Source organism: Amblyraja radiata, chromosome 20, assembly GCF_010909765.2.
Source record: "Amblyraja radiata isolate CabotCenter1 chromosome 20, sAmbRad1.1.pri, whole genome shotgun sequence".
NCBI lineage: Eukaryota > Metazoa > Chordata > Chondrichthyes > Rajiformes > Rajidae > Amblyraja > Amblyraja radiata.
Window position 1 is genome coordinate 28,743,368 of NC_045975.1, and position 139,208 is coordinate 28,882,575.

A 139,208-nucleotide genomic window follows, 5' to 3' on the forward strand; every position below is an offset into this window, starting at 1 on the left:
AAGATAGAACTAGTGTACAGATGATCGCTGGTCGGTGCAGGCTGGTCGCCAATTGCCTGTTTCCATGCTGTATCTCTAAACTAAACTAAACTAAAAGCCCGCTGGCAGATTACAAGTTGGGGTGGCACAATGGCACTGCTGGTAGAGCTGCTGCCTCACAGCGTCAGGGTCCCAGGTTCAATATTGACGTTGGGTGCTGTCTGTGTGGAGTTTGCACATTCTCCCTGCGACCACCTGGGTTTCCTTCAGATGCTCCGGTTTCCTCCTAAATCCCAAAGTCAATCCATTAGATTATTATTGCTGCAGTGCATATTAATTTTATATGTAAGGTAGTTGTTGCAATTGCAGTCAGCCATTATTTTATGAATCAGATATAAATGCTATAAAGTTCAGTGTATCAGCACTCCCCCTGCCTGTCCTCAAACACCACTCTATAATTAGCAGAATTCAGCCCAAGTGAACAGGTTTTAGGCGGCACAGTGGCACAGCGGTAAGGTTTCTGCCTTACAGCGCCAGAGATCAGTAAAACCTCTCAGATATTATTCAGAGTGTTTTCAGGTAACAATGCTGCTGCAGTTTAGAATGTCATTGTTCCGGGACTCAATCCTGACCTCGGGAACAGTCTGTGTGAAGTCTGCACATTTTCCCTGTAACCGCGTGGGTTTCCTCCGGGTGCTCTGGTTTCCTCCCACATCCCAAAGACATGCAGCTTTGTAAGTTAATGGGCCTATGTAAATTGCACCTAGTGTGTAGGGAGTTGATGAGGAAGTGGGATAACATAGAACTAGGCTGAACGGGTGTTCGATGGTCGGTGTGGACTCGGTGGGTCGAAGGGTCTGTTTCCATGCTATATCTATCAATCAATCAAAAGTCACATGCAAGATGAACAGTGTTGAAGTATTCAAAAAATAATTTTCACCAAAAGGTGTTTGCACAGTGGCACAGCGGTAAAGTTGATGCCTTAATGCACCAAAGACCCAGGTTTGATCTTTACTATGGGTGCTGTCTGTATGAAGTTTGTATGCTCTCCCCGTGACCGCATGGGTTTCCTCCCACATTCCAAAGATGTACAGGTTTGTAGATTAATCAGCTTCTGTAAAATTGTAAATTGCCCCTTGTGTGTAGGATAGTGTGAGTGTATGGGGATTGCTGGTCGGTGTGGACTTGATGTGTCAAACGGCTTGGTAGGCTGAAGGGCCTGTGTCCGCACTGTATCTCTAAGTCTAAACCACTAAAGAGGTTTCATTAGAAGCTGTGACAGACATAAAGTCACTAGTATTGTTTACGATGCCAGATAGTTTCACCTTCATTAAGCAACGGTTTTCAAATTTGCTCTCATTTGCTTTTGCCAAAGGTCCATTCAGCTTCATTAGCTTCATTAGCTAATCTCAGTCTTATTTTCCAACTCGTGCTCCAATCTGGTTCTGCTATGTTTCAGCTATTCAGATTTTCTGCTCGAAAACCTGGAGTCCCCAGTCTGAAGAAGGGTCTCGAACTGAAACGTTGTCTGTCCATATCAGTCTGCATATCCTGCCTGTACCACTGAGTTCCTCTAACACTTTCTGCATGTTCCCTTCCCACATCAGCGCATATCCCTTTCTCCTACTATCCTTTCCCTCTCCATGCACTCTCTCATCCCCAAGTCCCTAATTTCCCTTTTATCCCCCCTCTTTCTCCTTCCCTTCCACCTACATTTCTCCCTCTGGCTTTACATTCCATGCCTCGTCTCTCCTCATCTGACACCTTTTTTGTCTCCTTTACACCTCCACTTCTTCCATTCATCTGGCAATCACCCCCCCCCCCCCCCCCCCCCCCCCCCCGTCACTTGTATCCACCTATCACTTGCCAGGGCTTTGTCCCACCCCCACCTATTTTCCAGCTTTCACAACATCACTACGAATCAGTCTGAAGAAGGTTCTGAAACGTCGCCTCTGCATTCCCACCACGAATGCTGCCTGACTCTCTGAGTTCCTCCAGCACTTTGCATTTTGCTCAAGATCTCAGCATCTGCAGTTCTTTGCATGTCCTCCCGCACTTTGTTTTTTTTTAACTCAAGGTACTAGCACCTGCACTAAACTGTTTGGAGATACAGTGCAGAAACAGGCTCTTTGGCTCACCGAGTCCGCGCCGACCAGCGATCCCAACACACCAGCACTATCCTACACACTCGGAACAATTTATAATTTTACAGAAGCCAATTAACCTACAAACCTGTCGGTCTTTGGAGTGTGGGAGGAAGCCGGAGCACCTAGGGAAAAACCTACGTGGTCACGGGGAGAATGTACAAACTCCGTACAGACAACACGCATTGCCAGGATCGAACCTGGGTCTCTGGCTCTGTAAGGCAGCAACTCTACCCCTGCACCACCATGCTGCACATGTCTCCAGTCCACTCTGCTCTCTCGGACTATCTGTCTGACATCTTAGATCGGACTTTACTAGACTTTATCCTGCACTAAACATTATTCATGTTATTTCCTTTATCCTGTATCTGTACACTGTGGATGGTTCAATTGTAATCACGTATTGTCCTTCCACTAACTGATTCGCACACAACAAAAGCTGTACCTCGGTACACGTGACAATAAACTAAACTAAACTACACTGCTTTATTTTGCCACAACTTTTTGCTGCTTCTTCCTTTAGCCCTCCCTCATCTGAAGACTAGTCAGAGTGTTGTGTTGTGCTACCAGTACACTGTGTTAAAGGTGAGAGACCAGATATGCTTAAAGTAATTGATATAAATGAATACACTTTCCACTTCAGCTCAATTAAATGATGTCATGGTAGACTGCATGACTTTTCTGCTGTTTCAATGAGCAATTATTCTGAGAGATGTCAGAGATTTCGGGGAAAGTCTAAACGCATTTGTTTGTGATATAACCTATTGGAGGGGAAAATGTTGGTTTCAATTTCCCTCGATTTACCTGTAGATGCTTTGCACAGTCAAGGATCACATTCATGGAAATGGCTACATGTTAAAGGTTTTTATTTTCCGAGGGCCATGAACAAACTCTCCTCTTGCCAAAGTACGCATGTGGAAACATTTATGCTTTCCCAATTCTACGTTTAGGAAATTCATATTTTGACATCAGTGTTTGGGCTTTCAGAATACGTTTCACTGTGATTGCACTGCCCGAGCGAGGTTCTTCAGCATGAGCGACTGCAGACAATACATTTGGTATTGCTCAATTCGTCTACTTGCTTGTTCCTAAATGACTCAATGACCACAATCTGAATGCCTTTGTTTTAAAGTTTGTTTGCTCCGCATGCTCCGATTTCCATTGTGGCTTTGGGCACTTTCCAGCCAGTTTCTAAATTGTTCCTGTGTTGCTGTATTCCTTTCTTGAACCAGAATTTTACTGGAAGGAAAGTCCCATGTGCCCCATAGGAATAATGAAGGGCATAATTGTGTCAGTATACAGGCCTGTTAGAATCATAATGACCTTTAGGCCTGAGCAAATTGCTGAAGAAAGTACAGTTTTCTATTAACTCAGTGTTTGCAAATGTTTCCACACAATTTCCCTCTGATTTCAATGATTATTTTTTTCATTCTGGAAATCTTACAACTAAGCACTTGGCTAGACAGTAGCCTTATGTGCTAGTAAAATAAATTGAGGTGATTTCTCACAGATCAATCTGTGTGTTCTTGATGGTTTTGACTATATTGTTGTACTTTTTTGATGAGGCCTGAAAAGGACTCACTGGTGAGCCATATCCCTACATCAAGACTCCATCTGTTTTGGTCTTGCAATAACATTCAGGCCGGCACAGTGGCGCAGGGGTAGAGTTGCTACCTTACAGTGCCAGCGACCCGGGTTCAATCCTGACTACGGGCGCTGTCTGTACAGAGTTTGTATGTTCTCCCTGTGACCGCATGGATTTTCTCCGGGTGCTCCGGTTTCCTCCAACATTCCTAAGACGTATAGGTTTGTAACTTAATTGGCTTTGGTCAAATTGTAAATTGTCCCTAGTGTGTAGGAAAGTACTAGTGTACAGGGACTGCTAGTCAGCGTGGACTCGGTGGGCCGAAGGGCCTGTATCCACATTGTATCTCTAAAGTCTAAACTTTCATATCTATATGTAGGAAAGAACTGCAGATGCCGGTTTAAATCAAAGGTAGACACAAAATGTTGGAGTAACTCAGCGGGACAGGCAGCATCTCTGGAGAGAAAGAATGGGTGACGTCTGAAGAAGGGTCCCGACCCGAAAACGTCACCCATTCCTTCTCTCCTGAGATGCTGCCTGTCCTGCCGAGTTACTTTAATATCTATGTTAGACTAGTCTTCACAGTTTACTTCAATGAAGCCATGTAAAACATGGCTCATTATGTTCCTTGTATCTGTCGCTCATTATATTGATTCTATTTTGAGCTTTTTAACATAAAGAAGTTCCATTCATTAAATTCTTCCTTAATTCAATAGTCAATAAATTAATAATTTAACCATGATATTATTCGATGGTACAATCCATGGAGATGGAATTTCTTTAGCCAGAGGGTGGTGAGTCTGTGGAATTCATGCCACAGTCAGCCGTGGAGACAAAGTAGGTGAATGGGGTTGAGAGGGCCGAATAAGACATTAAGGCATAGGTGTAGAATTAGGTCATTCAGCCCGTTGAGTCTAGTCCACCATTCATTAATGGCTGATCAATTTTATACCCCATAACCTTTTACTTGGCCTAATTCTGCTCCTAGGTTCTATGATGTTATGAACCCATTTACTGTCATTTTACAAACCAAATCAAAAAAAGTGAGGTAGTGTGATTAGAGTCCAAGGGCAGGATGGAATATGATACCTGGTAAACACTAGAACAAATTAAAGAACCATTCTAAAATTAGACAGTAAATATATTTTATTTATCAGTCTCCAATGTTTTCACAAAATCTTCACACATTTGCAAAGGTCCTGGATGAACAAATGCATTGAACAATGGAAAAAGTCTGGGAAAAGCGGAATATACCTGAAATCCAATATCAGCTGCCATATGTATGAAGTATCAAATGACTTCGGCACTGTGAATTTCTGTAATTTTTTATGATTCTACCCCAAAATGCTTCACATATAATGCATTACTTTTTGGAAATGAGGTAAATGGGTTCATTTGTAAAATGCTATGGGACCTATTACACACCTCTGAACTATTTAAACAATGCAGCACTCCCTCGGTGCTCCCTGTAAAGGACTCAAGAGCTGGCAAGGGCCTTCAACAAGCAACCCCCCATGCTGTTATATGTTTAGTGCAGGTAAAAGGAACTACAGATCATAAAGGGAGGTTCCAAGCATTAAATCACAAATGTTTTCGCGATATTAATCAACTGTTGGCTGCACGGTGGCACAGCAGTAAAGTTGCTGCCTCACAGAGCCAGAGACCCCGGTTCGAACCTTACTACGGGTGCTGTCTGTATGGAGTTTGCACGTTCTCTCTGTGACTGCGTGAGTTTTCTCCTGATGCTTCGGTTTCCTCCCACACGCCAAAGACGTACAGGTTTGTACGTTAATTGGCTTTGGTAAAGATTGTAAATTGTCCCCAGTGTGTAGGGCAATACTAGTGTATGGGGATCACTGATCGGCGCGGACTCGGTGGGTCGATGGGCCTATTTCCGCTGTGTATCTCTAAACTAAACTAAGAAAAAACTAAACTTTTGTGCAATAGAAAAAATGAAGAAGTTAAAATAAAAAATAAAAGTAAAAAATGTCCATCAAGCTATTATTATAATTATTAAGGACTGAACTAGATAAATATGCAGATATATTGAAAGAAACATGATTATGTATCTATCCTTTCTCCTTCCTCCTTCCTCTTACTCACTTCCTGTGCTCTAAAGGGTTACCATTATTTGTTCTTGTGTTTAAATCTAGATGAGTCTGAGAGGTTAGAAATGATTGTAAAGTTTCCAAACAAATTGCCAACGGCTAGCCTCTTTTGTGGTTCATTGTAGGATTAAGTAGTCAACAGAAAACTGCTTGTAAAACAACATCATTAGTTCCACTTGTGTGTTTTGTGGGATTTGTGAGATTTGTATCTGAGCTAAAAATGTTTAATCTGTAGGAAGGAACTGTAGATGCTGGTTTACACCGAAGATAGACACAAAATGCTGGAGTAACTCAGCAGGTCAGGCAACATCTGTGGAGAAAAAGAATAGGTGACGTTTCAGGTCGAGACCCTTCTTCTGAGGGAAGAGGGAAACTTGAGGTATGGAAAGGTACAGAACAAATCAGAGCCAGCGCCGATGACCAAGGAAAGGTGGAGCCCACAGTGGTCCATTGTTGGCTGGGGAAGAGGTGATAACGAAGGGATATGAATAGTGAAACTAGCAGGATTATTAGGGCTGGGGAGGGACGGGGGGGGAGGGGAGTAATACAAGGGTTACTTGAAATTAGAGAAATAAAATTTGTAGTGCTGGGTTGTAAGCTGGTCAAACAAAACATGAGGTGCTGTTCCTCCAATTTGCACGTGGCCTCACTCTGACAGTGGAGGGGGCCCACGACAGAAAAGTCATTATGGGATTAGGAAGGGGAGTTCAAATGTTTGGCAACCGGGAGGCCTAGGCAGACTGAGCGTAACTGTTCAGCGAAATGATCGCCCAGTCTGCGCTTGGTCTCGTCGATATATAAGAGTCCAAACCGAGAACAACAGGTACAGTAGATGAGGTTGAAGGAGGTGCAAGTGAACCTCTGCCTCACCTGAAAGAACGGCTAGGGTCCCTGGATGGAGTTGAGGAAGGAGGTATAGGGATAAATGTGCTTACGGTTGATACACGATCTTAAAAAAATGACATCTATAATTGAGCACTGATAACCCTGTATTAATAAGCACAATATATATAGACCATTAAACTTAGAACAGTCCAGCACAGAACAGGCCTTGTGTCCATGCTGAACATGACGGCAAGATAAACTAATCTCATCCGCCAACACATGATCTATATCCTTTCATTCTCTGCACACTCCTGTGCCTATCGAAAAGACTTTTAAACATCACTATTGTATCTGCCTCCGCCACCACCCCTGGCAGCGCTTACCCACCACTCTCTGTGTAAAAAAATTGCCACACACATCTCCCTTAAACATTGCCCCTCTCACCTTAAATGAATGCCCTCTACTCTTTGACATTTCCTCCTTTGTAATAAAATGTATGACTGTCTATCTATCTATGCCTCTCAGTACTTTATATAATACTATCAGGTTTCTGGAGAACATGGATAGGTGACGTTTCGAGTCAGAACCCTTCTTCAGACGTACATCTACCAGGTCTCCCCTCTACCTCCGGTGTTTCAGAGACAACAATCCAAGTCTGTCCAACTTCTCCCTGTAGCTAATACTCCCTAATCCAGGCAGCATTCTGGTAAACCTCGTCTGCACCCTCTCCAAAGCCTCCACATCCTTCCTGTAATGGGACCAAAGCAGCAGACAATACATCATATCAAAGCTCACTAAACCATTACCTCTTCTCCATGCTGCTGGATGCTGCTCAGGTTCCAGCAGTCTCCCCTTCTTTCTCTTCGCTCTTAGAAACCTCGCACTTTTACCCTCTTAATGTCGTTCTCAAGAATATCTACACTGAAAACTGTAACTTCTCCTTTCAGCTGCTTGCTGTTCTGCTGTGAATTGTCAGCATTTTCCATACCCACTGAGCTCATTATTTCCGACAGATCTGTGGTGAAAATCCACCATTATTCTCCTGTTCTCTCATCCCAAAAACCATAACCTTTTCTGTTACCAGCCTGCCTTAAGTTTAAGTTTTAAATCATCTAACAAAAACACATGCAGTTCTCTTTTTGAAAAGACTCTGTAGACCCAGTGTTCATTCTCCAAGGTGCCAGTTTATTACCTAAATAAACAATTCTGCATGAAATGTTCCTTCTAAACTCTCATTTAGTCAGGCACATTTTTGTAAAGGAATGAGCTGCTCATTTACTAGTTATTTTATCTCCCATTTTTTCCCCTGTAGTTAACAGGTTTTACTTAAGATAGACACAAAATGCTGGAGTAACTCAGCAGCATCTCAGACAGAACAATGACATTCTTACTTCCATCAGGTATGGGTGAATTTTCATGTCGAGAACCTTCTTCAAACATCTGAAGAAGGGTCTCGACCCGAAACGTCACCCATTCTTTGTGGTGAGTCAAGAATTGTCCCCTTGATGCATTCACTAGTGAGAGGACCTTTCAATTGCCTGATAAATGAGTGGTCCAAATACTCTCCCTCAATATCGTGGAACCATTTACCATTATAAGTCTAGCTTGCGTAGGGACACATGTTGCACATCGACTAAGAGCTTGGGCTTGTCAAGCCAGATCGGAGAGTGAACATAGATCTTTGTTACGCAAATTATATCAAATAAACCTAGATGAATTTTATGTAGAGGTAATACCTCAATATCTGTGAGGTTAGCACACTGGTATTTGTACAGCATTGTCTACAACACCTCTAGAACTCAGTAATCAACAAAAAAACTTGTGGATTCTCTGTTGCAATGGCAAACAGAGCAGCCATTTTGTAATTAGTCCCAGAAACAAATGACCAGTGAAGTGGCTATTTAATCCATTTGTGGTTCTGCTGGAGAACTTCAGTACAATGGCATTCTCACCTACAACTAATGATAGAGATCTCTTTATTTCCAGCTAAATTGAAACTAGGTTAATGCCTGCTCCTGAAAGATTCTAGTTGCTCCACACCACTTTGAAGCAGAGATCTATACTGGAGATCTAAGCATGACGCATGAGCCTACTACTTGTCAAACACACCGAAGAGTGATTAGCCATAAACTGAGCTAAGATGGCATTAGAATAGCTTCAACCAAACAAGAACATGTTTGGTAATCTTACGTTTGTGTCTCATGACTTGTTTTAAGCCAAAGCTGCCACGTGTATAATGATAATGATACCTTGGTACATGTGACATTAAACTAGACTAATCCAAAAAAAGGTTCATTGTTAAATGTGATATCAGCACCAACATTTTCAGTAAAATGATGTGTATTTCCGAATAGGGACAAAAAATCAACCACGGATATTCATTCACATTCCAACATCATACTGCAGGATGAAAATATCCATCTCTCAAACTGCCCATAAGATCTATAGCTTGTTTCTCATCTGTTCTTCGTATAAGCTACATGCTTTGAGTATGAGAGTCAGGAAGTCATTTTACAGCTTGATAGGACTTCGATTAGGTCACATTTGGAATATTGTGTCCAGTCCTGGGTTCCCCATTGCAATAAGAGCGTGCAGGCTTTGGAGAGGGTGCAGAAACGGTTCACCAGAATTCTGCCTGGATAAGAGGGTATTAGCTACAAGTGAGGTTGGACAGACTTGGATTGTTTTCTCAGGAGCATTGGAGGTTGAGGAGAGACCTGATAGAATTTTGTCTGAAGAAGAGTCCCGACTTCAAACGTCACCTCCATGTACTCCAGAGTTGCTGCCTTCCCCGCTGAGTTACTGCAGCACTTTAGAGTTTAGAGATACAGTGTGGAAACAGGCCATTTGGCCCACCAAGTCCGCACCAATAATCAACCATAGTTCTTTCCTAAACACTAGGGACAAATTTGCAGACGCCAATTAATCTACAAACCTGCACATTTTATTTGGGAATATGGGAGGAAACCGGAGCACCCTGAGAAAACCCACATGGTCACAGGGAGAATGTACAAACTCTGTACATACAGCACCCATAGTCTGGATCCAACCTGGGTCTCTGGCTCTGTAATGCAGCAACTCTACCCCTGTTGCCACTGTGCCGCCTCTGATGCAGGGTGACATTTTAGAGGCTTTGAGAATGGGATGGGAGTGATATGGATCATGTGCAGGCTGAGGTAATTAGTTTATCTTGGCAATATGTTTGGTACAGATTTTCTGGGCCAAAGAGTCTGTTCCTGTGCTATACTCTTCAATGTTCTACATTCTATTTGTTCTTCCTTTATTTCTGTCACCTTGTCTGTCCATACACTCTGAACAGGGTAAAGCAAAAACAAACAAAGTTCTGTACCTGAAAACCCAGAATTTATCTCACTCTTCCTGATATCTTAAGGCTGCATATTGTAATGGAGCTGGAGGTCTTCAGGATGGAAACAATGAATAATCACCTTGTAGAAACAAAAAACTGCAGATGCTGGTTATTACACAAAAGGACACAAAATGCTGCGGTAACTCACCAGGTCAGGCAGCATCTCTGGAGAACATGGATAGGTGCCGTTTCGGGTCTGAAAAAGGGTCTTAACAACTTCATAAGCAAATTGCATAGGGAAGTCAAGGCAGTTTTAAAATTGTGACTGATAGCAGGGTATTGTGGAATGGGGAAGACTGCAACAAAGCATCGGATATAATAATGCAGTCTGTGCAAAAATAATGCCTTTCAATCTTGTTAACTGTGTATTTGTAGTGGTCGTGATTTCGGCGGGGGCAGCCGCAGGAGGCAATACCGCAACCAGGTGAGCGGGTAGATCGAGCGCAGTCTGCGGCAGCTGCACAGAGCGGTAGTGGAAGGAGCTGATGGCATCATGCTGGGCCAGGCTCACCCCCACCTTATCAATCCAGTGCTGCCAGGACACCAGGTCTAAGAGTGAGAACATTTAAACATTTAATATCACCTTGGAACAAGTTCACACTTTTAGAGACTTAGAAGTTGCAAGATGGTGCTGGAGGTGGCAACACTCTGTGGTAGAAGTGGATGTATTGTACTCATGTACAGTATGATTTGACCAGATAGCATGCAGAACAAGCTATTCACTGTATCTCTGTACACATGACATCAACTCCCTCTTCTCCCCTTTCCCATCAGGCAAGAGTTTCGGTAGTTTGAAAATGCATACCTCCACATTCACGGACAGTTTCTTCCCAGTTGTTATCAGGCAACTCACCAGCTAGAGTATGGTCCTGACCTCCCGCTACCTCATTGGAGACCTTTGAAATATCTTAATTCGGAATTTGTCAGACTGTAATGTACTAAATGTTGTACTCTTTATCCTTTGGCTGTGCACTGTGGACGGCTTGATTGTAATTATGTATAGCCTTTTCTTTGATTGGATAGCACACAAATAAAAGCTTTTTACTGTACACAAGACAATAATAAACTAAACTAAACTAAACTGAACTAAAGTAAACTGAACTGAACTAAACTAAATTAACTAAACTAAACTAAGCTGAGCTAAACTAAACTAAACTAAACTAAACTAAACTAAGCTGAGCTAAACTAAACTAAACTAAACTAAACTAAGCTGAGCTAAACTAAACTAAACTAAATTAAACTAAGCTGAGCTAAACTAAACTAAACTAAACTAAACTAAACTAAACTAAGCTGAGCTAAACTAAGCTGAGCTAAACTAAACTAATCTCAAATAAACTAAGCTGAGCTAAACTAAGCTGAGCTAAACTAAACTAAACTAAACTAAACTAAGGTGAGCTAAACTAAGCTGAGCTAAACTAAACTAAACTAAACTAAACTAAACTAAACTAAACTGAACTGAACTGAACAGAACTGAACAAAACTAAAATACCGTGGTACATATGGCAATAAACTAAAATAAACAAACCTAACTAATATTAAACACATTTCGAGTAACATAAAAGTCAAGAGAGCAAAGGTATACAATGTCTGAAGAAAGATTCCAATACGAAATGTCACCTATCCATGTTCTCCAAAGATGCTGCCTGACCCACTGAGTTACTACAGCACTTTGTGTCCTATACAAAGGCCTCAGTTATTAAAACAGATTACAAAATTGGCTTAAGAGCAGCACAATGGCGCAGTGGTAAAGTTGCTGCCTTACGGTGCAGAGACCCGGGATTGATCCTGAATACGGGTGCTGTCTGTGTGAAGTTTGCACGTTCTTCCCGTGACCGCGTGGGTTTCCTCCGGGTTCTCCAGTTTTCTCCCCCATTCCAAAGACGTGCAGGCTTCTAGGTTAATTGGCTGCTGTAAGTTGTCCCCAGGGTGTGGAATAGAACTTGTGTAGGGGTGATCACTCATCGGTGTGGACTCGGTGGGCCGAAGGACCTGTTTTCACGCTGTATCTCTAAACTAAACCAGACACCGAGACAAAAGCATGAGGGAGAAAGGATATGTTAGGAGGGTGGGACAAAATAAGTTGGGAGAACACTTACTTGGTGTATAAACACCATCATGGAACAGTTGGCCAAAATGATTTGTCTTTATGCCATTAATGCTACATAATCCCATCTAATTTATCTTGCTTTCTGTATGTGGAACCTTACTGTATACGAACTGGCTGCCAGAGTACCTTTATGGCAACACTAATTATAACTTAGTTTCAGGTGATTCATTGGCTGTTTAATGCTTTTATGTTCCCACAGATGTGAAAGGCACTTTTTAAAGTTATTTTTCTCCACCGTAAACTCTTGCCACCCTCAGTAGTATGGTCTTCTGAAGTAAAAATATAATTAAGAGTAAGCATCCCTCAGAACAAAGGCGAATAGTATTTCTAATTGTACAATGGTGCTAATATAAGCTCTGAATGAATAAAAGGTTAAAAGAAACACATAATTGCAATAATTGCACAAATTAATACTCTCCAAGCATTGCTGGTAGCAATTGATTTGAGCTCTTTCTGTCTACTGTGACCTAAAGTTGACCAAGAAAGCCTTAAGAATTCATTCAGATCGTCATGTGAATGTATGCCAACATTTGAATGGATTCTGAACTTGCACCAGGCTAGCAATTGTTTACAGTGGAACATAACGGTTTAATTTGTGTATATTTATTTTTGAACAGGCATTTAATCTTTCCCTGGAATAACAACACAGACTATAAAAGTCTCTTTGCTCCCAATTGACACAAACACACACAGTTTGCCAAACATTATAAATCCTTAAAAAAGAACAGTAAGCACTTTCAAACTGCTGAATAAAAGGTAATCACAGGAGGAAAAAAGCAAGATATTTGATACACCAATAGTGCCACTGGGAAGGGGTTTTATATGTATTGATAATACAGTGACTAAGTACTGTTACTTCACTAAATAGTGGAAACCAGTCTCCAGCCAAGCACAAACCTGTCCGTCGGAAATTAAGTAACATAGTGAACATGCTCCCTGAGCCAGCCTGCTTTACTACTTACATTTATTTAGCTCCCTCTTAAATCTGAGCTTTCTAAATTGAAAGAGTATCACCAATTGCTTTAAAAATACATCTCATTGTCCTATGTATCAATTGAGCCAATATTCAATCCATGTGTGATGCAAGCATGTCAACAGTTTTCATTTTAACAGATTATGTAACTATGACATGTAAAATGTCTTATAAGTTCTTATAAGGTGGCACAGCGGTAGAACTGCTGCCTCATAGCACCAGACGTTTGCTGCCGTTGTGGAGTTTGCACGTTCTCCATGTGACCGCGTGGGTTTCCTCCGGGTGCTCCAGTTTCCTCCCACATCCCAAAGACGTGCAGGCTTGTAGGTAAACTAGCTTCTGTAAATTGTCCCTCGTGTGTAGGATAGAACCAGTGTGCGGGTGATGGATGGTCGGCCTGGATGTGGCGGTTCGCAGGGCCAGTTTCCATGGTGTATGTCTAAGATGAGCTCAACTAATCTGGATTTAACCGTGAGGCAGCATTATGGGATTACAATGTGTTCAATTGCTCTCTGCTTCATGAAACATAAGTTATATATTCAAAGGCACATACAATATAAAAACAGGCCCTTTGGCCCAACTCATCCATGCTGGCCAAGGTGCCCCATCTAAGCTGGTCCCACTTGCCTTCATTTGGTCCTTATCCCTCTAAACCTTTCCTATTCATGTACCTGTCCAAACATAATTTTAAATGTTGGCATTGTACCTACCTCAACTACCACCTCTGGCAGCTCGTTGTATGCACCCTCCACCCTCTGTGTGAAAATTATTAAATCTTTCCTATTGAATATTTCCATATGTCCTCTGAGTCTTGATTCCCCTGCTCTGGGTCAAAGACTTTGCATTCACCCTATCGATTCCCCTCATGATTTTCTCTATCTCTTAGCCTTAGGTGGCACAGTGACGCAGCGGTAGATTTGCTGCCTCACAGTGCCAGAGAGCCGGGTTCCATCCTGACTACAGTTGCTGAGAGTATGGTATTTGTACATTATCCCTGTGATCGTGTGGGTTTTCACCCAGTGCTCCAGTTTCCTTCCACATTCCAAAGACATGCAGGATTGTAGGTTAATTGGCTTCTGTAAAACTGTCCCTATTTAGGATTCGAAACTGGGAACTAGTGTACAGGTAATCGTTGGTCGGAGCAGACTCGTTAGATCGTAGGGTCTGTTTTCAGGCTATATTAAATTAAACTAATCCTGCACTCTGGGAATAAAGTTATTTTGCTCTATCTCTCCATACAGCTGGGGCCTTCAAGTGCTGACAACATCCTCGTAAATCTTCTTTGCACTCTTTCCAGCTTATCGATTGGTCTGAAAACCAGTTTCAATATACGGCCTCCGGTATTTTACAATCAAATGAGCTGTTACAGAATGCTCACACTCCAGGTCTCAACCATATAAGCAATAACATTAACTTTGCAAAACTGCTACCAACTCTCCAGGAAAGATTAACCAACAGGACACATCAGTGGGGCTAAAAGGTTGTGTGTTTCTCTTCTCGTTTTGTTACCTCCAACTAATTGTTAAGTCAACTGGAGATGTTCGACCAACCTGAGTAGCTCCAGCCACTGTTAGTGACCCTGGTGATGTGTTCTTTTTAAACTGTAATGCTTGCTCTTAGATCTTTTTCCCATTAATCTCTTCTTGAAATGAAACAATCTGTTCAACGATGACTTGCCTTACGGTCAAGCCATTGTAATTGGAAGGTGGCCATCCCACTGTGCTGCCAAGGCAAAATTAAAATCTTTTTCAGACACTCTTCTTTTTGGCATTCTTTTTGTGTGGTTCCCGCTTACCATCTCCTAATCATCTTGTTCTGTTTGCCACTGTCGGCGGCATTAGTCAATAATAAAGGCAGATCTGAATCATTCACAGTACCCCAGGAGATTACGGAAATTTAGCATATCTCCAATGACTCATATCAACTTCTCAGACGCGCCATAGAAAGCATGCTGGTGTGTTGCATCACAGCTTGGTTGGGGAACAGCTCTGCCGAAGGCTGCAAGTAATTGCAGAGAGTTGTAGATGCAGCACATTCCATCACACAGATCAGACTCCCCACCATTGACTCCATCTACAATATGCGAAAGACAGTGGGTGGCGCGACTCTCGTCAGCAGCGGCCTCTGCAGTCCGTCTGTGTTTTATTATTTTTTGTCTCGTTTTTATGTAGTTTTTGTTATTTTTATTGTTGGGGTATGTGTGTGGGGGGGTGGGGGGAGGGGGTAACTTTAAAATCTTTCCACTGCACGGGACCTTTGTCAGGTCTCCGTTGTCGTTGGGGCTGCAACGTGGAGCGGCCTCCAACAGGAACGACCTGGGGTTCCAGCTGCGGAGCTGCCGACCACTCACCGTCACGGGGCTGGCCGAGTCCGGAGCGGGTGGAGCGGTGGTGGAGCGCTGCTGCCACCCGACCTCCGGAGCTTCGGAGGCTGCAACTGCGGGTTTGGCGGACGGCGGCACCGGGAGCCCGCGGGTCCCTGCTGGGTGACCGCTTTTCGGGGCTTCCGCAACGGCGACTTCTCCCGCCCGAGTTGCGGGGTTGAAGATTACCTGAGCGGGGCCTTACACCATCGCCCCGCGCGGCTTGGAACGGCCGCGGGACTCTGCGAGCGCACGCCGGGGGCTCTATCACCAAGACCTGGTGCGTGACCTTGCATCACCCGGCGTGGCTTTAATGGCCGCGGGACAATCGCCATCGCCAGCCGGGGGCTTTGACTTTGACTCTGACTCTGACATCGGGGGGGAGAGTGCAGTGGAGAGATAAGTTTATTTTTGCCTTCCATCACAACGATGTGATGGATGTTTGTGTAAACTGTGTTGTGTCTCGGGTCTTTTTGTTTTGTAATGTATGGCTGCAGAAACGACATTTCGTTTGGACCTCAAGGGGTCCAAATGACAATAAATTGAATTGTATTGTATTGTATACAGTAAAACTTGATACACAGTGAAGGAGGAGAAGGAAGAGAATAATCTTCACAGCTGGAATGGTGAGCGAAAAACAAAAGGATACAAAGTGCTGGAGTAACCCAACAGGTCAGGCAACATGTCTGGAGAACATGGATAGGTAGCGGTTCAAGTGGAGACCCTTCTTCTCGACCTTCTTGAAGTCTAGGACACTAAATTCTAATTGAACTGCATTTTCCAGGGCAGATGACACCTTAAGTCAATGAAGGGCTTAGTTTGTTGAACAAAGCATAATGTTAGCTTAAATGTAGAAACAAAGAACTGCAGATGCTGGTTAACACCAAAGATAGACACAAAGTGCTGGAGTAACTCAGCAGGTCAGGCAGCGGGTCAGGCAGCGGGTGTCAGAGGTTATGGGGAGAAAGCAGGCGAATGGGGTTAGGAGGGAGAGATAGGTCAGCCTTGATTGAAAGGCAGAGTAGACTTGATGGGCCGAATGGCCTAATTCTGCTCCTATCATTTATGACCTTATGTCCGGAGAAAAAGAATGGGTGATGTTTGCGACTTCTTCAGATTGAAAGTTGGGGGTGAAGAGCTGGATGGCCCTCAACCTCCACCCTAGTCGTTTAACCAGTTCCACGATTCACCACATTATTTTCTCTTGAGATCGCACCTTACCTAACCAAGACTGGGCCTTCCAGGACACCGCCCTGCCTGAGGTCCTTTGCTGCCGACCCTTGTCTTTTCTCGCCTCCAGCTTTTCAACCCCTCCCCCATCCCCCACTTTCAGTCTAAAGAAGAGTCCCGACTTGAAGTGAAACCAAACCATGTTCTCCCGAGATGCTGCCTGACCTGCTGGGTTACTCCTTTGGCACTGTTAGCAGAACGTTGTCATTAACATTTTACTCTTCTCACCTCTTGTCACTTTCCTTGCATTGTCCCTTTTCCCACAAACACGATGCGCACACATTTGTCCTTTCCAATGGTGCAATGCGTCAAATCAGCAGCAGATTAACCTGGAGATAGACACAAAAAGCTGGAGTTAGTCAGCAGGTCAGGCAGCATCTCTGGAGAAAAGGAATAGGTGACATTTTGGGTCAAGGCCCTTCTTCAGACTGGATTGGAGACTTGTGTAAGGTCAATGTGTCCTGCCTGTTCCCCCACACAGTCGCCAGTGTTAAAACTCAGTGAGCATAAAATATAAACTATTTAACGTACACAAATTATATTTCCTTCGCAGAGCTCACAAGCTGTTATTACTGTATATACAAGAGCCTGAAAAACATTACATTAAACTGAGCAGAGACCTTCTTAACAATTCCTTCTATAAGTGAACTCCTGGAATCATTTGTTCCCATCAATCATCTTCTTTCTAGGAAAAATAATCCAAATTTCCTAATCCTGCTTTCATAATAAGTGGAGAAAAATGGCTTGTCTAGAAGGTGTAATTAGTCATGGGCTTTGTTAATAACCGTAATTCATAAACCACAACTTCCAGTTCAGGCATCTTATGGATATTAGGTCGACTAGGAGATAGAATCACAGTTAACCCATCCACTGTTTACTTGGCATTAATTTAGCATCCAAGTTTGACTTCATCAACTTATTTTGTAAAAGCATAGATTTAGCGACAATCTGATAAAAAGCAGCGCAAAGAAGTGATTGGATGAGAAGGAGTATAAAAGGGATTTACCAGAAAGTTGCATGGAAAGGAGCATTTCAATTATGAGGAGGACCAAGATTCGTTGGGTTTGATTTTTTTAACAAGGAAGGCTGGATAAGGGAACTGGTAAAAGTAACTAAAATAATGAGGAGGAACAACAGTAGGAACCTTTAGACCAGAGAAGAGTTGTCGAATATTATAGAGAAACAATGAACTGTAGATGCTGAAATCCTGAGCCAAACATCAAATGTGGGAGATATTCAGTGGGTTGGGCAACATCTGTGGAGGGAATGGCCGGACAGTGTTTCAGGTTGGGACTGTTCTTCAGAAGTTAGAAAATAATAGGTTATGGGGAAGAGGTTTAGAGAGAATTCTAGGAGGGGTGTTTGCCATGCAGAGGGTGGTTAGTATATGGAACGCACTGCCCGGGGGCTGGTTGGGGCAGATACTCTCACAAAGTGGCACAGTGGTGCAGCGATAGAGTTGCTGCCTTACAGTGCCAGAGATCCGAGTTCAATGTGACAAATGTATTTGTCACATGGATTCTTCACTGTGGTGGAAGGCAATACAGTTCAGACAGTCCTCCTCCCTTATTCACCCGTGGTCGGGGCCCTGACCCTCCGTAGTCGCCACTACGGACGGCTCAATGTTCAAGCTCACTGGTCGGGATGGTCGGAACGCCGACGTCGGCACAGGTCGAGCACACCCAGAGCTCCCAAATCAGCCACCTCCTTACCGGAGCCCGCGGCTTCCAGATGTTGTAGGTTGCAGGCCGGCGGTCGGAGCTCTTCTCCGGCAACCTCCGGCAAGGGATCGCCCGCTCCACAATGAAAGATCCACTCCACGCCTGCCGCTAGAAGCTCCACAGACCAAGGTTCCAAGATGTTGTAGGCCGCAGGCCAATGTTCGGAGGTCTTCTCCAGCGACCCCCGACAAGGGGGTCATGATGTTAAAGTCCCTGCTGCGCCTGTACGGATATTAAAGTCCCCGCTGAAGCTCTGTGCTGCTGTTTGGAGTTTGTATATTCTCCCTGTGACCACGTGGGTTTTTTCCAGGTGCTCCGATTTCCTCCCACCCTCCAAGGACATTCAGGTTTGTAGGCCAATTGTAAATTGTCCCCAATGTGTAGAAACATAGAAACATAGAAAATAGGTGCAAGAGTAGGCTATTCGGCCCTTCGAGCCTGCACCGCCATTCAATATGATCATGGCTGATCATCCAACTCAGTATCCTGTACTTGCCTTCTCTCCATACCCCCTGATACCTTTAGCCACAAGGGCCACATCTAACTCCCTCTTAAATATAGCCAATGAACTGGCCTCAACTACTTTCTGTGGCAGAGAATTCCTGAGATTCACCACTCTCTGTGTGAAAAATAATTTTCTCATCTCGGTCCTAAAAGACTTCCCCCTTATCCTTAAACTGTGACACTCGCTGGTTGGTGCAGACACGGTCGGCCAAAGAGCCTGTTTCCGAGCTGCATCTCTAAACTAAGCTGAACTAAAAATCACCTTCAGATTTTCTTTTCCCATGTAAACTTCCTGGGCAAGTTGTACAGCCTTATGATAACACAAGCAAAGAAGCATAGTCTGACCCTAACGACTGATAACCGCTACATATATTCAATCGAGGAGCTCGCAGTCTCGATGTCGGGAGGTCCAAATGATGGAGAAGGTTTCGACCAGCCCCGACCCGGGGTTAGATCGCCCAGCGCGGGGAAGCTGAGATTCCCCCCGATGCGGGAACTTGATCGCCCCGACGTGGAGGGTCTGACCGCCGGCTACGGGAGCCAAGATCGCCCCGTCAACAGAAGGCTCGAGGCCCCCGACCACGGGAGGACAAAGAAGGGAAGAGAATGAAAATGTTTTTGCCTTCCATCACAGTGATGAATATGGAGGTGTCACTGTGGTGGATGTTCATGTTTAAATGTATTTTGTGTATTTTGTTGCTTTTTATTCGTATAAGTATGGCAGTTCAAATTCCTCGTATGTTGCAAAACATACTTGGCTCATAAAGTATGATGATTATTATGATTATGATTTGGTCTCGTCCTAACATAGATATTGCCTTTGTTCTACCCATCCTTCAACCATTTACATTAATACAGAAAACTTCTGATGAAGGGTCCCACTACTGAAACATTAATCCCTTCTCTGTCCTCAGATGTTGCCTACACTGCTGTGTGTTTCCATTATTTTCTGTTTCTTTTTATTTCAGGTTTCCAGCATCTGCAAATGTAGTTTTTTTTACAATTATACTTAGGCCAAATATTGTCCTGGAATGATTTAAATGACTTGAAAGGCTTGGAAAAGTTACTCTAATTGACCGTAGGCATGCCTGTTTTATTTTTGCCCCAAGAGGTTATACGTTTGTGATGATGGGGGACGGGGAGGTTAGGAAGTTTTTATTTAGTTGAAACAGCTCCAAAATATGATGGTGCTTATTAGAATCAGATGAAGTATTCTCAAACCTAGACATCGTTAAGGATTAAATAGCTTACTGGCAAATTCTGGAAGTATTGTCTAGCACGAAACAAGTACGTGCTGTTGACAATATTTTTTTTAATTCATTCTCAGGATGAAGGCATTGTGGCCTTGAACAAACTTTGCTGCCTATTCCCTGTTTGACTTCACAAGTAGTCGGGAGTAGATGTTATAACTAGCTGTGGCCCGCACAATGAAGTTCCTCTGACACTTCTACTAAGTTGGGAGTTCCAGAATTGAGAGGTTGACCAGGCTAGGGCTTTATTCCATGGAGCACTAGATGATGAGAGGTGATCTTATAGAGTTATACAAAATTATGAGACTGTCATATGTGGATAGAATGGAGTGGCTGGAATACTTTGGAATTTAGGATGAGAGGTTATCTCATTGAAACATATAAGATTGTTAAGGGATTTAACTTTTTCACACAAAGAGTGGTGGGTGAATGGAACAAGCTCCCAGAGGGGGTAGTTGCAGCAGGTACTATCGCAATTTTAAAAAAACATTTAGACAGGTACATGAATATAGTCACTACATGCTGAGGGAACTCAGTGGGTCAGGAAAAAAAGAATAGGTGACATTTTGGGTCGAGACCTTTCTTCAGACAAGGATAGGTTTAGAGGGGTATGGGCCAAACACAGGCAGGTTGGACTAGTGTAAGTCAAGGCCATTCAATCATGGTGGATCTATCTCTCCCTCCTAACCCCATTTTCCTGCCTTCTCCCCTGGCATGTTGGTCAGCATTGGCAAGTTGGGTCGAAGGGCCTGTTTCCACACTGTATGGCTTTATAACTCGATGACTCTATTCAGAGACAGCCATGAGATCTAATTGTTGGCAACAAACAGGTTGCTGTAGGAACTCAGCGGGTCGAGCAGTATCCATGGAAGGAAATGTACAGCCGATATTTTAGGTCAGAACCCTTGATCTGGACTGTGGAAGTACTTAGGATTGGTGCCAGAGTGGGTTTGGAACTGCTCCTTGCGATCAGTGAAAAGGCTGGTGGAACCGGTGCCCATGGATACAGTGGAAATTGTGGGAAGAATTGAGCTGTTCTTGTGTTAAATGTGGACAGCACTTCATTCTGTGGGAATTGAGCTTTACATTGGTGAAGTTGCCCTTCAGCGCTAGGCTAAATATGTCTTGTTCCGAGTTCCGAGTTTAGCTTATTGTCATGTGTATCGAGGTAGAGTGAGAAGCTTTTATTACATGCTGACCAGTCAATGGAAAGACATTACATGATTACAATCAAGCCATCCGCAGTGTAGAGATACATGATAAAGGGAATAACATTTAGTGCAAGATAAAGTGCTGTAAAGTCTGATCAAAGATAGCCTGAGGGTCTCCAATAAGGTAGATAGTAGCTAAGGACTGCTCTCTTGTTGATGGTAGGATGGTTCAGTTGCCTGATAACAGCTGGGAAGAAACTGTCCCTGAATCTGGAGGTGTGTAGTTTCACACTTCTTTACCTCTTGCCTGATAGGAGAGGGTGTGGCCAAGGTGCGACTTAACCTTGATTAGGCTGGTGGCCTTGCTGAGACAGTGAGGGGTAAATGGAGTCAATGGAAGGGAGGTTGGTTTGTGTGATGTTCTGGGCTGTGTCCTCAATTCTTTGCAATTTCTTGCGGTCTTGGATGGAGCTGATCCCAAACCATGCCGTGATGCATGCCGATAAAATGCCTTCTACAGTGCATCTGTAGAAGTTGGTGAGAGTGCACAGGGATATGCCGAAACCCCTAAACCTTATAACAAAGTAGAGGCATTGGTGTGCTCTCTTGGCCCTTGCTTCAAGGTAGGTGGTCCTGGACAAGTTGTTGGTGATATTTACTCCTAGGAATTTGAAGCTTCAAGAGGCGCACTAAGTGAACCATTTGTCTTGGTATTGAGGGGAATATTACAGAATGCGGATCACAATAGTTAACTAAGTGAACGTGACTGACCTAACATTTATGCTATAAACAACGATATAAAAACACTAAGGTAGACAAAAATGCTGGAGAAACTCAGCGGGCGAGGCAGCATCTATGGAGCGAAGGAAAGAGGCGACGTTTCGGGTTGAAACCCTTCTTCATGCTTTGCAATAGCAGAACAGACTCTTGCTTCATTCTTCTCCTTGTCTGACATGGTATTGCGAATAAAGAAGATGTTAATTGTCACTCAGGTCTCGTGTAAACTATTCTGACAATACACCTTTCAAAATGGGAGGAATCAAAAGAGAAATTGTTCAAGGTACACACATATTCTGTCAGGTGGAAGAGAACATTGGTAGAGGGGAATTGGTTGAGTCTTTGTTGTTAAAAGAGACTTTGTGATGGGGGAAAGGTGGTGTAAAGGTCTGAGTTACTCCAGCACTTCGTGTCTGTCTTTGGTATGAACAGGGCTTGTATGGTGAAGACTAGGCAGTGGGGGCCGGGGAATTGGATATAGTTAAAATGGTGGAGTGCATGTGTGTTGTCCTGGATGTAGGTGGAAAGCGACTAGGCAAGAGAGGGCAATATTGTGTCAACCTATAAGGAGATACTTTCATAAGATCCTACATTAACCTCAGCGACCACCTAAGATCCTAGTGAACTGTTATGGAAGAAAGTCAAAGAACATAGGACATAGTATAGTACAGCACATGGACCGGTCGTTCGGCCCACATTGTCTGTGCTGAACATGATGCCAAGACTATCTCTTTTCTACCTACACATAATCCCTATCGCTCCATTCCCTGCCTATCCAAAAGTGTTTTAAATGCCACTCTCATACATGCCTCAACCACCACCTCGGGCATTGCATTTCAGGCACTCACCGCCCTCTGTATAAAAAGATGCCCTGCACATTTTCGTTTAAACTTTGCACCACCCACCTCAAAACAGTGCCCTCTAGTGTTTGATTTTTCCATCCTGGGCAAGAAAGGTCCTGACTGTCTACCCTACCTATGCCTCTCACAATTTTATTTAAAAATGCCAAGAGACTGCCTTATAAAAAAGTCCTTAATTTGCAAGAGTTTTAGTTTAGTTTATTTGATTCCCTCACTATTCAATTTGCAGCTTATCGAAAATGAGACATGAACCAAACATGAGCTGAATGAAAATTTACCCGAAAGGAATTGTAAGGCAGAGTATGCAAGAAACGCAAAGGGTGTAATTGAACCTGGGTATACTTTTTCTTTCAGGCACGTGCATCTTCCCAAGGCACTAAGATAGCACCCAGGAATACACATACACAGAAGGGTCCCATCTGCAAAATCAGGTGTGAAAAGTCACATTTACAAACCCGATATGCAAACGCATATAGAGGGTTTGTTGTAACAAAGAACTGCAGATGCTGGTTTATACCAAAGATAGACACGAAGTGCTGGAGTAACTCAGCGGGTCAGGCAGCATCTCTGGAGAAAAAGGACGGGTGACGTTTCAGGTCGGGACCTTTCTTCAGACTGTTTGTTGCTTGCTCCAGGCCAACATCTGAATTTTGCTTTGTCTGAATTGTCCAACACAACATGAATTGAAAATGTGCCACAATAATCGGTATTGTGGACAATGGGTGGCACGGTGGCACAGCGGTAGAGTTGCTGCCTTACAGTGCCAAAGACCCAGGTTCGATCCTGACTACGGGTGCTGTCTGCACAGAGTTCATACCTTCTCCCCGTGACCTACTTGAGATTTCTCTGGGTGCTCTAGTTTCCTCCCACACTCCAAAGATGCACAGGTTAATTGGCTTGGTAAAAATTATAAAATATCCCCATTGTGTGTAGGATAGTGTTAGTGGTGATCGCAGGTTGGCGCGGATTCAGTGGGCCGAAGGTCCTGTTTCCGCACTGTATCTCTAAACTAAACTAAACTAAATCGCAACCCCAAATAGGCCCCTAGCAAATTTAACTGGTGCAGCGTGAACTGAAGCAATACAGTTAGATCAGCAGATATATAATATTTACACAATGTAGATATATTATCTGTCAGGAACTTAAATGTGATTACATTGGTTGAAGCAACTCGCAAGTAAATCTTGGAAATACTAAAAAAAAAATAGAAAGCAATGTTTCCAACTTTTCTCAGAACTCAATTCAAGTGCAAAATATACTGCTCATAAAAACATTTATAATAACATTTATAATAAATTGGGCCTACACTTTTTTATCACGTGACAAATGAGTGTTTCTTGAGCCCGATAAACCAACCAAGCCCTCGAACTATAACTCTGCAAATAAATAACTTTATTTTCCAAGGATAATGCCAGATGTAGGGAAGGGATATCAACCCAGGGGGCCACATGAGTGCAAGGATACCTGGTGTAAGGATAGTTCTGGGAACACCACCAAATATAATACTGGTGAATGTAAGTATAGCCATGAGAATGTCGGAAGAGTTTTTGCACTGTTCTTGTTTTGTACACATTTTTTCATTATTCTGAATGAAGTTTATTTCTCAGAAAATAATAATGCCAGATGGATTCAACTTGCCTGTGTAGGAAGGAACTGCAGGTACTGGTTTACACAGGAGATAGACGTAAAATGCTGCAGTAACTAAGACTGAAGAAGGGTCTCGACGCGAAATGACACTTATTCCTTTTCTCCAGAGATGCCGCCTGGCCCGCTGAGTTACTCCTGCATTTTGTGTCTTTCTTTGGAGTAAACTTGCTTTTGTCAGTTAAATGTTAAGTAAGGTGGTTGGTTTGCATGAGGGTCTAGGCTGCGTCCACAATTCTCTGTAATTTCTTGCAGTCTTGGATGGAGCTGTTCCCAAACCAGGCTGTGATGCATCCTTCTTCTCTTCTTATCGAGTCCACACACAAGATTAGAAGTTGTTCAGTCGGAGCTGAACACATTTCTCGGCATCTGCATACAATGGTGTCTGTCTTGTTGCTTCTTGTGCTTCTTGTGCGTGGTGGTGGAAAGATTGGTGGAAACAGGGCCGCGAAGTGAACGCTCTTTCCTTGACCCTGATGCATCCTGATAGAATTGAATTGAATTGAATACATTTTATTAGCTAAATATGCATAGACACAAGGAATTTGCCTTGGTGCTTTGCTTTCTACAAGCACATCTGTAGAAGTTGGTGAGAGTTGTTGGGGACATGCCGAACTTCCCAAGCCTTCTAAGGAAATACACAATGGAAGATGGCTGTGGGTGTTGGAAATTGATCATCTCAGCCACAGGCGTTCCTCAGGGGAGTTCCTTGGTCCAACCATCTCCAGCTGCTTCTTCATTGACTTTCCTTCAGTCGTTAAGGTCAGAAATGGGGATGTTCGCTGATGATAGCACATGCTCCTGCACCAGTCTACCTTCTACATTTGCAACTCCTTATATAATGAAGCAGTCCGCATCCAAAATGCAGCGAGAATGAGACAATATCCAGCCATGGGCTTTTAGATAATAGGTTGCGTAGGGAGGAACTACAGATGCTGGTTTACACCAAAGATAGACACAAATGCTGGAGTAACCCAGCAGGCCAGGCAGCATCTCTGGAAAAAAGGAATAGGTGATGTTTCGGGACGAAACAACTTCCTGAGACTGAGAGTTAGGGGAAAGGAAAAGGTTCAGAACAAATTTGAGCTGACACCCATGACCAAGGAAAGATGGAGCCCACAATGGTTCATTGTTGGCTGTGGAAGAGGTGATAAAGAAGAGATATCTCAGCAGGACAGGCAGCATCTCTGCAGGAAGGAATTTGGTGATGTTTCAGGTCAAAACCTTTCTTCAGACTGAGAATCAGGAGAGAGGGAAATTAAAGATATGAAAAGGTATAAGGAATAATTGAATGAAATATATGAAAAGACCAAATCAAAGTCAGCAACGATGATCAAGGAAAGGTGGAGCCCACAATGGTCCATTGTTGGCTGTACGGAAGTTTCCCTTCGTCCTGTGCAGCGCCACCTTAAAGTGGATCCAAACAGTAAAACTAAGCAGGATGGCAGTGAAACTAGTGGGATGACTAGGGTGGTGAAGGGACAGAGAGAGAGGGAATGCAAGGATTACTTGAAGTTAGAGAAATCAATATTTATACTGCTGGGTTGTAAGCTGCCCAAGCAAAATATGAGGTGCTGTTCCTCCAATTTGCGTTTGACCTCACTCTGACAGTGAATATATTTGCCAAGTGTCAGCCAATGGCAATATACAACACACAAAATCCAGCTGTCACCTCCCGACATTCAATGACAATACCATCACTCAATCTCCCACTGTTAATATCATGGGTGTCACCATTGACCAGAAACTCAACAGGAGCAACCGCGTACACAATGTGGCCTCTAATGCAGGTCAAAGGCAAGGAACCGTGCGCTGAGTACCTCACCTTCTAACACTCCAAAGCCTGTCCACCATCTACAAGGTTCAAGTCAGGAGTGTGATGGAGTACTCTCATGAGTACTCTCCATCCAGCCTGCACGAGTGTAGCTTCAACAACACTTAACAAGATCGACACCATGCAGGGCATAGCAGCCCACTTGATAAGAACCCCACGCACAACCATTCACTCACTCCACCACTGACACACAGTAGCAGCAGTTTGCACCATCCATAGGTTACAGTGCTGCAGCAACTCACCAAGTCTCCCTGGACAGCACCCTGCAATCCCACCAACTCTGCCAGCTAAAAGGACAAGAGCAGCAAAAGGTTGGGGTCACACACCACCCTGATGTGGAAATACATTGCCGTTCCTTCAGCTCCACAGGGTCAAAATCCTGGAACTCTCTCCCTAACAACATTGTGACTATCCCCACAACGCAAGGACTGCAGGGGGTCACAAGGCCAGTTCAGCATCACCATCTTAAGGGCAATGTGGGACAGGGACAAGCAATTAAATCCTGGCTCAGCCTGCGAAGCCCTCATTCATTGCATTAATTAAATACAATACAAATTTGACAGTCTATGGGACAGTTCTCCCAACTTAGGCATCAACGTGCAGATGTTGACTGGTTAATAGGATCTTTAAACCACTGTGCCCACCTGATTGTGAGTTGAGCAGACTTGGACATTAGCCGCTCCAGACATTTCCAAGCTGCTGAGGAGTATTCACCCGACGCCGGAGTTCCAGCTTTCCGGCAAAGAGGGTCTGAAAACATCGGACTGGCTGTGGAGGCCACAAATAGGCCCCGACCTCGGGTGATTCACAGAGGAAGAGAACTGAACTTTCTGATGCCTTTCCCCACAGTGGAATATTTTGATTCTGTTGTGGTGGACGTTCATGTTGAATTCTATAATGTGTTGTGTCATTTTTCTTATTTTTAATTTTTTCTATGGATGTACGGAAACTTAATTATTTCTTTTATGTAAAGCATTTTGGTTTCAACACGAGTTGATTTAAACGTGCTATATAAATAAAATTTACTTACTTACTTACTTACTTACTTACTTACTTACTTACTTACTTACTTACTTACTTACTTACTTACTTACTTACTTACTTACTTACTTACTTACTTACTTACTTACTTACTTACTTACTTAAACGATGGGATCATAGAGTGTCGTTTAATGCTTTACCACTTTTCAACGGAGGATCAAACTGCCTTATTTTATACGTTTACTTTAGATTTCACTTTAGAGATACAGCATGGAGACAGGCCTTTTGGCCCGCCGAGTCCGCGTTGACCAGCGATCACCCCGTACACTAGTACTATCCTACACACTAGGCACAATTTTTTTTTACAACTTACCGAAGCCAATTAACCTACAAACCTGTATGTCTACAGATTGTACGAGGAAACCAGAGCACCCGGAGAAAACCCACGCGGTCACAGGGACATACTGTACATGGATAGGACAGGTTTGGAGGGATATGGATCAAATGCTGGCAGGTGGGACAAGTGGAGCTGGGACATGTTGGCCGGTTTGGGCAAGTTGGGCCGAAGGGCCTGTTTCCACACTGTATCACTCTATGATAGTTGATCGGGGGAATAAAGCAGGATTATGATCTGCTAATGCACTGCAGGATATAGTGAAAATACACGCATCAGACTTCAACTTTCTCCCATGTTGACGACTAAATTAATTCTGCATTAGTCTATCTATGTTGACGGCATAAACACCACAGAATAAGCTTTTGCCAATCAAAATGGAAATGTTAACAGTGGCCAATGCAATGGTTTTCAAATTAGCAAAAGTGGATTTAAAAAAAAATATTATTATTCCATAAATATTTGTGGTGCCTTCCAAAGAAATGTGACCACTTAATGAGAAAAAAATTCTTAAGCATTAACAGATACATTCTTTATACTCGTCTGGGAGAGGAGTCAACAGCAAGTGTTTGCAGAAACACAATTATGTGTTGAGTTTGTTTCTAAGTAAAGTCTTGGAATAACCACAGTACAAGGCATTCATAAAAGAATGTTTAGCAGATTTAATATGGGAAAGCCCTCTTGCATTCCCATTGCTAACTGGAAAATCCGTGACATCACATAGCGTAGCATTTTTAGTTGAAGGGCAATAGTTTTATATATACACACACACATATATGTGTGCGTGTGTGTGTGTGTGTGTGTGTGTGAGTGCGTGTGCATGTGTGAGTGTGTGTGTGTGTGTGTGTGTGTGTGTGTGTGTGTGTGTGTGTGTGTGTGTGTGTGTGTGTGTGTGTGTGTGTATATGTGTGTATATATATATATATATATATATATAAAACGATCAAATTAACTCAGTGTTTCCTGGCACCATCAGTTGAATGTTTCTTCAGAGTCAATGAGTTACTCGAGCTTTCTGTGCCCCCCAAAAGCCAATAGATCTATCATCAGCTGGATGAAGTAAAGAAAACAATTATGTAACTGCCCTCTGAGTAGGAAATAATATAAAGCATAGTGGTCGGCTTTCACTCCTCTAGGTGTGGTAGGAAAACTAGGTTATCAAGAGCGCTCACTTGTAAATCTCCCTCTTCCAGTAACCAGCATTCCAAAACAGCAGTGTCTTCAACTCCACGACTGTGCGTGCGTGCGTGCGTGTGTGTGTGTGGGTTAGGCAGCAGGGATTTCCATTTGAATGTCAGAGCCTACTGAAATACGAAATGTGCGGTGGGCAAATTGCTGGCAAACATTAACGGCCGGCCGTCCATGAGTTAGTTACAGGGACAGCAAACATTAGGCGTCAATGTTTCAGGGCTAATGCTTTGTAGGTATTTTGCTGACTTCAGGTTCATAAGATCAGAAGGCACAGGAGCAGAATTAGGACATTTGGCCCATCGAGCCTGCTTCGCCATTCAATGCTGGATGATTTATTTTTCCCTCTCAACACCAGGTTTCTGAACAGTCCGTCCATAAGCTAATGCCGGTTCTTTAACCTACTTCATTGCGGACATTGGACTTTTCGCTAGAACTGTTACGCTACAAGTTTTATTGTGGCTCAGCGGTAGAGTTGCTGCCTTACAGCGCCAGAGCCCCGGGTCCCGGGTTCGATCCTGACTACGGGTGCCTGTCTGTACGGAGTTTGTATGTTCTCCCCGTTTGTACGTGGAGAAAGAGGATTTTGTCCTGATTAATTGCTTTTGCTCCCCTTGCCCTTCGCGCTTGTAGAGTTGGTGGGTTTAGAAGGTGCTGTAAAAGGAGTCTTGGTGGGTTGCTGCAATGCATCTTGTAGGTGCTACAAACTACTGCTACAGGGTGTTGGTGGGGAAGTGAGTGAACGTTGTGGATGGGGTGCCCATCAAAAACAGACTGGTGTGTTCGTTCATGACTGAGATGATAAGAAGTTTCAACATCCAGAGGATGTTCAATGTCCTCTGGCGGTGCTGGCTCGAAGGGCCGAAGGGCATCCTCCTGCACCTATTTTCTATTTTCTATGTCCGAGCCGGCCCCTGCTCAGCGATCCCTGCGGACCGCCATCTGGAATGGGAGGAGCCCACCGCGGGGGGGGGGGGGGGGGGTGGAAGGATGGGGAATGTATGGTATTGTTTTGTATTGTACATATTATTCTTGCAATAACTGATTACAATTATTACTGTAAATAGAAAAAAGGGGAGAGTCCGCTGAGCCGGCACATGCTCAGGACCGGCAGGATGATGCCGGTGACAACGATGGAGGCCATGTGTGAGGCGCGAGGCCGGTAGGAGAGGAGAGGGAACTAGTGTTGGGCCAACCACACCCTTATGGTTGGCTGCGAGAGACACCCCCGGGGAACAAGGGTGGACGGGCGAGGAGAGGGGCATCGGTTCGCTGGTTGATCCACGCATCCAAGGGGAAGGTGGCGACTGGAGGCCTGCAGTAGCCTGGGGCTCACCTGGAACGGGCACCGTTCATAATACCGAGAGAGTGGACTGGACTCTGAAAATGGCACCAAAACATGGCTCCTCTTGCACACGGGCTCAGTCGACTATTTCTGTACAATTTGCTAATTGGAAAGTGCTTGGGTATGGCAATACGCTACTAGACTGTTTGTAAGAAAATTAATTCACTGTACATTTGCACTTTGTCACGGTGACAATGAAAACACCATTGAACCATTGAATCATCCGGATATGCAGCTTGACCCGCTGAGTTACTCTAGCACTATGCGTCTCTCTTTGTTCTGCAGTTCCTTGTTTCTACTGAACCAGAAGGACTTTGGTTTGGTTGCAGTTTCAGATTCAATGCATCTTTAATCTCTAACATGTGACCAAGCCACTGTTCCGATTGAAACCGGACATTTGCCACTATTTACAATATAACTCAGTAGCTTTACAAACTTTCTTAGCTTTTTCATCTGCCCATACATTTTCAATTTTTTTTTACTCAGTGCTCAGCTCCTTTCCTGGAAGTTTAATTCTTTCAGCTGCTTTCTTGGCAGTTGAATGACATTATAGATGTCAGTGCAAACTTTCAATGTCAGCTTTGATTCTTGTAAACGTCTTGGTTTATTACCATTCCTGCAGCCTCAACGTTGAAAGATAACATCATAGATTCATGTCATCGAGCTCCTTTCTCAGATTGTTTAATACATAGTTCTATAGTATTCAATTTGCCATTTTGAAAAAAAAAACATATAATTATCCAGAGAGAGACACAAAAGGAACTGTAGATGTTTAAATTTTGATCAAAGCACAATGTGCTGGAGTAATTTAATGGGTCAGGCACCATCTGTGGAGGGCATGGATTTGTGACGTTTTGGGTCGGGATCCTTCTTCATCATCGCCTATCCACTCCCTCCATAGATTAGTTTAGTTTTAAGTTAGAGATACGGCATGAAAACAGATCCTTCGGCCCATCAAGTCTGCGCCCACCTTCTATCACCAATTCACACGAGTTCAATGATATCCCACTCCCTACACACTGAAGGCAAGTTACAAACACCGATTAACCTAAAAACCTGCACGTCTTTGGGATGCGAGTGGAAACAGCACCTGGAGGAAACGCAAGTGTCAAGAGTTTTATTGTCATATGTCCCAGATAGAACTATTTATTTAGGAAAATTAAAGACCATTTTTTCTCCTATGCATTGATCAGAATACATCCAATGTTTAGATCCATAGAATGTTTCACTGAGTTTTTCTCAGTGAATGAGGAACGACACAGAATGCTGGAGTATCTCAGTGGGTCAGGCAGCATCCATGGAGAACATGGATAGGTCAGAAACCTTCTTGGGATTGATATGAAGAAATCAGACTGATCAATCCCGATCTGAAACATCACCCCGCCAGGTTCTCCAGGGATACTACCTGACCCTCTGTTACTCCAGCACTTTGTGTCTGTTTTTGTAAATCGGCATCTGCAGTTCCTTGATTCTACATTTTTTGTTTCTCAGTGGTTGCTTGGCTATTATGGTGGTTGTTGTAGTAATTGTCACATTTACTAGCTGTCTAATAAAGTGTAAAGACATCTCAGAATTGCTCTCCATTTGATTACTAGTTCGCTGGGAATGGGATGTTCTGATTAACAAAGTTTCAGGACGATACAGTGGCTTCAGTCCCAGTGATTAACATTCGAACTATCCTGTGGACTAACAACCACACTCAGCAAATAACGTTGAAGTGAAACATTGCAGAGTCTGTATCTGATTCCGATTAAAATGAAATATGTAGCTGAAGTGCAAAGGGAGTTATGGAACATTGGATTCCCTTGCATCGCATGTCCTTATCAACCCTTCTACCTCCCTTGAGATATTCTAGCTACTAAAGTATTATTGCCAAATTGAAAGCGGGCATCATTAGATATTATGTTCATTTAGAACATAGAACAGTACAGCTCAGGATCGTCATACATGATGCAAGTTAAACTAATGTCCCCTACCTGCACACGATCCATATCCCTGTGCCTATCAAAAAGTCTCTTGGGTACCACTATCATATCTGCCTCCACCACCACCCCTGGTAGCACATTCTAGATACCTGTATCCTCTAAATATTGCCCCTCTCACCTTAAAGCTATGCCCTCTTTGGCATTTGCACCATTGGAGAAAGGTTCTGACTGTCTACCCTATCTATGCCTCTCATATCTGTATATACTTCACTCATGTCACCCCTCAGTTTCTGATCTCCAGAGAAAACAATCCAAGTTCATCCAACCTCTCCTTTTAGCTAATACTTAACCCCTGCAGTCGCCTTGTAACCCTCTTCTGCACCCTCTCTAAAGCCTCCACATTCTTCCTGTAATGGAGCGGCTATAACTACACAAAATACTCCAATTCCGGCCTAACCACAGTCCTATAAAGCTGGAACATGGCTTCCTGACTCTTATACTCAATTCCCTGACCGATGAATATAAACATAGGTTTCTTTACCACTCTATTACTTGTGTTGCCACTTTCAGGGAGCTCTCTCTGTAATCCAATGTACAGAGACCCAAGGTCTCTCTCTGTACATCAATGCTGTTAAGATTCATGTCATTAATTGTATATTTGCTTCTTACATTGGATCTCCCAAAGTGCAACACCTCACACTTGCTTGGATTAAACTCCATCTGCCCTTTCTCCACCCATTTATGTAGCTGACGTGTATCCCGCTGGAGACTTTGGTAGCCATCCTCACTGTCCGCAGCTCCACAATTTTTGGTGTGATCTACAAATGTATTAACTAACCCATCTACATTTACGTCAGATAATTTTCACAAATGCTAGAAGGTGAATGATGTTAATAATCCCAGCAGAGCAACGGGCGGCACAGTGGTGCAGCAGTAATGTTGCTGCTATACAGTGCCAGAGACCCAGATTTCATCCTGCCCACGGGCGCAGTCTAAACGGAGCATGTACGTTCTCCCTGTGATCACGTGGGTTTCCGCCGGGTGCTCTGGTTTCCTCCCACACTCCAAAGACGTACAGGTTTCTTGGTTAATTGGCTTCGACTTCGGTAAATTGTAAAGGCACTAAAGTCTAGTCTAAAGCACAGAAACAGACTCTTCAGCCCACTGAGTCATCCAGACGAATTGTACCTTAGTCTCATTTTATATTCTCCCCACATATTTTACAGCTTAGGTAATTTCTCACAGCCAGTTAACTTACGAACCAGCACATGTTTAGGATGTGGGATGAAACCTCAGCTGCAGGAACCCACATGTTTACGGGGAGAAAGTACAAAACTCCACACAGATGCACCCGAGGTCAGGATTAAACTCAGATGTCTGGTGCCACAGCGCAGTGCCCTTACTCAGCTGTGCCACTCTGTCACTCACATTAAGTGCATCCAATTTCCTTCTTTCATTCACTATCAGGAATAGTTACACATATAAATACTTAGGGATTTATTAGATATAAATACCACCAATGTGGTGCAGGTGGCAGAGCTGCTTTTTCACAGCGCCAGAGACCTGGGTTAAATCCTGACCTCGGGTGCTCTCTGTGTGGAGTTTCCACGTTCTCCATTGACTGCTTGGGTTTCTTCCAGATGCTCCGGTTTCCTCCCACATTCCAAAGATGTACAGGTTTGGAGGTTAATTGGCTTTTATAGGAATCTGATGGGTAACTTGTTCACACATAGGGTGGTGGGTGTATGGAACGAGCTGCCGGAGGAGGTAGTTGAGGCAAGTACTGTCGCAATGTTTAAGAAGCAATTAGACAGGTACATGGATAGGACAGGTTTAGAGGGATAAGGGCCAAATGCAGGCAGGTGGGACTAGTGTAGATGTGACATGTTGGTCAGTGTGGGCAAGTTGGGCCGAAGGGTCCACACTGTATGACTCTATGACTAATCCGGGACTGAGCACAACATTACATTTATTTAAGCATTTGGTTCCAATGCATTAGACATCAGGACATTAGAATGTGGTCTCTAGGCCAATACACACAGATCGTGAACTGCTGCCACAGGATAGCACATCTTAAAAAGGAACATGCTGGCTAGTTCAATAGCATTGCACATTATTCTTTTCAGGCTTAATTTTCAACTGACAGATGGAATCACAATTATTACAAAACTCCGGTCATGATATTCTACTTGTTTGTGTAAAGTGAAGATTGTATCTTTAAAATACAAAATGTACTTCTTATAAAACAGAAAGGCATGAAAATAAAATCTCATTATACGTTTAGTTAATAAAACTAGCCTATTTATTTTTCTGGCATAACAAACATCCCTGGCCAAAACATGTTCGTCATTCATTCAAATCAAAGTTAAAAAAATGTATTTTCCAAAAACAAGTTAACAATGTTTGGCACTCTGGACTTTTTCTTCCCAATGCCCACCTAAAGTGATCTTGTTCTTTGTAAAACCCACGAGGGAATTTTACAAGGGAGGCAAAAAAAATTATTCGAGTAAATTTAAAAAAAATCTTGACACCAAAGACCAAGTTCCTGAGGTGGAGAGGTGTTGTGGTAAAACAAACTCAATAAAGGACTGAAATACTGGAAGCTGTAGTTTTAATCAGCAGCCTGTCCCTGACCTCAGGATTAACAGCTTGCTACTTGTAGCAATTTGCTTTGTTTTGGACCTACAAAGAGACAATTTTATTCTCATTTGTTGAGTGCAAAGACACAGATTATGGGCAACATTAGTTTTGCACCCTACACAATGTTACCCTCTGGAGAGAAGGAATTACTTCTCTCCAGAAATGCTGCCTATCCTGCTGAGTTAATCCAGCATTTTGTGTCTACGTTTGATTTAAACCAGCATCTGCAGTTCTTTCCCACACAATGTTACTCTTCACTGGCTTCGATAGAGTCATAGTCATACAGCGTGGAAACAGGCCCTTCAGCCCAACTTGCCCACATCGACCAACATGCCCCATCTACAATGGTCCCACCTGTCCGTGTTTGGCCCATATTCCTCTAAACCAGTCCTATCCATCTACCTCTCTAATTGCTTCTTAAAAGGTTGCGATAGTCCCTGCCTCAATTACCTCCTCCGGCAGCTCATTCCATACACCCAGTACCCTTTGCATGAAAAGGTTAGCCCTCAGATTCCTACAAAGTTTCGCCCCTTCACCTTAAACCTATGCCCTCTGTTGTAGATTTCCCTACTCTGGGCAAGAGACTGGGCATCTACCCGATCTATTCTTCTCATGATTTTATACACCTCTATAAGATCACCCCTCATCCTCCTGTGCTCCAGGGAATAGAGTCCCAGCCTGCTCAATCTCTCCCTATAGCTCAGCGCTGGCAACATCCTTGTAAATCTACAGTCCATCTGTAGTAGTTTGTTAGAATATTCAACAACCTTTTAGATTTACATTTATTGCTGTCACATCTACCAATGTACAATGAAAAGCTTTGTTTAACAGGCTATCCAAACAGACCAAATATACTTTACATGATTAAAATCAAATCAAACTCAAGTACAATAGATAGAGCTGAGGCGCAAACATAATGCAGAATATAGTTCTCAGCATTGTATCAGTTCCATAGACAAAGTCCAATGTCCATAACAGGCTAGCAGTGAATCAGATAATACATTTGCTTATGGAAGGACTGTTCAGAGGCTTGATAAGAGAGGGGAGGAAGCTGTTCCTGAGATTGGTGTGCACACCTTCAAGCCTCTGTACCTTCTGCCAGGCAGGAGCAGGGAGAAGAAGGAATGACTGGGATGGGACAAGTCTTCGATTACGTTGGTTGCTTTTCCAGGGCAGCTTTCCAGGCCCCCACCACTCTCTGTGTAAAAAACTTGCACATCACCGTTAAACTTTCCTCCATTAGATTTTCCACCTAAAAGCAAATACCCTCTAGTGTTGGACATTTCCACCCTGGGAAAAAAATTCTGACTGTCTACCCTATCTGTGCCTCTCGTAATTTTATATTTGGCCAACAGTCGATATCTTTAAACTTCTAAACTTCTAAGAAAGTAGAAGTGATGTTGTCAGTGAATTTCCCACTCAACTGACTTCATAAAAGAACAATTAACTGATCATTGCCTAATTTCTACATTAAAGCATTGACCACACTTCACAAGCACTTCACTGACTGTAAAGTGCCCTAGAATGTCTTGAGGACATGAAAGACACTGTGTAAATGCCATTTTTCTTTTCTTTCATTCTTTTTTGGAAGCAGTATAAAAAAAAAGTATGTGGAAATTTCGATGCTGAAGAGTTGATTGTGCTTGCACAAAGTAAGTTGAATGATTCAGAAGCACTCAGTCTTTAGTGAGCATAACTGTAGTGCTTTCCTACTGGGGCATAGTACCTAGCTAGATTCACTTATTTATTTTCTCCAGAAATGCTGCCTGACCCGCTGAGTTACTCCAGCAATTTGCGTCTGCATAGTGACTGAATTGAGCCTGAATAAGGGTCTCGACCCGAATCGACACCTATCTATTTTCTTCAGAGATGCTACCTAACCAGCTGAGTTAGTTTCAGTTTTGATTAGTTTAGAGATACAGCATGGAAACAGGCCGTTTGACACATCAAGTCCACACTGATCAGCAATCATCCGTACACTAGTTCTATCCTACACGCTAGGGACCATTTACTGAAGTCAATTAGCCTACAAACCTGCACATCTTTGGAGTGTGGAAGAAAACCTAAGCACTCGGAGGAAACCCACTTGGTCACAGGTGGATGCAAATTCCAGAACATGCAAATTCCGTACATATCGCACCAGTAGTCAGGATCGAACCCAGGTCTCTAGCGCTGTTATGGACCTGTCCCACAGGCGATTTTTAAGCGGACTGCCGGCGACTGTCAAGTTGCCGGTAGTCGCCTGAAAAACCAGGAACTGTAACGGCGACTGTCACAATGGAACACACATACACACAAACACATTGCAAAGGCGGGGGCCAGGGCAAGCAGGGGGGAGCACTGTCTGAAATTCGCACGATGCAAAGCCAAGGTGATACAGACACACACCGCAATGAACAGGAAGGTTGGCGCTGTAATTAAGACGGCTAGCACAGTGTACGGTAAGTCCTTTAAAAGAGGGGGGGAGAGGAGGGGGGGATGAGAGGGGGGGGAGAAGGGGGAAGAAGGGGGAGAAGGGGGTAGAAGGGGGGAGAAGGAGTGGAGACAAATTTTAAGAAGCCAGACAACTTTTAATAAGCCAGAGATACAGCTGTGAAGTTTGGCGGACATTAACATTACCGGTCGGTTATCCTTGGTTCTGAAAACTACTGCTTCCGTTTTTTTTCCCCCAATGAGTCAATGAAATTCACTGGTCTGCACCGGCTACAACCTACGAGAACCTAAGAGAACCTTCGACCTTCTGGCAACCCACTAGGACCTCCTTGTGACCCACCTATGGCTCGAGAATTCTCGCTACTCTCCATGGCGACTTCATTCTAGTCGCCGCTAATTTTTCAACATGTTGAAAAATTCTCAGCGACCATAATGAGGCCGCGACTAGTTCCCAGGATGCGGGAACTCCTCACGACCATGAAGGCGACTCCCCGGCGACCATCCGCGAACATGTGGCGACTGCATAGTCTCCTGCAGTCGCCTAAGTGGGACAGGCCCATAAGGCAGCAACACTACCACTGTGCCACTGTGAAGCCTCACTACAAGTCTTTTTTTTATAAACCAGCATCTACAGTTTCTTGTGAATCCAGGGAGTTCATTGAATTGTTTCAGTGCAAATTAAATGGGATGTCTAAAGTCACAAGGCACAGTGATTTAAAATGATAAAAATGATTCAAAAAATCTTTGAAAGGATTTAGAGCATGGAAATGTCACAAACCAGAGGGCATTGCTTTAAAGTAAAGGGCTACATTTATAGATGCTCGGGGCAAGTATTTTTGCATAGCGAGTGGTGGTGGAAGCAGATATGAGAAGGGTGTTTAAGATGCTTTCAGATAGGCACATGGATAAACTGGGAATCGAGGGATATGGTTCATTTTCTGTTTTTGGATTGAATTCTGTTTTTAATTTGTGTCTCTGTGATGTCTTTATTACTTATTTTATTCTGATTATATGTTTTTATTCCTATTAATCTATGTAAGGTGTCCTTGAGATGTCTGAAAGGCGCCCATTAAATAAAATTTATTATTATTATTATTATTGCAGGTAGATGAGATCAGGAACATTTTCTTCACAGCTGTATCAGCCAACTGAACTATCCTATCACCATCTAGAGATCAGTCCTGGCCTACCATCTACCTCATTGGAGACCCTCAGTCTATATTTAATCGGACTTTACCTTGCACTAAACATTTTACCCTGCATCTGTACTGTGCACATCTTGATTGTAATCATGCATAGTCTTTCACTGGACAGCATGCAAAAGAAAAACTTTTCACGTGACAATAAAATGAATTAAACTGAACGGTCTCCACCTTAAACATCACCTATTCTTTTTCTCCAGAGATGCTGCCTGACTCATTGAGTTACTCCAGCATTTTGTATTCATCTTCGATGTAAACCAGCATCTGCAGTTCCTTCGGACACATAAACTAAAGACATTGTTGGCATGAAGGACCTGTTCCTGTGCTGCACTGTACTACGCTAGAGTCCCTCTGTCGGAAATAAATAATGTGTCTCGGCTTTCTCGTGTAGTGATCACATGATCCTTTTAACGCTGTATCATGAATTACTTCAGACACAATCACTGTGAAAGCTATTCATTGTTTGCCACATTTCAGAAACAAAGGCTTTAAAAAATGCCTCCAACCGGGTTTTGTGAGGACACCAATTACACCATCAACTATGATGACTTGGGTCCAGTCTATGAGACATGTTTATGTTGCAGTCTGAAAACAGTTTAAAAAAAAAATAACACATCAGCACTTCAACATACGGACTGGATGTTAGCAATTAGTTCTCACTGTAGGATGTGGCGGTTTGTGAAAGTGTCCTACAAGAGTCTGAAATGGTTTGATTAAAGACTCCTGACATTATTTCTCAATCTAAAATGCACTGTTTGTCATTGTAACTGGTTAGTTGAAAATTTAATTATTTCAGCCCAGTGGAGCTGCAATAAAATGATTAAATCGAACTGCAAGTGTCTCTCACTTCCAAAAAAATGATATGCTGATGATGGGGGCGGCACAGTGGCACAGCCTAGAGTTGTTTCCTTACAGCGCCAGAGACCCGGGTTCAATGCTGACGACAGGTGCTGTCTATACAGAGTTTCTTCGTTCTCCCTGTGACTGCGTGGGTTTTCCACGGGTGCTCCGGTTTCCTCCCACACTCCGAAGACGTGCAGGTTCAGAGGTTAATTGACTTCGGTAGATTGCAAATCGTCCCTAGTGTGTATGATAGTGTAGTGTACAGGGATCACAGGTCGGTGTGGACTCGGTGGGCCGAAGGGCCTGCTTCCGCACTGTATCTCTAAAGGAACCAAGGACAAGCTAGCCGAGTACACTATACCCAGTGGAACCTGTGGCTAGTATCCTTGGACTATTTTAGTCACTTCAGCGGGCAGTGGTGAATTTTACTGGCATTTTGATTTTTGTTTGTGAGGTAAACGTTACTCACAGATTTGTTTTAAGAAAAGCAGCCAATGCTTTTTCTGTAGCCAGGGAGTGAAAGAGTTGAAATTTCAGGTGATTCCGGTTCTCTGGAATTTCAGCCGAGGACAGTAATAATCAGCTCGCTGCCCGAGCCAGCTGCCTATTCCTTTTCCGGGATTACGTTCGCTGCCCGGGTGGTTTGGGAGAGGGACTATGCGCTGGCCACAGGAACCCTGGAGGATTTCTGGGACCGCGGGTGGGGGGGGGGGGGGGGGGGGGGGGGGGGGGGGTGGTATGTATCTTTGACAAGGTTGTGAACTAGTTATTTAAGAATATTTGTTTTACTTGTATTATGGTGGTGGGTTTGTTTGTGTTGCTTAGTATTGTAAATAGTATTGTAATCATTGAAAAAATATATTTTTGGTTAAAAAAAATAAAATTAAAAAATAATAAAAAATAACCAGCTCACACTAAGGCACTAAGTCGGTTCTACAGCCTGATGCAAGGTTCAAAGGCAGGGTGCCCAGTAGTTTGGAAACATGCTTTGGTACTTGATGGGTTGCCCGAGGCATAACTCACAGGACCTCTGTGTGGAGCAATTTGCCATTTTATTTTTCTTATTTACTTTTTTTTTTCCTGGCAAAAATTAAAGCTACACTGTCCTGCAAAATTCCTGTGGGAATAAGAAAAAATACTGCAAGGGCTAGAAGTCTAAAATAAATACCAAAATAGTCTGGAGTCGTACTTCTAGTCCATCAACATTTGAATGAATCAACATTTCGGTATGCTGATGCCAGATAGGCAAGGAACTGCAGATGCTGAAATCTTGAGCAAAACACAGTGCTGGAGCAGCTCAGTGGGTCAGGCAGCAAGCTGAGATTGATTGATCTCCAATCAAACTAAACTTGTAAAGGCCTGGCGGACAGCCAAGCACAAGGATGGGCCCGGCGGCCAACGAGAACATAGATCTGGCAGAGCGCCCGTGACCACGTGCGGCAGCAGACCTGGTTCACCACTGCTAAGAAGGGCCCGGCGGGCCGCTTCCTACAGAGGGAAGTTCGGAAGGCCCGAAGACCGGAGAGTCAAGGAGGAGGGAGCCGCTGGCAGCGACGGACGCGAGGAGTGGGCCGGTAGGAGAGGGAGCAGTGTGTTGTCTCCAGCGCCTGCGAGGTCAGTTGCAGGAGGTGGCCCCCGGGACACAGAGGCGGCCGGCGAGAAGAAATACGTTGGGTCGTGGTCCTGTTGCAGCCTGTGGCTCACCTGGGCAAACCTGGATCAGGGGCACTCCAGTACTTCCAGCATGTGGACCCGACTTTGGACTTTGGAATTTTTCTTGGTAAATGGCATCAAAATATGGTGGCTGTGCATTTGTGGGTTGTGTAAAAGAATGACACTGCGCTGTGCATATGTGACAATAAAGAACCACTGAACCTCAAGTCTCAATTGAGGACCAGAGAACATAGGTTCAAGGTGAAGGGAAAAAGATTTAATAGGAATCTAAGGGGTAACTTTTTCAGACAAAGAGTGGTGGGTGTATGGAACAAGCTGCCAGAGGAGGTAGTTGAGGCTGGGACTATCCCAATGTTTAAGAAACAGTTAGACCGGTATATGGATAGGACAAGTTTAGAAGGATATGGACCGAGCTCAGGCAGGTGGGACTAGTGTAGCTGAAACATGTGGCCGGTGTGGGCATGTTGGGCCAAAGGGCCTGTTTCCACACTATCACTCTATGACTCTATGACAAAGACCTTGCTCTATTAAGGCTGGTTGGGAGCTGAGACGCAATGGCTGCTTCACAGTGAAAGGATTCACGCACAGGCAACTTCCACTCAGTGGAATCAAGTCATCCTCGACCCAAGGCAATGCCATGGAAGAGTATAGCAGCATCCCTATCAAAGAAACCAAACTCAACGAAATTAGTGTGGAACATTAGGCATGAATCAAGTTTCACAAATCTTTATATGCTATTTGGAAAGATACTGTGCAAGCAAACATCGTCACCCAGAAGACACTGTCAAATCTAAATAATTGCTAACTCTAAATAATTGCCAACTGGTATGCTTGCCCACGTCAGTCGGGGCATAGATTATAAGCAAGAGGGTGGCACGGTGGCACAGCAGCAGAGCTGCTGCCTTAGAGGCCCAGAGACTCGGGTTCAATCTTGTCTGCCAGTGCTGCCTGTAGAGTTTGTACATTCTCCCTCTGACCATGTGGGTTTCCTCACAGACCCCAAAAAGGTGCAGGTTTGTAGGTCAATTGGCTTCTGTAAAATTGTAAATTGTGCCTAGTTTGTAGGATAATGTTAGCGTACGGAGTGACGCTGGTCGGTGCGAGCTCGGCGGGCCAAAGGGCCTGTTTCCATGCTGTGTCTCTAACTTCTAAAATAAAGCCTAAAGTCATATTTCAGCTTTATGGGACTTTGGTTAGACCGCATTTGGAGAATTGTTATGTTCTGGTCAACACGTTACAGGAAGGATGGTGAGGCAATAGACAATAGACAATAGGTGCAGGAGTCGGCCATTCGGCCCTTCGAGCCAGCACCGCCATTCAATGTGATCATGGCTGATCATCCCCAATCAGTACCCCGTTCCTGCCTTCCCCCCATATCCCCTGACTCCGCTATTTTTAAGAGCCCTATCTAGCTCTCTCTTGAAAGCATCCAGAGAACCTGGCTCCACCGCCCTCTGAGGCAGAGAATTCCACAGACTTTGGAAGTTTGGACATAGGGAGAATGGGGAGGCTATGGGGAGAGTGCCGGTTTATCAGAATAATCTCTGGATTTGAGGTATTAGCTACAGGAAGAGGTTGGACAGGCTTGAATTGCTTTCTTTGGAACATCAGATGTTGGGGGGAGACCTGATAGAAGTATATATATATACATATGAGAGGCTTACAATTAAGTATGGAGTATTTTCAATAGAAAGTTTAATCTTTAAATATTGAATTCTAAAGCACTTCCCAACAGAAATGATTCATGGCAAATCTGGTGTTTTCTGACATTCAAAAGCATATGAAACTTGACAGAAAAGAAATATGTTCTTCGAAGCTTGTTCAATCTTCATCCAGATTGCTGATGAAGCCCAAAGTGAAAACACTTGGCTCAATCAATTACCCAGCCATATAGTTGATCATAAAAAAAAATAACTGATTATTACAGGTCAACACGACTGTGGCTAACATCCAATGTTTCTTTTAATTCAGAGATATATGGCCCAGAGGAGCAAGGGCAGCATGGAGTGGTTATAATGCACTCTACCATGGGTCATGTCTATCACCCTTCCCTTGCTGGAAGCAGACACATACAGGGTGATGCTGGACAAGGGCCAAATGCTTGCCCACAGGAAGCAGAGGTTCAAAATCAAAGACAACTCGACAAGACTTATTTTATACCACCCCCCCCCCCCCCCACCCCTGCCCTACCCCCATTGGCAGCTGGTTTCAAAGTACTGCTGCAATACATCCGGGAGTGAATTAGCTACTTGCAATCGCAACAATCGCCACGTGTGCTACACGAGGTCATAGGAAAAAGATCAACGTAACACATTGATGTCTCACATTCAAATGAACAATTGAAAAGGACTTTGTCTCTTAAGATGAAAATACTGCAGCCAGTAACTGCAATGTCAATAACTGCAATATCCTTGCCAGCAGTTATTGATGTAAGAGTTCCAATTGGGAATCAGGGCGGCACGGTGGCGCAGGGGTAGAGTTGCTGCCTTACAGCGTCAGAGACCCAGGTTCGATCCTGACTACAGGTGCTGTCTGTAGGGAGTTTATACGTTCACCCTGTGACCGCGTGGGCTTTCTCCGGGCGCTCTGGGTTCTTTCCGCACTCTAAAGACGTGCAGGTTTATAGGTTAATTAGCTTCTGTAAATTTTAAATTGGCCCTAGTGTGTGGAATAATGGTATTGAACGGACTGATTACTGGTCGGAGCGGATTTGGTGGGTCGAAGGGCCTGTTTCCACGCTTTGTCTCTAAAGTCTAAAGTTATCAGATGTGATGTTAAATTGTAGCCACACTTACCTAATCAGATGAGTAGAAGTCAATCCATGGCATTATTTGTTATTTTAATCCTGAAGAAGGATATGCAAGTATTGGAGAGGGTCCTGAGGAGATTTACAAGGATGATGCAGGGGATGAATGAATTGAATGGTGGGTCAAACTCGGTGGGCCGAATGGCCTAATTCTTCTCCAATATCTTATGGTCTTAACGTATGAAGAGCGTTTGATGGCTCTGAACCTGTACTCTCTAGATTTTATAAAGATGAGGTGGATCTCATTGAAAGCTATCAAATAATGGTAGGTGGAGATAGAGTGGATGTGGCTGGATGTTTCCAGTAGTGGAAAAGTCTAGGATCAGAGAGCACAGCCTCAGAATAAAAGGGTGCGCCTTAAGAATGGTGATGGTGAGGAATTTATTTAGCCAGAGTGCGGTGAATCTGGGGAATTCGTTGCTACAGATGCTGGCGGAGGCCAAGTCATTGGGTATTTTTAAAGCGGAGATTGATAGGTTCTTGATTAGTAAGGATGTCAAAGGTTACAGGGAAAAGGCAGGAGAATGGGATTTAGAAGGAAAAATAGATCAGCCATGATCGAATGGCAGAGCAGACTGGGTGGGCCAAATGGCCTAATTGCACTAAGAGTCTTATGATCTGATCATTATTTGTAGATCTCAAGTCAGAGTTTATCCCTTAAACACCACCACAGATAATCATTTATCGTTGCTGTTTGTAGATTCAGCAGTGTGCAAATTATCTAGAAATTAATGGTTCCTACACAAAAACTCCACTTAAAAGATACTTCTGCATTTGAGACATAACAAAGGCATCAATCGTACTTTATAACCACTATTTTTTTGTGGTTACTAAAAACCACAGAGCTCCTTTACCACTGCAAATTAGCTCTCAGGTGTATCATCTTTACCCACTGATTTGGACAGTTAAACTGCTGGAGGGACTCAGAATCAGGCAGCATCTGCGGAGGAAAATGGACAGATAACATCTTGGGTCGGGACCCAACATCAGAATGACAGATAAGTATTACTGTGATTTTTCTTGAGATATAAGCATGACTGGCAGTAAAGAACATAGAACAGTGCAGCACAGGAACAGGCATTCAGTCCATAATGTCTGTGCCAAACATGATGCCAAGCTGAATTAATCTCATCTGCCTGTACATTATCCATTCCTGAATATCCATGTGTTATCTAAGCATTACTATCATATCTGCCTCCACTACCTGTCCTGGCAGCGCATTCCACACACGCACCACATTCTGTTTCAAAAATATTCCACTCATCTCCTTTAAACAGATCACAGGGAGAACGTGCAAACTCCACACAGACAGCACCTCTTGCAAGGATTAAGCCCGCATCTTTGGCGCTTAGGTGTGTAGGATAGAACTAGTGTAGGCGTGATCACTGGTTAGCGTCGACTCGGTGAGCTGAAAGCCTGTTTCCACACTGTATCTCTGAACTAAACTAAACACATCTTCACATTACTGGCAGGTGTGTCTGTAATCATCTAGACACAAAACACTGGAATTCCCTTCTTAAGCCTCTTCCTGCATTAAGACTCGCGTCCAAAACAAACGTTTAGATTCCACGCCTAACCTTCCATCAATGTATCACCCATAGGTCCTGACATCATAGAGACAGGTCCTTTGGCCCAAGTTGTCCATGCCGACCAAGATGCCCCATCTAAGCTAGTCTCATTAGCCCGCATTTGGCCCAGATCTCTCCAAACCTTCCCTATCCATGTACTGTACCTGTCCCAGTGCTTTTAAATGCTACCATAGTTCCTACCTCAACTACCTCATCTGGAAGCTTGTTCCATATACCCACCACTCTCTGTGTGAAAAGGTTGCCCCTCATATTCCAAATAAATGTTGCCCTTCTCACCTTAAATCTATGTCCTCTGGTTTTTGAATCCCCTACCCTGGGTAAAAGACACTATCTCCCTATCACCCTACCATTCCCCCTATCTATTCCACCTCATGATTTTATACACCTTTAAAAGATCATCTTCAGCATCCTATGCTCCAAGGAATAAAGTCCTAGCCTGCCCAACCTTTCCCTGCAGCTTAGGCAATTGAGTTCCTGGCAACATCCTCATAAATCCTCTCTGCGCTCTTTCCAGCTTAATGGCAGCCTTCCAGGGGCACACCTTCATCCAGCAGTTCCCCAACAAATGCAGGTGGTCATGGCTGGTACGTGGATATATTGCTTTAGTGCCGATCTCTCCTCCTCTGACGTAAATAAGGAGAATAAATCACTGACTTGGAGAAGATTGCCAAAGAAGTCTGAAGAAACACACAGCAGGTGAACGTGACTAGCTGCCGAACTACACATCTCAGTTTGGAACACACACACAAGAAAGAAAAATCAAAGAATGCACTGTCTGAAAGATACATATGTTTAACAAATCCTGTGGCATACAGTTTATAGTGCGTGGAGTTTCTGTGTGGTTCTTTTCATCTGCTGCTCTACTTTTTTGGGCCTCAGTGGCGTCTGGACTTGTTTTAGCTGGTTACAAAATGTTATGGTAATTAAAAGTAGTCCTATGGGAATGATGTTGCACCGCCCCAGAGCCTGCTAGCACAATAGTGGGTTTTTTCCCTTTGCTATACAGACATTGTACAGCTTGAATTTTTAACATAACTCTAACAAGCAAGTTCATCAAAATTGTTCAGTGTTTTAAAAAAACCCTCAAATAATATTAATTCACACAAAGGTTGTTGGGCCTATGGAACGAGCTGACGGAGGAGGTCGTTGAGGCAGGTACTGTCGCAACATTTAAGAAATATTTGGACAGGTACATGGATAGGATAGGTTTAGAGGGATATGGACCAAATATAGGTAGGTGAGACTAGTGCAGATGGGACATGTTGGTCAATGTGTGGAAGTTGAGCCAAAGGACCCGTTTCCACGCTGTATGACTATGACTATCTCTGACTCTAAATAAAATTGCTCATCATTTATCTGGTCTACTTAATCAAGTTTGTTTCCAGCTTTGTTTGACTTTACTTTACTTTAGAGATACAGCGTAGAAACAAGCCCTTCGGCCAACCGAGTCCATGCTGATCAGTGATGACACCGTACACTTACACTATCCTGCACACTAGGGACAATTTGTAATTTTAACAAAAACAATTAACCTACAAACCTGTGCATCTTTGAGGTGTGGGAGGAAACCAGAGCACCCGGAGAAAACCCACATGGTCACAGGGAGGGAATACAAACTCCGTACAAACAGCACCCGTAGGTAAGACCGAACCCAGGTCTCTGGTGCTGTCAAGCAGCTATTCTACTGCTGAACCACTGTGCCGCCTCTTCTTTGAACCTCTGAAAACACTGCACACAAACATCAATACATTGTTTTAATGTTCCTTTATATAATGCAACTACCTTTAATACAATGTACCCTGGAGAGAGCATTTCATCGGGATGGATCACAGCATGGTTTGGGAACTTTCATCCAAGACCTACAGAGAATTGTGGATGTAGCACACGAATCAACCTCCTTTTTGACTCCATCTACACTCCACACTGCCTCGGCAACACCACCAGCATAATCAAGGACGAATCTCACCCACGGTCACTCCCTCTTATCTCCTATCTCATCAGGCAAAAGGGTACAGAAGTGTGAAAACGCCCACCTCCTGATTCAGAGACAGATTCTTCCCAGCTGTTATCAGGGAGCTGAATCATCCTATCACCAACTAGAGAGTAGTCCTGAGCTACCATCTACCTCATTGGGACCCTCAAACTATCTTCAATCGGACTTTACTGCACTTTATCCTGCACTACATGTTATTCCCTTTATCCTGTATGTGTATACTGTGGACGGCTCGATTGTAATCATGTTCAGTCTATCCACTGACTGGATAGCCTGCAACAAAGAGCTTATTACTGTACCTTGGTACATGTGACAATAAATAATAAACTAAACTAAACCTTTCGTTACTAAGTAGGGTTGCCAATTGTCCCGTATTTGCCGACATCCCGTATATTGGGCTAAATTGGTTTGTCCCATGTGGGACCGCCCTATTCCCCTATTTGACTGCTACTAGCAGGTGCTCCTCAATTCACGCTGGGGTTACGTTCTGATAAATCCATCGTAAATCGAAAATATCATAAGTCGAAAATGCATTTAATACACCTAACCTAACCAGAGTGTTCAACGTTGGACTGCCAGGCACTTGTGGTTTTCATTCTCTGGGTTAGTTTCCCCCCCCCCCCCAATCCCCCTCCCTCTCCCCCTCCCCTCCCCTCCCCCTCCCTCTCCTCTCTTCAGTACTGCCTCTGCCTCTGCCTCTGGGAGTGCTTTTAATTTCCACGGTTTAATTATGAAATCTCTTTGGCGTCTCTCAGCCGCCCACCCCACCCCACCCCAACTCCCTCCACCGCCCGTTTGGTTGCTCACCAATTCCCTGAACACCGACGCCCGTTAAATCTCCCGAGCACCAGTTCCCGCAGGAGAGAACATGAGATTTTATCAACCGGCTCATCAGATCTGTTGCCGTTCGATGTCCATCTTGCCTCCTGCAAGATTCCTCACAAGTCCCTCCCTCGTTGCTCCCTCACACGGAAAGGCTAACATGGTTCACTTCATGCCGGGCCTGCACCATACCCTCGCCGCGACGGCACGCCACCTTTTGTCCCTTAATTGTGAGTGAGAAAGTTGGCAACCCTATTACTAAGGTAGTTGTATTAATTATACAGTACAGCACCTTAGTACCTAAAAGGAATATTCCTCTTTCAGAATTATTTGCAAAGCCAAATAACTTGCTTGCAACCACACTTGCTAGGAAAATAGTCATAATTAAAGTTTCCAGTATATGTTGATGTATTTCTTAAACAAAATAAAAACTGCTTCTTTGCCGCTTTTATCATGAATTGCCTCAAACTGTATTTCTGTTCTTATTGTATTTACATCAAAGGTGAATTTCTTTGCTTTCTTTGCCAGATTTTCTGGTGCATAATTGGTTAAATCACCACACAAGAAGAAAAAAGTACAGAAGTTGTTTTCATCTTACTTCTGGTCCAAAGGTGGTGCCCAAATTCCTTTGCAGATTTTGGCCCTTTAACACGATTTGTCTAACCAATCCACCATGAGGGCCAAAAACAGAACAGGTTCAAATTTTCAAGCTGTCTACACCTGAAGCACAGAGCAATTTGGCCTACAAACTATCCAATGCAGCTTCCAGCCACACCTGACTCAAGTGGGAGAGAGAACTGGAACGCTGAAGAATGTGGAAATCTTCTGCAACCGAGGGATATCTTTAATTTAACAAGAAAGTTAATCAAAACTGTTCAATGTTAAAAACAAACCAGATAATATCGCTTATAATTAACCTGTTCTTCAGTTTTGGTAGACGTTTCCTCAATGAACAATAACGATGTCTTCTTTGAATCTCTGAATGCACGGCATGAAAACATTGACGCAAACTACCACGGTACCTAAAAGGAATACTTTTACTTCAAAATTATTTGCACAGCAAAATACATGCAGGCCATTCTGCCAAAAGAGCTTGCATTTCTAAGAGCAGATTTGTGCCTCACATGCCTCTGCCTCACAATTAAGGCGGGAGAATGAGAGGGAAAAATAGAGGAGCCACGATTAAATGGCAGAGTAGACATGGTTGATTCGCCTAATTCATCTCCTCTGTCTTATCGAACCATAGTGCATACAGTATGGAAACAGGCCCTTCAGCCCAACTTGCCCTCACTGACCAACATGTCCCATCTATACTAGTCCCATGCCTGCTTTTGGCTCATATCCCTCTAAACATATCCTATCCATGTACCTGTCTAATTGCTTCTTAAACGTTGTGATAGTCCCTGCTTCACTTAATTCCTCCGGCAGCTCGTTCCATATGCTCAACACCATTTGCGTGAAAAAGTTACCCCTCAGATTCCTATAACATCTCTCCCCCTTCACTTTCCCCCTTCGTCATCGGGTGGCACCGCGAGCGGTAGCCTCGCCAGCAGTGTGTCAGTCATTTTGACTTTTGTTTTTTTAGTATGTCTAAATGTATGTGTTAATGTTTCTCGGTATGTTTTTATGTGGGGGTGGTAGTGGGGAATAGGGGGAACGTTTCCAGTCGCTTACCTCGGCGGAGATGCGACTTTTCTCTTAGTCACATTTTCGCCTCCCTCGCAGCCTAACAACTTGGATTGGTGCGGTCTTTCCCGGAGACAGCCCAGGGTTTCAGCACGGGCGTAGCGCAGACTTCCATCGTGGAGCCAGAAGCAAGGCTCCGACCGCCGGCCTGCTGACTTTAACATCTTGAAGCCGCGGTCTGCGGAGCTTCTTGCCGCAGGCGTGGAGTGGACTTTACCAACCTGGAGCTAGGGATCCCTTGCCGGGGGTCACCAGAGAGGAGCTCCGACCGCTGGCCTGCCTGCGGCCTCCAGGGCAGCTCCCAGGCTCTGGAACTCCCTCCCCCAACTGATCCGCAATTCCGTGTCCCTCCCCATCTTCCAGTCCCGCCTCAAGACCCATCTCTTCACCTCTGCCTATCCTTAGCCCCACGTCCCCGTCCCTTTTCATCTGTGCATTAATTGCCTCATGCTGTGTTTTGTATTGAATTCTGTCTTTACTTTGTGTACTAGTCATGTCTCTACTATTTATTTCATTCCCCTTACATGTTTTTCCTATACATGCTCAATTTTTGTAAGGTGTCCTTGAGACTCTTGAAAGGCGCCCATAAATAAAATGTATTATTATTATTATAACATCGAGAAACCGCGGTCTCTGGTAACAAAGTGGCCGATTCGGGTACTCTGTCCGAAACGTCAGAGCTTCGATCATCCCGACGAGAGGGCCTGTACATCGGGCCGTCCGTAGCGGTGACAACGGAGGGTTCATGGCCCCAAACAGGGGTGAACAAAAAGGAGGAATACCGACTGAACTTCATTGCCTTCCATCACAGTGATCACTGTGATGGATGTTTATGTTATGTTCAATCGTGTGTTGTGTTATTTTATATCAGTCACGTGAGTGCCTACGTGAAGAGCCCGCCAGCCCGCCTGCGTGTCAATACGTCGACGCATGGCACACGATTCGGAGCAGTTCGAAACTGCTCCGGCGAGTAAGGAATTTTTTATTCCAGGAACGGCCCACTGCTACGTTAATTAGGTGCAGCAGGCTTGGAGAAGCTGACGGCCGCGGCCAGTGCAGCTACTCAAGAAGCGGCCGCACAGTACCAGCCACGGAGGGTGGTTGAACGCGAAAAGTTGGCGGGCATGGCCCTTGCAGTTACCGCTAATGAAGCTCCGAGGGAGCAGGCGGCTGTTCAGAGCATCTGACGGGCGAGGCCTGTTCAGACACCTCCTTTGGAGCTCCAAAAGGGAAACAGAAGTAGCAGAGGTTTGTGTTTCAGTTTGGGCTTAGAGAAGCGATTATTGAGCAGCACAATTGACACGGCCTGTGCTGCTTAGTCATTCTCTCTAGTACCATAAGTGGGACTATAAATGATTGGTTATTCACCCACTGTTGACTAACGTTATGCAAGGTGTCTTTTATATGAACACTCTAAAGCCTAGACATAGTAGTGTGGAATGTGTATCGGTAAATTATTATGCAGATATCATCTACTGTATTCCTAATGGGAGCAGTATCTTTTAAGTTGATTATGCTTTTAGCAACTGATTTCAGCACAAAGAACAGTCTTTCCTCAATCTCCAGCGGTCTCTGGGTCATAACTGACATGGGGGTAGCTTGTTATGGGAATGATCTCATAAAGCAAAACGGGCACGGTTTGGAGTTGACAGCATACCCACCAGATTGGAGATTGGGAGTGTTATTATGTATACAGGCACACTGAGCTTGCTAGTACCTATCAGATGAAGGATAGTTCCTTCATTGTTAGTTAATAGTTTTCTCAAGAGATTGCTGGTGCAGACTATCTCAACATGACTATCAAGAGATGACAATCAAGAGATTGCTGGTGCGGACTATCTCAAATCAGAATAAAGGGGAGGTCATTTAAGACTGAGGTGAGAAAAAACTTTTTACCCAGAGAGTTGTGAATTTATGGAATTCCTGCCACAGAGGGCAGTGGAGGCCAAATCACTGGATGGATTTAAGAGAGAGTTAGATAGAGCTCTAGGGGCTAGTGGATATGGGGAGAAGGCAGGCACGGGTTATTGATTGTGGACGATCAGCCGTGATCACAATGAATGGCGGTGCTGGTTCGAAAGGCCGAATGGCCTCCTCCTGCACCTATTTTCTATGTTTCTATGAATAGAGTGTAAGCAGCTAATAGCAGGTGTGAATTCAAATAATTTCAAGTCTCATTCTTCCAAGGGGGCTGGCTCATTAGCAGCCAATAGAATGGATATTCCCATTTGATCATCTTCTTGCAACAGCAGGAGGCTTACATACTGCACTTTCAGAAGTTATAAAATTTTGTTGAATATATCTGGATGATTGCAGATAGAATTCTGAACAGTGTTGCATGAGTTATTGTCTAACTCAAAGCCAATTGGGACTGTGGTCCGATTAAGGACAAAGGACATGTATGCAGGTCAGCATCATGTTGTTAATAACCCATGTCTTTTCTATCATTTATGGTTTATCTGTTTAAGTGTATCATACAGATTGGTTTACTGCATGAAACCACAGAGCTTCGAAGGCTTCACGTAGTCACTCACGTGACTTTAATATAAAATAGAAAAATTAAACGAGAACTTACCATTTGAAGTTTGATCTTTATTTCATGAGAAGTTGAAGTGAGGGACCACGTGCCCTCCACTCCCAACCCTGAATCTCATAAAGATCATTTGGTAGGTCAAGGGTTATTAATCTTTCTATAGTTTAAGTTCGTGCAAGTGGTCTGTGGTTTCATACAGTTGCTCTGAAGATTGACGCGCATGCGGGCTGGCGGGCTCTTCGCGTAGTCCCTCACTTCAACTTCTCATAAAATAAAGATCAAACATCAAATGGTAAGTTCTCGTTTAATCTTTCTATTTCAATTGTATGGCTGCATGGTAACTCAAATATCACTGTACCTTAATTGATGCATGTGACAATAAATGTGAACTTGAACTTGAACTTAAACCTATGCCCACTGGTTCTCGATTTCCCCACTCTGGGCAAGAGACTCTGTGTGTCCACAGGATCTATTCCTCATGATTTTGTACACCTCCTCTCTTCCAGCTTTCTTTCCCCACAATAAGTCTGAAGAATGATCCTGATCTGAAATGCCACCTATCTATGTTCTCCATGACCATTATGGTCTTAAGGCTTCTCGTAACGTGGTCGGACATTGCTTCTAATCATATCCTTAAATAACATGATCGCAGAGAAGTGGAGGTAGCCGAGGAGTGAGGCTGCAGTCCACACCAACACTCTGTCACCCCACCCCCAAGAATAACACTCATGCTGGCACTAAGCAAGTGTGGACGGACATACAATCATAGATTTGATTATTCTATAAATTATTTTCTTCACATGCCTAGCCTCTTGAAAGGTTGAACATTGAATTCTCTAGTTTCAGGTAATCCCGACCCAAACGCTACCTATCCATGTTTTCTAGAAATGCTAAGTTACTTTAGCACTATGCCCTTTTGTGTATACCAGCATCTGTAGTTCATTGTTTCTACAATAAATGCTGGTCTTATCAATGATAATAAATGAATTTACATCCCAAAATAATGTTTATCATGTAATTACGTTTTTTCCTCTCAAGTCCATAATACACAATACGTGTGGCAGCGCAGTGGCGCTGCGGTAGAGTAACTGCCTTACAGCATCAGAGATCCGGGTTCAATCCTGACTACGGGTGCCGTCTGTATGGAGTTAGTACGTTCTCCCTGTGACCCCGTGGGTTTTCTCCGGGTGCTCCGGTCTCCTCCCACACTCCAAAGGCATACAGATTTGTAGTTTAATTGGCTTCAATAAAAAAATGTAAATTGTCCCTAGTGTGTTGGATAGTGCTAGTGTACAGGGATCGCTGGTCAACGTGGACTCGGTGGACTGACAGGCCTTTTTCCGTGCTGTAGTTCTAAAGTTACTAAACAGAGTCTTATTTGATTGCTATTAGAAGCTGTTTCAGGTGTTTATATTTACAGGTATCACACAACATACAATTTAAATGTTTCACCTCAATAGATCTTTCATCGTAGATGGACGATAGCACACACTTCTTCCAAGCATCAAAATGATTTTCCAACTATTACGTACATGCATGCATTCTCTTACTCTTAAATTTATTCTTCAGTGTCACCTGTCATGGACCTATTTAGATTGTCCTGTTGCCAAATGGCTCCCCCTGCTGTCAGATCTTCCTTTTCCGTTCCCACCCTACCCCCACTTTCCAAGACTGATTTTTCCACCTTCGTTTTTTTCTTCCAGCCTGGAAAAGATTTGAAGCTCCTAACTCCCTTTAAATGCCTCCATTATCATGGCAAATATGCAGAGTGCACAAAGCCAGCTGATAGCCAGGAAAGTGGCTTTTCATTGGGAGAGGTCAAGTCTTAATGGTACAAGACTCTTGTCATGTTTCGATAAAGTCAGTCAGATATTATGGGTCGTCAGATTCAAGTTTCAATTAAGTGTATATTTAATTGGTTATGTCACAGTTTTATCTGTATTAAAGACTTTAGTGAAAAATTATGTTTCTATTTAGTTTAATTTTAATTGAAGGTCACATTTGTATCTGTATTATAGAATTTAAAGAAAAACCTTAATTATCAGTTTCAATTAAGTGTATTTTTAATTGAAGCAATGTCACACTTGCATCTGTATTATGGACTTTAGAGGAAAAAAAAGGTAATTACAAGTTTCAATTAATTCTCGAGTTGTCACATAAACCCCATCGACACACAGCTCCTTTCAGCAATAAAATTAATCATTCAAACTTCAAATCAGCTGCACAGTGGCACAGTTGGTAGAGCTGCTGTGATCCGGGTTCGATCCTGACTTGGAAAATGACAAATGCTCCAATCAGTAAAATTCTCTGAAATTTAAAAGGAAAAGGAAAATAACTAAAACTTAAACAGAATTCATTTCTAAACATTGGTGTTCACGCCTTAAATGTTTAAAAACCAGCGCACAAACGTGTTCTAAATATTCCTCTTTGAAATCGTCAAATTGGCTTAAAGTGCCAAGGAGACTTGGAAAAGTTGTGGCTTAAATCTCAGGTCCAAAGGCACTTCTCATGGCTGTCCTCAAATCCTCATGGCTGTCTACATTACAGAGGCCCTAACATTTTCATCTGTTTTCTGACAGGTTTGTTGTGTGTTCTGGAGACCTACACGGAAGAAAATAAATACTTCAGTAGGAAATAGCCCAGCTGACCTTTCACCTTGAGTGAGAGAAGTTTTGCAGTCAACTTCGCAGCAAACTGCATGACAAAATGGTGCAAACACATTTGTTTTTTTTAAGTAAAAGAAATGTTTTCCTGATGTCAAGCTTCACTTTGTTCGTTTTTATTTTGACTTCATTGGTCAATCAAAGCCAGTCAGCAGTGGTTTTATTTTCTAATGACACCATTTACAGATCATTAGTCAAAGCTGCTTTTCACCGAGATCGCAAGAAACATGCCAGGCACTTGTAATCATTACTTGTAAAGTCAAGCTGTTCTCAAAGCTTGAGGGGCTATCAAGTGAGACTGTCTGGTGTTAGAGTGCATGTCAAAATACCTACCACACTCAAAACTATAACATAACCCATATGGTCAGATTTGGTAGCTGCTGCGGTGGTCCAAACATGGGAGAACTGATAAGAGAGAATCCTTTGTAATGAGAGGAGACAGTCACCATGATCTATTATAGTGCATGTTTGTGTGTCTCCATGGCAACGGACTAAATTAATCACTTCACAATTACTCACTGGTCTTTCATTCCTAATTAAGGGTGTTTGGGAATTCTAGCAGTTGCGGATGATGCAGCCAGCAATCATGTCAGCCATGTAAAAAATGTTTCAAATCTTTGATAAGCCAATGGAAGGCTGCATGAGTCATTAACTATATTGCAGTAAACGCCGTCAAAATAAAACCTAATCATCTCAAAAAAATTATAATTGGAGATGCTGGCACTCAGCCTTCCTATTAAAACTTTTTTGAATGTTAGTGGTCTGAAGAAGGGTTCTGACCCAAAGCTTCATCTATTCCTTCAGAGATGCTGCCCGACCCGCTGAGTTACTTCAGCATTTTGTGTCTATGTTCTGTATAAACCTGCATCTGAGGGTCCTTGCTACACATATTGAATGCTATATGTCAGGTTCTTTAAACTGATATAATGTATTTTTCAATGCGCTGTTAAACACAGCACAAAAAAATAATCTTCACTGGAAACTCCTGTGATTCAGTTTTGGGTAAATCTACATTTAATATTTAATCACACATTGCTTTCCACTGACTGAAGTTCTGCCCAATTTACAAGTGTTTTTTTAAGGTCAAAGGAAGACAAGTATTTGTGCCGCATCAATGCAAGACATGCAGTAGAATCCTGAAAACTCATTCAAGGGAGTCTGTCATAACAAACTGCCAGCAAAATAATTGCAAAACCACATTTTAAACTGCTGAACTACCTTGAAGTTTATTGATAGGAAAAGACCATCCATCCATCACAAGCTGGCACCAGTGTTCAAACCTTCACGTAAGTGTGAAGGCAAGAAAGAGATTCCATTTTTTTTGTGTGTTTATCATGATCTCAGAATGGCCCTAAGCACTTTACAGCTCCTGAGGTAATTCTGACCGATGGCCACTGTTTAATGTACAGAACACGAGGCAATTGGCACGCAAGTGATAAGACAATGACCAAATAATCTTTTTACGCATGACAATTGAAGAATAGATAGTGACCCAGGACATTGGGGATTTTATTTTCTCAGATTCTCCTGCAGAATAGTGCTGTGGGAAATTTGACACAGATTTAAATACAATATGTGGGGCTGTGGGTTTAAAGACACACAGCACCAGGTTCTGAAACAGCTACTTTCCTAAAACTAAAAAAGACATCGCGTGATGGAGTACTTCAGCACGTTAGGCAGCATCTCCGTAGAAATGTGTAGGAAGGAACTGCAGATGCTGGTTTAAACCAAAAATCGACACAAAATGCTGGAGTAACTCAGCGGGACAGACAGCATCTCTGGAGAGAAGGAATGGGTGACGTTTCGGGTCTAGATCCTTCTTCAGACTGAACACTCACTCACACCATACACAGTGCCCTCCATAATGTTTGGGGACAAAGACCTATCATTTATTTATTTGCCTCTGGACTCAATTTGAGATTTGTAATAGAAAAAAAAATCACATGTGGTTAAACATTGTCAGATTTTAATAAAAGCCATTTATATAAATTTTGGTTTCACCATGCAGAAATTACAGCTGTGTTTACACATAGTCCCCCCATTTCAGGGCATCATAATGTTTGGGACATAGCAATGTAATGTTTAGTACTTTGTTGCATATCCTTTGCATGCAATGACTGCTTGAAGTCTGTGATTCATGAACATCACCAGTTGCTGGGTGTCTTCTCTGATGATGCTCTGCCAGGCCTGTATTGCAGCCATCTTTAGCTTATGCTTGTTTTGGGGGCTAGTTCTTCAGCATATAAAAGGCATGCTCAATTAGGTTCAGATCTTGATTGACTTGGCCACTCAAGAATTGACCATTTTTTAGCTTTGAAAAACTCCTTTGTTGCTTTAGCAGTATGTTTGGGATCATTATCTTGCTGCAGAATGAACCACCGGCCAATGAGTTTTGAGGCATTTGTTTGAACTTGAGCAGATAGGATGTGTCTGTACACTTCAGAATTCATTATGTTACTACCATCAGCAGTTGTATCATCAATGAAGAAAAGTGAGCCAGTTCCTTCAGCAGTCATACATGCCCAGGCCATAACACCCCCACAACTGTGTTTCACAGATGAGGTGGTATGCTTTGGATCTTGGGCAGTTCCTTCTCTCCTCCATACTTTGCTCTTGCCATCACTCTGATATGTTAATCTTCGTCTCATCTGTCCACGAGACCTTTTTCCAGAATTGTGGTTGCTCTTTTAAGTACTTCTTGGCAAACTGTAACCTGGCCATCCTATTTTTGCGGCTAACCATTGGTTTGCATCTTGCAGCGTGGCCCCTGTATTTCTTTTCATGAAGTCTTCTGCGGACAGTGGTCATTGATAAATCCACACCTGACTCCTGAAGAGTTTTTCTGATCTGTTGGACAAGTGTTTGGGGATTTTTCTTTATTATAGAGATAATTCTTCTGTCATCAGCTGTGGAAGTCTTCCTTGGCCTGCCAGTCCCTTTGCGATTAGTAAGCTCACCAGTGCTCTCTTTCTTCTTAATGATGTTCCAAACAGTTGATTTTGGTAAGCCTAAGGTTTGGCTGATGTCTCTAACAGTTTTATTCTTGTTTCTCAGTCTCATAATGGCTTATTTGACTTTCATTGGCACAACTTTGGTCCTCAATTTGATAAACAGCAATAAAAGTTTCCAAAAGTGATGGAGAGACTGGAGGAAAGACTATGTGCTGAGAGCTCCCTTATACTTGCATCAAGGAGGCAATGAAACACAACTGAGCAATTACAAACACCCGTGAAGCCATGTGTCCCAAACATTATGGTGCCCTGAAATGGGGGGACTATGTATAAACACAGCTGTAATTTCCACATGATGAAACCAAAATGTATAAAATTGGCCTTTATTAAAATCTGACACTTTAACCACATTTGAATTTTTATATTACAAATCTCAAATTGTGGAGTACAGAGGCAAATAAATAAATGATGGGTCTTTGTCCCAAACATTATGGAGGGTACTGTAGATGACATTGCACCAAAACTGCATTTCTCGGGAATTAAAAGCCCCCTCCCCTTACCACTCCCCCCTACTTTTCTTTTAATTAGGGCAAACTGTATCTGCACATGGCAGCAGCCCCCACCCCCTGCCGGGTCCCCCCTTCATTTAAGCCTCCCTCCTTCCCCCACCGCCTGGTCCCTTAATTATCTGCGTCTGCCCCACCCCCCCAACACCTCCACCCACCGGCACCCCCTGCATTCTCAGTACCCCACCACCCGTGCCCCCACGTCCACCGGGTCACCCTTTGTTCTTAATGGTCTTCCTCACTCTTCGACGGCCCACCTCACTCTCCGATGGCCCTCCTCACTCTCCGACACTCTCACCGGTTGTTCGTGGGTCTTTCCTCGCACTTGCGGCGTGAATCCCATCAAAGTCTGCAGTGGGTGAGCCGGGCCTAGCGGGAGGCTTCGCCTCGCTCGCCGGGAACAACCCTGGCCGTGCTGCTCGCTGGGAGTGATTCCTGAGATAAGGGATTTGCATTTTGAGGAAAGCAAACATGTATTCATATACAGCACCACTGGGGAATTGGAACGCGTCAACATTGCAATTCATGCTGGGAGTTCACAAAACATTTCATCCCTATATTTTTCATATGTAGCACAAACTCACGTGCATTTGCCCTTTCAAATTTTATTCAATATTTTAGACTACTGCTAGAACAAGAATGACCAGATACACTTGCATTTGATTTTCTCTCAAAAAAAGTTTACAAAAGTAACTCAATAAATTCCTTGGCAGGCATAATCTTTTATACGACAGTTGGTCTTCGAATAATTAGATTTATTTTCCACGTACCTTCTCTCCAACCCCCAACAAACATCAAGTCTGCCCTCTTAACAAATATAAACTGTCGGGTGCAGGATATATTAACTTACATACACATTCAGTTTAGCACCCATACATGAGCTACCTTCAGTAATACCAATAACGGCTGTGGAGGCCAATTCATTGGGTATTTTTAAAGTGGAGATTGATAGGTTCTTGATTAGTAAGGGCGTCAAAGATTACGGGTGAATGGGATTGACAGGGAAAAATAGATCAGCCATGATCGAATGGCGGAGCAGACGTGATGGGCTGAATGGCCTAATTCTGCTCTTATGGTCAGTATGTGCATATTGAACTGGATTTTCAATGAATGGACATCAAAACTGACTCGCAGCCCATTACGTAACAGAGCACTACACCGCTGCTTTATAAGTAATGGACACAAATCACTGGAAAGTTGGTGAGCAATAGTTATCAAAATGTATAATGTCTACAGAGTTACCCCTCATAATGAACAGTATCTGAAAAATGATAATTCTTCTGAAAAAGATCTCAACTTCCAAAGAAGTGTTTCTCAAAGTCCAAACCATTCAGTGACACCCCCTCGCCGTGGGTCTGCTTTCTGTTTCTGTTTATCTTCTTCCAAGAACTTATTTTGGATTTCTTCCAGAGAGCCTGATTCAGCAGTTTGATCCTTCTCGGGAAAAATGTTTGGAAAATTGAAAGTCTGACCTTCAGCCTATATGATAAAAAAAAAAAGAATTGCAATGTTAAATAATTATGCGGGGACAACAATCTAAAAAATAATTAATTTTAAGATTGCTAACAGTTATAGAAATGCAGCAAATAAGAGGTTGACTAATTCACAAAGGGACTCACTTTCAGCTGGGACAGTGCACTTGCAATTCCCAAAATGAATGATCTCAAGTTTACAAAGAGTGGAACAAAGAAAGCTGGCATCAAAGGAATGGGTCAATATTTAAGTGGCAGATAAACCAAGGCAGATGTGGGATTGGACCCTGGTCATAATTTGTTACTGCCTATGACAACTGTTTCAAAAGGAAGATCCTCGTGTTAGGAACAAGTGACTGACCGATGGGTGACACAGCCAAATAGGACGACCGGCGGGCCTGTAGCGGCCTGTAGAGGGAGCCGCCGAGCCCAGCCCCTGCTCGTCCCCTGAGGACCGGAGAAGCGAAGAGGAGGATGGAGGGAGCCGGCGATGGCGGACGCAAGACCACAGACCGGTAAGAAAGTGAGTCATGGTCTTAACTTCCGTACCGTCAAGGTCGGCTGCGGGGTGCACCATTCAGGGCACAAAGGCTGAAGGTGGCCGGGTGAGGAGAGGGACAACGGTTTGCTAGGCGAACCGGACAGAGGCGATGGCTGGAGGTCCTGCAGCAGCCTGGAGTTCGCCTGGATCAGGCGCCACTCAAGGAGACCGAGCGCGCGAGACCGACCGAGACCGACTGGACTTTGAAAACGACGGCAAAACCTGGGTGACTTTTGCATGCGGTCTCAGTCGACTAATTCTATGTAATTTGTAGTAATCTGGGATTATGCTTATGAATGGCGATACTTTACTGAACTGAATGCAAAAAAGGAACTTCACTTTATATTTGTACCTGCAATAATAAAGAACCATTGACCATTGAAGTGGGGTTGCATCTTTTAATAAGACAGCGAGTGAGAATAACTACACTCATAAACTCTGATCTCTGTGATGTGATTTGTGCTATTTATCTACCACCCCTTGATCCTCCGCTTGTCCCCCTACATTTGGCACTGCCCTCTACTCACTCAGCTCTCCCCATACCCTCCAGCCCGATAAACAACCTGGATATCTGAACTCATTTAAGTTTAAAACATGCTAATGAAGTATCATCGATAAGGTTATGGGGAATAAGATGATATAAAGACAAAAAAGAAAAACAAATAACTTTTGCACAATTTCTGGCAGTTATTTTTTTAAAGATACAGCGCAGAAATAGACACTTCGGCCCTCCGAGTCTGCGCCAACCAGCGATCCCTGCACACCAGCACTATCCTACACACTAGTGGCAATTTACACTTTTACCAAGCCAATTAACCTACCAACTTGTATGTCTTTGGAGTGTGGGAGGAAACCGGAGCACCCAGAGAAAACCCACGCAAGTCATGTGGAGAACATACAAACTCCAAACAGATAGCACCCGGGTCTCTGCCGCTTAAGGAAGCAATTCTACTGCTGCGCCACCGTGTCGCCCTAAATTATTCAATTTAGTGTATTTATCCTATATTGTGAAAGCTGCCTATCCTAATGAATATGTCTCTATCGTAATTTATGATGGTTGCGAAGAAGTCATGTGCCTACCCTAGAAGATGTTCAACTCAGAATTAGACAGCCACTTGGGTAAACCAGCGGATGTGCAGCACAATATGTAATCCTTGTACATTCTGCCAAAAGAATTTCTATTCATGAGTAATTGATGATATGTCTCTGCTTCAAATTGGTTTCGGGTAACTTCCACAGTCAGATGCATTCATGAGGAAGGGACATTTCAGTCGAACAGAATGGAATTTGCTAATCAAATTTCACAGCAATATTTGTTTTCTTTTTCTTAAACGACAAATAGCCTTCATTAACAGTTAAAAATCACTAACCGCTCACCCTGCTGAAGTACAGATATTAGAATGGGTTGAATACATAATACATGAGGTGCATTTATGTCACTACACTGTTAATTATACTGCTGTTTTATTATTAATGCTATTGCATAGTCTGCTTCTAGACTGGATTCCCATTTATTCCAGTAAATTTTCATGTTTGCAGTCATGTAGGCTGTACTCAACTATTGAGCATGTGATAATTGTGTTACAGAAGCATACAGAAATGCAAATGAATATAGAGTAATTTATGCATAATTTCTAAGAAATGTCAATTACAGGAAAGCACATAAAGCAATAGGGTGTCAGAAAATGTGGAGCAAACGAGAGTATAGTTTAGATTAGTTTAGTTTAATTTATATCTAAGGTAAAAGCTTTCATTTGCATGCTATCCAGTCAAAGAAAAGACAATACATGAATACAAGTGCTAGGTAAAGGATTAAGGGCACTACATTTAGTGCAAAGATGTAACATTGGAGTCCGATAAAGTCTGATTAAATAGTTCAAAGGTCTCCATTTAGGTGGATGAGAGTTCAGGGCCACACTCTAACTAATGGGAGGACCATTCAGTTGCCTGATTACAGCTGGGAAAAAACCGTTCTGGAATCTGGAGGTGTGCGTTTTCAAACTTCTGTACTTCCTGCCCGATGGGAGAGAGGAGAAGAGGGAATAACCAGCACGAGACTGGTCCTTGATTATGCAGAGAATTCAAGTAAAGTTCAGCTGCATAAAACTGACAAATATACAAAATTAAGGGTTAAAATGTTCCTCTGTCTATGCCGCACCCTACCAGGACATTTGAGATGTCCTCATTCTTTAGGGAATGGGGGTTCCCCTCCTCTATCATTGGTGAGTTCCTCACACGTATATCCCGCAGCTCCGCCCTTGCTCCCCCTTCCCCCTAGTCACAACAGGGGCAGAGTCCCCTTAGTCCTCACCTTTCAGCCCATCAGCCGTCGCATGCGAAACATAATCCTCCGACATTTTCATCACTTTCAACAAGATCTCACCACTAGTCACATCTTCCAATCTCCACCCCTTTCCGCTGAGACCGTTCCCTCCGCAACTCCCTGGTTAACTCATCCCTTCCCACCCAAACCACCCCCTCCCCAGGTACTTTTCCTTGCAGCAACAGGAGATGCAACACCTGTCCCTATACCTCCTCCCTCGATTCTGTCCAGGGATCACGACAGTCAACAGCAACACCTGCTTCTCTTTTACACCTCCTCTGTCACGTCAGGAAATTCTAGACCTAATTGAACGGCCAGTCATGCTGTTCCCTTCACCACATTTCCATGATTGCAGCAATATCATAATCTCATGAGCTGATCCATGGTCTCAGCTCCACTGTCCTATCTGTGAGGCTCCTTGCATGAAAGTAAGAGAAGGAAAATTGCACTGTTCTTGTAGTTTATTCATAGAGTGAGCCTGGTCCTCTTTTGTCCCTCCAACAACATAAGCATCTCTCATATAATTGCAAATGGCAACTCCTGCAAACTCACCCTATCAACAGCATACACGGCAGCTACAGATATGATATTAGCTGTGATCGAACGATAAATATTTTCAGCCTAAAGATCCACATAGAAATAGGCCCCAATGATAGAAGCCCTGACCTCCACTAAGAGGAAGCTTGGCAATGAAAGATAATGGAAATTTCCTGACATTCTTTGGAACAGGATTTATTTTCTCAGACCAACAATCAATGGCTGCCTGTAACATTTGCTAAAGCACTTAACAATAAAACTAAAATTAGATTTTGCCACCAATCTTCTTCAAGTAGAATCCAAAAGCATGAATAGTATTTGTTGCATATTTTCAAATGAGATACTTTCAGAACACCTTTTTGGATAAAAAACGCTGTGAGATAAACCTGAGCAAAATTATATAAAAACAGGTTTCAAAATGCACAGCTATTTAAGGTAGGCTTAAGCCACAGGCCAAATATAACCATAGTCAAGCCCAGACTTGCCATAGCATGAGGTTAAATGTTATTAAAACTCAAAGCAGGAGTGACTACTTGAAGATGAGGGAAAATAACAACAGATGCAAGTGTATTACAGTTGAAGATGTGTGACATTCCCCAAGACAACTGGTAAGCAACTGTTGTGTATGGTTAGTTACCTAATTTAGCTGTTTAAATTTTACAAAGCAGAATCACAGTTATTTTATGTGATAAAATTGCTCCTCACTTCCATAGGATCATCCAATATGCATTCATGGTTTGGTGAGTAAATGCATTCCATGCAGCCACAAAGACTGAACTGCAGAATCTACAGGCAATCTGTGCTAGATTAATTCAGGGGTAATATTACCAACCAGTGCCCTGCTCAATGGAAGGTGGGGAATAAGAGCCACACGTCTTGCTCCTTAAAGATAAATCCTGGAAAGTATACTTACATGGGCATGTGATAAAAGCTTGAGTGCATTTGTTTGCAGCAATTGGCCATTCTCTGTTTAGTTCATAAGTTAGTAATTGAAAGTTTTTTTTAAAAAGATACGGCTGGGAAACAAGCCCTTCATCCCACTGAGTCCGGGGCTGACCAGAGATCACCCCGTACACTAACATTACCCTACACACTAGAGACAATTTTATAACTTGCTGAAACCAGTTAATGTTCAAAGCTGTACATCTTTAGAATGTAGAAGGAAACGGGAGCACCCGGAGAAAATCTATGCTGCAGGAAGTAAGAATGTCATTGTTCTATCTGGGACACATGACAATAAAACACTGTTGACTCTTGACTAGTTGAAGTGAGGGAGTGCCACCCTGCTCAAGAGGCAGTCTTAGGGATGGGATGTAAAACTGAACTACCAGCTTCTTCATTTGATAAATGCAAATAACCACACATCACTATTTTTGAAAATCAGATGAGTTTTCCCTTGTGTTCTGGCCAATATATATCTCAACAAACAGCATCAAAACAATTGATCTGGTCATTAATTCATTGCTGCTTGCAAAACATTAATGTGCACAAATTAGTTACGGGGTTTGCTCCATTACAAAGTGAACACAATTTTAATGTTGTTGAAGAAAAGGCCAAGGTAAGGATTTGACAGGTATATAGTGCATTCAGAAAGTGTTCAGACCCCTTCACTTTTTCCACATTTTGTTACGTTGCAGCCTTATTTTTAAATTGATTACGTTCATTTTTTTATCATCAACCTACACACAATACCCCAGAATGAAGAAGCAAAAACACGTGTTTAGAAATTTTTGCGAAGTAATTAAAAAGAAATAACTGAAATATCATATTTGCATTAGTATTCAGACCCTTTGCTGTGACACTCAAAATTGAGCTTAGGTTCATCCTGTTTCCATTGAAACTTGAGATGTTTCTACAACTTGATTGGAGTCCAACAGTGGTAAATTAAATTGATTGGACATGATTTGGAAAGGCACACACCTGTCTATATAAGGACCCACAGTTGACAGTGCATGTCAGAGCAAAAATCAAGCCATGAAGACGAAGGAATTGTCCGTAGACCTCCGAGACAGGATTGTGTCGGGACACAGATCTGGGGAAGGGTATGAAACAATTTCTGCAGCATTGCATGTCCTGAAGAGCACAGTGGCCTCAGTCATTCTTAAATGGAACAACTTTGAAACCACCAGGACTCTTCATAGAGCTGGCCTCCCGGCCAAACTGAGCAACGGGGAGAGAAGGGCCTTGGTCAGGGAGGTGACCAAGAACCCGATGGTCACTCTGACAGAGCTCCAGAGTTCCTTTGTGGAGATGGGAGAACATTCCAGAAGGACAACTATATCTGCAGCATTCCACCAATCAGGCCTTTATGGTAGAGTGGCCAGACGGAAGCCACTCCTCAGTAAAAGGCACATGACAGCCCGCTTGGAGTTTGCCAAAATGCATGAGAACCAAGATTCTCTGATCTGATGAAACCAAGATTGAACTCTTTGGCCTGAATGCCAAGAGTCACGTCTGGAGGAAACCAGGCACCGCTCATCACCTGGCCAATACCATGCCTACGGTGAAGCATGGTGGTGGCAACATCATGCTGTGGGGATGTTTTTCAGCGGCAGGAACTGGGAGATTAGTGAGGATCAAGGGAAAGATGAACTGAGCAAAGTACAGAGAGATCCTTGATGAAAACCTGCTCCAGAGTGTTCTGGACCTCAGACTGGGGTGGAGGTTCACCGTCCAACAGGACAACGACCCTAAGCACAAAGCCAAGACAACGCAGGAGTGGCTTTGTGACAAGTCTGTGAATGTCCTTGAGTGGCCCAGCCAGAGCCCTGACTTGAACCCAATCGAACATCTCTGGTGGGTCCTGAAAATAGCTGTGCATTGATGCTCCCCATCCAACCTGACAGAGCTTGAGAGGATCTGCAGAGAAGAATGGAAAAAATTACCTAAATACAGGTGTGCCACGCTTGTAGCATCATACCCAAGATGACTTGAGTCTGTAATCGCTGCCAAAGGTGCCTCAACAAAGTATTGAGTCTGAAGGGTCCGAATACTTATGTAAATGTGATATTTCAGTTATTTATTTTTAATTACTTTGCAAAAATGTCTAAACATCTGTTTTGGCTTTTTTATTATGGGGTATTGTGTGTAGATTGATGATTAAAAAAAATGAATTTTGTTTCACACTTGCTTTTTATTCTTTTATTCTGTTCGAAATAAATAAGAAAATAAATAAATAAATAAACAGATGAATAAATAGATGGATAAATAAGAATTTAATCCATTTTAGAATAAGGCTGTAACGTAACAAAATGTGGAAAAAGTGGAGGGGTCTGAATACTTTCTGAATATACTGTATATAAAATAATGGAATGAGAAGAATTGACAGTGAGAAGTTGCTTTCTTTTGGAGGGGAGGCAAGGACAAGTGAATAGAGCCAGGAAATAACAGGGAAGAGCTTAACAAGTGACTTGTTAAGATTATCTTTTCACACATGTGGTTGATATTTGCAATGCTCTAACAGCGGTAGAGTTGTTGCCTTACAGCGCCAGCGACCCGGGTTTCATCCTGACTACAGATGCTGCTGTCTTTATGGAGTTTGTATGTTCTCCCCGTGAACGCGTGGGTTTTCTCTGGAGTGCTCCAGTGCCAGGACACCCCCGGCAATCAGCCCCGACTCGCCAGCCACGGACCGTGAGCTGGAGGAGAACCCGCCCGCCACAAACCGACGATGAGGACCCACCAGGTAGGTTCAACTAAACCACCGATAGGGGGTCCGGGGGGGGAGTGGCACCGAGAACAAAGGGGAACCCGGAGTGGAGGGGAGTGGCACCAAGAACAAAGGGGGACCTGCTGTGGAGGGGTGACACCAGGAACAAAAGACCAAATTGGCATAAAATTGTAGATTGTCCCCAGTGCTGAGGATAGTGCTAGTGTGGGGGTCATTGGACGGCGTGGACTCGGTGCGCCGAAGGGACTGTTTCCGTACTGTATCTCTCAACAATGCCTGCTTACAAGACCCATATGCGCTTCCTTATAACGGCTGCACCACCAATGTCACACTATGGCCACCTCCAACAAGATTCCTCATGCAACTGTACTATTGCCAAGTCTCACATCACTAACATAACTTAACCAACAGATAATTCTAAGGATGCACCAGCAGATCATAAACTGTGTACAATGTGGTGAGTCAGTGTTATGGAATATCCTACACTCACAGCCCTGTCAAGGAATTTACCATCCAAAATAAAGCAGCCCACAAACACGACACTAATCTTTGCCTCCACCACTGGCAGACAATTCCTGCAGTGTGCGTCATACACAAGTCGTGTGACAGTTTTTTACTAAAGCACATCCCAAGCCTGCAATCTCCAATGCCAAGGGAGATACAGATACTGGGCACAATGGAACAAGATCACCTGTGGGTTCCCACCAAGTCACACACCATTGACACCAATCTCACACCACACACCAGTGACATGGAAACATGTCACTGCTCCTTCACTATTGTGGAGTTCAAATCCTGGAACCTCCTTCCCCACACTGCCATCAGAAGAACAGCAGTTCAAAAAGGCAGTGCACCACCACCATCTCAAGTACAATTAGAAATGGGCACTAAATGATGGCCTTGCCTGTGGTTCTGACTTTTCATGAATGAATTTTTTAAATTATGTCAATAAAAACCACGTGACACCAGCCTATATTTCTTTGATGCATTCTACACAATTCTGCTATTAAAAAAGAATATCCAATTATCTTTCTTGGACATAAACCAGAAACCACAAGACCATGGATATTGACTAAGACCTTGTTCTACTGCGACAAACGCTCAATATAATGGAAAGACCTGTTGTTGAGTTTGGTCAATTGAGAATTTACCATAATTTATACTGACTCGCAGTTGCCAAGTTCCAAACAGACTACAAAAAGCCAACTGGGCTTTCTTGCCAGGAGCTATTTTCTCATAACAACTAATCCTCTATATACAGATAAGGCTGATACGCGTAGATAAGTAAATCCACATCAAAAATGAAGCCTCTATTTATTTTTAATACTTTATTTACTATTTGGTTATTTACAGAGGCACACCAGGAAATAAATGAGGTAATTTACAATCCAAAGAGTTGTCACACCAACAATATGCCGCCCATGGGGACTCCTAGCGCCATTCTGTGAATGAGAATTGTATTCCCCTCTCAGATTTTAACACATTTTCTATGGTTTTGAAAAATTAAACTTCTATTATAAAAGTTCAACTCAGTAATATAAAGAAAACTTTATAGTTTAGTTTAATTTAGAGATACAATGTGGAAACAGGCTCTTTGGCCCACCGAGTCCACGTCGAATAGTGAACCCTGTACACTAACACTATCCTACACACTAAGGACAATTTACAATTTTTACCAAGGCCAATTAACATACCAACATTTACGTAGGTCATGGGGAGAACGCACAAACTTCATACAGACAGCAACCGTAGTCAGGATGCAACTCGGGTCTCCGGCACTGTGAGGAAGCAACTCGACCGTTGCACCATCATACCGCCTATTTATACATACTTTATTTAAATATCTTAAAATTGAATCAAGTATCTTTACTGATACAGAATGTATATGAAGACCAATCTGGGCAAATATCGACAATTCTAACACATTCAACTAAAAAATTGAAAAATACAATTGAAAAGATAGATAGTAAAGGTTTAACACTTGAACAGAAAATGTACAGGATTGTCAAATCTGCAAAATCTGTTATGTTCAATGGTACTTTATTGTCACATGTAGCTATGCACAGTGGAAATCGTTCTTTGCATACAATTCAGTCAAATCTTACTATACATGAGAACGATCATACCCTGGTACAAGTTGACTAGTACTATGAGCCAGATTAAAACGTACATATTTAATTCTTTAAAAATGCTCCATTCATATTTAATTCTTTATAAGCATTGGATAATTCTGCACATTAAAATGATAGGTCTAATGGTCAATACACTACACTGCCATTGTGCTTTGATTCCAATCAAGATGTAGTCAAAGCAATTAAACTATGGTATGGGTTCAGAACGATTATACAGTAGGCAAATAATTCCAGTCATTAAAATATGATGTGTCAGTTAGCCCAGTGGAATCAAAGCTTGGAAAAAGTAGTGCAAATTAAACTGTGGACGTGGCGAATATTAAGTTTCATGTTAACATGAAACTTATAACAGTTGCTTCGTGGGTCTACCGCAATGAGTTGGAAGGATGAAATGTAAAATTTGTATTTCTCTATTTGTCACAGTTTTGAATAAGAAGCTTTTTCTCACATTCTGTCCAGTGAGCTGCACTGGAAGTGCCAAGCACTTATTAGGATAGCATCAGTTATTCACACAGCAACAGATAACCAGCTCCATAAGTATAAAAGCAACTAAGAACTGGCAAATCCATCGTTGTTTATAAAATGTATTCATTTTCCTTTATTTCACAGTTGCCAAACAAAAGAAGTGCCACGTTTTTTTTTTGAATTGGGGAATAGGAGACAAAGCTGAAAACAGAGTTTGATTACTAAAAGAGGACGGTTCGGTGAACTTTTGTAACTTTGTCAGCGCCAGAAACGTGGCGACACTTGTGTATTGCCCAGGTGAGGTCTGCCATGTGATTTTACTGGGTTGTACGCAAAACAAAGCATTTCACTGTACCTAGGTACATGTGGTAGTAAGATAACATTGAAAGTGTCATTGAATTTGTTAATGGAGGATGAGAAAGAATCTTCACTGATCCCAGAGCTGACATCCCAGCATTAGAGAATGGATCATCTTACACCCAGTTCTTGGACTCTCAAAAGTTTTTACAAAATCACAGTTGGTGACACTGGAGATAGTGTCCAGATTAAACGGAGCCAGATGCTTAACTGAGCATTTGTTTAAGAAGGAACTGCAGATGCTGGAAAATCGAAGGTACACAAAAATGCTGGAGAAACTCAGCGGGTGCAGCAGCATCTATGGAGCGAAGGGGACAGGCAACGTTTCGGGCCAAAACCCTTCTTCAGACTGAAGAAGGGTTTCGGCCCGAAACGTTGCCTATCTCCTTCGTTCCATAGATGCTCTTGCTTAACTGAACGCTTCTGATCACTGTTCACATTACATGCCTGGCACTTTCCCAGTGTCAGGCAAACAGATGATATCATTTTGAAATGACACTCCGATTTCTGCCCACAGCATTACGGGCAAGCTCAAAAGTCACCACACAACAGAATGAGGAAAACATCATGCTAATCCATTACATTTTTCACAAGTTATAAGAACACCCTGGTAACACAAGACTTGACTGGCACCTTCGTAAGTGACACATTCATCCTACACCACCTCACAAAACCAGCCAACATAATAAAAGACTTGTCATGCCCCGATCACTCCTCCCTCTCTCTGCTCCCGTCTGGCAGATGGCACACAAGCTTGAAAGCGCACGCGCATCCAACTGACTCACGAACACCTTCTTCCCCTCTGATATTAGGCTTCCAAATGATCCTTCCATAAATTAGGGTACTGCCCAATTCACCTCTGCCCCATTGTGAACGTTGGACTTTGTCTATGCATCTGATGTGCTACAAAGCTGAGTACTATATTGTGCACTCTGTATCTTCTCCTTTGCTCAATCTATTATAGTAGAGTTTTACTTGATTGTATTTAAGTGTAGTATTATCTGATCTATTTGAAGAGCTTCCAAACCAAAGCTTTTCAATGCATGACAATGACATAACAATGATAAACCTAAACATAAGTCCAGACTACTACAACTGTCCCTCTCAACCCCATTCTCCTGCCTTCTTCCCATAACCCGTACTAATCACCAACCTGCCAATATGCACCCTAAAAATAGCCAATGACTTGGCCTCCACAGCAATGAATTCCACAGATTCACCACCGTCTGACTAAAGGAATTCCTCCTCATCTCCTTTCTAAAGGTACGTCCTTTTATTCTGAGGCTATGCCCTCTGGTCCTAAACTCCTCCACCAATGGAAACATCCTCTCTGTATCCACTCTATCCAGCCCTTTCACTATTCGGTAAGTTTCAATGAGGTCCCCCTCATTCTTCTATACTCCAACAAGTACCGGTCCAGTGCCGACATATGCTCATCATAAGACCATCATAAGACTCTTATAGAAACTTACAAAATTCTTAAGGGGTTGGACAAGTTAGATGCAGGAAGATTGTTCCCGATGTTGGGGAAGTCCAGGACAAGGGGTCACAGTTTAAGGATAAAGGGGAAATCCTTTAGGACCAAGATGAGAAAAACATTTTTCACACAGAGAGTGGTGAATCTCTGGAACTCTCTGCCGCAGAAGGTAGTTGAGGCCAGTTCATTGGCTATATTTAAGAGGGAGTTAGATGTGGCCTTTGTGGTTAAAGGGATCAGGGGGTATGGAGAGAAGGCAGGTACAGGATACTGAGTTGGATGATCAGCCATGATCATATTGAATGGCGGTGCAGGCTCGAAGGGCCGAATGGCCTACTGCACCTATTTTCTATGTTTCTATTGTTAAGGTCATTCAGGTTAAATCGGGGAACTAGGAGCAGAACGCAAGGCATGCACTTTAGCAAAGACCCCACTCCTTATGAAACGAGAGACACAACATTCTACCAAGACCTCACTGATGAGCAATAAATTTGCAGGCTGAGCTATTCATCAAATGGGATATTCAGTGGGCAGAACTTTAGCTACACTCTCAAACCAGTGTCTCTCTGTGGAAGTCACGGTCTCTTGTCTTACCAACTGCAAGATAGGTCCGAGTGACTAGAGCAGACTGTATCCTATTTGCTGCTTACTTTTGCATCAGAAGAATTTCCACACACTTTATTGGCAAATTAAGTATTTAATCTACTATGATTTTGGTGAGGGACTGGTGGTGTCCCAGGCACTGGGATTTCCCAGCATTGGTGGCTGCCAAGAGAGGCAGGCAATTGCTGACTGCACTCATATGACCTCCTCTTAACTAAACAGGACCTTTTTATGAACAATTATAGTTTGCTCTTCCTCAATGTGCAGAGGTGTGTGTGGGTTACAAGACGACTTTCCACCTTGAGAATATATTCCCAGGACAGACTGAACTCTTTCATCCTGAGGGAGACTGTATTGCCAGGGATTGTCGGCAGTAGGCACTGCCTGAATGGACCCTGGGGTTCAAGGGGTTAATGCCGTCTTTCCTCATCCCTCGTGCCAATGTGTTCTCTGATCACAGCAGCTGAACATCAAGAGTCGTACAAGTACCAGGTTAGTGCCACAATTTCTTCACAATACGATTTTGTTGCCTGAAGGGTTCCTTATAATACACAGCAAGTGCAGAGGTCACTTCCGCACTTTTTATGAGTGCAGGGAGAGGGGCAGCCAAAAGATCCAGTGCCGAGGGACGCGGGGTACAGACTGAACAGCAGGAGGAACAACAAATGCCAGAGGATGGTGGTCCCTGCTTCATCCCCCAGTGGAGGAGAAGGCGTTGCCCACACAGTATTCAACATCCTCCCAAGCAGAGAGGGGATTTTTACGAGAGGCCTGTAAATTAAAATTCTGCAAATGAAAACCAAGTGACCTTCTTCACACTAGCATCTACTGATACCAACACAGTACACTAAAATCAACTGGAATAGGGCGGGTGTAGTATAAAATCACTGCAGACCCTGGGGGCACAAATACCTGTCCGGAACATATCACATGAATGATTTAATAAACCCACTCCAATTACTTTAATGGCATTCTAAAATGTCTTCATTTCCTTACGAGTGGAGAAATTTGGATGTCCTCAAAAGGTTTTGCAAGGATCACCTCTCTCCAGATGTAAACAGTGATGTACATATCTTGATCATCTTGATGTATTTTGCTGAATCATGACATTTCTTTCCACATTGCTTCATACGGTGGTGATTCTAACTTCTGGAGGACTGACTGATGTCAGCTCTATGTACGGTGAACCTGACATATCTCTTGGTCTGTTGTATGACAAGAAGCCTTTCTCCTACCGTACATCAGAGAGAGCAGAACTTGAATGCACCTTTGAGTTATTGTCAGCACTCGCTCCTCCATGCAGTCAAAATGTGCATTTCTGAAAAATGTGCAGTAAAGCATGACTGTCAGGGTTGATTAGACTTTTAGACTATACTTTTACACTTTAGAGATACGGCCCACCGAGTCTGCGCCGACCAGCAATTACCCCATACACTAGCACTATCCTACAGACATAGGACAATTTACAATTTTACCAAAGCCAATTAAACTACAAACCTGCATGTTTTTGGAGTGTGGACAGATATCAGAGCACGCAGAGGAAATCCATGTGGTCACAAGAATAAGGTACAAACTCTGAACATACAGCACCCGCAGTCAGAACTGGGGTCTCTGGCACTGTAAGGCAGCAACTCTACCGATGTGCCACTGTGCCGCCCAAATTTACTTTTTGCTCATCCTCTGTAGCAAAATGTCAGGGGTCGCCTATAATTGTGAGGTGGCTTCAGCAATCACGTACATCCTAACCATCCCAAAATCACTTCACGATGGATTTTGGCCAATTCCACTTCTTTTTCTGCTGGGGCTTCAGGATATTAGTGTTCAATGCTGCCATGTTTTAGCACACCAAAAATGGGTGCAATCGAATTTTGAGGCACCATAGTTCAGACAGGCCTCGGAGTCACTTAAATCACCCAAACTCCCTGACAAAAGAGTCGAAGTGCCAGCCATTTCCCACACAACCACATAGGCAGTAGAGGAGGAACTCACAGGTTCATCCAGAAAAGCCAAAGTCATGAACAAGCCCAGCGACCACAGGGGGTTCATCACAATTTGTGGGTGAGTAAAAGGGTCACTGCCAATGGGGCAACTATTGAAGATGTATTTCAGAATTTTAGCAGCAGTAGCAATAAAAAAAACCTTGCTGTTTGATGCACTAAATATAATAGGTACCAACGGCAAAAAGGTGATTTAAGGTGTAAATATATTTTATAAATATGAAAAGACTGCTGCCACCCACCATTGAGAAAGAATCTATGAAAGAGAAATGGGAAGCACGTCGTCAGGGCAACACTGCCATCCAGAGGATCAAGAGAGTCAAGATCAAGAGTGTTTTATTGTCATATGTACCGAAACGGAACAATGGATGCACACTCATTTTTCCCACTATCCCACACCGCCTTCCCCTTCCCCAGTCCCCTTCACCTACATCCCTTCCTCTGGCTTCACATTTTCTTTCTTTTTCTCAAAGCCTTTTGTCTTTTTCCCCACCGCTGGCCTTTATCCATCCATCTGCCAATCAACCCATCCCTCCCTCACACCAACCCACTTGACTACACCTGACAATAACCAGGCTTTGTCCTACTCCCCAGCTCACTTCCAGCTTTCTCCCCTCCACTACAATCAGTCTGAAGAAGTGCCCAACCTCAAACATTTCCTATCCATACTCTCCATAGATGCTGCCTGACCCTAGCACTTTATGTCTTTTTATTCATGTTCAGAAGTTATAGGAGCAGAATTAGGCCATTCAGCCCATCAAGTCTACTCCACCATTCAATCATGGCTGATCTATCTTTCCCCCTCAACCCCATTCTCCTGCTGTCGCCCCATAATACTAATTAATTGCCCCGTACTAATCGGGAATGTCAATCTCCGCCATAAAAATATCTATTGACTTGGCCTCCACATCCTTCTGTGGTAATGAATTCCCTCACACTCTGACTAAAGAAATTCTTCCTCATCATCTTTCTAAAGATACGTTCCCTTTTATTCTGAGGCTATGGCTTCTGGTCCTAGACACTCCCACTAGTGGAAACATCCTCTCCACGTCCACTCTTTCCAGGCCTTATTGATAGGGAGCACTCTGGCAACATCTTTTCTCCTGTGAATGATACTAAATAAATTTGTTCTATTTACTACTTGGGCCAATTGCAAAGATCCTCAAATAATTTGTGACACTGCAAGGGGATCCAAATTCCAGTTTCGGTGGAAGAGTAAGATTTCACTGACTATAATAGGGAGCAAAACAGCCCAGGGATATTGTGACCAAATGATAAAATGTAACTGACAGATACTGAAATGCTGTAAAGTATCTTGACAATGATGGTTTACATAAGGCACACTCCTTCTTGGAAATGCGTGAATGAATAGGGATATGTCTTCCAAACCAGAACTACATGACTTATGAGGAACAATGTGACATCACAAAAAGGTCATTGCTTGTGGATGTAGCTACATTCTTTTTCATTAGGATACAAGCTGGAAAAGACTGCAGTGGAAGCACATTATAATGCCAAAATGGCACTTAGTAGTAAAATACAATTAACTACAGGGAGACTGATAAAGTTCGGACAAGAATTTGGATGCTTAAAATAAAAATCTTTAGGAAAAGCAAGTAATATGGCTGTACATGATTCGGGATATTATTAACACATTCCCCAGTTTAACTCCTCAGTGGACAATTGGTACAGTACAAGCCACACAATTATATTGAGTGAGCAACACAGAATCATGAACTAAAATGTAATAACAAGGAACTGCAGTTGCTGGTTTATAGCACAAATAGACACAAAATGCTGGAGTAACTCCACAGATCAGGCAGCAGCTCTGGAGGACATGGAAACGCTACAGAAGGATTCCGACCCAAAATGTCACCTATCCATGTTGAGTCTGAAGGGGCCTGACCTGAAACTACACCTATCCATGTTCTCCAGAGAAGCTGCCTGACCCGCTGAGTTAGCTCAGGATTTCTCTTTCTGCAGAATAAAAAACTGCCTGCCTCACTCATGCCAGTGGAAATGCTTTCGCAAGACAGTGCACAGGGTCCAATGCTCTCATCAAGGGCTGTTATTGAGAGGATCGGAAGATGACCTCATTCAGTTGGATCATTAAACCAAGGGCTATATTTTCCTCCTCATTCGGGTGGACATAAACTATCCAAAGAATAGAGTTTAGTTTAGTTTAAAGTTCAAAGATACAGTGTGGAAACAGGCCCTTCGACCCACCGAATCCGTGCCGACCAGCGATATCCATGCACAAGCACATGCGAGGGACAATTTACAATCTTTTATGGATGCCAATTAACCTACAAACCTGTATGTCTTTGGAATGTGGGTTGAAACCGGAGCACCCGGGGAAAACCCACGCGGTCTCGGGGAGAACGTACAAACTCTGTACAGACAGCACCAGTAGTCAGGAATGAACCCAGGTCTCTGGCGCTGTAAGGCAGCAACTCTGCCGCTGCACCACCATGCTGCCCTAAATGAAAATGTTTAATCCAATGCTTCCTTGCGTAACAAATGTGATAACTCTTCAAGATGATTCAATAGCTGTGAAACACTTGAGATACTTTGAGAGCATGCAAGGTATTATGTTGAAACGAGGAACTGCAGACGCTGGTTTATACAAAAGGACACAAAGCGCTAGAGTAATTCAGGCAGTTCTTCAGAGTTGTTATAGGTATTATGACTGTTCTCTTTTTCTAACAGTCTTTCTTTAGATAACAATACTTAGATGACAATACTTCCCTAAACTTCAAGGTTGATTACTGCTCCTAGAGCAGTGGAATAATTAACTCAACTCAATAATTAAGTTTGCTGATGACACTGTGGTGGTGGGCCTGATCTCAGACAACGACGAGAAGGCCTACCGGGTGGAGGTGGCTGGTCTAGCACTCTGGTGCCAGGATAACAGCCTCCTCTTGAACATCAAAAAAAGGAGCTGATCATGGACTTTAGGAGGGCACATCATCCGAGGACGTACACTCCATTGAGGATAAATGGGGATCCTGTGGATAGGGTGAACTGTTTTAAATATCTGGGAGTCCACATCTCCGAGGATATGCCATGGACATCACACGCCTCAGCACTCGTGAGTAAGGCAAGGCAGCGCCTTTACCACCTCAGGCAATTGAGGAAATTCAGAGTGTCTCCGAGGAACCTCCAGTGCTTCTACGCAGCAGCGGTGGAAAGCATCTTGTCCGGGAACATTACCATCTGGTTTGGGAATTGCTCTGCCAAGGACAAGAAGGCTCTGCAGAGAGTAGTGCGTTCAGCCGAACGCACTATGGGAACTTCACTTGCCCCCTTGCAGGAACTATACATCAGGAGGTGCAACTCCAGAGCCAACAATATCATGAGAGACCCCTTCCACCCCTGCAACGGACTGTTCCAGCTGCTACGGTCAGGCAAACGCCTCCGTTGCCATGCGGTGAGAACGGAGAGGTTGAGAAGGAGTTTCTTCCCAGAGGCCATTCGGACTGTAAACGCCTATCTCACCAGGGACTAACTCTACTGAACGTTTTTCCTTCCATTATTTATTATGTAAAAGAATATGTGTGTTATGATTGTGTTTATAGTTTGTTTGGTTGTTTGGTTGTTTGTCTTTTGCACAAAAGTCCGCGAGCATTGCCACTTTCATTTCACTGCACATCTCGTATGTGTATGTGACAAATAAACTTGACTTGATTTGACTTGCCAATATCAGGATATCTATTTTAAGGCTTCAGGAGAAAAGTTAGTTTATATTTACCTCACTGCACAAATGTCTGTTGTGCAATTCCATAGGTTTACCCGATCAGAGTACGTGATTCCACAGTCAAAATATCAGGACCTCTAAATAGTAATGAAGGGTTACGGAGTCAAGAACTAGTGGGCATACGTTTCAAGTGAGAAGAGAAGAACTTCATTGGAACCTGAGGGACAACTTTTTCCACACAGAGGGTGGTGGGTGTATGGAACAATCTACCAGACAAAGTAATTGAGCCAGATACAATCACGACATTTAAAAGACATTTGGAAACGTACATAGATAGGAAAGGATATATATAGGTCGAATGCAATAAAACAGGACAGGCTTAAATGGATACTTTGTGGGCATGGATGAGTTGGGCCAAAGGACCTGTGTCTGTGCCATATGATTCTAAAATTACTAATTTCTGATCCTCATGTTCTATTTCCCCACTGACCTTTCTCCTCTTTAAAACAATACTGCTGACTAAATCGGCAAGTTTGCAGAGAGGAGTTATGAGAAACATTGCAGCCGATGTCATCACTGCGGAATGGTGACTTAATTCTTAAACACTCTTCTCCCTCTCCTTGCCATTTTATTGCCATTCAGAGGTCTCTGAAACAACTCCAACTTCATTGATTGTTAGCTTGTAAACAAGTGAGAAAGCACGGGGAGAACGTACAAACTCTGTACAGTCAGCACCCATAGTCAGGTTCGAACCCAGGTCTCTGACGCTATAATGCAGCAGCTCTACTGCAGCACCATTATGCGCTAACATGTTCAGATCCTTTTAGAAATATTCGTACAAACAATGATCTTTCATTAGAAATTACTTGTTTAAATAATCTATATTAATTTCAAATACCATGTAGAGTTGATGGTTCAGGCATCTTTATTTGTTCTAATTGGCAAGATAGACTGGAGAGGAACAGGGTGTCAAAATCTGGTGGTATGTCCATCAAATAATTGTACGACAGAAAAGGCTTGTCATCACATCATTCTTGCACTCTCTCTCTGAAATTTGACAATTATCCCCTCACTCACTTTTATACTCATTCCAACTCAGTACAGGAAGCAAAGCAAAAATAAAATCCATTATCCTGTGGATAACATATCTGGATGAATTAAGTGGATCAATATCCTACGACACTGTACTTCGTTTGTCTATGTCTGACATTCTTTGGAACACACTCTGAAGGTCAGTTTGCATATCCTGATGCAATCAACCATTATTTTGAATTATGAGGCAATGTCAACTATTGTAGGCTGACAAGTCTGGACTTTTGTACAAAACCTAGCGTTGTGCTCACTTTCAGTTGTGATCACTTCCAGAAGCCTGTGATTCTTTGACATGAGCTATGATTGACTGTATCACTTATTTATGCACCTGCAGCAGTTATGTAATTTAAGCATTTTCATGCAAAAAGGAGTGTTCAAATTCAAACCCTTTTTTTTCCAACAGATTCAAATCTAAAGATATTAAACATTTCAAAATGGAAGTATCCTAAAATATATACTGTGCCAACATTTCACTGTAAATAACATCTCCACAGCACTGGGGTTAGCCTGGGATAAAAGAGCCTCAAATTTAGTTTGCATAATGATAAATAAATTAAATATTTAGGTAAGCTGTAACACACATACCACGTGTACTAGAAGACCATTATTTAACCATTTATTTATTTGGGTATGAAGATGAATAGGAAAATATGAGTGGAAATAAAAGAAAAACATTTGCTGCCAAAGGAAGAACGAACATTAACAAAGAAAAAAAACTGCTTTGAGCACGTGAAAATGTAACCTCTGTACTTTCAAAATTAAACACGTGGATCGAAACAAGTGGATTAAAAGCTGAAGAATTGTAAATCATGATTAGTACTTGAGAATTAGAGCACATTAAATGAAGAGAAATTTGATTGCACTTACTAACTGAACATAGGCAACTTTATAATCAGGCCGCTTCACCTTCTGATTCTTATGATTTCTCTTCTTGTTAGTACCTAAAAAAGTTATGAAAGACAATGAGAAATAAGTAATCAAAGATTATGTCCTTGCTTATGGTCTACTGGACAGAAAGAAGATAAAGATCTAGAACACTTGGCAAAATTTGTTGACTCATCAAGGTTGTCCAGACCCCAGTCAATATTAAAGTAGGATTTATAAGCACAGCAGGTAGGCTCTGCCTCTAAACAAGTATTAACCGTTACTTACAATATTGTATTCTGGTCCTAACTGCAGCCACTGGGACACTGTAGATGTCCTGTAGGTAATTTTTCACGTCAGGTTTTGTCATCCTATTCAATGCAAGTTGGAAAAATAAGAATATTAATATGTTGGGGGAAAAATGATCAAAGGCTTCTGCTAACCCAGGAGTTAGAATCCGACCATCATGCAACTTTAAAATAGATGAGAATTTCACAGCTTTAATCAACTGTGGTCAATTCAACAAGATGTTTCGCAGGCTAGTACAGGTGCACAATCTTTTATCCAAAAGCCTTGGGACCAGACACTTTTCGTAATTCGGAATTTTTCGGCTTTCGGAATGGAAGGTTTTTAGCGTAGATTTTAACGGCTGGCTCAGTGGTAGAGTGCTCGGCTCATATCCGCAAGGTCGCGAGTTTGCGCCTCGATCCCGGCAGTTACTCAATCACGAGTTTGAGTCTTCAATGTAGTTTTTTCTTGCAGAATAGGCGAGAATAGGGAGGGTTAGGCTGGGATCATTCTCTGCGAGATGATCTTAGTGCGGGAGACAAGTGTAGGAGAGGTGTACTGACTGTGTGGGCAGAACTTTGGAAGTGATTGCCCACCATTCTCAAACGCCGCTGTGTCTCCCTGTCCCTGGGATAGCAGGGGGTGATCAAACAGCACAATACCCCCCTCCCCCTCCAACTCCAGAGGAATCCGCTCCCCGATGGGCCGCTACGGCGACAAGTGGCAGTTCGCCCACAGCCCGAGCTGCACCACCCCAAGAACAAGACGTACCTTGCACACCATCAGCTTCTGTCCCTACGGGGAGCGTGTTCCTCTGGAGTTGGAACGGGGCTGGGCTGCTGCTGGCTGTGGGTCTCTGGGATCTCCGTGCTTGCAGTGGGCCTGGGGGTCGGTGTCCCGTTGGTCCTGACATCTCCGGTGACTGGCACTGTCCTGCTGGCATCGCCGACGTGAAGACAGTGCAAAGCCCCCGCGCCGGTGCAATGGGCTGGAGAGGGGAGGGAAGGGGTCACACACATGGCCGGGAGGCAGAGGGGTGTAGGTGGGGTGAAACTGAAGGGAGCGACAATCTGCTGCTGCCTGCCCGCTGAGTTAAAAAGTTCCCACGTAAGACTCACGATACACTGTGTATCGTGAGTCTACCGTGGGAACTTTTTAACTCAGCGGGCAGGCAGCAGCAGATTGTCAATTATTAACCCTCCAGCGCAATATACCCTCACCTTCTCTTTTATGAATGGGGATTTAGTTCCCCTTTCTTCGAGGACCGACCGGAGGTTCCGCTGTCACCTCTGCGGGCCGCCCTTGGTGAACGTCTTCAAGGACCTTTCTTCAAGGACCGAAAAAATGTCCGCTATTCGGAGCTTTTCGTTATTTGGAATTTCGGATAAAAGGTTGTGCACCTGTAGTTGAATGCCATTTAATTATTGGAGAAATGTGTTGTCATATCAAAATGGGGCACAGTGGCGGAGCTGATAGAACTGCTGCCTAACAGCGCCAGAGACCCTGGTTCGATCCTAACCTCGGCTGCTGTATGTGTGGATTTTACATGTTCTCCCTGTGAATTTACATGTTCTCCTCTGGGTGTACCAGTTTCCTCCCATATCCCAAAAATGTGCGGGATTGCTAGTTAATTGGCTGCTGTAAAATTGCCCCTATTGTGGAGTGAATGAGCAAGTGGGGTAGCATAGAACTAGTGTGAACGGGTGTGATGGTTGGCGTGTACTTGGTGGGTAGAAGGGCCTGCTTCCATGCTGTATCTCTAAACTAAAATATCATAGATTGACGATCATTAAAGTTTTGCACACTGGCTCCCAGTTTCATATACAATGCACTGCAAGTTAGATGTGCCCATTTTTAATGTACCGGTAGGTGGATCTATAATTCCTGCACAGCTCTCTTGAGTCCTCTAGTGGATGGTGGATGAAACACTAAAGTTAAATAAAGTTTGAAGCACACTAATGTGGCCGAGTTGTGTTAGTTATAGTCAGTGGTTCCACTATAAATATGTCTTGGAATTACAAAACTACTATAAGCCCAGGACGTGTTTGACAAATGGCTTTACACCTGCAGCTGGAAGCGCAGTCTTACAGTGGTGAATCTGTGGAATTCATTGCCAGAGATGACAGTGGAGGCCAAGACATTAGGTACATTTAAAGTGGATATTGGTAGATTCCTGATTAGTAAGGGCTTCCAAGGTTACGGGAGAAGGCAGGAAAATGGGTTGAGAGAGAAAAATAGTGGCACAGCAGTAGAGTTGTTGACTTACAGTGCCAGAGACCCAGGTTTGATCCTGACCAAGGGTGCTGTCTGTACGGAGTTTGTATGTTCTCCACGTGACCGTGAGGGTTTTTCGCCGGGTGTTCCGGTTTCCTCCCACACTCCAGAGACGTACAGGTTTGAAGGTTAATTGGCTTTGGTAAAAATTGCAAATTGTTCCTCGTGTGTAGAATAGTGCAAGTGTACGGGGGACGCTGGTTGGCGCAGACCCGGTGGGCCAAAGGGCCTGTTTCCACGCTGTATTTCTAAACTAAACAACACTAAACTAAAAGCTCCCCAACAGATTCAGGAATAATCAAGATGCACCAATCCAAATACATAAATCATTTTAATGGCTATCCTGGTGTCACATCCTGCTAACTAACGCACAAGGCACAGCACAGTAGCGTTTGAGGACTAGTTCATCCTCAGTAAAATAACCGAGAACTCCAACGAACCAGTGAGAATAGTAGATCCACCTAAGTTCATGCAGAAGCCTGAAGTTTTGCTGCTTTAGTTTTAGTTTTAGAGATACATCACGAAAACAGGCCCTTCAGCCCACAGAGTCCTCACCGACCAGCGATCCCCGCACATTAGCACTATCCTACACACTAGGGATAATTTATAATTTTTACCGAAGTCAATCAACCCTCAAACCTGCATATCTTTGGAGTGTGGGAGGAAGCCAGAGCACCCAGTGAAAACTCACGTGGTCACAACTGTGCAGATAGCATCCGTGGTCAGGATTGAACCAGTGTCTCTGGCGCTGTAAGGCAGCAACTCTACCGCTGCACCACTGTGCGGGCTTGGTTCTATCTCTTCCTACTCACTCCATGGGGATCCTAAACTGGGCTGTATCCTCTGGTTGCTCCTTCCCAGGCCTCACCAGGGTCATAAAAAAGTTGGTTCGAAATATCCTGAGTTGAGGGTTTCCATATTGATACAGTGGATAGCTGCAGAAACAAAAATAAAAGAGATTTAAAATTTATACAAACATTTTTTGCCACTGGGCTTACATTCATAAATCATGTGAAAGCCTGCATTCTTTGTTCATTTTATTGGCTTCTCCATACTTCCCTGACTTTCCATTGAGGCAAGTCAAGGGGGCTTCTTCTGACTTCCAGCCCAGTACTTATGCAACAAATGAAACCACATCAAATTTTCCAGTCATTTATTTCATTATTCTTCATGGGGCCTTACATACTTGCTAACTGCTATATTTCTCAGGACTACTACTGTAGCCACATTTTCAAAGTAACTTTCTGACTGCTAAGTGGTTGGGATGTCCCTAGACCTGAAGCATGCCTTCTATCCACATATTGCCCTGGGGGTACTATAACGGTGTGGTTGCAGTCTGCCACTGAGAGAATGCAACAAGTTACAAATTCTGAAAGCATCTCAAACTTATCTTCCCCATTGCAAGCATGATTTAAATGCATTTCTATACAATCTCATCTCTCGTCCTGGTGTTTTCATTCCTTTTCTCCCAAGACTCACACCTACTACTACTCCCTAACCTACTCCATCACAATGCAAAATCCATCACAAAGCAAACAGGTGCAATAACTTGAAAAGAACACAAAGTGTTGGAGTAACTCAGCAGGTCAGGCAGCATCTCTAGAGAAGATAGATAGGTAAGGTTTTTAGTCGGGACCCTTCTTCAGACTCATGGAGGATCTGATGAAGGGTCCCAACCCAAAGTGTTAACTATCCATATTCTCCAGAGATGCTGCCTGACTTCTAATAACTTTATATCCTTACTCCAATAACTTTATATCCTTAGCCATAAACCAAATTTGGCAGTTTTTTGTTCCTACATTCAATAACCTGTTAGGTTAAAATATAGTACAATTCAATTTTTTTTAATTGTCATTTGGACCCCTTGAGGTCCAAACGAAATGCCGTTTCTGCAGCCATACATTACAAACAAATAGACCCAAGACACAACATAATTTACATAAACATCCATCACATTGCTGTGATGGAAGGCCAAAAAAACTTATCTCTCCACTGCACTCTCCCCCCCGATGTCAGAGTCAAAGTCAAAGTCAAAGCCCCCGGCGGGCGATGGCGAATTGTCCCGCAGCCATTAAAGCCACGCCGGGTGATGCAAGGCCGCACACCGGGTCTTGGTGTTAGAGCACCCGGCGCGCGCTCGCAGTCCCGCAGCCATTCCAAGCCGCGCGGGGCGGTGCTGTAAAGCCCCGCTCAGGTGCTCTTCAACCCCGCAACTCGGGCGGGAGAAGTCGCCGTTGCGGAAGCCCTGAAAAGCGGTCTCCCTCCAGGGACCCGCGGGCTCCCGGTGCCGCCCGCCAAACCCGCAGTTGCAGCCACCGAATCTCCGGGGGTCGGGTCGCAGCAGCGTCCACCACAGCTCCACCCGCTCTGGACTCGGCCAGCTCCGCGACGGTGAGGTGAGTAGTCGGCACCACAGCCCCCGGTCTTCCTGTTGGAGGCCGCTCCTCGTTGCAGCCCCAACGACAACGGAGACCCGACAAAGAAAAGGTCGGGTCTCCCGTGCAGGGAGAGATTTAAAAGTTACCCCCACCCCCCCCCACACACATACCCCAACAAAAAATAACAAAAACTACATAAAATCATAAGACATAAAATAATAAAAACGCAGACGGACTGCAGAGGCCGCTGCTGACGAGAGTCGCGCCGCTCACCGCATGGGTCAAAGGACTGGTAAATAACTATAATTACCATGTTTAAGATGGGAGATAAAACATCTCCAGAGATTTACATATCTAGACCACTGGTCAGTCGGAGATGCCAGTGGCCAGTGGTGGCACAGTGGGTGGAACTGCTGCCTCACAGCACCAGAGACCAGAGTTCAATTCTAACCTCGGGAGCTGCACGTGAGGAGTTTGCTCGTTCTCCCTGTGATCACATGGGTTTGCTCATCGCCACAACTGAAGAAGGGTCTCAACCCGAAACGTCATTTATTCCTTCTATCCACTGATGCTGCCTGTTCCGCTGAGTTACTCCAGTACTTTGTGCCAATCAGCAAACCCGCAAGTCTTTGGGATGTTGGAGGAAACCGGAGCACGCGGAGAAAACCCATGCAGTCACAGGGAGAACATGCAAACTCCACACAGATAGCACCCATGGGTCAGGATTTAACAACTCTGGTGCAGTGAGGCAGCAGCTCTACTGCTGCACCACTGTTGCCACCAATACTGCTGTAGAATGGTCACGAAACAGGCAAATGAATTGCAACATCACTAAATGGGGTGTCGTTTTTGGTAATAAAAATAAGATCCACTAAACTAGAAATAATATAAATGGGACAAGAGGGCAAAGGGATCTGAGAGTACAAATACACAAATCACCAAAAGGAGTAACACAGTTAATAAGGTCAGGAACAAAACAAACCAAACACAAGGGGGATAGGATAAATTAGATGTTATGTTAAACTTCTATTGAACCTTAGTTAGACCACACAGCATAAGCTGCATGTCTTGATCGCAATAGTGAGTAAAATAATATAAAGGCACAGGAAGGATATAAAAAAGAGATTTACAATGACATCAGAGTACAAGGTCATATTTATCATGAAGGAGTAGGTGCAGGGTTATTTTCCACATGAGGTAGAAAAAATATTGTGACCATCAATATCTTCAGCCATGAATATGACAGCCACCTAGGGAATTGAGAAGCTTCGAGGGAGGTGAGGAAGTAGAACTCACTGCTGCAGGGAGTAGTTGAGGTGAATGTTATAAATGCACAGGCTTTTTGGAACATGAAAGCCAAGGCACGGAGACAAATTGACAGAACTGGATGTGCAATGATGCAAGAGCGGAACTCGCTATCGAAACATGGAGGGGACGGGGAACACAATTTTTTGGCATGCGCACACTCACACACACACACGCGCGCGAGGCTTCGGAGGCTCAATCCAGTGCTAAATGCAGCTCACCTCTGCCTGTCTCACTGGGTTAACCTACAGCCCTGCCTGGAATCCAGCACTGCTTCTCCGCGCTGACCATATCTCCCGCAAGTTCAGGAAGGGTTGTAAGCTCACCTGGCGGGACAGGCAGAGTTAGCTGTGTTTAGCGCTGTTTCTCTGCGCTGGCCCGTCTGACTGCCGACCAAAGATCCTATAGCGGAGGATCTTTGCTGCCGACCTCTCTGGGGGGGGGGGGGGGGTACTCGGGATGGGACAGGACAGCACTGGACACCCGGCCGGGATCGATCCTGGCTACGGATGAAGCGCAGGTCTGTGCCACGTCTCCCTCCTCCAATCACCGCACTCTATCCTCAGTCCCACCTCCAGCCCCACTCCTCCCTCCTCCAAACATCGCGCTGAATCATGTCCCGCCCCCATTGCCTGCTGACCAACGTCTCTCTCCTCCAATCGGCGCCCTCGATCAACAGTCCCACCCCCACTGTCTCGCGGAAAGCGGAGATTTCACCGGATTTTTAAATCCAGATTACAAACACTTGGGGGGCATGTCCCCCACCTCTCAAAACATGGAGGGGACGTGTCCCCTCTGGCCCCCCTGGGTTTTCCGCCCCTGCAATGATGGGGGAATTATGAAGTATATTCATCAGGATGGGCTGCATCATTCCATTCTACAAACATATACCGGTAGTTTACGCATTGCATAATATACAATTTAATGCCCTAATGTCTTTTATTGATCATCAAAGGACTCCCACTCTAATAATCCTAAAAACAATCCACCTACAATCCCCACAGTGCCATGTAAAGGGCCTCACTAAGGCTGTCTCACTTAGGCTATCTTTTAGGTGACTACAGGTGACTAGGCTGTCGCCACATGGTCGCTGGGGTGTCGCCTGTATGGGTCTCATCAGTCGCCCAGAGTCGTAGCGTCTTTCTGGTCGCCGCTGCATTTTCAACATGTTAAAAAAAAATTGGCGACAGTGGGTTGATGCCAATGAGCGTAGCTTGACTTATCCTGACATAGGTGCTGTCGTAGGTGTCGCCAGTGCTGACCAGTGAATTCCATTGGCGACTACCTACGTTAACCGGCGACTGAATTGTCTTCAGTTGTCGTCGACAGGGTCGTGGACTTCGGTAGACTTCTGTTGTCGTAGGTGTCGTCATAGGCTGTCGTAGGTAGACGTCCTAAGTCGCGACGATTGGGTCGCTGGTTGTCGGTAGCTTGCCGTAGCTTGATGTCGACTAGGTGATAGGTTGTCGTAGGCATTGTCGTAGGGGGGGTCCAGTCGCCAGTTTTTCAGCGACCTGCTATGACTATGACAGTCGCCGGTAGTCGCCTAAAAAATCGCCTAAGTGGGACAGGCCCTTAACACTACACCTTAAACTACCTAAACACTAAGACCTCAACATGAAGGCCTCACCGACTCCTGTAAATTGTTAATTATTTTTTTATTCAGCTCCTCTTGACTGCAGCTCTGACATATATCCCCCCAGTATGATCAATCTTTGCACATTCCATACGTTTCAACTCCCTGTTAGTAACTTGTATGGGTACCATAGCTCTAATTAACTATTGACATCAACTGTGCCGGTGATAATACCTACTTTAGTGAAGCTTCTTCCTTTGAGCTGCTTACATCCATTTTTGACCTCAGTCCAACCCTCACCTCATTTACATCTTGGTGTTTCTCTCTCTTATTGAGAGAGCTAAATGTTACTATGGCAAAGTTTAAGAAACATTTAGACAGGTTCATGAATAGGACAGGTTTAGAGGGATATGGGACAAATGCAGGCAGGTGACTGTATGCATGTAAATAGATTTATTTATTGAAATCATATTCTATGTCGCTCTCCAGGGAGATGCTAACTGCATTTTGTTGTCTCTGTACTGTACACTGACAATGACAATTAAAGTTGAATCTGAATCTGAGGTGTGACCAGTGTAAGCTTGGACATGTTGTTCGGGGTGGGTAAGTTGGACCAAAGGGCCCATTTCCACGCTGCATTACTCTATTGCTGCTAGCTGCTCTGTCATGATGGTCATCATTATCTAAAACCTTTAAATCACTTATCTGCTTTAACATTATAAATTTTCATAGAATTAGGGAAGAAAAATGTTTACATGATGAACGAGGTCAATGACAGAAAAACTGCAGTTGATAGCTTGATACAAAGGAATGCAACTGGCCTACAGGCCAGGCTGTGGGTTTGCAAGGAAAGACCAAGAGAAGGACATGAAGAAAGTTCAGACAAAACAAGTTGCAAATCAGTGAGGCGTACTTACACTTAGCTTCAAATAAACTGAGAAAATTATCAAACTAAAATGACAAGAGTCAGCACACAGGATGAACAAAACTAGCCATTGCGAACTGAAGAAGGGTCCCAACACGAAAAATCACCTATCCATGTTCTCCAGAGGAAGAGGGCACAACCATAGAGTTGCTGTCTTACTCCAGTTTCCTCTCACACTCCAAAGACGGACAGGTTTGTAGGTTAATTGGCTTCAGTAAAAATAGTAAATTGTCCCTAGTGTGTAGGATTGTGCTAGTGTACGGGAGTCATTGGTCAGCACGGAATTGCAGAAGGGCCTGTTTTTGTGCTGAATCTCTAAACTGAAAACTAAACTAAAGATGCTGTCTAATCTGCTGAGTTACTCCTGTACTTTCTGTCTTTCTAGCCAATGACGTTTGATATAGGTGCAAGCAAGAAGCATATTGACAGAAGCAAACCTTGCTTGATAGGAAAGGTTTAGAGAGATAAGACCCAAACGCAGACAGGTGGGACTAGTATAGATGGGGCATCTTGGTGGACATGGGCAAAGATGAATAACCTATTTCCGTGCTGTATGACTCTCTGGCTCTATGAATGTAATTATGGGAAATACAGCAGCCTTTGAGATTACTGAGTCGACTGTACCAAATCACCTGTTAGCTATGAAGAAAGGAAATATGCTCAGGTAAACAGAACACAATTGAAAAAATAAAGAAAGATATATATAAAGATAAGCAGTAACAAACATTGCATTCTCTTAAAAGGACACCAAGTGCTGGAGTAACTCAGCAGGTGAGGCAGCAGCTCTGGAGAACATGGATAAGTGACATTTCGGGTCGGGACCCTTTTTCAGACTCAAACATCACCTCCCGACCCGAGAGTTCACCTAACCATGTTCTCCAGAGATGCTGCCTCAACTGTGAGTTACTCCGGCACTTTGTGTATTAACCAGCATCCGCAGTTTCTACTGCATTCTCTTATTCCTGCTGTGATTAAGACCACAGAAGAGCCACTGGATTATGCATTGGTGACAAAAGACAATTTAGGGATGGTTGTGATTGGTGCCAAGGGAACCCCAATGATTTATTTGAACAGCATTTAATCATCAGAGTGAAAAAAATACTATTTGTGAAAACATAATTTATGTACTCAGCAAGGACTAGTTGGGTCGAACGGCCTGTTTCCATGCTGTATGACTATGATTCTAGTTTAGAATGCAAATGCAACTGGAAGTCTCCCCCAGTGTCACATCCTACTCCCCGTGAATTATTTGCTTTTCCTCTCCCATTTCTCCTATTTTCCTCCCTCTGTACTCCCCCTCACAACCTATCTATTTCAGCCACTACAGCAAATGTGTCAGCTGCTACTTACTGTGCATTTCACCAAGCAGAATTTCTACTGCCTATATATCGGCGAGAACAAGTGCAGACTGGGCAATCATTTCGCTGAACACCTATGCTCAGTCCGCCTTGGCCCTTGCGATCGTCCAGTTGCCAAACACTTGAAATCCCCATCCCATTCTGACCTTTCTGTCCTGGGCCTCCTCCACTGTCAGAGTGAGCCAAGGTAAGTATTTAAACTGGGTACAACTCCGGAGTCTTTTGCACTATGAACATGATGACTAAATCAAACTTAAGCGACAGATGTATTTAGCCTTCAGGGTAAAAATTAATTAATACTGCAGCTGGAGATAATTTATCAGAACAATGTTATTCTTACAATGAAAACAATGATATATTTGCCCTCTTTCCAAGCACTGGGAAAACAATTTGCCTCCTTTGCCTCCACAGAGGCTGCCTGACCCTCACAATTCCCCCAGGATAGTGCAGTGCCGCTGCGGTAGAATTGTTGCCTCACAGCACCTCCGAGATCGATCCTGACTACAGATGCTGTCTGTACGGAGTTTGTACATTCTCCCTGTGACCGTGTGGGTTTTCACTGGGTGCTCCACTTTCATCCCACACTCCAAAGATGTACAGGTTTGTAGGTTAATTGGCTTTTGTAAAATTGTAAATTGTCCCTAGTATGTAGGATAGTGTTAGTATACGGGATGATCACTGGATGGCACGGACTCGGTGGGCTGAGGGCCTGTTTCAGGGCTGCATCTGTAAACTAAACTAAGATTTTCATATCTAATTTATTTCAGATTTTACAATGACAGACAAGAGGTGGTTATGTGGGCCATTGTAGCAGTAGTGTTATCTGATTTATCAAAAAGTTATCTGATTTATTCCACTCCCTCATTTGGACTACTTCATAAACTATTAGCCACCGCATTTGGGAATGGATGTTCACACATTGGGAGTAATTGAGGTTTACTAGACTGATACCTGGGATGGTTAGGTTTGTCTTCCCACAGAGTTTGGAAAGGCTATGCATCTATTGGCAGGAGTCCTGAAGAAAAGTGACTGGACATGTCAAACACTAGGGAGTACAGCTGGAAAATGAAGGGAGGAAGTTTTTAAGAGTACATGACTGGTATTTTTTACACAGAGAGTAGTTGCACCTGGAACGCGCTGCTAGAGAAGTGGTGGAAGCAAATTGATGGCAATATTTCAGAAGCATTTCGACAGACATGAACGAGCTGGGATAGAGGGATACAGACACGTGCAGGCAGATGGCATTAGTAAGATTGGCATCATGGTCAGCGCAGACATGATGAGCTGAAAGGCCTGTTACTGTGTTGCACCGTTCTATGTTTATTGAAACATAAAAAATCCTAACGAGTTGGAGAAGGTTCCTCTTGTGGGATAATTTAGAATTAGGAATCACTATACAAAGGCAGGGCTCAACCATTTAAGGCAAAGTCATGGTGACATTTTCTCTTTGTAAATCTTTGAGAATTTCTCCCTCAATGGTTGGTAGAAGCAGAGTTTATAATAATTTTAAGGCAGAGATAGATTCTTGATAAGTAAGATGGTGAGAAATTACTGCAGGAAAATGGTGAGGTTACAATCAACTCTGATCTCGCTGAATGGCAGAGCAGGCTTGGAGGACTTGTTCCTGCTCCAGATTTAAGTGTGCTTTCCTTATAACCTTTTCTAAGCATATCCTAAGACCTTTTAGAAAGTTACTATCATATCAGCCCCTACCATACATTCCAACCCTTCGGCTTTAGCATTTTTAAATTCACAGTTCAGAGCGTGGTAACTACCTATCTGTCAAGAGTCAAAGTGAACAAGATTATGCATCCGTTAAAAAAGGGAGCAATAAACAGATTGCCGTTATTGTACAGGGTTGAGGCCAGTTAGGTTCAGTTCACACACAGTTTAATTCACAACAGTTGGCAGATGGAAAGTTTTTTTTGGCAATACTCCACTTGGTGCAATGGCCTCTCACCATCTGGATTCTTTTAAAAAGCCAGAGTTTTGTTTAATTATTAACTTCAGCATCCATTTTTCACCTTGAAGCGAGAAACGTTGAAGGGGTGGGTTGGAAGGCAAAATAATTAGAAAAGAGTTTACAGCACAAAATTAACAAAAAAAACAATTGCCTTACTATCGGGCAGACCTGGTCAAATTTGTGGGCGCTTCAGCAAACAACTATTCCTTCAATTAATTCTGGAATAGTTTGCATAACACCACATCTTTAGATAATTAGTGTGATATATCTGTGTTAGGTAGAACAGTTAAAATTTTGAACATTATTTCACAAAAAACAGAACTTCTAAAGCATACCTTTTACATGTTCAAAATTCATGGCAGTTCTTCAAGGGGCAAAGATGGTTCTAAACAATAGAGTGGTAAAAACGGCTCTGCATTAATAAAGCTCCACCATTGATTTTCCAGTCACTGATGGTCCGACACCTTTAATTATGTCGTTCTTGTGTCTCTAAAGCACCATGGACTGCTAGAAACTTAAATAAAGAATTCACAATGAACAAAGAAATTAGAAAAGTATTGTATCGGTTTCTAGAAGGCCATGGTGCGTAGAGACACAGGGGGGGGGGGCATAATTAGTGGGTTGGAGGTGTATTGTTGGATTATTATTACATGATCTCTGTTGGTCCAGCAAAATGGATAATCCAGCAAGGCTCTGGAATCAAGGGTAGTGGAAAATCGATGGTGTGCCTGAATAATCCCTTCATACCATCAGCCTCCAAAATCATGCCAATTCATGCAGTCTCGCCAGAGTTTAAAAAAAACAACACATACTCTCATTCACACATATAGCCATTTTATGCCCTGCATCTGGATATTATATTTTATAATAAATAGCAAACCAACTTTCAAACAAAAAGGCATTTCATCTTCGCTTCCCCTAATATAAGTGGAACCTCTTATTCTCTAGGGTAGCTTACAACCCAAAGTTATGAACATTTAAACCTCCAATTTTAAGTAACCTCTAACAACCCCTTTCTCCCCCCACACTGCTCTTTCTCCCCGTCCACTCCCCTGTGCCCCACCTAGACTCGCATTTATTTCTCCCACCACTTCCATCTTCAGTCCTTCCTTTGGCTTCACAATTCATAACCCTACATTCTTTTTGTCTCATACCTTTGTTTTCGTCATCGGCCATTGTTCAACCATCTGCTATAAATAAACCTCGTATCAGCCGCGCTTTGTCCTACTCCTCCTCTCTTCGAGCTTTCTCCCCACCCACCCCTCTTACAATCAGTCTGCAGAGATCACCTATCCATGTGCTCCAAGGATGCTGCCTGCCTCGTTGAGTTACTCAAGCACTTTTTGGCTCTTATTCCAACTGCAGTTCCTGTTGATAGCCTTCCCATACACAGGATCAACTAGCATATCTGTATGGGAGCATCAGTTGATATACAAATAAGGAATATAGTAAAGTTACTGAACTAGTCCCACAGAATCTTGGAGACATGTTTGAAACTCACCATGGTATCTGGGAATTTAAATTCAAACTAAATAAATCTGTATTTAAAAAAAATAATCTCAGTATCCTATCTAAATTCATTTCTTTCAGGAAAGGAAATTCACGAAATATGGCCAATTTGCCTATCCATGTGACTCATCATAACCCTTAGTTAAGAGTTTAGAACTGCAGCAAGGAAACAGGCCCTTTGGCCCACCGAGTCCATGCTGACCTATGATCGCCCGTACAGTAGTTCTATCCTACACACTGGGGACAATTTACAGAAGCCAATTAACCTACAAACCTGCACGTCTTTGGAGTGTGGGAGAAACCGGAACACCAGGAGAAAACCCACCCGGTCACAAGGAGAACGTGCAAGCTTCATAAAGACAGCATCCATAATCAGGGTTGAATCCAGGTCTCTGGTGCTGTAACTAAGGCAGTAACTATGCTGCTATGCCACCCTTTGGGAGTTATTAGGAAGGAACGTAAACACCGGTATTGCTCACATCCTGTGAACAAGTATAAATGACACAGCCTGATTTAGGTTGAGTGATCTCTTTATGTGAGAACTTTAATCCATCATCTTCCAAAATCACACCAATTCATGCAGTCTCTGCACGGAGTTCGAGATCAACAATCTTATCTCTCTGCACTTTCCATAACTAACAATTCATTTCCCTTTGAAACTACGTATCTAGAATTGAGGTTTAAATCAACAAGCCCCAATTCAATTACAGGATAGCAAAGCCTATATTTTCATTCTCCACCCAATATACAAATCTCCACCAATCACCATTTCTCCACCCTACACCAATTATTCACTCAAGCTTATCTCAAGTTGCACTTTAAATCCATATTCTAGCGCCTGTGATGTCTCTAACCTCCATTTCCTAACCATGCTTTCATCACCTCTGAACCTTTCCCATCAGGCTTTCAAATGGATTCTCCATAAATTTCATAGGCTTTTCCTCAGCTAAATCCAAATATGCCTTGTTGATCTACACTGGCTTCACCACCACATCTAACTTGCATTTGAATAACGCGTATACGTTGAAAACTGTCCCAAGGTGCGTTGTAGAATAATCAACGCTGATCCAATAGGAGAAAAACATGGGTTTTATGGAAGAAAGAGAAGCTTCCAACGGGAAAATCAGAAAATGTGCAAAAGAGGAAATGCAAAACCAAGAGAAGTTGGAAGGGGGTGAAAGGAGGCAAGAAAGGTTAAAGTGAAAGTCACAAAGATACAAGCGTTATTGGGCAGCAGGAGATACCAAAGGGAGAGGATGTGACTTTGAAAATAAGAATGCAAACAAGTGATAACTTTTCAGTGCTTTTCAGTGTTAATTTAACCTTTGTAATAATTTGGTATTTTTGTAAGCATTTATTTCAGGTTTGTTTTTAAACGTTTATGAATGTCAGGTGGTAATGTCACAACAATAATGCCACATTAAGAGAAGTATTTGGATTCTTGTCTGGTGGTGATGGTCATTGTCCCACACCACTTACCAGCCCAAACAATATTCAACACTGTTTTATCAGGTGTAGGCTTTTTATTGTCATGTGTACCGAGGTACAGTGAAAAGCTTTGTTTGGCATACAACCCAATTAGAGCGGATAATACTATACATAAATACAACCAAGTCAAATTCAAATACAATAGGCAGACCTAAGAATTCAGTTCTTAATATTGTAGTGCATCAGTTCCATTGACAAAATACTGCACAAGCATAGTAAATATCTGCAACTTGCGTTCCTCAGGACGCAATTGATAATGCAGTTAAAATACCTGAAACTGAATGGCATTTTCAATGAACCTATGAAAAGATTGACCACGGTATGACTACAAAAGGACTCTGCTTTGCCCATAACAACATTGGGTCTGAAGATGTACACGAAAAGCTGAACTAAGCGGGTCAGGCAGCGTCGCTGGAAAAAAGGGAATAGGTGACGTTTTAAGTCGAGACCCTTCTTCAGACTCAGACCTCGACCCAGAATGTCACCTATTCCTTTTCTCTACTGATACTGTCTGACCCGCTGAGTTACTTCAGCTTTTTGAGTCTTTCGGTTTAAACCAGCATCTGCAGTTCCTTCCTACACAAAAGATTGGGTCCAATGTTCTTATAGACGCATAAGAACACTGTAGTCCATTTGAACTTCAGTGTTCTCATGGGTTTTTGGTGCCAAACTCCATCAAGAATCCCCTTTATCTCAAGGGAAATGACTCATTTTGCCACTCTTGGGAGTGGCACACTTATATGTTAGAACAGGAAGGTTGAAACTAATATCGTATTTTTTCAGTTCTGTTTATTATTGTCATGTATACTGAGGTACAGTGAAAAGATTTTGTTTGCGTGCTATCCAGTCAATGAAGACTATACATGAATACAATCAAGCCATCCACAGTGCACAGATAAAGGATAAAGAGTACTTTCAGTGCAAATATATAACATTGAAGTCCAATAAAGTCCGATTAACTGAACAAAGGTTGATTGTCAAGTAGTCTGTCCAATTTTATTCTAATGCTGCACCATAGAATTTTTAGCAACCATTATGTATGTATTCCAAACTACAGGTGCTGTCGGTACGGAGTTTGTACGGTCTCCCTGTGATCACATGGGCTTACTCTGGGTGCTCTGGTTTCCTCCAACATTCCAAAGGCGGACAGATTAATGGGTTAATTGGCTTTGGTAAAATTGTAAATTGTCTCTAGTGTGTACGATCGTGCTAGTGGTCGGTGTGGACTCCATGCTGTATCTCTAAAGTCTAACAAGGGATAAAGGGATAAAGGGAAAGGAGGGTCTCGACCCGAAACATCACCCATTCCTTTTCTCCAGAGATGCTGCCAGACCCGTTGAGTTACTCCATCTTTTTGTGTCAATCTTAGGAAGGGGCAGAATTGGGAGGGGGATGAGGGCAAAGTGTGGAGGGGAGGAAGGTCATGCCAACAAAGCTGCCCAACCATTTCAGTCGACTCAGGATATACTCTAACTTCCTCCCTTTGTTTTATTGAAAGTCCAATTTATAATGTAAATTCAATAGTGACGTAATATTTATATTCCTGATTTTTTTAATTTCAATGCATTTTACTTGGAAATAAACCCCCAAAATATGTTCAAAGTCGAACATGTCAAAAATGTTTCTTCACGGTATACCAAACGAGATATATTTAGGTCTTGTTTTAAAACAGTACACAGATCAGTTGATGTCTAGTAAAAAGTTCGTCAGTCTCCAAAAATGGACTATCACCCCATTCACCAGGAGAGCCCGGCAAATACAGGGCTCCCAGAGAGTAGGCCTGAGCTTTAATGGACCAGGATGGGGAAGGGAGGCATTGCTGGGAGACTCCGAGATCTTAGTCTCTGCGCAGGGAAAGGACCATTAGTAGAGAGGGGCAGGGGATGAGGTGAGGAACAGAGGGGGATGGAGGGCAGTGGAGCAGAGTATGGGATGGAAAAGAGGAAAGGGAGGACAGGACATGGAGGGGGAATGCAGGACGGGATGGGTGTGAGAGAAGAGGTGACGGGAGAACTGGAACGGGAATGAGGGAGGGATGACGGGATGGAGGAAGGAAGGAGGATAGGTGGAGGGAGGGTAGACGGGAATAGGGCAGGAATAGGGCAGGATGGGGGGGGGAGGGAGTGAGTGGGTATGAGTGGCAGTGCAGGACAGCAAGAGGGGGAGAGACTGCATGGGGACGGGGACGGGGAGGGGAGGGAGGGAGGCAGGAGGATGGTAGCGGCTAGAGGAAGGGAACAACTGGGGGAGGGAGTGAGTGGAGGTTGGGATGTGGGGGAGACGAGGCGTAAATAGGGGAGATGTGGGGGTAGAGACGGACGGGGAGATTTGGTTTGACCTTCACCGGTCGCCATCGCCAAACTGCAGGCCTCCCCTCCCGGATCCGTCCGCCTGCAGCGACAGCGACCGCCCCCACCCCGAGCCCCGGTCACTCACATCACCCTCCGCGCCATCGCGTCGCAGCTTCCCCGGCCTCGACCCCGACCGTCCGCACCCACAGCGCCACTAGCGGCACCAGCCCCACCCCGCACCCACAGCGCCCCTAGCGGCCCCAGCCCCACCCCGCACCCACAGCGCCCCTGGTGGCCATAGCCGTCCGCACCCACAGCGCCCCTAGCGGCCCCAGCCCCACCCCGCACCCACAGCGCCCCTGGCGGCCCCGACCGTCCGCACCCACAGTGCCCCTAGCGGCACCAGACCCACCCCGCACCCACAGCGCCCCTGGTGGCCACAGCCGTTCGCACCCACAACGCCCCTGGCGGCCCCAGCCCCACCCCGCACCCACAGCGCCCCTGGTGGCCACAGCCGTCCGCACCCACAGCGCCCCTGGCGGCCCCGACCCCGGCCCCACCCCACACCCACGGCGCTCCTGGCGGCCCCGGCCCCATCCGCACCCGCACCCACAGCGCCCCTGGCGGCACCAACCGCACCCACAGTGCCCTGGTGGCCCCAGCCCCACTCTGCACCCGCAGTGCCCCTGGCGGCACCAACGCTGCCCCGTACCCAGAGCGCCCTTGGCGGCGGCAGCTCCGCACCACGGCCCAGCGGGCATCTCCATTGCGCCGTATCTCCATCTTTTCCACTTTTTCAGCCAATCTCCCTTTCCTCCCTCCAAATCAATAATATCATAAGACAAAGGTGCAGAATTATGCCATTTGGCCCATCGAGTCTACCCCACCATTGAATCATGGCTGATAAATGTTCCCCTCTCTGGGAAAAACCCACGCGGTCACAGGGAGAACATGCAAACTCCACACAGACGGCACCCATGTCAGAATCGAACCTGGGTCTGTGAAGCAGCAGCTCTACCAGCTGTGCCGCTGCATTGCTCTTGGTCCTGCAGTTGTGTTTGCCTTCGTAATTTACAAAAGGTTTCTCTCAGGCTGCACCTTGTTGAGCCAAGTGCTTGATGCTCCAAGAACAACAGGAGGGTTATGTGGTGGCAGCAGGGCCTGGTGTGGAGCAAACCACTGAAGTACAGGACAACCGCTGTCCTTGAGGGCTGGCTTGTGTTGGACTGGCCTCCCTCAGTGAGATCCCACGGACAACAACGTGAGAACACTGGGGTAGTCTGATCTCCAATGGAGAGAACATGAACCAGATTCCACAGAGGTCTCATCTGCTCTCTTTGAAGCTATTATTTATTCCCATCCAGGATGGCAGTGGCGCAGCTGTAGAGTTGCTGCCTTACAGCACCAAAGACTTGGGTTTGATCCTGACTATGGGTGATGTCTGTACAGAGTATGTACGTGCTCCCTGTTACTGCTTGGGCTTTCTCTGGCTGTTCCAGTTTCTTCCCACATTCCAAGAAGTGCAGGTTTGTAAGTTAATTGGCTTCCGTAAATTATCCCTTGTGTGCATGATAGAACTAGTGTATGGGTGTTCGCTGGTCACCAAGGACTCGGTGGACCAAAGGGCCTGTTTCCAGGCTTTGTCTCTAAACTAAACGATGCCATACTTTATGCAACGGATGGAAAGATGTGGATCATGAGCAGGTAGAATGGATTAGATTAATTGGCATCATGCTTGGCGCAGGCATTGTGGACCAAAGGGCCTGTTCCTGTACAGCACTGTTCTATAGCTTAAGTTAACATTTGAAAGTTGGCATTTCCAGCAGAGAGGCCTCACCCACTAGTGCACTGGGGAAAAGTCATCAGCCAGATATAATAAATCTGTTTCTTTCTCCACAGACACCACCTATTGGCTATTCATGTACAGTGCATTCAGAAAGTATTCAGATCCCTTCACGTTTTCCACATTTTGTTATGTTACAGCCTTATACTAAAATGGTTTAAATTCATTTTTTGATCATCAATCTACATACAACACCCCATAATAAAAAAGCAAAACAGGTTTCTAAATTTTTGCAAAGTAATTAAAACGAAATAACTGAAATATCACATTTACATAAGTATTCAGACCCTTTACTCAGTACTTTGTTGAGGCACCTTCGGCAGCGATCACAGCCTCAAGTCTTCTTGAGTATGACGCTACAAGCTTGGGGCACCTGTATTTGAGTAATTTCTCCCATTCTTCTCTGCAGATCCTCTCAAAGTCTGTCAGATTGGATGGGGAGCGTCGATGCATAGTTATTTTCAGGTCCCTCCAGAGATGTTCGATCGGGTTCAAGTAGGAGTTGATATGCGCCATAATCAATCTCTCAAAGCACTTTATCACCACAGACGATAGTGCCACTGGTCGATAGTCATTGAGGCACTTCACCTTGCTCTTCTTGGGCACTGGTATTATTGATGCACTTTTAAAGCAGGTGGGAACCTCAGACCTCAGAAGTGAGAGGTTGAAAATGTCCGTAAAAACTCCAGCCAGTTGGTCCGCACAGGTTTTTAAGAACACGACCGGGTATGCCATCAGGTCCAGGTACTTTCCGAGGGATCACCCCCAAAGGATCTTCTGACACCGTCCTCTGCGACTGTGACTGAAATACCGTCACGGCAAATGGGGGCTCGGGAAGGCACATCAGTGTTCTCCCTATCAAATCGTGCATAAAACACATTGAGCTTGTCGGGGAGTGATGCTTCGCTGACAATTGAGCTGCCTCCTGATTGATGGCATTCAAGACCTGCCACAGTTGCCGAACATCCGATCTCTCTGTACTTTGCACTGTTCATCTTTCCCTCGATCCTGACTAATCTCCCAGTTCCTGCCACTGAAAAACATCCCCACAGCATGATGCTGCCTCTACCATGCTTCACCGTAAGTATGGTATTGGCCAGGTGATGAGCCTGGTTTCCTCCAGATGTGACGCTTGGCATTCAGGCCAAAGAGTTCAATATTGGTTTCATCAGAGAATCCTGTTTCTCATGGTCTGAGAGCCCTTTAGGTGCCTTTTGGCAAACTCTAAGCGGGCTGTCTTGTGCCTTTTACTGAGGAGTGGGTTCCTTCTGGCCACTCTACCATAAAGGTCTGATTGGTGGAGTGCTGCAGATATGGTTGGCCTTCTGGAAAGTTCTCCCATCTCCACAGAGGAAGCCTGCAGCTCTGTCAGAGTGACCATCGGGTTCTTGGTCACCTTCCTGACCAAGGCCCTTCTCCCCCGATTGCTCAGTTTGGGCGGGCGGCCAGCTCTATGAAGAGTACTGGTGGTTCCAAATTTCTTCCATTTAAGAATGACGGAGGCCACTGTGCTCTTCGGGACCTGTAATGCTGCAGAAATTGTTTCACACCCTTCCCCAGATCTGTGTCTCAACACAATCCTGTCTCGGAGGTCTACGGACAATTCCTTCGTCTTCATGGCTTGGTTTTTATGCTGACACGCACTGTCAACTGTGGGACTTTATATAGACAGGTGTGTGCCTTTCCAAATCATTTCCAATCAATTTAATTTACCACTGGTGGACTCCAATCAAGTTGTAGAAACATCTCAAGGATAATCAATGGAAACAGGATGAACCTAAGCTTAATTTTGAGTGTCATAGCAAAGGGTCTGAATGCTTATGTAAATGTGATATTTCAGTAATTTATTTTTAATTCTAAATACCTATTTTCACTTCTTTATTCTGGGGTATTGTGTGTAGATGGATGATTTAAAAAAAAATGAATTTAATGCATTTTAAAATAAGGCTTTATTTAGAATAAAGGGGAGGTCATTTAAGACTGAGGTGAGAAAAAACCTTTTCACCCAGAGAGTTGTGAACTTATGGAATTCCCTGCCACAGAGGGCAGTGAAGGCCAAGTCACGGGATGGATTTAAGAGAGAGAGCTCTAGGGCTAGTGGATTCAAGGGATATGGGGAGAAGGCAGGCATGGGTTATTGATAGGGGGCGATCAGCCATGATCACAATGAATGGCGGTGCTGGCTCGAAGGGCGGAATGGCCTCCTCCTGCACCTATTTTCTATATTTCTATGTTTCTAAGGCTGTAACATAACAAAAAGTGGAAAAAGTGAAGGGGTCTGAATACTTTCTGAATGCACTGTATTTTCAATTTTTATTTCACATTTTCAATATTACTGTATGTTTCTGATTTACTGAGTGCTATGTACTGATTTGAAACAGTTGATAGACACAAAATGCTGGAGTAACTCAGCGGGACAGGCAGCATCTCTGGAGAGAAGGAATAGGTGACGTTTCGGGTCGAGAATTTTCTTCAGTCAGTTGTCTTCTGCTTAGAACAGCTTAGCACAGCACGGGGACAGGCCCTTTGACCCATTATGTTCCCATTGAACATGATGCCGTTCAACTAATCTGCTCTGCGTGTACAAAATCCATATCCCTCCAAGCCCTGCTTATCCATGTGCCTATCCAAAAGCTTCAAAAACCATTATGGTATCTGCCTCCTCCACCACCACAGCTGGCAGCATGTTCCAGACACCCACCACCAAAGATCTTATAGCGGAGCTATAAGATCTTTGCCCACCACACTCTGTCAAAAAACTTGCCCTGCATGTTGCCCTTCCCACTTTAAAGCAGCCCCCTCTAGGTTTTGACATTTCCACCCAGGGATGGTCTACCCTTCTTTAATATCTTTGTTTATTCATTACTGAGACTTTGAGTGGTCCTGACCTACCATCTGCCTTCACCAACTAGAGAGCGGTTCTGACGTACCCTCTATCTCATTGAAGACCCTCGTTCTATCTTTAATCGGACATCACAGGACCTTATCTTGCTCTAAGGGGAAGTTATTCCCTTTGTCCTGTATCTGTACACTCTAGACGGTTTGATTTTGTTTTGTTTAATTTAGTTGAGTGATACAGCGCGGAAACACGCCCTTCGGCCCACCAAGTCCAACCTGACCAGTGATCCTTGAACACTAACACTATCTTACACACTAGGGACAATTTACAACCAAAGTCAATTAACCTACAAACCTGCACATCTTTGTAGTGTGGGAGGAAACCAGAGCACCCTGAGAAAACCCAATGGTTACAACGTACAAACTCTGTACAGTCAGCATTCATAGTCAGGATCGAACCTGGTCTCTGGCGCTGTAAGGTAACAACTCTATCGCTATGCCACCATGATTTTAATCGTGTATAATCTTTCTGCTGACTGGATAATCTTTCATGTATAATCTTTCTGCTGACACGCAAAAACAAAGTATTTAATTGTACCTCGGGAGACGTGACAATAAACTAAACTAAACAAAACTATACTGAACATTACTGCAGGTCAATATTCTTCCCTCTTCTTGAGAAGATGGTGTGTGCCATATTTTTGAACCACTGTAGTACCTGTTGTAAAAGTCTTTCCACAATGACGTTGCAATACTGAAAGAAGATGAATGATCAGCAAAATATATCTAAGTTACAATGTCATGTAGACATTTGAGGGGGAGATGGTGGTGTTTTCTGAGATTTCAATGTTGTGTGCTTGTGAATTACTACTATAAATCAATTAATTAATTAATTAATTAATTGAAATATGAGATTACAATAAAATTATAAAAATATAAAATTTTGAGAGGCAAAGATTGAACAATCAGAACCTTTCTCCCAAAGTGTAAATGTCGAACATTAGGGGGTATAACCTTAAGATGAGAGGGGTAGTTTTTACACAGAGAGTGGTTGGGGCCGGGAATATATTGCCTGGGGTAGTGGAAGAGGCAGATATGATAGTAGTGTTTAAGAGGATTTTAGATAGGCACATGGCAGTTGCAGAGGGATATGGATCATGTACAGACAGATGAGATCAGTTGAATTTGCCATCATGTTTGGCACAAACATTGTGGGCCGAAGGACCCATACCTGTGCTGTACTGTTCTGTGGTCTTTGTACCTAAGGAACTTTAGCGAGTCTGAAGAAAGGTCCCGACCCGGATCAGCGCTTATCCAAGTCCTTCAGAGATGCAGCCTGATCCACTGAGTTACTCCAGCACTCTGCTCTACACATGCTTCCCGCACCTTGTGTCTCCATTTTAGTGAGTTGCGGCTGCGCACCTTGTAGATGCTTTATACTGTTTACATAGTGGGTGTACCACGCGGTGGCTTATAGATGTTCAATAGTGGAAGGCTTGTCCATTAAACAGTTTGTTCTGTTCTGCATGGCATATATATTCTCATGACACAGAGGGAGCCCATTCAGCCCATCAGGTGCATGCCAGTTCCCAGCAGAGCAATCCAATCAGTCCCTTATTCCCCCTCTCCTTATTTCTTTGCCCCCCCCCCCGCTAACTTATTCACTCTCACCTTCCCCCCTTTGTATCTTAGATTCAAATTAGCTAAACTTAGCAATCACTTAGCTAAATCAAGTGGTGAATTATAGTAGCCAAATAACTTTTCACTGTACCTCGGTACACGTTTACTTTAGAGATGCAGTGTGGAAACAGGCCCTTCGGTCCGTGTGGACCAGCGATCACCCTGTACACTAGCACTATCCTACACCCTATGGACAATTTTCAATTAACAGAAGCCAATTGAGCTAAAAACCTGCACGTCTATGGAGTGTTGGCGGAAACCGGAGCACCCGGAGAAAACCCACGCCTTCACCGGGCGATCACACAAACTTTGTACAGACAGCACGCTTGGTTAGGATTGAACCGAGGTCTTTGGTGCTGGAAGACAGCAACTCTACCGTTGTGCCACTGTGCTGCCCACGTGACAATAATAAACCTTAGTCTACAAATCTGCAGCAATAACACGTGTAGGGCCCCAGACCTGAAACGCCTCTATGGAAGTGTTTCCCTTTCTATAGACACTGCCTAAGTGGTTTGCAGTATTTTCTCTTCATGTTACACATCAACTCAAACTTGGCGGCAGCGCATCACATTCAACTTTCGGAAATGTTATTTTATTTAATGACATTCCTCGGACCAATTGGGTAGTCAGACATTGAAATCCGACCAATAGTTTATTATGTACAGAATAAAGAATACATAGTCCACATACAGCACATCCGTTAGGCAACCTTACTGTCCACATACAAGTGGATACAACACCTAAAATAACAAGCAGTGTCCAGAGTATATGAGTAAACGAGGGATGGGAACATTAGCAGCAGCCTGGGTCACAGCTATTCTAACTATTATCAACTTCCAACTAGTAATTTGTTTTCTTTTTAAACATAACTTTTATTGCATGTATACGCTTGTTTTAAGTCAAAGTAAATGTGACACCATCATTTGAATTAAATACTACCGTGGGCCCAAGAACAAATCACACAGAGCATCTACTAGTAAATCCTAGAAGGAATGGGAAGTTCGGGGTGAACTTGGTTTTATTGCTGCCACCATTTTGTTCTCTTTCTACCGACTGTGTTGGAGCTTCAGTTTGTCACCTCCATCCAATTCAAAAGTATTTTGTTTTGTGGGGGTTGCTATCACTGACAATAATAGCAAGGGTCAAACGAAAGAGGGATGTGTGTGTATGCTAGAAGAGCCCAGGGGATAAAAATTTGGCTTGCATGCTGCTGAAATGCGTCTTAATTTATTCGCTACAAGAGAATGGAATAGCTTTATAAGGCTTCCTATGAGATAAACACTCAACACTTAAAAGGGAACGGGGAGGGGGGGAGGTCTACAGTGTGTTATCATCTTCAGTGGGAAGCTAGCATGGGAACAAGAGTGGTCCGTTCAACACTGCCATAGGCCTTGCGGAAAGGTGGGGATGGAGGGGTGGGAGTGGAGAGTCAACCTTTACAATATACAAGTTAATCCAAAATGTTCTGCAATGCGTATGGACACTGTGAGTTAAATACAATCACGTTGAACCAAGATTATAGTGGTGAGCAGAGTTGTACAAGTACTAGTTCAGGAGCGAGAAGATATTCGCCAATGTACACACATGCAGAAAATAACCGATATCAATATACAGTTTTATACATTTTCTTTATTTCTTGTGGAGGATGAAGATCACTCCAACCAGGATTGCCAGACCTGTGATGGCAACCCCTCCAAGTATGTACGGCTTCATATTCTCAAACAAGTTGCTGGGCTGACCTTCGGACGTTTCTTCCTTGGTGGCCTGGGTTTCAAGCTCTGGGTCTGCAGGCTTCTTGCCCTCCGTGCCGACGGCTGGTAGTGTCACTGAGCTGTCCGCTGCGGGCTTCGTTTCACTGGCCGCTGTAGCCTCAGTGGCCGCCTTCTTGGGAACATTTGTGGGCTCCGGTTGCTTGCCGGCAAACTCTTTCTTATCGGCAGCACCAGCGTTTATCTTTGAGGTGGCAGACTTGGGCGATTCTTTTGCTTCTACCTTGGATCTGTTTCTTGTTTCCATGGCTGGCTCCGAGCTCCCTTAGGCTGCTTCCCAGTATTTTCCAATCTACAAAGGCAAAATTATCAGACGGTCTTTTTAAAATGTATTCATTGTAAATGAACAGGTCTCCTTTTCTGTTCTCTCTTCAATTCTCACATTCCATTGTCTTGATGGAACAACCTTGAGAGAAGAGAAGACAGAGCAATCAATCACCACGTGAGCTTTCTATGGTAAAAGTTAAGGGAGGATTTAACAGGCGCGTTCAAAATTACAAGATTTATAAAGTAGGCAGAGCGAAGGAGATTAAAGGGAGTCGTGAACTCTGCCCGGTACATCACAGGTACTGACCTCCGCACCATCAAAAGGATTTACAGGAGGCGTGCCATAAAAAAGGCAGCCAATATCATTACAGACCCACACCACCCTGATCACACTTTCATTTCACTCCTACCGTTGGGAAGAAGGTATGGCAGTGTACAAAATCGTGAGATGAATAGATTGGTTAAACGCACAAATCTATCCCCAGAGTACAGGAATCGAGAAACAGAGGACATAGGTTTAAGGTGAGAGAGAAAAGATTTAATAGGAACCTGAGGGGAGATGTGGGCCAAATGCAGGCAGGTGGGGCATGTGTAGATGGGGCATGTTGGTTGGAGTGGGCAAGTCGGGCCAATGGGCCTGTTTTCTCGCTGTATGGCTCTATGACTCTCCATGACTCTAAGTCTGCAAACTATGACCACTGGGTTCAAGAATAGCTTCTTCCCGGAAACCAGGTGTCTCTTGAATACTACACAATAATACAATATACAATACAATACAATACAATATTTATTCATTGTCATTGAGGTTCAAATGAAACTCTGTTTCTACAGCCATACAAACAGAACAATTTCTACAAGACACACAAACAATTCAGTTCACACAAACATCCGTCACAGCGAATCTCCTCCTCACTGTGATGGAAGGCAAAGTCCAACGCTGCCGGGAGAGGTTCTGCGGAATTCCAGTGGGGGGGGGGGGGGGTTGTGAAGTGAGATAGAAAAAAGATCAAATTAACGTTCAAAAAAGAGCAACACCTGTCTGCCATTGAGTTGACAGAATTCTAGATTAATTCATTGGTAGAATACTTAACAATTAATACACAGTTTATACAGCCAGCGCTTTATTTGCTTTTTCTTTTTCACGAATGACCTTTGACAAATCCCATGATTCCTCGTGTTTTTCGGAATACCAAACTCGCTTATTATCTCTGTGTATTGTGTTTACAGACCTGTTAAGCTGCTGCAAGTAAGAATTTGATTGTTCCATTGTGGGGACACATGGCAATTAAACACTTCACTCATGACTAGATGAGGAGCAACATCTTTGCAATGAATTCTTGAATATGGCAGCAGAGAGAATGGTGAAAGCACACCTAGTGGCGACTTTCATAGGGAAACTGGGAGAAGCTTTCAAAGGGAAAGCGTGTGAGAAGAAACTGCAGATGCTGGTTTAGACTGAAGGAAGACGCAACATGCTGGAGTAACTCAGCGGGTCAGGCTACATCTCTGGAGAAAAGGAATGGGTGACGTATCAGGTTGGGACATTTCTTCAGACTGAAAGTAGAGGGGAGGGAACTAGAGGTAAGAAAACAGCAGAACAATAAGTGCCGGCAACAGATGACCAAGGAAGGGCGGATGGAGCCCATAATGGCCCACTGACTGGGGAAGAGGTGATGACGAAGGGATCCAGGGATGCAAACAGTGGAACTAGTAGGATGACTAGGGTGGGGGAGGGACGGAGAGAGAGGGAATGCAGGGGTTACTTGAAATTAGAGAAATCAATATTCATGCCACTGGTAGACAAAAATGCTGAAGAAACTCAATGGGTGAGGCAGCATCTATGGAGCAAAGGAAATAGGCAATGTTTCGGGCTGAAACCCTTCTTCCAGTTTCTCCAGCATTTTTGTCTACCTTCGATTTTCCAGCATCTGCACTTCCTTCTTAAACATTCATACCACTGGGTTGTAAACGGCCCAAGTGAAATATGAGTCGCTGTTCCTCCAATTTGCATGTGGCCTCACTCTGACAGTGAAGGAGGTCCAGGACATAAAGGTCAGGAGATTGCCTAGGCCAAGGCGGACTGCATGTAAGTGTTTAGCAAAGCGATCGCTTAGTTTGCACTTGGTCTCGCCAAAGGGAATGGGGAAGGTCTTTCAAAGGGCAACGTTTTGTCGTCACTGGGCCTTGTGACCTCCTGTGATACCAGATACTGCCACACGTGCGTGCTTTGCCCATATATGTCAGGGTCAGCCTCAGCTCCCTGCAACAGGGTCACTCAGGTTGCTCCCTGCCCTATCACTCAGCCTACTGCTCACAACTATCTTGAGGAGGTCACCAGATTTCTACATGCAAGGACAGAAGATTTCCTCTGCTTTTCCTTTAGCCTACAGTAGGGGCCAATGTGATTGCAATAGTCTAGCATTAGATAGACAAAAGTGCTGGATTAATTCAGCTGGTCAGGCAGAAAATGGATAGGCAGCGTTTTGAGTCGGGAACTTTCTTCACACTGATTGTAGGGGGTGGGGGCGTGAGGGTTAACTGACTTTTAATGAAGAGTGAGGGGAACAAGGGGGAGGGGAGCGTCTGTTGAAGTCAACTAAGATTAGAGAATTCAACGGTCATACTACTCGGTTGTAAGCTAGCATCTACAGTTCCTTTATGTTATATAATAGTCCAGCTTTGTAGGCTTTGCCGAGGTGCAGACATTCAGGACTTCATTCTCCTCTTCGTAGAGAACCTCTGGAAACTACTTACAAGTGGCAGTGGTCCTGAAGAACATCTGTGTCCATCCACAAAGCGACATGGTGGCACAGTGGTAGAGCTGCCACCTTACAGCGACAGAGACACGGGTTTGATCCTGTCTGTACGGAGTTTGTACGTTCTCCCCATGACCTGCGTGGGTTTTCTCCGGGTCCTCCGGTTTCCTCCCACACTCCAGAGACGTACAGGTTTGTAGGCTAATTGGCATCGGTAAAATTGTAAATTGCCCCGCGTGTGTAGGATAGTGTTAGTGTGCAGGGATCGTTGGTCGGTAGGAATTCAGTGGGCCAAAGGGCCCGTTTCCACGCTGTATCTCTAAATTAAAATAAAGCGCATGCCTCCGATGGGAGCTATTATTCACCAACCCCATGGAGGTGCCTTTGAAGCTCCCAACCCCTGCTCTCATTGCAGCGTTCATTCTTCTTTAGCTGCTCTCCCTTGTAGTCTCTGGAAGATCTGCTACATCTTGACATCTGGGTGACATCAATATTTCAAGAGCATTGTGCCAAAACCAACAATATCAGTTTCAATGTGGAAAACCAATAATTTGGATCCTTACTCATTACAGATCTTTCTTTTTCTTCAGTGAGACCAGTTCAACTTTAATTGAGTTTAGTTTAATGTGTTATTGTCACGTGTACCGAGGTATAGTAAAAGGTTTGTCTTAACGTGCTATCCTGTCAAAAAGAAGACTATCCATGAATGCAATCAAGTCATTCACAGAGCACAGATAAAAAATAAAGGGTATACCCTCGGTGCAAGATATACCATTGAAGTCCGATAAAGTCCGATTAAAGATAGTTCAAAGGTCTCCAATGAGGTAGATGGGTCAGGACCACACTCTAGCTGATGAGAGGACTGTTCAGTTTCCTGATAAGAGCTGGGAAGAAACTCTTCCTGAATTTGGAGATGTGCGTTTTCAAACTTCTGTACCTCTTGCCCGGTGGGAGAGGGGGGGAAGAGTGAGTGCCCGGTGGGAGAGGGGGGGAAGAGTGAGTGCCCGGTGGGAGAGGGGGGGAAGAGTGAGTGCCCGGTGGGAGACTGGTCCTTGATTATGCTGGTGACCTTGCTGAGGCAATGTGAATTGTAGATGGAGTCAATGGAAGGAAGGTTGGTTTGTGTGATGGTCTGGGCTATGTCCACAGCCAGTCTTATTCTTCACTGCTGTGAAAACTGTATGATGGTGACCCACGATGCCATTTTAATCTTAAGGAACCATTTGCAGGCCCCAGACTATTAAGCTCATACACTCATAAATGATAAGAGCAGAATTAGGCCATTCAGCCCATTGAGTCCACTCCACCATCCAATCAAGGTTGATCTATATTTCCTTCTCAACCCCATGCTCCTGCCTTATCCCATAACCTTCGATACCCTTATTAATTAAAAATGTCAATCTCCGCTTTAAAAATATCCAATGACTTTTCCTCCACTGCCGTCTGTGGCAATGAATTCTACAGATTCACCACCCTCAGACTAAAGAAATTCCTCCTCATCTCCTTTCTAAAGTTATGTCCTTTTATTCTGAGTCTGAGCCCTCTGGTCCTAGACTCTCCCACTAGTGGAAACATCTTCTCCACATCCACCCTATCCAGGCCTTTCAGTATTTGGTAAGTTTCAATGAGCCCCCACTCCCCCCCCGTTAAAAAGGGTAAATAAGTCTGATTTAGGTTAAGGTTCATTACCGTGTATAATGGCACAATGAAAAGCTTTTGTTATAGGGGGAAACAAAACAAGGTAATGTTCATTGTGACTTTCATCTGGGCCTCATTGCTGAATATTCTAAGGATCGGCTACTTGGCCTCGCAAACTAACATCCAACCCACTAGTTGGTTCTCACTCAATGAATTGAAGTGAGAGCTTGTCATCGCTGTGGGGGTGATTTAAATTATGCACCGAGACTCCTGCTTTCTAACCAGGCGTCTAACAAGGATGACTAATGTAGAATAATTCACATCCCACAGTATACTCATGGATCATATGATGTGCAGTCAGCTAACATGCTTGGGTGAAATTCATGGAACGTATAAAAATAAGCTTGTATAAGACTACGGTAAACTGGTCCCAGTGAAGATTATTCATAACAACTGTGTGTTTTGGGGACCAGTGTAGTTCCAATTCCAGGCCTCCCTTCCATTGACTCCATCTACACTTCACACTACCTCGGCAAAACCGCCAGCATAATCAAGGACCAGTCTCACCCCGGTCACTCCCTCTTCTCCCCTCTCCCATCAGCGCACGATGGCAGCCTCGCCAACAGTCTGTCTATCTTTTCGTCGTTTTTTTGTTATTTTTAGTGTGTTTCAAAAGTATGTGTTAATGTTTTCTGGTTTGTTTTATGTGGGGGTGGGGGAGGGGGTCGGGGGAAACTTTTTTTCAATCTGTTACCTTGCCGGAGATGCAATTGTTTTCCGGATCATATCTCCAGTCACTCTGCGGCCTAACATCATGGCGCTGGCGGCCTTGCTCGGGACTGACTTTGAGCCCCACCGTGGGGACGTGGACATGGACTTACCATTGAAGCCGATCCCTTGCCTGGGATCGACGCTCCAACCGCAGCCTGCGGATTTCACCATCAAGGAGATCGCAGTCTCGGGTTGAGACCGATGTCAGGAGCTCCAAACTACGCAGAAGGTTTCGACCAGCCCCGACCTGGGGTCAGATCACCCGGCGCGGGGGAGCTGTGATTCCCCCCCATGCAGGAGCTTGATCGCCCCGACGCAAGGGTCCAAACGCCGCCGGCTACGGGAGCCAAGATCGTCCCGTCAACGGAAGGCTCGAGGCCCCTGATCGCGGGAGAACAAAGAAGGGAAGAGATCGAACTTTTTTCTCTGTCCATCACAGTGAGGAATGTGGAGGAGTCACTGTGGTGGATGTTTATGTTAAAATGTATTTTGTGTGTTCTGTTGCTTTTTATTGGTATGACTATGGCAAATGAAATTCCTTGTATGTTGCAAAACATACTTGGCTAATAAAGTATGACGATTATGATCAGGCAGGAGGTACAGAAGTTTGAAAATACATACGTCCAGGTTCAGGAACAGTTTCTTCAACTGAACGGCCATCTCATCAGCTAGAGTGTGGTCCTGACATCCTATCTACCTCATTGGAGACCTTTGAACTATCTTCAATTGCACTGAATGTTGTACCCTTTATTTGTGCATTTTAGACTTTAGAGAAAAACAGTGGAAACATGCCTTTCGGCCCACCGAGTCCGCGCCGACCAGCGATCACCCCATACACTAGCACTATCCTTGACACTAGGGACAATTTACGATTTATAGAAGCCAATTAACCTACAAACCTGCATGTCTTTGAAGTGTGAGAGGAAACCAGAGCACCCGGAGAAAGACCACGTGGTCACAGTGAGAATGTACAAACTTCGTACAGACAGCACCCATAGTCAGGATCGAACCCGGGTCTCTGGCGCTGTAAGGCAGCAACTCTACTGCTGCGCCACTGTGCCGCCAATGTGCACGGCTTGATTATATTCATGTATAGTCTTTTCTTTGCTGGATAACAAGCAAACAAAAGCTTACCGACACATTAATTTGAGTTGTGGCTGGTTAGTTAATTGCTGCAACCATTGCAACCAGCAGCGGAACTCATTGCCACAGACGGCTGCGGAGGAAAAGTCAATGGATATTTTTAAGGCGGAGATTGACAAATTCTTGTTTAGTAAAGGTGTCAGGGGTTATGGGGCGGAGGCAGTAGAATGGGGTTGAGAGGGAAAGATAGATCAGCCATGATTGAATGGTGGAGTAGACTTGATTGGCCGAATGGCCTAATTCTGCTCCTTGGACTTGAATTTATGAACTATTTTGGTGTGTTTCCCATCAGGCAGGATTAGATTTGCCTTCAGGATCCAGCCCAATGTCATACTCTGATCTCTGCTAATGCTCATAGCACAGGGGATTGCAAGATAATTAGCGACTGCGAAACAAAAAAGGGCCTGGTCCCTAGCAACCAGTTCCACTTTGGCTGTTTACAGTTTGCAGGCCGCCCCTCTTAACAAAGGCATTTGGTGCCGGAGGAATACAATAAACCAGCTGACAAACGCTGGTGTCAGCCTGACCCATGAACCCAGCAGCTTGACGGGGACAACATTTTAACTCAGCCAGGCGAGAATTTAAAAATTAAATGCGACTTAAGACCTGGGCAATGGGGACAGGCAAGCTGCTCAAGGGAGTATCTTAAAATGACTCAATCATTTGGAATATCATCTGCGTTTACCAAATTTGATTTGATTCTATTCAGAGCCACGCAAACATCTCCTTCGCAACACACAGTCTGCTAATGTGTTAATGTTTGCTGAACTGTCTGGGAGACACTGCAAATGTAAGTGTGGTCCATTAAGCAATTTCCCCCGAGGATATCTTCGGTTTAAACCAGCATCTGCAGTTCCTTCCTAAGCAATTTTCCCCTGTGAGCTACAACCTTCAACCATCAGAGACACAGAGTCAGAGGCCCTCCCATGCCTATTGACATTCATTATTCATTGAGTAAAAAAGATCTCCAGCATTGTCTTTTTATCTCTCTCTTTCCTCCACTTCTCTCAATCCTCAAATCGCCATGATCTGGGCAGCAATATTGATCCTGAAATCGCCCCTATAATGGAACCCAGGCATTCAAGGTCAAGTCCAGAAACAGTGAGGACAAACACCCCAGCAGCTTTAGAAAGGTCATTTGACAGGCAATTTAAAAAGAAAATTCTGTTGAGTTTCCTCTTTGCACGTAACAAGGTGGGAAGGATTGATTTTTACTTCAAATTAAATGAGCATCCTCCCAAAATTAATCAACGTAATGTATTTAAAAAAATTAAACTGCCTTAAAATCTGCACTGTGGAAGAAAAATAAGCTTGCCACAAACACATTGTGAAGAAATAAATTATTTGGAGTATGATTTGCATTGTAATGATTGTCCTGAAGGACCCTGCTTCTGACTGTCTTCATACAGAGGGGTTTTAGATTTTATTTGAGGCTTAATCCATGAAACGCCCCCCCCCCCCCCCCCCCCCCCCCACCCACCCACAGAACGACTGCTTTTGTGTGGGGATAAAACAGCCAGACCTCAGCAAGCTATGTCCCATCCATTCAAATCTGAAGACAATGCAATGCAGTTCCCCACCATCGCCAGGCATCGGGCAAGTTAAATGCTTTTTGCCGATTATTTCTTAAGTAAGTCAACCTACCTTCTCGTTTCTGCTTAGCCTTTCCTTCAGGTTCTCTGGGATCAAATCATTCGACTCGTTCTCTGCTGCAACCCAGTGACGCCCACGGCCGTTCTACCTCACTGCAAAAGAAGCTGGCCTGCCATCTAAAGATGCTGCACCAATATCGTCGAGATGGGAAGGAGGCAGTATATTGGAGAGCCAGCTATGTGCTGGAAAATTTGGAACCTACCATTCTCACACTCGTGTGGGTGAATACAACAACAATGACCAATTTTATTGCTAAAAATCATAATTATGTCATTGTGAATACTAAATATGTATTGCCCCCAAAATTATAAGCATTCTTCATTTTGTCAGCTACTTCCAAATATTGGATAGAACCTTATTTTGGACCACTGCTTGTAATTTCTCAAGGTCACTGTGAACAGTTACAAGATTGCAGAAGTGCAGTCATATTCCAGTTGATTTCTGGGATAGTGGATGACTCATGCCCCAGGCAGTAATTTACAGGCAGCAGTGCAGTATCTTAAACAGTATTTTACAAATAACTTGCACAGTATCTTACACATTCATTTTTCGTTTGAGACATTCAAAGGCAAGAATAAGCCCAATTAAAAACATCGTAGACATTGTGCATTGAAATCAAGGCTAAATTATTTTTCTATTGAAGAAAAATTGTCAGGTTAAAAAATTTAGTTTACATACACTCTAATCTGCACTCAATATCTTTCCCTTTGCTTTACCTTTTGTAATTGAGTTTGGTTTGATTGTATTTATGTATAGTATTATCTGATTTGATTGGAAAGCATGCAAGACAAAGGTTTTCACTGTAGCTCTGTACACATGACAATAATAAACCTAAACTTGGGTCGAAACAGTGGCGCAGCTGGTTTAGCTGTTGCTCACATTGCCAGAGACCCATGTTCGATCCTGACCTCGGATACTGTCATCTCACATCAGAGACATGGAGTTTGCATGTTCTCCCTGTGGCTGGGTTTCCAGCAGGTGCATCTGTTTCCTCCCACATCTCAAAGATGTGCAGGGTTGGCCTCTGCAAATTGCTCCTAGTGTGTAAGGTAGTAGATGTGAAAGTCCATGAACATATAACTCATGTGGACGGGTGATCGATGGTTGTCGTGGGCTTGATGGGCTGAAGGGCATGTTTCCATGCTGTATCTCTAAACCTAAACATAAAATCTTGGCAATAAGTGTTTGAAATATCCTTTTATTTGCACTCAGCAGGAAGACAGTCTCTGTGGAGAGAGAGAAGCAGACTTAATGTTTCAGATCAAAAACTTCACTTCACAACTGAGACCTTCAACCTGAAAAATTAATTGTTTCTCTTTCCACACATGCTAGGGGCCACACAGTGGCACAGCAGTAGAGTTGCTGCTTTACCGCACCAGAGACCCGTGTTCGATCCTGACTACAGGTGCTGTCTATATTGAGTTTGTACATTCTCCCTGTGACCGTGTGGGTTTTCTCCCCCGCCTTCAAAGACATTCAGGTTTGAAGGTTAATTGACTTAATGTGTAAAATTGTACTTTGTCCCTTGTGTGTAGGATATTGCTGGTGCACAGGGTGAGCACTGGTCAGCACAGATTCGGTGGGCCGAAGGGCCTCTTTCCAAACAATATTTGTAAAGTCTAAAGTAAAGTGAAACCAATGTTGCACAACAGGTTCGGTGTTTCTGGGCATTCTTTGTTTCCGTAACAGATTTCCACCATCTTCAGTTTATCTATAATTTGTGTATTCATCCCCTCTGGAATAACCACACAACTCATTTGAATATTCTCTTGGGTATTTTTTCATTGCAGTTTTACTGGTTTCGTCCACGGAATGTTTAGTGGTATACATTTTGTTAAATTATTTTCCAAATTTAAACATTGGAGGCAAGGGTCACATTACTTGCTTGTCATTCACTGCCCTTGACAGCCCACGTGGGTCACTGCCTGCTTGCACATTTGCAGCCCATCTGGTTTAGAGATACAGCTCAGAAACAGGCCCTTCACCCCCCCCCCCCCCTCCCCCACCCCCCACCCCCGAGTCAGTGCCAACCAGCAATCTCCATACACTAGCTCTATCCTACACACTAGAGGCAATTTACAATTTTACTGAAGCCAATTAACCTACAAACCTGAATGTTTTCAGAGTGTAGGAGGAAACCGGAGAACCAGGGGAAAACCCACGTGGTCACAGGGAGAATATACAAACTCCGTACAGACACCACCCATAGTCAGGATCGAACCTGGGTCTCTAGTGCTGCAAGACAGCAACTCTAACTCTGCGCCACTGTGCCGCCCAAATAAGTGAAACTGTAGGTGATGGATATAGATCCACTGATGATAAAAGAACAGCAATGGATCAGATCATCAACTGAAAGACCATCAACTCGATTTTAAAAATGCTCCTGGGTCTGCCCAAAAACTGTGGGTCTCCCCGCACCACAAGATATCCACCAGGGAATGTAATGTTGCTGTGCTGAAGGATGCACTGAAGGACGCACTGAAGGACGCACTGAAGGACGCACTGAAGTACGTGCTGTGGGACGCATTGAAGCTTGGTGCAGCCAAAGGCAAAGTTCTGTGGGGGAGGACCACAGTCTAGGATCCTTCCACTGCTGGACTTTGGGGGGGCAAAGCCCAGTGGGGCACCCCTCAAATAAGGGAAGGGATACCACCGCATGGTGGCAAGGATGTTTGTTTAAAGGTAGGTGCGAATACTACTGAATATGACCCTAATGAATGTGGAGACACTGAGTATTTGCACAGTTTTTATTTTGTATATATTTTAATTCTGAATAACGTTTATTTTTGGAAAAATGCAAAGGCCCTGTGGGGGAGGGGCCACAATATAGGGTCCTTCCGCTGTGGTACATTTAGGGGCAGAGTCGGTGCAAACACCCCTCAAGCAAGGGGAGGGATATCACGTGTAAATAAGAACTGCAGATGCTGGTTTAAATCAAAGGTAGATACAAAATGCTGGAGTAACTCAGCAGGACTCAACCCGAAACGTCACCCATTCTTTCTCTCTGGAGATGCTGCCTGCCCTGCTGAGTTACTCCAGCATTTTGTGTCCACGTTTGGAGGGATATCACCCCAGGGTGGCAAGGGAGCTTGGTTTATGGATGTGTTGTGAACATTACTAAACATGGCACTAATTAATGTGTAGACACTGACAATGTCAAAATAATTTTTGCACTGTTCTTCTTTTGTATAGATTTTCTATTCGGATCAAAATTTATATTTGGCAATAGAAAATAGATTGTGTTTAATACAGACACAGCTTGCACTTGGACCTTGTGTTAATTAGACAGGTGTATTTATTTTATTGGATCCTGGCAGTCCTGCCATCCTGAGATGCTGCAACCCTGGTCAGTGGTGAACGAGGGGTGACCAGGCCTTAGGTGGCAGATCCTGAGGTTCCCTCCAAATCCCCCACCCCCCATTCCCCATGTTCCCCACTCCCACCCACTCCCAGCCCAACTGCTGTGCCACCGTGCCACTCTAAGATTCAGTGGGAACCTGAGGGGCAACTTCTTCACACAGAGGGTGGTGGGTATATAAAACGAGGTGCCAGAGGAGGTTGGGTCTAATGCTGGCAGCTGGGACTAGTAGATGGGACATCTTGTTTGGCATGTGCAAGTTGGGCTGAAGAGCCTGTTTCCCTGCTGTATGACTCTATCCTTCTATGTCTAAATGCACCCCACTTCCCTGGACACAAATAATTCCTTCACTGAGAAAATGCTGACATTCAAGAGTCCTCTTTCAGTGACTGATTTTTCACAGTTACCACTAGAATTATCGAATTGCATGCCTGATTTCTAAAATGACAGATCAGGGAGCAATAGTGCTTCTGTGCACTGCAAACAGGCGATGAAAGCGTTGCTCTCGCTAGCTCACTGTGATAAAAGAGCTAATATTACATCTTTCACTGCAGTGTCACAATCATACAAGATGACTCGGTTACCCTTGTAAGTCCTTAACACGCTGGATGGAGTGTACCATCACCTGCCCAGTATCTAGGACAATAGCAAGAGACAAAGGCAATAACAAAGGACATTAGTCTGACAACCAGGATAGACACAAAAAGCTGGAGTAACTCGAGCGGGTCAGGCAACATCTCTGGAGAAAAGGAACAGGTGATGTTTCAGGTCAAGACCTTTCCTCAGACTGAGAGTTAGGGGAGAGGGAAACGAGAGATATAGGTACATAGAATAAATGAATGAAAGATATGCAAAAAGCAACAATGATCAAGGAAAGCTGGAGCCCACAATGGCCCAATGTTGGCTGTGAGGAAGATGATAATGAGTGAATCAAACAGTGAAACTCAGCAGGACAACAGTGAAACCAGTACGATGACTAGGGTGGGGGAGGGATGGAGAGAGAGGAGATGCAAGGGACACTTGAAGTTAGAGAAATCGATATTCATACCGCTGGGCTGTAAGCTGCCCAAGCGAAATATGAGGTGCTGTTCCTCCAATTTGCATTTGGCCTCACTCTGACAATGGAGGAGGCCCAGGACAGAAAGGTCAGTATGGGACTGGGAAGCAAAGTTAAAATGTTTGGCAATTGGGTTGGATTGTTGGACTGTGTCATGTGCAGCCATGTGAGTTGTGCTCTCTGATCACACAGATTGAATAATTCCTACCTTTGTCAGTGATAAACATCTGTTGATCAATACACTCTTTGTAATTACTCCAGAGATGCTGCCTGACCTGTTGAGTTACCCCTGCACTTTGTGTCTTTCCATGGGATTTCTGTTTGATTGCAGGCTTCAAGTTATCGAACGGAGTTATTTTCCATGGACATGGTTACTTAAGTAAAAACTCATCTACTGTACACACACATTGTTCCCACAGCCGGAAGAGCACTAACGTTGAAACCAAATAGCACTGTGGATATTAGATGTGAGCTACACACATATTGACTGCTCGATCTGACCCACAGAATATCAATACAAATCTGAGAGATGATATTTCTGTCTATAACAGAGAGGGTCATAGTCACAGAGTCTTACAGTGAGGAAACAGGCCCAGTGGCCCAACTTGCCCGCACCGGCCAACATGTCCCAGCTATACTAGTCCAACCTGCCAATACTTGCCCATGTTTCGTACATGTTGCGATAGTGCCTGCCTCAATTACCTCCTCTGGCCCACCACACTTTGCGTGAAAAACATGTTCCATAACCCACCACACTTGCGTGAAAAAGTTACCCTTCAGAATCTTATTAAATCTTTCCCCCCTCACGCTAAACCTGTCTCTGGATCTCAATTCCCTTACACTGAGCAAGAGACTCTGTACGTCCACCTGATTTATTCCTCTCATGATTTGTTACGTTTCAGCCATTCAAGGTTCGATCTATTTCCCACTGCTAACTAAAAGTGCCAACCAAAGCCAATAAGTCTGAAAGTGTTTATGTTCGAAAGAGCTTAGTTTAGTTTAGTTTAATTTTTTATTGTCATGTCTACCAAGATACAATAGAAAGCTGTTTTTTGTTGCATGCTATCCAGTCAGCAAAAAGACTATAGGTTCATAAGTCTATTCCACCATTCAATCATGGCTGATCTATCATCCCTCCCAATCACATTCTATACATGTTTGCAATCAGGCCGTCCACAATGTACAGATATAGGATAAAGGGAATAACGGTTAGTGCAAGATGAAGTCCAGTAAAGTCTGATTAAAGATAGTCCGAGGGTCTCCAATGAGGTAGATAGTAGCTCAGGACCGCTCTCTAGTTGTTAACAGGATGGTTAATTTGCCTGAAAACCTGGGAATGCCTGGGAAGAAACTGTCCCAGAATCTGGAGGTGTGCGCTTTCACACTTCTGTACCTCTTGCCTGATGGGAGAGGGGAGAAGAGGGGGAGTCCAGGGTGAGACTGGTCCTTGATAATGCTGGTGGCCTTGCTGAGGCGGAGTGAAGTGCAGATGGAGTCAATGGAAGGGAGGCTGGTTTAAATGTCTCGAGCCAAATCTGTACATCTCATTTCATTTATTAAAGCAAGCACTTCTTCATTGATTTTTTTTATAGCAAAGTTTTATAAATGGCCCAGAATGACTGCAATTTAATGCATTAATCCTCAATGTTTTAAATCTTCAATCCATTGAATTGAAACGGGGCCAAGCCTTAGCTGGGAGCCGGGTGTCTGATCTTCAATCCATTTTGTCTTGGCAATCAGTCAGGATGAACTAAAACCTGTGGATCAGCCCTGCTGAAACCTGGCTCTGATTTTACCATTGCAGAGACATCACCATTAATTTGTCTGGAATGTATGTATGTATGTATGTATGTATGTATGTATGTATGTATGTATGTATGTATGTATGTATGTATGTATGTTTTTATGTCTGTATGTCTGTATGTATGTATGTATGCATGTATGTGTATGCTTGTGTGGCTGTGTGCATGCATATATATATATGCATGCACACAGCCACACAAGCATACATATTTATTACATATATTTATTACACATGTGTGTGTATATATATGTGATGGAAACCACTGCCAAATATTTGGCACCAGGAAATTGTGTATCCCTCTGAATGTTCCAGTGGTGAACAATTGTATATATATATATATATACACACTCTGGTATTCAGAGCACTATGTTTACATGTCAAGTGCTGCTGCAAGTAAGAATTTCATTGTTGTTTGGAACATATGATAATTAAACACTCTTGATGCTTGGCTCTTGAGGAGAAATGCTCTGATTAACCAAATTTAAGCGCAGTTTGCATTAATAAGAAATTTGGGTTAAAGAATTCAACGCACACAGACATCCATCTTGTCACAGGTGCAGCATAGAGGTGACATTGAAGTAACTTTCTCTCCTTTCCATTGTCTTCTGGCAGTCTCTTATCATAGGTGTAGGAAATTAATCAATGGCTTTCTGCCTTTCTCAGTTGACAGTGAAAAGAAATACCAAGGAGCCGGAGCTAACCCTGCAGTCACAGGGAAGGGCTTTAATCAAAATTCATCCCAAATGCAACTCCAGTGACAGCAATGCCATGCACGGCACATTTTCAGTCACAAATATTTATGATGCACTGATTTTATAATAGACAGCAGAAAGGTGTATGTGGAATAGAGTGAAATATCACTACCTTAGTTCCACACAATCCTACAGTCAAATAATTAACATGAAGTTTGAAGAAGGGTCTCGACTCAAATCATAATCTGTTCCTTTTCTCCAGAGGTGCTGCCTGTCCCGCTGAGTTACTGCAGCTTTTTGTGTCAATCTTCATGCAAACCAGCATCTGCAGTTCCTTCCCACACAATTAACATTAAGAATTTGGGCGGCACGGAGGCGCAGCGGTAGAGTTGCAGCCTTACAGTGTTTGTGTTTGTACATTCTCCCTGTGACTGTGTAAATTGTCCCTAGTATGTGCAGGCTTGTGTTAATGTGCAGGGATCGCTGGTCGGTGCGGACTCGCTGGGCCGAAGTGCCTGTTTCTGCACATGCTGGTTAGCAGATTCCCAATTCACTTTTCTATGGCCTTCAAACAGCTTCACGTTAAATGAACGACTGAAGATCATCTCTGTTGAGATGGCAAGGCTCCCAACATGAAGACTCGGCCTGCATTTCTGTTGCAGTGAAAATAGTTTATCTGCACTTCCCCATCCAATTGTTTTGTCATCTTAAGTACCCAAATTAGATCACCACTCAGCCTTGCAAGGAATACTTCAATAACATGATATAATTCTTTAAAACCCAGTACTATTCTATTAATCTCTTCAACAACCCCGTCAAGGTCAAGGTTTGGTGCCTGGAATTATGTGCAATGGCCCACATAGGCTCTGACCAAAACTCTGCACAAATAAAGACTTAATACCCATTTAAGATAGACACAAAATGCTGGAGTAACTCAGCGGGACAGGCAACATCTCTGCATAGAGGAAATGGGTAACATTTTCAAGTTCAAGTGAGTTTATTGTCATGTGTCCCTGATAGGACAATGAAATTCTTGCTTTGCTTCAGCACAACAGAACATAGTAGGCATTGACTACAAAACAGATCAGTGTGTCCATATACCATTATATAAATATATACACACATGAATAAATAAACTGATAAAGTGCAAATAACAGATAATGGGCTATTTTACTTCGGAGTCACGTGAGTGACTACGTGAAGAACCCACCAGGACGCATGCGTGTCAAATCGTTACACGCATTGCGAAACGACAGGCGGGGTGGAACGACGTTCCCCCGTAGCGGCAAGTTTAAAAGCCGAGACCGACAGGTAAGCGAGTTACTCTGCGGTTGTTGTTATTTACCGTACTGTTTCACAGGTGGGAAAACGATGGATAAAACCAAAAAGTCAACTAGAGCTGCGACAAAGCTGGCTGGGGAGGACCAAAAATATTTGGATATCAGCTACTTACCTACCAGGTAACCTCAATTCAGTGGCAGACACCAGGCCAAGCAAATTCAATGAAAACATCAAATGGATGTTGGATCAAAAAGTATTTGCTGATATTGTAGCACGGTACGGAACACCAGATAACGATCTATTTGCATCTAGACTCAATCACCAGTTACCAAACTATGTTTCTTGGGAACCAGACCCTGGGGCATCAGTGATAGATGCCTTTTCGCTGCATTGGGGGAAAATTGTTTTTCTATGCATTCCCTCCTTTCTGCTTCATCAGTCGGGTATTACGCAAAATACAACAAGACTCGGCGTCTGGTATTTTGGTAGTGTCCGATTGGCCTACTCAACCATGGTTCCCTGTGATTCTCGACATGGTCTTAGAACCATGTATCACCGTCCTGAAACTACCAGATTTGTTGGTTCATCCCGTAACGGGGGATAGCCATCCATGTCATAATACGACAAACTTATTAATTTGTAGAGTCTAAAGAAACCTCTACTGGAACTGGGGCTGACGGACCGAACATTGAACATTATCTCAGCGGCCCACAGGCAGTCCACCAAAAAACAATATCTGGTATACATCAGGAAATGGGAGATATATTGTTTCAAAAACAACATCACTTACAGCACGATGAACATAACGTCTGTTCTGGAATTCCTGGCAGGCCTCCATTATGATGAGGGGCTCAGTTATAGTGCCATTAACTGCGCCTGAAGTGTCCTTTCAGCATATCTGTGGCGAGGATCAGAGCGTCATTCTGTTGGGACTCACCCCCTGGTAACCAAATTTTTAATACCAATCCCCCAAGAACCAGGTACTCTCATATATGGGATGTGAGTATTGTCCTAACGTTGCTAAGGAACTGGTCTCCAGCAACAGCTCTGTCCCTGCAAAAACTGACGCATAAAACAGTAATGCTGATGGCTTTGATCTCAGCACCAAGAGTACAGTCTTTACATAAGTTAAGGCTGGACGATATGACTTCTTCAACAAGAAATATAATTTTTCATATTCACGAATTAGTCAAACAGAACAGACCGGGATCATCAGGCCTCAAAATAGAATTTAGGGCTTACCCTATAGATGATCGTCTCTGTATAATAAGACATTTATTATTATACATAGAGAACACCAAAAATATCAGAGGCAATGAGATGGCACTACTAATCAGCCGCAAACAACCCCACAAAAAGGTGTCGGTTCAAACTATTTCCAGATGGCTGAAACAGGTTTTAACAACAGCTGGGGTGGATACTAACATATTCAAATCTCATTCCACCAGGGCTGCAGCTACATCGGCAGCTATGGAATTGGACGTACTGATGGGCCAAATCCTGGAGACAGTAGGATGGTCTAGGGAAAAAAACGTTCCAACAATTCTACTATAAACCAGTGGTTAAACCTGGAACTTTTGCAGAAACAATTTTAAGTTCTGTATTATGATTTCACCCCATGAAATAGGGGCTATAATTTGTTGTTAATAAATTTATCATAGGTTTTCAATGTCGGATTCATGTTTAAATATGTTAACACAATTCCTCCCTTAGTCAATTAAGGCAGATGTGATGCATGGACTCGTTTCCACGGCATGAAATCACAGAGCTTTGAAATCTTCACGTAGTCACTCACGTGACTCCGAAGTAAAATAGTAAGATTAAACGAGAACTTACCAGTTCGAAGTTTGATCGTCATTTTATGAGGAGTAACGTTGAGGGAATACGTGCCCTCCGCTCCCACCCTTGATCATAAAGTTCAACTGGTATCCTCTTCTCTAATCTTACTATGTTCAGTCATTACTGTTATCTGTGATTTCACATCGCTGTTTTGAAGAATTACACGCATGCGTCCTGGCGGGTTCTTCACGTAATCCCTCAACGTTACTCCTCATAAAATGTCGATCAAACTTCGAACTGGTAAGTTCTCGTTTAATCTTACTATTAATGTTCAGAGTTTTGTCCGAGCCAAGTTTAATAGCCTGATGGCTGTGGGGAAGTAGCTATTCCTGAACCTGGTCATTGCAGTCTTCAGTCTCCTGTACCTTCTACCTGAAGGTAGCAGGGAGATGAGTGTATGGGCCAGGATGGTGTGGGTCCCTGATGATACTGCCAGACTTTTTTTGGGTGACATTTTGGTTGACATTCGACCCATTTGTTCTGTTCCCTTCAAATCCTGTCATGTTTCCACTCCTCGTTTCCCTCCTGCCATTGGGAAGAAGGTATCGGAGCCTGAAAATTGTAACATCCAGGTTCAGGAGCAGCTTCTTCCCTGCAACCATCAAGGTATTGTACACTACGAACTTCAACTAAGCCACGAACCATCTTGGTTGTATTAGGGACTCAGGATTTTTGCACTGTGTTGGAGTTTTTATTTATTGAACATTTTTTTCTTTGTTTATTTATTATATAATCTATTCAGTATTGTATTTACAGACCTCTTGTGCTGATACAAGTAAGAATGTAATTGTTTCATTTTAGTACCTATGACAATAAAACACTCTTGCCCCTTACGTTTAATAATGTACATTAACGCAATCCCTTGCTTGGGCGGCACAGTGGGGCAGGGGTATTGCTGCCTTACAGCACCAGAGACCTGGCTTTGATCCTGACTACGGGTGCTATCTGTACGGAGTTTGTATGTTCTCCCTGTGATCACTTGCGCTTTCTTCTGGTGCTCCAGTTTCCACCCACACTCCAAAGACGTGCAGGTTTGTAGATTAATTGGCTTCTATAAATTATAAATTGTCCCTAGTGTATAGGATAGTGCAAGTGTACAGGGTGATTGCTGGTCAGCACAGACTCGGTGGGCCGAAGGGCCGATTTTCCAGGCTGTTTCTCTAAAGTCTAAAGTCTTTGAATTTGTCTGCAGCAAAGACTAGAGCAATTTCTAATACAGAAACCTCTTTTAATAATTGCTTTTATACAGGGCCTGTATGAAGAGGATTTATTTATTCTGGAGAATGTAAGGTACAGTTGCGGAGCAGATATCAACAGTAGAGGGTGCTACAGTACACTTCAAATCAGACACACGTTTGGAAATGTAGATACGGGTCCACTACAGATGTCCTGGCACTGATGCTCCCCTACCCCCTTTAATCCGTACAAAATTACCAGAGCCTACTTGAGAATCCCTTCAGACGTCCTCTCGAAAAGGTGGTCCTAGGTCGGGTGAGGCAGCCGATCTTGACCCCGACTCGCATTTCCGTGGCTCGTGTTTTTGCCGAGGTGAAATGTCAAAGACTAAAGGGCATAGCTTTCAGGTGAGAGGGGCAAAGTTTAAAGGAGATGTGTCAGGCAAGTTATTTTACACAGAGGGTGGTGGGTGCCTGGAACGTGCTGCCAGGAGTGGTGATGGAGGCAGATATGATGCTGGTGTTTCAAGAGGCTCTTAGATAGGCACATGGATATGCAGGGAATGGAGGGATATGGATCACATGCAAGCAGAGGAAATTAATTTAACCCGGCACCATGTTCAACACGGACATTGGAGGCCGAAGGGCCTCTTCTTGTGCTGTACCATTCTCTGTTCTCTCAAAGAGTCACTTTGAATCTCCCATCTGCTGACTTCAACTGTAGCTGATACATAATTGATATTGTTAAATGCTGGACCATGCAGTGAGAATCTATTCCTTCTCCCCACCCCGTCTCCCCCGTCTCCCCCTTCTCCCCCTTCTCCCCACCCCGTCTCCCCCTTCTTCCCCGTTCTCCCTCCTCTCACCCCCATATAACCATATAACAATTACAGCACGGAAACAGGCCATCTCGACCCTTCTAGTCCGTGCCGAACACGTATTCTCCCCTAGTCCCATATACCTGCGCTCAGACCATAACCCTCCATTCCTTTCCCGTCCATATAACTATCCAATTTATTTTTAAATGATAAAAACGAACCTGCCTCCACCACTTCCACTGGAAGCTCATTCCACACAGCTACCACTCTCTGAGTAAAGAAGTTCCCCCTCATGTTACCCCTAAACTTCTGTCGCTTAATTCTCAAGTCATGTCCCCTTGTTTGAATCTTCCCTACTCTCAGTGGGAAAAGCTTATCCACGTCAACTCTGTCTATCCCTCTCATCATTTTAAAGACCTCTATCAAGTCCCCCCTTAACCTTCTGCGCTCCAAAGAATAAAGCCCTAACTTGTTCAACCTTTCTCTGTAACTTAGTTGCTGAAACCCAGGCAACATTCTAGTAAATCTTCTCTGTACTCTCTCTATTTTGTTGACATCCTTCCTATAATTAGGCGACCAAAATTGTACCCCATACTCCAGAATTGGCCTCACCAATGCCTTGTACAATTTTAACATTACATCCCAACTTCTATACTCAATGCTCTGATTTATAAAGGCCAGCACACCAAAAGCTTTCTTTACCACCCTATCTACATGAGATTTCACTGTCAGGGAACTGTGCACAGTTATTCCCAGATCCCTCTGTTCACCTGCATTCTGCAATTCCCTACCATTTACCATGTACGTCCTATTTTGATTTGTCCTGCCAAGATGTAGCACCTCACACTTATCAGCATTAAACTCCATCTGCCATCTTTCAGCCCACTCTTCCAACTGGCATACATCTCTCTGTAGACTTTGAAAATCTACTTCATTATCCACACCCCCACCTATCTTAGTATCATCTGCATACTTACTAATCCAATTTACCACACCATCATCCAGATCATTGATGTACATGACAAACAACAGTGGACCCAACACAGATCCCTGTGGCACCCCACTAGTCACTGGCCTCCAACCTGACAAACAACCATCCACCATTATTCTCTGGCATCTCCCATTCAGCCACTGTTGAATCCATCTTGCTACTCCACCATTAATACCCAACCATTGAACCTTCTTAACCAACCTTCCATGAGGAACCTTGTCAAAGGCCTTACTGAAGTCCATATATACAACATCCACTGCTTTACCCTCATCAATTTCCCGAGTAACCTCTTCAAAAAATTCAAGAAGATTAGTCAAACATGACCTTCCAGGCACAAATCCATGTTGTCTGTTCCTAATCAGACCGTTTATCCAGATGCTTATATATATTATCTCTAAGTATCTTTTCCATTAATTTTCCCACCACTGACGTCAAACTAACAGCTCTATAATTGCTAGGTTTACTCTTAGACCCATTTTTAAACAATGGAACAACATGCGCAGTACGCCAATCCTCCGGCACTATTCCCGTTTCTAATGACATTTGAAATATTTCTGTCATAGCCCCTGCTATTTCTACACTAACTTCCCTCAATGTCCTAGGGAATATCCTGTCCGGACCTGGAGACTTATCCACTTTTATATTTCTCAAAAGTGTCAGTACTTCCTCTTCTTTGAATCTCATAGTTTCCATAGCTACTCTACTTGTTTCCCTTACCTCACATAATTCAATATCCTTCTCCTTGGTGAATACCGAAGAAAATAAATTGTTCAATATCTCCCCCATCTCTTTTGGCTCTGCAGATAGCTGTCCACTCTGACTCTCTAATGGACCAATTTTATCCCTCGTTATCCTTTTGCTATTAATATAGCTGTAGAAACCCTTTGGGTTTACTTTCACCTTACTTACCAAAGCAACCTCATATCTTCTTTTAGATTTTCTAATTTCTTTCTTAAGATTCTCTTTTAAAGGACTTTAAGTGACCCTTCCCGTACACTGTGCTTTCACCGTCTTAATTACAGCACCAACCTTCCTGTTCATCGCGGTGTGTGTCTGTATCACATTGGCTTTGCACCATGTGAATTTCACTCAGACAGCGCTCTCCCCTCTTGCCCTGTCCCCCGCCTGCATAACTGGCTGGTAAAGGAAGCGATGTGTGTGTGTGTGTGTGTGTTCCACTCTGGCAGTCACCGTTCCAGTCACAGTTCCAGTCGCCGGTTTTTCAGCATCTTGCTATGACTTGAGTCGCCGGTAGTCGCCCGAAAATCGTCGAGTGGGACAGGCCCATTACTAATACCCCTACAGTTCTAATAACTGTATTGCTAATTACTCAACAGTCTTTATAATTCTCTTACAAAATCCTCCCTAGTCCCTTATAACTCTCTTACTAATCCCTCCTGCAGGCCCAATAACTCCCTCACTAAATCCCTGCACAATCCCCATTATTCACTGGATTCCCCTGCAGTCACGTGCCAGAGACTCGGATAGGTTAGTGGGGATTTAGACTTTTAGAGACACAGCACGGAAACAGGCCCTTCAGCCCCTGAGTCTGCACCGACCACCGATCACCCCGCACTCTAGCACTATCCTGCACACTGGGGACAATTCTCAATTTACAGCAGGCCAGTTAACCTACAAACATGTACGTCTTTGGTGTATGAGAAGAAACTGGAGCACCCAGAGAAAACCCTCGCATGTCACGGGAGAACGTACAGGACAGCGCCCGTAGTCAGGATCAAAACCAGGCCTCTGGCGCTGTAAGGCAGCAGCTCTACCACTGCGCCACTGTGGGGATGTGGCATTTTTTTTTCAAGGGGGCATTGAGAATATCCGTGAATCTTTCCCGGAGTTTTCCTATAATCTACTCTTGGGAGAAGTGCTCAGGACCGAGTGCCTGCTTGTGGAGTTGCATGTGAACTGTCTGGTCTGCACAGTGGGGATGAGCAAGAGTAACCAGGGCTTCATTGCTGGAGATGTGAGGACACCAGCGTTGGTTCACATCATTCCTGCACATTTTTGGGATGTTGGGCAGCATAGTGGTGCAGTGGTAGAGTTACAGCCTTATAGCGCCAGAGACCTGGGTCCGATTCTGACTACGTGTGCCATCGTGTACATTCTCCCCGTGACCGGCATGGGTTTTCTCTGTGCTCCATTTCCTCCCACACAAAGATCTACAGATTTGTAGGTTAATTGGTTTTGGTAAAAAAAATTGTAAATTGACCCGAACGTGTAGGACAGTGCTAGGGTACATGGTGATCGTTGTTTGGGCCAGACTCAGTGGGCATGATTCCATGCTGTATCTCTAAAGTAAAGTTGGGAGGATGGACAATGTTGGTGGCATTTTTACATAACCTTAGGTGGCTGCAGTAGGTTGTTGAGGAGGTCAATAATCATGGCCGCTGGGTACAGGTGTGTCAGGTTTCTCATCTTGATCATCAAACAACCAAAGACTCAGGATACTTGGTATATCTTCCTCAGAAGACAAGGAAATTCGGCATGTCTCCAATTACTTGCAATTTGTACAGATGCACCATGAAAAGCATCCTGTCAGGATGCATCACAGCTTGGTTTGGCAACTGCACTGCTCAAGACATAGAAAATAGGTGCAGGAGTAGGCCATTCGGCCCTTCGAGCCTGCACCACCATTCAATATGATCATGGCTGATCATCCAACTCAATATCCCATATCTGCCTTCTCTCCATACCCCCTGATCCCGTTAGCCACAAGGGCCACATCTAACTCCCTCTTAAATATAGCCAATGAACTGGCCTCAACTACCTTCTGTGGCAGAGAATTCCAGAGATTCACCACTCTCTGTGTGAAAAATGTTTTTCTCATCTCGGTCCTAAAAGATTTCCCCCTTATCCTTAAACTTTAACCCCTTGTTCTGGACTTCCCCAACATCGGGAACAATCTTCCTGCATCTAGCCTGTCCAACCCCTTAAGAATTTTGTAAGTTTCTATAAGATGCCCCCTCAATCTTCTAAATTCTAGCAAGAAGACTGCATGGACACAGCCCAGTCCATCAGGCAAATGGGCTTCTACACCATTGACGCCATCTACACTTCGGGAAAGCAGCCAATATAACAAGGATCACTCATACCCCAGACAATTCCTCTTCTTCCTTCTCCCATCGAGTAGAAGATACAAAATCTTGAAAGAATGTAAAAAAAGCTTTTCCCCACTGTTATCGTAATCTTGAGCGGACCTCTCATAAACTCAGGATGAATTCCCAATTGTCCAATTCCCTCATTGTTGCACTTGCACTTTCTCTAACTGCACTTGCCCTGCAGCTGTAACATTATATTATGCACTGTGTTTCCTTTCTCTTTTTGCACAACTTGTTGTACTTATGTATGGTTTCATTGTACTCATGTAATTTACCTGGATAACACACACATTTATTTTTAGCTGTTTATGAAGAAACTGCAGATGCTGGAGGGGAACTTCTTCAAAGAAGGCATGTCTTGAGGAGATTTTGCAGTAGAGCAGATGAAATCTGTAGGAAGGAACTGCAGGTGCTGTTTTACACCAAAGATGGACGCAAAATACTGGAGTAACTCAGTGGGTCAGGAAGCATCTCTGGAGAAAAGGAATAGGTAACGTTTTGCGTCAAGACTCTTATTCAGACCTTTTCTTCAGAGATGCTGCCTGACCTGCTGAGTTACTCCAGCATTGTGTGTCTGTCTTAAGGGCCTGTCCCACTTGGGTGAATCCCAAAATCCTGGGGCGCTGTGCGCGACCGCGCGTCACTGCCTACGCCACCTTGCCTCACCACGCGCCATGCACGCATAATGCATGCCATCATGCTCACCACGCGTAATGCGCACGCGTTGTGATGCGTAAATGATGTCGCGAAAATGACACGCAAATGACGCCCAAGTGGGACAAGCCCTTTATCAGCACAGATGACAATAATAAAACACGGCTTTACTGTACAGTAAAGTAGACATCATTTTTGGTGTCCATCTTTGTTGAGAGGTGGCTCGAAAAATGGGAAGCAGACCGTACTTTCCAGGGTCTTGTTAGAACTTTTATTACCGGACATTACCCTGGAGTCTGTATAAGGTTGCTCATTAAAATAGTAAGATTAAACGAGAACTTACCAGTTTGAAGTTTGATCTGTATTTTTTGAGGAGGAACGTTGAGGGACTACGTGAAGAACCCCGCTAGGACGCATGCGTGTCATTCTTCAAAGCAGCGGTGTGAAATCACAGATAACTGTAATGACTAAACATAGTAAGATTAGACAACAGATACCAGTTCAGACTATGATCAAGGGTGGGAGTGGAGGGCACGTAGTCCCTCAACGTTCCTCCTCATAAAATAACGATCAAACTTCAAACTGGTAAGTTCTCGTTTAATCTTACTATTTTACTTCAGAGTCACGTGAGTGACTACGTGAAGATTTTAAAGCTCTGTGATTTCATGCCGTGGAACGAGTCCATGCATCACATCTGCCTTGATTTTTGGGGAGAATAGAGTTAACATCATTAGACATCAATACGATATTGAAATCCAACAGTAAAAATATTAACACCAATTATTGCCCCTATTTATGGGTATATTATAGTACAGAACTTAAATTTGTTTCTGCAAATGTTCCAGGTTCAATGGCTGGTTTGTTATAAAGTCGTTGGAAAATTCCTCCGTTGACCATCCTGCTGTCTTGAGGATTAGGTCCATTGGTACGTCCAACTTCATAGCTGCCAATGTAGCTGCAGCCCTGGTGGAGTGAGATTTGAAATGCTAGTGTCCACTCCAGCCTATTTAGGACTTGTTTTAGCCATCTAGAGATGGCCTGGACTGTCACTGTTTTGAATGGCTGTTAGTAGCCGATTAAAGTGACATTTCTTCCCTCTGATGATCTTAGTATACTTCATGTATGATAGTAAGTGAGTTATAATACAGAGACGACCATCTGTAGGGTAGGCTCTGAATTCTGGTTTTTTTATTTTTAGGCGTGTTGACCCCTGTCTGTTCTGTATGACTATTACACTGATGTAAACCTTAAATTCCAGATGAATTAATCATGTTGTCCAACCTTATTTTCTGTGGTGACTGGACCCTTTGTGGCGTGACCAGGACCATCAGCATGACTGTTTTCATAGTCAGTTTCCGTAGGAACAGAGCTGTAGCTGGAGACCAGTTTCTTAACATGGTCAGTACAATGCTCACATCCCATATTTGGGAGTACCTGGTTCTTGGGGACTAATTTTAAAAATGCCCCTCGTGAGTTTGTTTACCAGGGTTTGTCCCAACAGAATGCCGCTCTCTACCTTCGACAGGTATGTTGACAGAGCACTTCTGGCACAGTTGATGGCACTATGACTGAGCCTCTCATCGTAATGGAGGCTTGCCAGGAATTCCAGAACAGACGGGATGTTCATAGATCTGTGGGTGATAATTGTTGTTGTGACAGTACTTCCCATTACTAGATGATACCAAGTACTGATGTTTGGGTGGACAGTCTGTGACCCGCTGAAATAATTCCGCATTCGGTCCGTCAGTCCCAGGTGTAGCAGAGGTGCTTTCAACTCTAAATAAATAGGTTAATATATAATAGTGACATGGATAACTCCCCTTGTTGCGGGAAGACCCAGTAAGTTAGGTCTATGATGGATGGTGATGTATGGTTCTGACCCATGTTGATATCACCAGTACCCATGGTTGCGTAGGGCAATCAGGTATTATCAAAATTCGAGACGTGGAGTCTATAGTTTCTTCCTAAATATCCGACTGATGAGGCAAAGGGAGGAATGCATAAAGGATCCCCCAATCAGCGAAGATACATCTGAACCACTGCCCCAGGTTCTGGCTCCCAAGAACATAATTTGATAACTGGTAAGAGGATGGATGTGAATAGGTCGTTATCTGGTGTTCCATACCGGCTGTTCCAGCAATACATATTTTATCCAACATCCATACAGTGTTTTTAGACTTAGCGTGACCTGTTGTCTGCCACTAAATTCAGTTTCCCTGGTAGTTGGAAGCTGATATCCAATCTCTATCTGGATACGCTATTAATCCAGATTAATAGAGACAGTAACTCTAAGACTATTGCCTCCATCACAGTGAGGAGGTGTTTGGTGAACTCACTGTGGTGGATGTTAATTTGTGTTTATTGTGTGTTGTTATTATTACATGTATGGCTGCAGGCAACAACATTTCGTTCAGACCGAAAGGTCTGACTGACAATAAAGGATTCAATTCAATTCAATTCACAAATAGTGTTGGCCAGATAGTCAAATGGTGTCGATATGTTTCTACCCATATGGTTGACATATGCTACCCCGGTGGTGTTGTCAATTTGTAGACTAACATACTGGTGATATAACCCAAAACAATATGACTTAAAGCCATGACTAGCTCTCACTTCCCCAGGTATATATGCCCAACGTTAGTAGTGATGCCTCCTGAGCATTCCATCTCCCCCTCAGCTGGAGATGGAATTAGTAGCATCCCAATCCAAGGCCCATCAGTATGTGGTTCCATAGACGGGTAACTGAGTTTGGTTAGGAACAATGCCTAATGTATGTTCCACCATTTTTGTACCATAGTGGCCTCGGTTGGTTGCTTCATTCGTCTGTCAGAATGAACCCCACATAATTTCTTGAGTGACGCGTGTTACGCTCTGTACTATGATTATGTAAAGGTCCGATATCATGTGGCTGTCACACAGCCCCTAATGCCAATTATTCTACTGCCAGTCTGATGGATGGTTTAGTTCCCTGCAAGCTTCCATAAAGGCTGTACCCTTTCTTACGGCAAAGTCACTGCCATGTGAACTGTGTTAACGATGTTTCTTTCCTGTGATACGTGTTGGATGTCCTCCATAACTCCTATAATATATGGGCACTGTAGTTCAGTATGCGCTTTAGTTGATTCTTACCCGTTAAGCATGAACATTCAGTTCGTTACATGCTGAACTGGAGGATAATGGAATGAATAATTCTAAGGTATACCCTTATAACTCTGAATTTTAAGTGTCGGTAGAATAATTCTATGCATACAGATGGATCTGTTATCTCCCACCAACCTCCCTGGTTACTATTAGTAGGTGTGTTACTATTTCGGCATCCTCCGTGGTCGTTGGGATGCCGGTGTCTGATGAGGGTAGCACATTTCCCAGGAAGTAGTTTTTAAGATGTTCCTTAATGTGCCCCAGAGTTCCCTCTATGTGAAGTTCTTTCCCTGTTAAGATAAGATGCCTCCAAATTTTAATATTGGAGGTTGGGAGGTTCCAGGTTAGCATATAAGGCTAGTGCATCCTGGTGATCTAGTGTCATGTCTCTGTTTATAGTGCGACCGATCCCGTCCCGCTGTTAGGACTTAGAACTTTCTTTCGTTTCAATTCCCTGCCCTACCATGTTTTGGTTGATACTGGGAACATTCAGGTTTACAGTTCCCTGATGGTAAGTGTTTTCCCATAGGTTATCTGCACCCTAAGTGTACTAGGGGTATGTTCTGCTCCCCTGTTCAAGTGCAGCCCAAAATTGACCCCCTATACTCCCCTCTGATGAGGGAGAACACTGTGCAGCCCTAGAAGAGGTACTGCTGTAGGAATTACTAGCTGCCCCTCTGTGACTAGTCTCCATCTCATGGAGCTGCCACTTACCTGCTCCAACAGCCGCTCCAGCTGGTCCCGATGCTCTCGGGCACCCAACCGGCTCCAATGCACATGATCACTGGCCATCGCGGCTGCTCCTGAAGCCGTTACTCCTGAGGCTGCTCCTACTCCAGTTCCGGCAGCCAGCCCAGGATTGACTCTCGGTGTTCCCCTCTGACGAGTGAGAAACTCTGTGCCGCCCCACAAGGAGTACTGCTGTGGCTTGTTAGTTGCCCACTGTGGCTTTGCCTCTTTGGAGTATTTCCACTCTGCAGCCCCACAAGGGGTACTGCTCCTGCAGCCGGTCCAACCGGCTCCAATGCTCTCGGGCACTGGCCGCTCCCGGCTGCTCTTTATGCGGCTTTTTCACGGGGCGACTTGACGCAAGATGTAACCAGAGTGAAGTGGTCGTGGTCTAGCACGATATCACACGATATAACGGGGGGTAGATAAAGAGTTCCCACGGTACTCGGCATTTCTGTTATTTGTGCGAGTGACTTGTCCGTCTCCCGAGCTTTCCCGTTAAATCTTGAATTAACATTGTGAAGTGTTGTTAAATCATCACGTGGCACAAATGATGTCACTTTTTTTTCACACACTATAAATATCCTCCCTTGGTTGAATTGGCTCATTTGGAGACATGTTTTACTGTGTATGTGGGAGACACAGATGGACTGAGCACAGTACCTCGGTCTTACTGTGTGTGGGAGAGGGGGTGAAAGAGACGTACACTCACAGAGGCAGAGTCTCTCAGCCTGTGTAAGAGGGAGGGAGGGAGGGAGAGAGAGAGAGAGAGGCACACACAAGGTGGATGTGAAATCTCACCTGCCTGTTTCAGTGACAGACACCCGCCGCCAGTAAATGAAGACACCCCCATCTGTCTCCCCCTCCTCTCCCTCGACTCCCCCACCTTTCCCTCCCAACTCCAGTCCCGTCCCAACCCCCCGGGAAACTGAATAGAGCAACAATCAACTGCTGCCTATGCGCTGATATGACAATAAAGGCTACTTTACTTTACTTTACTGAGTTAAAGAGTTCCCACGGTAGACTGTAAAACTGGGACCCTGGTTCTGGACTCCCCCAACATCGGGAACATTCTTCCTGCATCTAGCCTGTCCAATCCCGTAGATACTGATTAGACCGGTATCTATTTATTTACTATATTAATGATTTCAATTAAATATTGGGAACATCAGGCCGCAAACGTTATTTCTTGAGTGTTAGCGCTGGACTTTGACTCGACCTTCCTAGTTAGCCGGCGCCTGAGACTGAGCCAAGCAATGTCCAGACCTGACTTCAACACAAAGTGATGGAGGAACTCAAAGGGTCAGGCTCGTCCAACGCTCTGTGTTTTGCTCGTGATTCCTGCGTCTGCAGTTCCTCATGTCTACAGACCAGAGTTGCCACTTGACTCCGAGATGACCATCACAGAGCATACGGAAGATAGACACGAAATGCTGGAGTAACACAGCGGGACGGGCAGCATCTCTGGAGAGAAGGAATGTGTGACATTTCGGTTCGAGACCCTTCTTCAGACAGCCTAATCGGAATTGAGTCTGAAGATGTGTCTCGTCCCGAAACATCAGCTATTTTTCTCCAGAGATGCTGCTTGACTCGCTGAGTTACTCCAGCTTTTTGTGTCTGTCTTCGGTTTAAACCAGCATGTGCAGTTCACTCCTTACACGGGTCTCTGGAGAACATTGATTGGTAGCGTTCCGGACCCTGCTTCGGAAAGGCATCGATCGTTAGTCGGCGAGGACTCCGAGCTGTATCTCTCAAAGAAGTACATGTGAAAAATTCCTCACGGACCATAAAAATGCGGGACCTTTCAGTAAAGTCCCTTTTAAAGTCCCTTTTAAAGATTATAGTTATTTTCTTGAATCTCATTAACATACCTCATGAATAAGTTGATGTCCATATGCGGATGCAAATCTTTATTTTTTAAATTCAATCCCACAGAAGACAATTTTTACTCACCTTCTGTCCCCTCTGTCCAGCTTCCGGGTTCACCGTTCGCAGGAGTTCCCACGGTAACCGCAAGAGTTATTACGGATATCGCACGGATATCGCACTGGCCACTACGTTCATATAATGTTGCAATGCTCAACCACAAGTGTACAAGTCACTCTTGGAGAAATTCAAACTTGCTTGAATTTTCTCCCGAGTCACCAAGTTACACGATTACCTGCCGTTAGCGCCACGGTGGTCCACGGTGGTCCACGAATGCCGTACTGTTATCGCACGAGGTTCCCACGATGTTAAACTCTGGTTAACTCTTGCGTCAAGTCGCCCCGTGAAAAAGCCGCTTTATTCTGCATGCTGCAGCCGCTACAACCATCCCCGGTGCTCACGGGCACTGGTTGCTCGCGGCTGCTTAATTTCTCCTGCAGCCGCTCAAACCGACCCCCATGCACACGGGCACTGGTCGCTCACGGCTGCAGCCGCTCAAACCGACCCCCATGCACACGGGGACTGGTCGCTCGCGGCTACTCCTCTCCCGAACGGCCGGGCCGGCGCGGGATCGAAGTCGGGCACAGCTGTTCCCATTACGGGAGATCAGCTTGCCGTTTGCTGCTGCTGCCGGCTGCCCGCAATTCTGCGGTTCTCCCCCGCCAGCGTTCCCGCAGCCTTCGTGGATCTGGTCCATGTCTCCATCTAAAAGGTAAGTGGAAGGAACGCAGAGTCTCTTACCTGCTGTTCCCGGCTTTCAAATTTTGCCGCTAAGGGGAACGTCGTTCCCCCTGCTGTGACTCGTTGCAATGCGTGTAGCGATATGACACGCATGCGTCCTAGCGGGGTTCTTCACGTAGTCACTCATGTGACTCCGAAGTAAAATTCCCATGCAATCTCTAAAATAAGTTTCTTGAATTCTCTGTTAAACCTCCTAATAACTCCTCTGGGTGTCTCTCTAATATTATTACTTCAATCCCCCTTGAATCCTCATAACGTTCTTAACAAATTCCCGTTAGATTATTCCTTCAATTCATCCTAAATGTCCTTTGCATTGTCCATTACATTTTCTTAATTTAACTACTTTTACTCAATATCCTTGCAATTCCAATAATTATCTAAATAAATTTCACTGGAGTCCCCATTACTGTTTTATTTTCCCATAACATGCTTCATTTAATTAATCCCCAAGCAGACTTAATTCATGCCTTTCCAATTCATGCCTTTCCAAGCTCTTTTATTCAACTTCTCCGCCATCCTATAACTCCTAGTAAATTCTCATCTACAGCTCCAATGATTCTAACTAAATTCCCCTTCAGGGCTTGTAACTCTTTCTGAATTATCCCACAGTCACTAAATAACTTTCTTAACCCCCCTGCACTGCCTATATCCTCCTGCCATATCTAATAACAACCACATTTATTTCTCTGCATTCCCCTATTAATCCTCATCTAAATTCCCTCAGGCTTCCCGAAAATTCTCTTGCTAAATGATTCCACGGACTCCATATTTTCACTGGTAAATAACTCTGCAGTCTCTTAGATCAGTTTAGTTTAGAGATACAGCACGGAAACAGGCCCTTCGTCACACCGAGCCCACGCTGACAAGCGATCCTCGTACACTAGCACTATCCTTCACTCTAGGGACAATTTAGAATTCTTACCGAAGCCAATTAACCTACAAACCTGTACACCTTTGTAGTGTGGGAGGAAACTGGAGTAACCGTGAAAACCCATGTCAGTCACGGGGAGAATGTGCAACATACATACTCCACACAGACAGCACCCGTAGTCAGGATTGAACCCGGGTCTCTCGCGCTAAAGCAGCAATTCTACCATAGTGCCACCGCTCTGCCCTTGCTCACTATATTCCTGTCTTTAATGTCGCTCCAATACATATAACTCTCTTACTTAACTCTCTTCTACAGCTTTACCGTTTCCCTCTTGGTGAATTCCTCAACATTCCCTCTATCATTCTTAGCAGGTCCCCATGTGCTTCCCTAACTTTTTTATTGAATTTCCCTGAAGCATTTGTTAAATCCAGCAGTTCATAAACATCCTCATTAAATACGTCTGCAATCCTACACAGTGAATGGTAGGGCTCTGTAGAGCAAATGGATCTAGGAGCGCAGGTACAAAGTTCATTGAAAGCAGCATCACAGGTAGATAGGGTGGCCAAACGTCTTTTGGCACATTGGCCTTCATCTGTCACAGTACAGAGTATAGAAATTGTGAGGTCATGGTGCAGTTATACAAGATGCTGGTGAAGCTGCATTTAGAGATTGTGTTCAGTTCTGGGTACCATGTTTAAGGAAAGATGTTGTCTAGCTGGAAAGAGTTTAGATTCAGATTCAGATTCAGATTCAACTTTATTGTCATTGTGCAGTGTACAGTACAGAGACAACGAAATGCAGTAAGAGAAGATTTACAAGGATGTTGCCAGGACTCGAGGGCCTGAACTATAGCGAGAGGTTGAGCAGGCTAGGACCCTATTCCATGGAGTGCAAGAGGATGAGGAGTGATCTTTAGAGGTGTACAAAATCATCAGAGGAATAGATCAAGTAGACACGTAGTCACTTACCCAAGGTAGTGGAATCGAGAACCAGAGGACATAGGTTTAAGGTGATGGGGGAAATGATTTAATAGGAACCTAAGGGGGTATCTGTTTCACATAACGGGTGGTGGGTGTGTAGAAAGAGATGCTGGAGGAGGTTGAGGCAGATGCTAGCGGAAAATTTAGATGGGTACATGGATAGGACAGGTTTAGAGGGATATGGGCCAAACGCGGGCAGGTGGGACTAGTGTAAATGGGACATGTTGGTCAGTGTGTGCATGTTGGGCTGAACGGCCTGTATGACTCCGACTCCAATCCCTTTAATGTTCACACCAAATTCCCATGTGACTCCCAAAACCCATTTACTGAATTTCCTATAAATTCTTGTCATTTCCCTGCAGTCCATACTCCACTTTAGTAAATTACCTGTTCCCTCTTACTAATTCCTCCCTCTCCCCCTCCACATTACTAAATTTCCCTGCATT

General features: G+C 43.9%; 2 protein-coding genes across 5 annotated transcripts; both read right to left on the bottom strand.

Annotated features, from left to right (window-relative positions):
• Positions 1 to 59,240: 59,240 nt before the first annotated feature.
• Positions 59,241 to 97,466, bottom strand: LOC116984787 (39S ribosomal protein L23, mitochondrial-like). 3 transcript variants are annotated; one of them, XM_033039159.1, is made up of 5 exons: positions 97,383 to 97,466; positions 83,257 to 83,379; positions 80,171 to 80,253; positions 79,886 to 79,959; positions 59,241 to 60,134 (listed from the first exon to the last, which is right to left on the bottom strand). In XM_033039159.1, exons 1-5 carry the CDS (start codon positions 97,397 to 97,399, stop codon positions 59,970 to 59,972), a joined length of 462 nt encoding a protein of 153 aa, XP_032895050.1. In that variant the 5' UTR covers positions 97,400 to 97,466; the 3' UTR covers positions 59,241 to 59,969. The 3 variants fall into 3 exon arrangements, with proteins under 3 accessions (XP_032895050.1, XP_032895051.1, XP_032895052.1); XM_033039160.1 differs by lacking the exon at positions 97,383 to 97,466 and adding an exon at positions 92,285 to 92,331; XM_033039161.1 differs by lacking the exon at positions 59,241 to 60,134 and adding an exon at positions 79,433 to 79,525.
• A 6,750-nt stretch (positions 97,467 to 104,216) lies between these two features.
• LOC116984788 (cell cycle exit and neuronal differentiation protein 1-like) lies at positions 104,217 to 113,772 on the bottom strand. 2 transcript variants are annotated; one of them, XM_033039163.1, is made up of 2 exons: positions 113,587 to 113,772; positions 104,217 to 105,773 (listed from the first exon to the last, which is right to left on the bottom strand). In XM_033039163.1, exon 2 carries the CDS (start codon positions 105,612 to 105,614, stop codon positions 105,228 to 105,230), a length of 387 nt encoding a protein of 128 aa, XP_032895054.1. In that variant the 5' UTR covers positions 105,615 to 105,773; positions 113,587 to 113,772; the 3' UTR covers positions 104,217 to 105,227. The 2 variants fall into 2 exon arrangements, with proteins under 2 accessions (XP_032895054.1, XP_032895053.1); XM_033039162.1 differs by having other exon boundaries at positions 104,217 to 105,659; positions 113,587 to 113,771.
• Positions 113,773 to 139,208: the final 25,436 nt, after the last annotated feature.

Bases quoted from the DNA above. Each gene is read 5' to 3' on its own strand.
- LOC116984788 (XM_033039163.1), bottom strand. From the start codon at position 105,614: ATGGAAACAAGAAACAGATCCAAGGTAGAAGCAAAAGAATCGCCCAAG.
- LOC116984787 (XM_033039159.1), bottom strand. The intron at 79,960-80,170 runs GTAAGTAACGGT...TAACTTTTTTAG, and splicing joins TAGGACCAGAATACAATATT to GTACTAACAAGAAGAGAAAT. The intron at 60,135-79,885 runs GTAAGTGCAATC...TTTATCATATAG, and splicing joins AAGTTGCCTATGTTCAGTTA to GCTGAAGGTCAGACTTTCAA.